The following is a 144,179-nucleotide window of genomic DNA, read 5'->3' as shown; positions in this document are numbered from 1 at the left end:
CTTCCCTCTTATCTTTGCTGATGACATTGAGAGTTTTTGCATTAACTCATTAATGAAAAGACTCATCATTAAAGGCATCACGAAGGCGCGGTGCAGCGGTGGTGACACTGCACCGCCGCTGCAAGCAGGAATGTGTGCAGGGCATGACAGCAGCCCGCTGACAGCATGGAACCGCAGCAGTTCTTTGTTGATGATGTGACACTATTGAGACATGTTGCTCTTGTTGTCTTATACACTGTTCAATAGATTCACATGGAAGTTTGTGACATGATCCATCAGATCGATACACCACTTTATGGTTTTATTAAGTTTAGACGAGATTCATCCATATCAGTGTTAAATAAATCATTCATTAATGCTTCATTGATCAGCTTGATATGAAAGAGTATTAGGGCCAGGGAAGGGAAACACGAGAGAATAATTATTTTTTTCATTAAGCACATTGAGAAAAAAGTTTCTTTAAGTTAAGATTTTGGCATCCCAATGGACAAAGTGGTACATCTGATATCTTGATGATATTATCCTGTACATGTGCAAGTTGTCTTCTTATAGACAAATGTATCACTCACAGTTTGCTGCGTAAAAAGTAACAAAATAAAGGGTTCTCTCAACCATTCCATAAAGGCCCTGTCTAACACCGAGCAGTAACAGTCTTTGAAATTGTAGTAAAGAAATTTGCAATATTTTTGTCTTGTTTGCTTTCGTAGGTCATAAAGTGACATCACTGTTCATTTCAGTCTGTTTCATAGGAGCTCACAGGAGCTTTAAATCAGATAATTTTGTTAGGCTGTGACAAATTGCTGATTTCCTTTTCAAAGTGAGCTTTATTTTTCTGAATAACTAAGATTCTCTATAAAGAAAAACAGGAGAGTTTGATGATTTTAACAGCTACAGATTTGAGTGGTCATAAGAAACTTAGTAGTATCAGATACCAACACCACCAATGATATCAATCTCCTTACTGCCTAAAATGCAGTATCTGGTGTTGTCGAGTATGTCAGTCGATCCACTGATCTGTTACACCACACTACTGCCATTATCACCTCTACCACAACAACCACTACCATTACCACGACCACAACAACCACCACTACCATTACCAGGACCAACACAACCACCACCCCCATAACCATGTCCCCCATAACCACCTCTTCCACACAAAAAGTCTGCTAGTTTCAGAAAACGTATTATGTGAGAAAAGCAGAAACAAAAGTACAGTGCTAACAATTCTGCATTCTTGGTTCAAGCTACCAATTTAACATCAACTTGTGTTTTCTCATCAACTTTATCTTTTTTTTTTTATCAAAGGGTATATTGGAGGAACTCTCTGAATCGTCTGTTACTCAAGTCTAGAAATAGGATTTAGTATGAGAAAGAAAACATGCTGCTGGAACAACTCTACATTATAACGGTTATTATCTTATCTGTGAAACGTCAGTGTTTTATGTTGGAGTTGAAAAGTTTTTTAGAGCAGTTATTTCTTAACCTTAAAGAAGCAACAGTGTGCCAGAGAGAGGTCTTTGTAGCACTTAAATTTCAAACATATGTCACCCCATGTGTGGCCTGGCTGTGTGTTTGTGTGTGTGTGTGTGTGTGTGTGTGTGTGTGTGTGTGTGTGTGTGTGTGTGTGTGTGTGTGTGTGTGTGAGTGCATGTGTGCATTCTCCTATTCTCATGCATGCTGGATGTTGGAGTGCTTATGTGCAGCTCATGTGTTAATGCTGTCATTTCCACAGATCAGTCACAGCAGCCTTTTCTCTGTTGTTTATGGTTATGTCACCACAATTACAAGAGAGAAGGGGGGCAGAAATAAAGTGTCTGTGAAAGATTGATAGCTTTGGTCTTTAGTTCAATTGTAAATTAGAATAGCAAGTCCCTCTGGGATACAAGGGCTCTATTTATGATTAAGAAAGAGCCTCCGTAATAGAGTGCTGCTCGAAAAGTTTGCTCGCGCTCACAAACAGGCAATTAGCTTGATGAAATGGGCCTTACTTTTTTTCACAGCCTGGGTATGTGAACCCATATTATTATGGGCACTCTTATAGTTTATGGTTTGATTTTCACCTTGAGCTGCAAACAGTATGGTGCTCAAACAAACTGTGTCTGCTTTTTCATGTTTTAGCATAGCAACCACCTTTTTGCCTTTACAGAGTAAGTTCAGAAGAGAACAGAAGTGTTTATATCATTATTTATGCAAAGGTGGCAAGTATCACACCATTGTTAGTATTCATGTTGGCATTCATTAAACACCTGTACTTCATCACAACCTGCTGCTAATAATGATTTTTCAAGAACTGCGTGTCTGCTGAACAAACTTATTAACTTGTTTAAAAAAACAAACAACTGAATTTGTGTAAAACACCAAAAGAGTTTTTATGCTTGGGTTTAACCTTTCCTGTTTCAGGAAAATTATTTTGCACTCATAATTAGTTAGACTAGCCTGCGAAACGACTCTGTGTAAACAATGATCCTTCCTTTACGATCTGAATCTACAGATGTTTTTTTTTTACCCAAAAACTCTTTATGAATAAAATAAGTTTCACTATGGTTCATTCATGGAGAATAATCTGGATGTAAGTTTTGGTTAGCACTCGCGAGCAGTCTAATGGTCTGAAAAAAGCAATAAATCCTTCTCTGAAATAAGCTCTGTTAAAGATTATTACCTTTACCATTACAGTTAACGGCTTTGTGACTGAAAAATGAGCACACGGCAGATTATTAAAGCAAGAATATCATTGGCTGTGTTGAGTTGATTGAGCAAATGAGAAGGTGGGTGTATCTACTGAACATACAGTTTACCACAGTTCTCAAACCAAGAGTGATGAGATGTAATATTGCTCTGTAGGAGGTCCAGCAGTCATTAGGGAAGTGAATAAAAAAGAAAAACACACATCTGGTTCATATTTAATTGACACAATACAGATCAACTAGACTACCGGTAAGTAAAGTTTATTTATGTAGCACTATTCACAGACAAAACACAATGTACAGAAATGAAAGCATAAACAACAGGTTGGGCACTCAGCCACATATTAAAAACAATACACACCATCAATACAATAATAAAGATTTTCTCCCTGACGTTGAGGTAAATCTACACAAATATATTATTTATTCTGAACATATAACATAAAAATATATTTTAGATACAGGGATGCACAAGAGTCAGAAAAGATTTTAAAGTGGACTCAAATCTAGTTTTTTTGTCAGAAGGTAGTGGCTGCATCTCAATACTGTTATAAATCCTGCAGCTGACTGTGTGTCTACAGCCTCAGTACGGGTACACTGCCTTATTTTAATCTCCTTATTAATGCTTTAGTTGGCACCATCTGAATGTTTGTGCTGTTCTTTTTCTTTCTGCTATTTTTCCCTCTAACTTCAGACAACACAACACATGTATTCTGACTGTTTTTACACTCCTGTGCCAGCTGTTGCCATGTAAATTGCACCATTTTACATTGTTTGTTCTTTAATACAAAGATATGCTGATCATGCAGTAGCTCTTCCCATGCTCGTGTTTACACTCGGCTAATAAGTTCATTTTTATTCTTTGTTTGCCTTAATGCCTTCTAGTGTCTCCATGCCAGATGCTCTGACTGCAGCGCTCCGCAGACACCATCGCTGAGTGCAGCTCGCCTGCCGATTGATCCACAAACACATGTAAGATCTTTGAATGTGATTCACCAGAGCTAAATCAGCTACAAGTGTTTTCTGTGTGTGCCCCTCGGTATTAATCTCCTGAGATGTGAACACTTGTCTTTTAAGTTATGCTTTGTTTTAGTTTGTGCAGAACTTGTTGAACGCTTTTGTTATATTATTTCATTTTGCAAAGTCTTTTAAGTGTGAGCCTTGTGTGTGTGTGTGTGTGTGTGTGTGTGTGTGTGTGTGTGTGTGGTGTGTGTGTGTGTGTGTGTGTGTGTGTGTGTGTGTGTGTGTGTGTGGTTTACTACTTAACTTCACTATTTAAACCCCACATTTAGACGCACAGCCATTGCAGGGAAAACAAGTAAAATTCCTTGCTTTCAAAATTCACTCTTCCATGATTGATTACTACAACTTAGGCAAAAAGTGATCATATTTCATTTAGAGTCTGATCATTTAGATGACAATCCATTGTGTGATATTAAAGGATGTGTAATTATTCTGTTTCATGTGCATTTTCTAACCGTGACATCAAATTTCTCATCCACTCCTTCATGATACGGGGAGCTGGCATGGGAACATGATCAGGTATTTATTATGCATCGGTTACACCTCCTCCTGCTGTTTTTTAACATACAACACCATACATGTCTGTATAGTTCGAACCAAGGCTGTTGTTACTCTGAGCTGTGATGTCATTAGGCTGTGACACAGACCAGCTGAATAAAATGGGTGCAGACTTATATTTTTAAGTTCACATTTATAAAGTACAGCTCATCATCATATAACAACCATGCTACCGTGTAGCAGATAATGCATATTCCTGTTTGCTTTGTGTTGACCTTTGCACTGATATCACACTATAACAGGTAACTGATGCACCCTAACTGCCCAGACTTTTATTTAGAAGTACATCTCATGAATACAATCTTAAATACTGGAAATAGTTTTTATTCCTACAGAAAAGTTTGCAGTTTCCGTAGGTTACATGTACTTTAAAAACAGAAAAAACAGGTTGGTTTTCTTGCCTTCTTCTGTAGTGTGGCTCCAAAATATAATCTCTCAGAGAAGTGTCGAGTGTACTTTCTGACTTAGTAATGACACCAGGATAGAAATAAATACTAAACATAGTAAAATGAATTAGAAGTTAAAAAACAGGACTCTTCTGAACAAATACTGTTTACTACTCAGTATGAACCAGAGAGCAAAGTAAGGCGTGTGTTTTTCTAACCTCTGGGCACGATCACATTTCCAGAAATACCTTCTCAATTTATTGTCAGTGGAGCAAGTCTTAAGATTTGCCTCGGATGACATCGTTTGGGGAGTATTGACTCTCATGTTGTGAGCAGTAGAAGCAGCGTCTTCATGTCCATTAAGTAACCGAGATCCTGTGAATAAGTGATTCCTGTTTCTTAATGGCTTTTTACCTTGAGGTCATCCTCGCACCAAAAAAAACCTCCTCTTTCATCCAGAGTCATCCCCATTTTCAAAGATTTTACCAGATCCCATTCACATTTCATTCACTTTTATTACCCCATCAGTTCACAAGGACCATTGATCGCATGTGGATCTGTGTGTGATTGAAATACCTCACCTGGCAGCATGTGCTATTATACACTGTGTTTCATTCACAAACGTGGATTCAGTACCTGCGGAAGCAGAGACATTGTTAACATCATCGATATTCACGGGCTGCAAGTTTTGTTCATAGTTATAAAGTTTATGTCTGCAGCACTTTCACAGAGAAATGCATTCCTGTGTTAAGAGCTTTATTAATTTCTCAGCCTGCAGTCTTAAAGCTTGAAACCAGTAAAAATACCAGATGTGGTTATTTTCATCATAACTTCAGGACTGCTTTAATTTCAGGAAACTTGATTGCAGTACTTCTTCTGACAAACACAACATTTTAAATAGCACAGAAAGTTGTGATCACATTTCATTGTAGAAAAGCATGTTGTTAATTTTATTGTATGCAAATATAAAGACTATCAAAACACTTGCAGTGAAGCAAAGACATGGCAGAAATAGTTATGAACTGCTCTCTGTTTACATCTAGTCCTTGTAGATTTAAATAACATGTCTACAACTTAAAAAAAAACAGGTGAGCAAATTAATTCACTTAGTTAAATAACTTAGCTCTGTAAAACAAGCAAACAAAAATGATTCTTGCAATTAGAAGGCACAAAAGACATGTCAAAGCATAAAGAACATCAACTGAACCACATCTTATATTAGATCATAAACTTTTACTTGTCAGATATGCGACGTGTAACACTGAAATGAAAGTACACACAGCACACATATTCATTTACAACAGAAATACTTTATTGTTCATCACATACATACATTTCACATGAAAGTACACTGTTTAAAAATTGCCAAATCTTTATAAGGTATGACTGCATTATTTGTGGTATTTTTCTCCCTGCTCTACAAATCATGTAACCCCATGCTATAGTTTAGTTCGATTTAACAGCCAACAGTGTAACAATCACACATTCATCCTAATGATACCCTGATGATCAGTATAGAAACTGTGGCAGCCTTTTGAACTAATTAATAGTTAGCTGAAATTTGAGAGAAATAAACCACATAATCCAACATTAAATAGGTGTAATAGAAAGCTGGAGTGTCCCTCCTCTACATCCGCTCCTTTGACATCCACCCTGCTCCCACATTACACCTTGTGTTACAGTAATTCAATCCAATGTCTGCTGCCTCTGGGGCCACATGTGAACCATGTCTGGCTGCAGCAGCTTTCTCTCTCGTCTTCTCCTAAACTTTTTTCACTGTCTGAGTACATGGAGTGATAAAAAAAAGTGTCAGGCAAGTGGACTGTCCACTCTCTAAAAGAAAAGGGAGGGTGGTCACACTCAAAGAGACACAGTGTTGTACTGCTGGTGGCTGTGCAGCTCCACTGGGACAGATGGGGTTTAAGCTGCTTTGCCGAAGGGTACTTCAGCAGTAGTTCCTAAAGGGTTAGAGAGCACTCACCACACAATTCCCCTACCCAGACTTTCCCAGCAAGTCCTCCCAGTTAAACCCTTGACCTTCTGGTCAGCGCTGCTACAATGCCGCTGCCTCCAGTCATCACCATGCATGCTCCATCTATCTCCATCTTCAGCAGCCAAAATAAGCCATCATTTATCATTTCACATATCATCTCTGTGTTACAGTTTTTATCACTTTCAACCCAACAGCAGCGATTTGAACAAGCTGCATTTACAAATACATTAAGAGCACGCTGGCAGTCAGCCTAAAGAGTGATCATTGAGACAAATTGATCCCTATCTGTTTAAATTGGCACTATAATCTATCATTGGCAAATTGAACACAGTGAGCTAGCTAGAATCTATTGCCTTTTCAGATAGCAGCCCCTGAGGCATGCAGACAGAGAAAGAGAGTGATCTACAGCACTGAAGGAACTCTTTAGAAAAGGCAACTATGTTTGCTCACACCGACGCACACCTTCACATAAAATGAGTGATAGACTGTGTCTTTAGAAAGTTTTACTACATCTCTGTCTAGCTTAAATACTTGTGCATACATCCAAATATCCAAATGTCACATGTGCAGTTTTTACCATAAGGTGAATTTAATTGTGATAATTTTCCTTATTATATTTAATTAGGAAGCCAAATAACATCAAGGTAAATCTAAAGACCCGAATACTTTTTGTTGTAAAAGTCTGTAATAGCTGTGTTTAAATTCAACCACAAAGAAAGTCAGTCACATCCTAAACCATGAAAGTGCCGTAAGAGAGCGCACAAAGAATACCTCACTGAGATAAAAGCCATATGTTAAAAAAGTCTAAATCTTGCAACTGTTGAGATAATGATTTTCGTTGTCATATTAAACAGATCATTTAGATAGTCAAATTAAAATGTTAAATATTCTTATATTACAGGGTTTAGTTTATATATCATGTTGTAATTATCTGGCCCTTAAAGTCCATTACAGCTTTGTGAAACTTAAACTGTGTTTAGTCAGCAAATAGTCTTCACCTTAATGAGGCTAAATGTAAAGCAGACATGAGACTAATTGCTCCAGTTCTTTTTCATGTGTGCACATGGCAGCATCACAACAGTACAGAGCTTTAAAGAGAGAAGACACAGAAACCTTTAGATGGCTTTTGTGTCATGCAGCAGGTACTAATGTGATGAGATGTGGGGCACATTGTCACCATCAATCAAGAGATATCTTTATGAAGGAGAAATATACCATAACGCTGTTTATAACAAGAGTTTTAAATGTTGAATTTTGCTGATTATTTTTTATTGTAAACTAGAAACCTGTTGCATGTTACCATATGCTGTTTGTGGATTTTTCATTATTTATTTAGAAATTAAATTGATACAATTTTGTAAAATAGATCAAAAAATTTGACTTCATGTTTTTTTTTCAGATTTGGAGCAGTATAGTTTCTGTGCTGATCCCACAGTCATCTAATTCAATCAGACTCTTGGAGTTGATTAGCCTGGTTAACATTTGCTCCGGTGCGGCTCCTTAAGGGTTAATCAGGCCGGGAACCCGGGGACCCCCGGGTCAGTGTGTCTCTATCTGCGTGAAGGAGTCAGTGAAGGCAGAGATAACATGAAAGACAACTTTTATTCCAGATTTGACTCCTTACACCGGTTGAGTCAGTTTATTTCCGTCTGCAAGACAATCTTGCCCTCAAGATGAAACATCTGAAAGAATTTTTAAAATATATTTATATGCCAGAAATTCAATCCCAATTCACACTGATGGTTTTGTAGTTTTAATATACGATCTGTTGAATTTATTCTAATTTGATCGGCGCGCGTGTTTGCATATAAGAAGAATTACTAATCGCAATGCACGTGCCAGTTGAACCTGACACATGCGTCAAAGCTTTTTCTTCGCACGCCCGTAAATCTCAACTATTATCTCCTCACTATCGATTAATTTAACAGCACTCATCCCAATCAGCACATCTGCACTCCCGTGTTCCAGCGCGTGCGCTTTGTTTTACTAACAATAATAAAGTGATTTAGTCCTCTCTCCCAGCCAGAGCATGGGAAATCGTTAAGGATCCAGCTATTTGTGTGTGATCAGTAAATATTTAGTGCAGGCGACATCCTCTGTCTCGACTTAATCGATACTGGTCCCGTTGGGCAGCGCTATTGTTGTGTGCATGCAGGCATATAGAGCTTTTCTCCTCTGCCTGAAGGGAGAACCATAGTCCTCATCACGCGGAGGAAACTTTTCAACCCGGGAAATAAAAAGTGCAGCACAAGACTTTTGTGGGCTTTAATAGCAGATCAATTGTGTTGTGTGGAAATGTTTATGCGTGAAAGAGGGGCCAATTTTCCCACCAGCCGTGGTAAATAGAGGCTATTATCATTTAATATACAACACTTTTTATTCTGTGCATAATGTGTAATTGTAATAGGGGATTATAGAAAATAATTAATAATATTTATTTAGTCATTTATATTTTTAGTTGAATTATTAAATACGCAAATGTTCACTTTACTTAGATTAAATTAATCAATAATAATAATAATAATAATAATAACAATAATAATAATAATAATAATAATAATAATAATAATAATAATACACTTTTATTAATTGAAAGTGTCTCAATTATTGCATGTTATTTTTCAATAAAATTATATTCAGATTAAAATCTCTCTAGCTCTTTATGCAAAGTCTTCTTGTAGTGTGCATATAATTTCTAATAAGCAGAATGTAATAAAGGCTGTTCGCCACCCTTACAGACAGGTGTCTGTGTGGCTGTACCCCTCCCTCCCCTCTGTAGCCCACACAAAGCAGCGGCGTGCGAGCGCGTTTTCAGCACATTACTGTAGGAGAGAAAAGGCGCACAGGATCTCTGCGCGCTCTGAAGCCTACTTATCATTTCCACAGCCAGTCTAATGTGATTCTGCTCGGACGACACGTCAACTTATATTTCCAATTTCTCGCCTCAACAACACATAACGTGGAGCAGTTGCTGCACGATTTCGGCTCTCCAAAGTTTTTGCATGATCAGACATTTGCAGTTTTCCAATAAACAACGTGCTTTTTTGTGTTTGATCCCGTCTGTTGGAGAGGACACTTTGCCAGATTCAGTCTGAGCACTGTGTCGAAAAACAGAAGACTAAATATATTCTGAATAAGAGGGAGAGAGAGAGAAGATGCATCCGGCTATGGACGAATCAGCAACATATGCATTTGGTAGGTTTATAATAAGCCTCCTGCCTCATATCACTGTCAGATCACTTTATGAATGAGTATTTGCAAACTAGTTGGGCTTATTGTGGTCATTATATTTAGAAAAAAAGGCGGACAGGATCGCGTGTTCGATGCGCAATGTAGAAATCTCGTTCATGTACGATTCTATATGCTCTGTCTGCAGCAGACTGTCTGTTGTTACAGATACGCACTAGTGCTTATTTACACTACATTTAATTAATACTGAGAAATAAAGCCGTGCTGCTTTGCCGATTTATCTTGAGAAAGTGTGAAAAATGTACTCACCGTCTGAAGCAAAACTGCGCCCTCGGTACCTCGCGCAGTATTTTTATTTACAGACTCTCCATGTCCACGCGATCTGTAAATAAAACCGACAAAATAGTCATGCAGACAAAATATAATTGGCTCATTTGTTTGAGAATAAAGACATAATTGGTCTAAATACCACCGCTGGGATCTGTCTGAAGTGGCGAAAAAGTAAATCCAACTTTGGCAACTGTCAAAGCTTCGCCGTCCAAGTCATGTACAGCGGAATTTAAACAAACAGTCATCAGTTTAAAATGGTGCTCGTTAGTTTGCTCGATGCGGGAGACAAGACTGAAGCAGTTTCCGTGTCGGATGGCTCCTCTAAATTGAATCTTATTGGGAGCAGTGAAACTTCATACGCTAGGGGGCACCCATATACTGTCATACATCCTGGGACAATGCATGCTGCTGCTGCTGCTGCTGGTGCTGCTCTGTGTAGACTCTAACACTTAGCTCAGAGTTGAGGTTCATCTGTGTGCTGAAGTTTTACCTGAAGTTCAACTTCGATAGCCTCAGGATCTACAGTGAAGCCTCTGTTTAAATACAAGCCTAAACACTGATTAACCATGCAGGCTGACCCTGTTTGAATACCCAGCATCCTTCACTGTGTGTATTATCAAATGCATTATCTTTATTATAGGGCGTTATAAAGTAAATGACCACAAACTGTTGTTTATGAGGGAGTATGTCTACTTTCATCCTAACCTTAAAGTGAAGGGCATGCCATCTGACCTGGTGTGACATGTTGAAATGTGGTCCCTGTTTAAAGCTGTACACTACACTCAGTTCACGCGCTGACCACATGACGACACAGATCTGACTTGAGGGACCCATGTTTGGCCTGTAACCTGTGTTGCTGCTGCTGGTGCTGCTGGTGCTGCTGGGGTCTCTCTGTGGCCATGCAGGGGGATTAACCCACATGATGTCAGGAGTCTATCATAACATTTATACTGGAGGTGTGCATGGTGATGAATGCTACTTGGTGTTATTAGAAGCGTTAATAGGTGTATAAGCCTGTGCAAATACAGGATAAATAATGTGGAAATGTATGTTTTATTGTCTCGTTCACCTGGGAAGTGACCCCTATAAGGATGCATGGACAGTATACGTCTTCATGTGTTTTTTTTTATCAACATGTATCCTGTTTTGTGCGTAATTCAATATCAATGTGTCCAGAATGACATATTTTTTTGTTTCTTTTTATGTGTGGTCTTTATTTATAGCTTCAGAGATTACGATAAGGGCACATTAGATGGACAGTTTTATTATAATGAGCCCAGATCAGGTCAGGAAGGTGCACCTGTGTTCTTTTTGAACATTTCAGCTCGTTTCGAGGAAACACTGTGTGGAAAAATTGCTCAAAGATTTTATTTCTTCCCTTCATGATATTTCTAATTCTTCATACAGCGCGTGCATGTGATAATAGTCTATATTCTGTGTGCATAGAGTGACTAGAAATGATTCCTCTTTTCCGGAAAACTCGTCTCCTTTTAGGACCAAGCGGCCCTCTCGACCTCCATGCTGGCTCTGGCAAGGTACCAAGTAGCACAAGTGCCGACTAGCCAATGGGGTTGAGGGGGAGGTCCCTGAGCTCTGACCAGTCAAACACACTCTCCTTCCTTATATGGCAGCAGATCTCCATGGTAACGTGTGCTAAGTTGCAGCAGTCGTGTCAAAGTTCACTATATAGAGAGCTCAGTGAGCTGATCAGAGAGAAAGCATTCTGCCAGCCCGGCTCCTACCAATCGCAAATCACTTCCTAACCTCCGCCTTTTTAACATATTTGATCACTTTGATTCCGCACTCCTTTTTCCGATTATTTTTCTGTCCACGGAGGAGGTTTGTAGGTTGTGATCTCTGTTTTTTGTTTTTTGTTTTAGTGCTTTCGCTTTTTGCTGGGGAGAGTTGTCTTCATATTCCAGCCTCTCAAAACATTGGCTCCAGCCGCGCGCTTGCTGGCGCTGTACCTCAGAGGAAGAAAAGGAAGAAGACGCGATTTTTTTTACCCAGTTGGTGATTTTCTTCAAGACTTGAGCTGGAACTTGATAGTAGCTGCTACAGTGTGCTCACCAATTGTTTCATGCTGCTGCAGGCGTGCTCTCTCCAACCTGCTCCATCCTCCTCTGAATAGTCCATGCTACCTCGGCTGGGTATTTGAATATTTAGCCTGTCTTTTCCCATTGATGGCTGTGCTGGATGGCTGACTGTAAGCGCCCCTGGACTTGGCCTTTAAGCGCAAGGCAGCGACTCAGCTCGCCATCGCATCAGTTTTGAAAACGTGCTTCGCAGCGTCTCCAACAGCAATAAATCGTCAGTTTTTCCGGAGTGGATTCAACGTAGGCTAGATTTGACATTTTGTGTCACAGTTTGCCGCGTTTCCCAGAGACATTCTCCACCGCGACAGCAAAACGGCAGACAAAAAGTTTCTTTACGTTGACTGATAGATATGGCAATGGTAGTGTGGAGAGGCTCCCAGGACGATGTGGCTGACACCCAAGGCACCCTTTCCTCGCAGACCCAAGGAGGACTATCTCTTCCCACCCCTCAACCAGGCCAGTTGGGTCTGACAGCCTCTCAGGTCGCCCCTCCGACCCCTCAGACGCCGGTCCAAGGACCCCCGAACAACACACAATCCACGCCGACGAACCAGACGTCGGAGAAGCAGCAGCCGCAGCACATTGAGTGTGTGGTGTGTGGGGATAAATCCAGTGGCAAACACTATGGCCAGTTTACTTGCGAGGGGTGCAAAAGCTTCTTCAAACGGAGCGTACGACGGAACCTCACTTACACATGCCGTGCCAACAGGAATTGTCCAATCGACCAACACCACCGCAATCAGTGTCAGTACTGCCGCCTCAAAAAATGCCTTAAAGTCGGCATGAGACGGGAAGGTATTGGGACTTTTTGTTTTCTTATCCTTCTGTGTGTATGTGCCTTGTGTTCTATTATATGTGAAACCTTGATATGTCGCCCCCCATACATAGCCTGCTGTTCTCTCCCCTCGACTGTTCCCTGCTCGGCTGTGCGGCTGCAGAACGCCATGGAGCGGCTCTCTGCTGTGCAGGAGACGGGGCTCGCCGGAGCTTCCTTTTTTAATCGCTGCGTTATTGTAAACAGCTTCAGCGCGTTACAGCTCTGCATTTCATAAATAACATCAAACCGACGAGCAGGCTACAGCTATCGAAATTATATTTAGATGTGATACATCTGTGATACAATACAGCCTCCTGCGCTATTATGGCGAGTATCGAATTAAGAGATAGCGTGCTCAGGCTACATCTCCACATCCAGCCCGCATGTCTTCCTCAGCGGGTCTAAACCCGGACATCAGCCTGAATTATGCACACAAAGACTCCATATAACCTGAAGAATTTACCAGAATATTAGTGGAAAAATAGGCCCTCATGTAGGGTAAAGGGAGATGAATTGCTAAGTAGGTTAAGGGTTAAACATGCAAGGTCTCCCTTGCCCTCTTTGTGTTCCTTCACAGCCAGCTCATGTTGCTGTTGCCGAATAACATCATTTTAAAGCTAGACATACGCATGGCGTGTGTTCAACGTGTTTTAAAGCGCCTCTCTGTTGTTTCAAACCAGAGTATTCTCACCATAGCCTCATTAATAGCAATGCAATAGTATTTTCAAACTGCAATAACACAATGTGTGTGTATGTGTGTGTGTGTGTGTTTTGATACTGTGTGTTATATATTCCCTCCAGCGTTTGATTGATGACTCAGAATATTTAATCTAATATTTGCCAGCATGCTCTTTGTGATTGTGTGATGGTTGTAGAATTCAGGCTTCAATATCTGTAGTTTCTCTTTTTACTGCAGCCGTGCAAAGGGGACGGGTGCCACCCACACAGCCACACCACGGTCAGTTCGCCTTGACAAATGGAGACCCACTGCACTGCCATTCCTACTTATCCGGATATATCTCTCTTCTGCTGAGAGCGGAGCCCTACCCGACGTCCCGGTATGGCAGCCAATGCATGCAGCCCAACAACATCATGGGCATCGAGAACATTTGTGAACTAGCAGCCAGGATGCTGTTCAGCGCCGTGGAGTGGGCCAGGAATATTCCCTTCTTTCCAGACCTGCAGATCACAGACCAGGTGGCTCTGCTGAGGTTGACGTGGAGTGAGTTATTTGTGCTGAACGCGGCGCAGTGCTCCATGCCCCTGCATGTGGCTCCTCTCCTGGCGGCGGCTGGCCTGCACGCCTCCCCCATGTCCGCGGACAGAGTGGTGGCCTTTATGGACCACATTAGGATCTTCCAGGAACAAGTGGAGAAGCTCAAAGCTTTGCACGTTGACTCTGCTGAATATAGCTGCTTAAAGGCAATTGTGCTCTTCACCACAGGTAAGACAAAAGACGGGCACACTCCAAGTTCAGTGAATGCACCCTCACATGTACACTGACTTCAGCTAAATCAACCCTGACCTAAATATCTATCTGCACTGGCTGGAGGTTGTTGCTTGTGTTAGAGGAAAACACCCTGCTTAAATGCTCAACTAAATGCTGCCTTCACGGTCTCGTGCTGTGGGCAAATAATTAAAAAATCACCTGACTAATCCACTGATTTATCTGACACGTTTATAAGGAAACACTGGATATCTCAGCATGATCGTGCACGAGGTTTTAAAAATAAAATGACAGCAAGAGCAGAGAAAAGTACAGCAACATTAAAACACACTCAGGACTCAAATAATTCTCAATAATTCACAACATTTGTCCAACGCGACTTTTCAAGAGTCCAATAGCGTGCACACAGATTGTTACACTTTGAATATTTTTTCTGCCATTTATCAGTGTATGTAAAGCCCACGTCTTGTTTGTAGGGATGACAGATATAAATGATGTCAGGCTCCGAGGGGGAGGGGAAAAGAAAAAAAGAGCGACAAGCCTAATGTGCCATTTGCGCACAGTAAAAGCAAAGCGCAGGTTCCAACGCTCCTCTTGTCATTTAGAGGACACACATGTCCGAGAAAAAGCCCGAGTACTAACCATATACACCCTTTAATAGCAAATATGTCAGAATAACAATACTGTGTCAGATATGGGCCCTTCGAGCAGTGACAGGAGGGGCGGCTTTCATTTTTATTTGCAGAAATATTCTCTGCGCCAAAAGTGAAATTCAAGGCGTCTGCCAAAACCAGGTCATGACCTAAACTTCGCTGCTATTTAGTTACATTAGCTGCTGTATTGTGGGTAAAATAAAAAATAGTGTTGAAGAGATTTACAAGGTTTCACTATGAAGTGAATGTCTTGAATATGAAACCACACCTGCGAGCAAGTAGCCTCTGGATTGCCTTTGGCTTTAGCAGAACACTATTGTTATGAATAGCCTCTTCTTCGAGATAAATCACATTACAGGTGATTGAATTTTATTCTAAAGCCACCAGGTCTTAATTTGTCCCCTTCATACCCGAGTCCTTGGGGCTTGGACCTTAGCTGTGTGCTGAAGTTTGACTGACACGCCTCCTGCTACTTTGGTGGTTTTGGTTGTTGTCATGCATAAACTTTACAAACTTAACCAACGCGCGTACAAGCGTTGTTTTGGCACATAATCAGCAGCCGCCCACATGCAGCAGCACAGATAGTGATTATGCGTCTCTGGTGGTGTAGTATGACGGCAACTCCGTAGGCTATGGGCCCTTTTTTCCAAGCTAAATCTCTGCTCACTAAAGGTCAGTAGGTCTCCCTGTCTCTCCCTCTCTCTCTCCCTCTCTCCCTCCCCCTCCTCTTCTCCTCCTCGCTCTGCCTCTGACTGTGAAAGACAGGCCCCGGTTTAAAACACAGGCTTTGGCTATGAATATGCTTAATTATTTAGCTCACTTTTAAGTGGCTTTATCGAGGGAAATAAGCGGGTTGTAATGGCGATAAAATGAGGAAGATGGTGGGGAAGCCACGCTCAAATTTCCATCTGCTTGTTGACTGTGGCGAAAGCAAGAGTTTATGTATTTATAATTTTATAACACCATATTTTTTTATTTACACATATCATTTACAATTAAATGTAAAATATATTTCAAGACGACATGAGCTGTCATAAAAGTGCGGACATATATTTTTAAACTCGGTGTGTTAATTATTAGCCTTGTGCAATGTTACTGTAATTGTTTCAAGTTATTATTCAACAATTTTCTTTTTTTAAATAATATATGTGCACTATTTTTTGTCATGAAAGTATCCCTGAGACTGACAAATCTCAACTTCACATTCCAACATGAATAATTATCTAAAATAATGTATTTTCTGGAAATCTCTGACAGGCTGTGAGTTGTCGCCAGTAAATCACCACTGAGTAGGAAAACCCTCCTCGTGAGAGAAACACTTTATTAATGTTTATTTGTTTTCCCCCACTCCCAGATGCTTGCGGCCTCTCAGATGTGGCCCATGTGGAAAGTTTGCAGGAGAAGTCCCAGTGCGCCCTGGAGGAATATGTCCGGAGCCAGTACCCCAACCAGCCCACACGCTTTGGGAAGTTGTTACTCCGCTTGCCTTCCCTCCGCACAGTCTCTTCCTCGGTCATAGAACAGTTATTTTTCGTCCGATTGGTAGGTAAAACCCCCATTGAAACTCTCATCAGGGATATGTTGCTGTCGGGGAGCAGTTTTAACTGGCCTTACATGTCAATTCAGTAAACCAAGAAGGAGACGAACAAACAAAAGGTGGGGCTGGGGAGGGGAGGATGAGGAGGAGGATGAGGAGGAGAAGGAGGAGGAGAGGGGGGGAGGGGGGGGGGACTGCGAGACTACAATGATTATAGCTGCTTTTGTGGAAGGAATAAAAAAAAAGCAACCGGCTGTTACACGGGGCTGGCTTTCATGAAGAAAGACATTGACGTAAATGACTGTGAATTCCCCCCCAATACTCCCCAAAAATTGAGACATGCACTGAACTTTCAAAATGGCAGAAACAAGCTCCCAGAACAACCTGCTTCGATTCATTTTTTTTAATGAAAGAAGAAAATGAGGGGAAAAGGAGGGGATTTTTTGTTGATCCTTGTAAGGAAAATTTAAGTATTAAGTGCATTTAAAAATGATAATTTGGGTTAAAAAAAGAAAAAAAAAACTGGAGAAAAGAAAATACGGAACGTGAAATTTTCTTTTCTCAAACTGACTTGTCCTGTGTCCATGTATAGCTGTGTTTTGTACTTTCTTTGTTCCTCCTTTCTGGTTCCAAACCGGCCTATGTGATTTCTGTAGTACAGGTGGTGTTATTTTCTAAGACAATGATTTTATTTTGAAAAGGTGAAATAATGTTTCAAAAAACGTTCTAAAAAGAATTAAAACCACAGCAATAGGAGTATAGGCTTATAAACTAGGCTTAATGCTGCAAGCGCACTTATATTGTTAGGACGACCAACACCATGAGGGAGGATTTTAGAGTTCATATTCAACTTTATGACCCAGCCAGGACATTTCACCATTTCATAAATAACGTTATTTCACAAATTAATGGATGGAAGGTCTTCCCCATTTCATCTAGATTGTATATGATGAAGAAGTCCCCCAATTGGCTACAATAAAAATAAAATCCAACAAGTTGCCTGCTGTTGCTCTTAATGCGTAAAATATGCACGTGAGAGCGTTGCAGTGATCCAAGCTGCACTGAAATCACACCTGACTTCCTAACAAAAAAAACTGGTGAGGTCAAGGGTCATAAAAGTTTGAAGCCTAGCCGGAGTAGTGTTTAATAGCAGTATTATTAAAGCGTCCCTGACATGTCACCCTTTATTCACTTCAAGCATTAAGTGCCTGACAAGCATGATGTGATTTCTTCTCCAAACGTTGTTAAAGTGGGCCTGTACGACATTTTTTGGGGGGAACAACACAATTAGAAATGAAACTTGATTCGTGTTATTTCACGTGACAGACGCTGATCAGAGGCAGTATTCTTGTAAATATAGGTCAATTCATTTTCAGCGAGTTTTTTCCTTTATACAAAGTATATGTGATTAAGAAAAATCTGTGGTTGCCATTTTTTTCTCTCGGTAATACAACGTCTTCAAAATTGAGTGGCAGACTTAGCTAGTAGCACTGAAGGTTCTGTTTTTAATGTATATACATATTACTACAAATGTTTTCTTTTTCATGTATATTTAGACTGTGAATGCATGGCCACAGGTCGCTAACCTATTTTACCTTTGATATATAAATGTAAATGTTTTCTCTCTCTCTTTTTTGACTGTATAGATATAATCTGTGCATTCAGTACACTAGCCCTTGTATTTAAAGAAACAAAAAAAGAAAAGAAACGAGCGTTCATTATTAGGCTACAGACTTAAACAGGGTGAGCAGGTTTGGAAAAAAGGAGTTGATATTTTAACTTTAGTGTTATTGCTCCTTTTGCTCTTTGACAGGTGCCGTTGTGGTGTGCGCGTGCGCGCGTGTGTGCGAGAGCGAATGTGTGCGTGCGTGTCTTTGGAAGCTAGCAATTTCGTCCTTGTTTTTGAGGCTTTTCTTCGCCACACACAGAAACAGCACGCTGTGGTTGAATTAAAAGGGATCACTGATTGAACACTGATCTTTGGCTGTGCGGAGCCACATATGGACCAGAGAATGATACATGATTGTAATTATGAACAGTTTAAACTGACCCACGTTTTTATATAAATATATAAAAATATATGACTGCAGGGTATTGATAACGTATAGATACTTTTTTTATGATTATTATTATTAATTGCAAGTGATATATGTGAGTGTGTGTGAAAGTTTATAGTTGAACACAATTCTTGTTTGTTTGTGTTAGCTTATTGTAAACAAGCATTCTGCTGTAAATTTGTTCTTGGTATTAAATTATAATTTATGAATTTGAAAACAAAAGTTTTTTCCATGTTTTTATTTTAAACTTTGCCAACGTGCGTGTGAACTTGTCCTTGTGTGTGTGTTAATGTGTGATGTGGTTTGTGATCAGAGGGTGGAGGGGAGGGATGGAGTCAATTTGCTGTGGCAGGATGTTGCCCTTTCGCCCCATGAAAGTGATTAATGAATTACAAAATAATTCATCAATCAGCCAACCGGCTCGCTTCACTTTCTGCCACGAGGTTAAGATTATTTTCCAGAAAAACGCCGATCAAGAGTGTGTTAAACTTTGAAATCAGACAAAAAAGCTGCAACAAGGCGCCCTGGCTCATCAGATAATAATATTTCATAACATCAAACCCCCCTCATTCAGGCATGGACCTCAGGGCGCAGAAATACTCTACTCAGCCACACTACCGCTGTATGCGCAATGAGCTTCACCTTTACGCTCACATAAATATTAATAATATGAATTCATCACAAATATTAGCATCCAAATCATCTAAATAATAAAAATGAGAGAATATTTCAAAATAAATTGTTCAATTATACTGTAAAAAATACATTATTTGCTGATATTACTTCCTGCTCTTTGCGTTTTCACGCTTTTATTTCCAACACTAACAACCCCAGAAGTTATTGAACGTAGCCCTGAGCGTTAATCTAACTTTTTCTCCTATAGTTTTAAATGTGTGAAGAATTAAGAAGTCTATGTGATTGGCTCACATGCCATTTTTTCCGCGCGTGCTATTGTGCTGTTGTAAACCTTTGACCTATTAGTAATTATTAGTAGTATTGGCTTAGTTGAGGGTTAGGCCTGAAATAGAATCAGCCTTGTTGTATAGAGGCTTAACCAGGATGGTAAGGAAGCCAACTTCACCACGCTTTCTGCTTTTACTGCTGCTGCTGGTGTGTGTGTGTTTGTGACTGTGTGTTTGTGACTGTGTGTATTTGTGACTGTGTGTGTTTGTGGGGTTTTGTTGCTGTTGGTAATGATGAAAATGATGACTATGATGTGATGCTGATGCTCTTTTATCCTCGGCTTCTTGCTGAAAGCGCTATTTATCCATACAGTGATGCTTTCACTGGCTGTCCAACGAAACGGTGACCAAGGGTATATCACACAGAGCCCCATAATAATAATCAAAGTGGACATCACGCTGTACCCTTCATCACCAGTGAGCCAATATGATTCAAAGAATGCATAGTGGACTTTCACTTAGAAAACGCTTCTTCGTCCTTCAAAATCAAAGCACACGAGGGGCTGAAACTGATTGAAAATTACCCAGAAATCATGAACAGAGCTTCAAAATGAGTTTGGGCAGCTTGGGTTGGGCTGAATTTACTCGACAGGGCGTGATGTAAAGCTTAACTGGAATAATTTGTACTTCTGTTCATTTATTAGCATTATACAACAGAAAAACTAATGAGGTGTAACTCGCCGCGATGTCACTTTTATTTACGCCCGTGTGACGTGAGAACTTTTTGACACACGAGCCGGTAGCCTTTCAACCCCCTTTTAAAAAAATCCAAAGTGTGCGTGTGTGTGTGTGTGTGTGTGTGTGTGTGTGTGTGTGTGTGTGTGTGTGTGTGTGTGTGTGTGTGTGTGTGTGTACAGGGGAGTCAGTGTTACTGGTTGACGTTTGTTTGGGTTTACACGCTGAAGCTGAGAACTGATTCAGGGCTCACAGGCTATTAGAGAGGCTATTTGTTTAATAAGATAGGAATATGGTTTGCTACCTCTCTCATACACACACGTATGCATGCACACACACATTTAAGCGACAAATATGCACATTATTTGCACCTTCGCACTATCACTTTGACAAATTAGCCATACAGCATGCGCTTTATTGCATATAAAGGCTGAAGCACAGCAGCTCATTTACAATGTATCATAAGCTAAACGCAAAGCAAGATGGGGCACCTGTTCCTTCTGTTGGTACGCTGGCTTTAAAGAAAAAACATGCCATTAGCAGCACTATAAGGCCTGTTTTAATTTATTTCCTCCAACAAAACGGCTACAAAATGATTGTGATTCCTGAAGGAACAACCTTTTCTCTGGTTTCATACCCTATTTTGGGCATTTTTCAATATTTTCCTCTAAACACTCTTCCACTTTATCTTCTATCACTAAAACAAACTGGCTCTAACGCCTACTTAGAGCACCGGGCTTCCTGCATTCTGCCTATAAATGTAAGAAAATTGTGCCATCTACCCGCTATCCCTGGAACTGTAGCTCGCAGACCTCGGAGACCTCAGCTCACTTTAACACAAAGGGAGAAAAGGGGACCAGCGCTGCACACAGGCGCCTCCTCAAACAACCAAGACAGCAGCTGCCGGCTGCTATTAGGCTGTAACTTTACAAGTAATGTGTGTTTTAAGCACCTGTCATTCACCTTGCATCCCACTGCGTCTGTCTGTCTGTTTGTGTGTGTGTGTGTGTGTGTGTGTGTGTGTGTGTGTGTGTGTGTGTGTGTGTGTGTGTGCGTGTGTGTGTGTGCGTGTGTGTGTGTGTGTGAGAGAGAGAGAGAGAGAGAGAGAGAGAGAGAGAATTGTGGAGGTGTGGTGTGCGGCCACAGGCCACCTCTGCCTGGAGGAGTAGTGTGATGTAGTTTGAAACATGATCAGAGGAAGCAGGGATGTTCATGTGAAGGCATGAGTTTATTTGAAGGGTTTTGATATAAATGCCACAAATAAGGGAGATAACCCTGGATTGTATCTCTAAATTGTTGCGCACGACCCAAGGCTCTAATTCATAACGCTCGAGTAAACTTAATATTGCCATGTTGTTGCAAAATCAGCCCTTTGTTTTGTCTTGATGTTGGCTTTGAGCGGGTTTGGAATAAGCGGAAAATAATGAAACTACGTCTTTCGACCTCCGCAGTTCATGTAGTGTACACACACCACTATATAAACACTGATCATTACAGCCCCTTTAAACCAGGACATTATAACTCTGCATTAGTCCAACCTAACAAAACTTTCTATCTTCAATAATTTGCATCTGTTCTTAGTAAGAATGGGAAATTGAGGGAAAAAATCAAGAAGGAGGGCCAATCAACACCAAGATGGCAAAGTTCATAAGAAAAAAACGAAAATGAAAAAAAGCAGCGCCAGACTTTGCAAAGGGGCGCAGCGCTTTGTGGTGATATAAATAGAGGGGAGATAAAGAAACTGCAGCGTTGAGCAGGAGTGTGAATATACCCCACGTTGAAGTTTTCCCCATTTTTTGGAAGGCTATTTGAGTTTTCTTTTAACCCAAGAGCGCACAGGGAGCCTTTTTAATACCAGTGGAGCAGCCCTTATCTCCAATGATAGCTTGAATATTGTATGCCAAATAAATCCAATCACAAACCACTGTTTGGACACAGAGAAAGCATGACTGGCGCTTATAGCCTGTCATATTTTTTTAAAGTATTTACAGGCGAAAGAGGACCAAACTGTCACGGAGAAGCGGGCAAGTTGGCGGGTATCAAACCTACCCTATGGTTTGAAGCAGGCAGACACAGACAGCACCTTTTTAAAGCCCGCAGTTTGATTTGTCTTAATGTCTACGATCACACACTCACAGACAGAGAGAGAGAGAGAGAGAGAGAGAGAGAGAGAGAGAGAGAGAGAGAGAGAGAGAGAGAGAGAGAGAGAGAGAGAGTGGAGGACGGGCACGAGCACCAAGCCAGAGACCGCAAACACTCTCCTGGATATTAGACGGCCCCCTCAGCCTCCCAAAACCCTCACGCATTATTTCATCAGGGCTACTTCATAGGTATTGGTCGATACGAGCCTACATCTTCTATTGATTTGTTACTTGGGGTACATAGATACTTTATTAAGATCCCCATTAGGTGCACCGCAGTGATTGTCAGGCTTCCAGGGGTCGCAGTATTAATGTTACAGACGCGTCACTCTCAAGTCGTTTGGAGAAGGAGCCTGAATGTGACTACAAGTCAGCTTTTACGCACGCATTAAGTTAAAGAGAACGTGCGATATTGAAGCCCTTGCTGTGTGTGTGTGTGTGTGTGTGTGTGTGTGTGTGTGTTTTGTGTGTGTTTGTGTGTGTGTTAGTTACTGATACATGGCTCAGTAAATTAGCTTAATCCACAACGACAATTGCGCATGCCTGTATGTTCATCTTTTACCTCTAAGTGCGCGCAAAGCTGCTTACCTGCGTACGTGAGTGCGTAATCAGGCCACATGACGGTGATGAGGATGATGATACTTGCCTCTGCGATAATGTTTAAAGTGAACAATTAATAAATGAGCTTGTGTACATGTAAGATGCCCCCTAAATTGTTAAAATAAGTGCTAAATATTGAACCAACTCTGCATTCATTAGGCGTTCAGGCCTGTCAAGCTCCGCACACGGATCTGCCCTCACACGCCGCTCTTGGTATTCGTTTCTACTTTCCTTCCTGTAAATTCTCCTTACAGACAATCGTGTGAGTGTGTATCTGTCTGTCTATCTGTGCGTGGGGGTACGTGTGTGCCGAAACTTCAAACACGCACTTGGCAAAGCTGCTCCAAACTGTGAAATTAATTTGGCGTAATTCTGCTCCATGCTGGTGGTACACTGAAGGTGCTTTAACAAAAAGAAGAAAAAATCTCACACCCTGAGCGTTATGTCTCGTCCAGTCTTCATCACCATCATCGTCACTATTATTATCATCATCATCATTTTTACCACCAACACAAAGAACAAGAACAAGGTGAAAAGTCAAACAAAATTAATTAAAACTTTTCCTGAAAAATAATTTAAAATACTTTTGATTTTATAATTTCAAGATTTTTTAGAGTACATAAAAACTATCATAATTTCAGGGCTGTTCCCATCAAAAGTAAAGCCTCGTGAAGCATTCTTTATTTTCCCTGGTGCAGGTGTATCTTGTTGCGCTCCTCGGTGCAGGCAGCTACACAAACAGCCTTCATTACGAGGGTGCGCCTGACATTTCTGAATAACGGAGCTTATTGAGCATCTAGCCAGGAACTCAGAGCGAACAGCAGTTGTATGAAAATAAATGGCCTGCACACACTTATGTACGCATGTAACCACATTTTAACGCATAATTTAGTTGCGTTTATTTCATTTAATGACCTTAATTTAAGTAAAGCTAAATAGCTGCTTAATTTTTTTAATTATTGCTCTCGATTAAAAATATTTGATAGTGCAAAAAATGTTACTCAATAGAAAACAAAAGACAGAAAACTTAAAAGTTGAGCCAACATGAAACCGCCACCCACTCAGAGTTTGGAGTTAATCTTCACACCTCCTGTATGCTGGATTGTGTTTCACATTGCATACGTCCCCACCAGATTTTTTGAAGTGAACCTCCTCATAAAAGCATTTCTTTCTTATACATAGCCAATGAAAGATGCATTTTAAAGACAGTACGTGTGTACGACTCTTCTTCTACACCTTTTTATGTCAGGGACACCCCACACAGAGACTCCTTACAGTCCCGGCTTGATAAGACTTTCTTTTTCTGTCCCGGGGACCCACATCTGACATTTCCTGCGGCTTGCAGCAATTTTGCACACTGCCCATAAACTGCAGATAGCAGCAGAGAAGCTGAGATCCAGGATCAACATCACCAAATTCAAACATCCCGTAAACGCGCAGCAGCAAACCAATCCTGACCTGCCAGAGAAATTCAATGACTCCTCTGATTTTTCTGAGGACCCTGTTTAGCTCCTTCTGTGACCCCCGAGCGTCCCGGGACCACAGATTGGGAACTAGTGGACATGTTTGACTGTGATAATTTTGTTGCGGTGAAATGACAGTATACTTCTCAAGTTGTCCCCCCCACCACCCCCTTCTCCATCCCTCGTCGTCCTCCTCCTCCTCCTCCTAGCCCGCTGACCCCCGCAGGTCCGGGCCCCGCTCCGGGACCCCCTGCACTAATGAACAGCGATAACACACAGGACTGCTGGCCGCCAAAAGACAGCAGCGTGCAGGCTGTTGTCAGAGCTGGCTATGCACACAGAAACCGGTCAACCTTATGAGAGGACAAATCTTCACGGAGGGTCTCAGCAGCAGGAGAAGGAGAGGGTAAAAAAAAAAGGGAAAGACTGTAAAGGCAAATCTGTCCGCTGCAGCGAGATGGCGCTGTTCAGCATGTTTCACCTCAGCCTGCTCCGCTTCTCACACACTCACATGTTAAGGGACGTTCATTAGGCTTGTTCCATATTTACTGTGAAGATTCTGAAACAATACAAAATTTAAAATAAAGAAACATAAAATACATAAAAGCAGTGCGGTTCAGCTGTGAGACAGCTTGAGCTCAGAACTTTAGCCACAGATTTAACTGACAGTTTAAGTTGACACTTTACGCGCTCATTCTTGAACAAAGTGACAAATTTACCTTGCTTAATTAATAACTAATAATTATTAAGGGTTGTTTTCATTACATTGAATATTATGGAAACAAAAATAAACACAGACTTTGTTCTGGCGATAAAGTTCAGTTCATTTTCATAATAAGCTGTAACGAGCTCAGAGGTGCTGCCTCCAGGGCCCTCTTTATTGGTCATCATTCGATTTTCTTTCTTTCTTTCTTAATCTTTTTTAATTTGATTTACTTTACATTTTTTATTTGTATTTTCTGATTTAGTTAATAGGAAAGTGTCTTATTTCTTTTACACCTCAAGCTGATTTTATTTTAAATCGGACCTTGAATGTTCACCGGTGTTTTCCAAAAACATCCGAAAAATCGGACCTTCTCTCACAGCTGAGGGTTTCCGCGCTGTCTTGGTTTATGTGCATGTTTTACAACCAAAGCACATTCTGTTTTAATATATTTCGTAAAATAATCATTTATATATTATTTCTTTATGTAACACATGATGAAATTATTCTGTTTTCCCGAGGCAGCCTGTTCTCTCGGTCGGAGCCAGTAAAAGAAGGATATTCACTGTTAAAATAATCTGTAAAAAAGTGCGATGATTGATTTAAAACCTGATGCCAAAACGGAATATTTTTCTTCATGAGTTTTTGAACTTGTCTGCTTTTTCATCTTATCGAGAAATAAATGGGCCAACATCATTCTGATATTCTATATGCACAGTACATGTTGACTGAAACAGGTGTTATGTTATTAACGCAGGCTAATCGAATTGCTTGTTAATACGTTTTCGTTTTCTCTACATGAAAATGTATTTGAAAAAATCAGGATTTAAACTATCTTAACATGGTTTGTAAGTACGTTGTGATAATATATTATTGAATTGAATATCTTCATTGAAGGATGCTGAAACGAATCTCTTTTACAGGCTTCATATTTCGGATGAAACCGGTTTAATAATCATCATTATCATTGGCACTAATTACGACAGGGACTGTGGTGCATAATATGGCTTTCTGCGTTAACTGGACTACATAGGGATTTGCTATAACTTAAATACTTTTAAAAAATCAAATAGAACAACACATCCACGTTCTAAAACATTCTAAAGTTTTAAATTATAGGTGTAAACTTTATCTGCCTGGAGATAGCTTGTGTACCCCGGTTGGGCCTGATGCTGCAGCCGTTGCATGACGTTCACATATTGAGGACTCAATGCACGAGCTCCCTGGAGCCTTGGCCAGTCCTCCAAACTTTACAACTATGTGTAAACAAGTTGTCAGTTTGGCAATAATCTTCTTTACTTTTTACTGGAAGGAAAATGCAATCCCCCCCAGCTTAGATTAGACAGACCACTTCTCTCTCTCTACTTCTTCTCCTTTTTTCTGCTCCCTTGTCATTGGTGGGGCTGGACTTTGGTGGACAATAATGCGGCAATTGTTGATGCTTTGTGACCCATAAAATTTGAGGGTGGCTATTCTGGCTTTGGTATGTAATTATGCAAAACACTTTGCATAAAGACTTGCCATCCGATCTAATGATAGAGCCTGCAGTCTCATTTCCAGGGAGGGAGGCTCCTGCAGACCCTGCACTCCCAGTGACGGAGGAAGAGCTGCCACAATAAAAGCACGACCAACTGCACATAAGAACACATGCTTTTGTTCAGGTAATTTTGTTGTGGTGTGGATGTTTATAATTTAACAACATGGCAGAGTGTATTTAAATGGAACTGCTACTTACAGTATGTGTGTTTTTGCAGAGCATCAGTGTTAAGCATGTAATCAGACAAGGATGTACATTTAGAATTGAACACCACTTTGAGGGCTGTTTCTTTTTGGAATCATAATGAGCTGAAGTGTGTATTTTTAAGTTCTTCCTTTGAAATAACTTCTAAAAAAACTGATCAGAAAGAAGTCAAACTTCAGGTTTATTGCTGAAATATATTTCATGGATCACATTAGCTTTCATCACTCTAAGGCATAAGAAAGCATACAAATATAATCTAATTTTCCATGACTGTCTTAATTAAGTTCCAGCAATCCTCTTGGGTGTTTTTGTGATGATTTTTGTGCAATAAATAAGAGAAAAATACAGCACAAATGTCTCTAATATCTGTGTTTTTGTGTGAATTTGCAGCATGTTTGTTAAGAGACTGCAGCCTGTCTGTCTTTGAGGTGTGCACTATATGGGAGGCTCTGTGTGTATGCACATAATAAACACTGGTGCTGCCTGATAGAGGTGTGAATCTGAGAGCTTTTCTACCAAATGAAGTGCCAGCAGAGAGAGAAATAAAGAGATCTGCAGCTGTCAGGGGTCAGTCAGGCAGAGATTGCTTCTAGAGATCTTTTGAAAAAATCACACGTTTGAAGGCTTAGTGCTTTGCTGTCTTCGCATTTCAAGCTCAGATCAGTGGAATGAGAAAAAAAAAGGAGAACATGGGTTGGAGAATTGTGATGTTGGGATGGACACGGGAGGACGAGTGCTTTTTGGAAGGCAGGAGAGACGAGCCTTTTACCTGATCCTTTAGAGGAGGGAGGCGAGCCCAAGTTTTTGTTCTTACATTAAAACATGTATCACACAATTAAAGCAACAGTTTCTCTAATGTCTGACTGTCTGTGTTGGACTGTGTGTGTGAGGAAACTGAATGCACAAAACCTGCTCCACACTCTCCTCTAATTTGCCGTGTGTGTCAACAGAAAGAGGCAGTGAAGGAAAACAACTCTGAAGTGTTTCATGACTCTCACATGGATCAGTCTGAAGCTTCAGAGTTAAAATGTGAAACAGATTTTTTTAACGCAGAATTATTTTGGCACACAGAAACAGAAGAAAGAAATCAAATTAAGATTTTTACATGCTCTATTATCAATTATTTTTAGAGCAGAATTCACCATTTAAACTGTTACTTTCCATCTTTTTCTGAAGCCTGGGCCAAACAAGATGTTCTGCTGAAGTTTGTAGTGATCACTCTAAATCTAAGCCTCAAACGAATGATCAAAAAATCACATTTTTTACAGATGATTTCATCAATTCAACGTTGATTTTCTACACACAAGAGCAATTTTCAAGTGTTGAAGTTAAACAGTAAAGGCAAGTTTTTGACCTTTATTACTTTGGGACTTTTCTGTTTTGAAAAAAAGACAGGACACAGAAGAGAAAATCTGATATTTTCAATTTATTTTGGGATACTATTATTCAAAGTGTTTGAGCTGTTTTTTTCATATTAAACCTGAAATGTATCACATTTTTAAATATCTTTGTTTTAACCTGAAACAAACTTGAATGTATCTTTCAAACACATCCTTCTCCCTTTTTCACAAACTAAATATAACCTAAAGCAAGCCTCAGAAGCCTGAGTGCTTAAAGTTTCAGCTGTTTTATCCAGTCACAGCTAAGGACAAAAAATCAGGTCTGTGAGGCCACTTTACTTTTGGATTTTTGCATTTTAAAGCTGTTAAAAACAAAAGTTTCATAATGTTAAAATAGTGGGAAGTTCTTATATTTCGCCATGGCTTTGTCACAAAGTCCTCCTTCTTTATTCTAGTCTGTTCTTGAAAAATTCTAAATCTAATGTGATTTGAGTATGTCCTTTCACACAACATTTAAATAACAAGAAATACATCCAACAACAAGCATGAATCACATCATTAAATTCACGGATTTCAACAGACTAAATTTGACAACTTTTCCTTCAAACACAGAACAATGTAATCCTTAACCTACTCTTCAAACTGCCAGCACAGCAGGAGACACAACAAGATGTGACTCTTTGATTCCTGAGTTGTGTGACAGTGATCCTGAGCAGGGACTAAGATTATCTGACAGCCGAAGTGTGAGTGTATTTAGAGGCTCTTGAAGCATTTTTAACACTGCAATAAAGCAAATGTTTTGAAATAAGGGAAGTGAACTAAAGAGGAACTGTTAAGAAAAGAAGAAAAAGGTCAAGTTAGCACGTAGTGACTGATTATTTGATTAATAATCTTGACTTTGAGTCTTTCAGATTGAAAAAAAATCATCTTCAAGAAGCTTTTCACTTGAAATCCTTGTGTTTTCAATCAAAAGTGAGTTCTGGAGAAACATATTCTAGGTGTGAACCCTAACTTCTGAGTGTGTTTTCTAACCGCTTCTTTTTTTTTTCATACATCATGTGATTTCTTCTGCCTGCGTCTTGCTCGAGAGGCAAAATATGCAAATCCCATCAGATTTATAACACTCGCTGCCTTTCACTTGTTCATGTGCTTCTGCTGTGCTGTATTATTATTTTCAAGGGTTCTCAGCAGGACATAAAAGGATCATAAGTTATTCTTCCACCTGACAAAAATATTTCATTCTGCCTCTGTTTTCAAAGATGGACCAGAGGAAAAGTGATAATGACGTGATTTATTATCATCTGAATGGACGACAGCAGCCTGATTGCTTTTGACGGAGCTTCATGCAAAGCTACATATGAAACTAAATATAAATTGACAGGGAATGCTTGCCACAAAGTAAAATTCTTTCATCTGACAGCGTCATGTGCTCATTAAATCATCCACAAAACAGGTGATACAAACATTTTCATTCAAACAAGCACAAAGGCAAAAACAGTGGACTTCATTCAACTAAGAGCAGAAATGAGAGAGAAGCCCCTCAGTGAACTTGCAGTGTCGAGATTTTTTAGACAACTTTCTCAAAGTTTGCCTTTCTGGTTAATAAAGTTTGGTGATCATTGTACTAAGAATGTATAAAATCTTGTATAAATATGCTTATAAATCAAAGCTTTGCAGATTTGCACCTCACAGATTTAGGCTTTTATTTTATTTTCCTTGTCAGGCTTTTATTTTTTGGATCACGCAGCTGTAACAGAAGGACCTCTGATAGGCCTGGTGTTAAAGAGCTCTGATCTGGGCCGTGACAGCTTAGCCCAATCAGCCTGTTCAACATGCTGCTTTGACTGTCACTTTCAATTTTCACATGACCCCTCGGTCCTAGAATGGGGGAGAAGTGGCAGAAAGTAGGACTGAAAGCTCATATTATCGCTCTGACAGCTTCACTCATCTGAAAGTAATGCAAAACGCAGTTCAGATTTATACCCTGACCTTCTGCTCAAACAGGGAATCTACTGTATCTGCATGTTAGGTGTTGAGGCACCCAGACTCCTGCAGCAGAATTAGTCAAAAAGCAGACTATTTTCTGTCTAATTATTCAGCAGATGTGACAGAGAGAACAAGAGAGCAGTTTAAAGAGGTGCTGCTCTGCAACAAAGACTTCCACTAAATGTTGCTTAGAGAAAACAACATATGGAGCATTTTTTTCAATGCCTAAAGCAAAAACCCACATATTTCCCTTCATGGATCAAGTGACCAGCAGGTATTCTGCACATGCAACATGTGGCTTTTTATATAACATTAAAAAATTACACTTGGTGTTGCTGCTGGTGCAGAGCTGATCATATTCTCAATATCCTCCCTGAAAGGTTTTATCTGAGCCGTATTTATGCTCATGTAGGTCATAAAAGAGGAGCGCTATCAGAGCTGGTGGATGTGGTCATTATCAGACATGGTGCTAGACAGGAGGGAGGGGTTCATTGTTCACTGCATGGGCGCTGCCTGAATAAGGTGTGTTCATTGTTCATTCCCACCAGTTTTTAACCAGCATTGCAGACTCATATAAAACGTGGTGACTATGAATTACTGTGATTTAAAGAGGTACTAAAATAACAAAGTGTAGTAATCATTAAAACCAAAAGACTTCGGATAAATGATGGTTTCTGAACATGCTTTCATCAAGCTGAAGGCATTAAACTTGATAAATGATTTCCCAAAAGAATTTCCAAGTGGAATATGAAGAGATGAATAAAAACACAGTTTTAGCTTCCTCTTACTTTAAAGGCTGACTACTTGTCATAATTCACAGAAACTGTGTATCTGCATGTTTTTGTCACAGCTCCAGCAGTAAAACATAAAGAGTTCAGTGACCTGAACAATAAAGGCTGTTGTTATTATTTTTTTTCCCTTTATAATCCACACTTCTTGTCCTCTGCCTGCCCTCCTAATCCCTTGGCATGTGTTGGTGACATCACATGGCTGCTGGCTCCAAGTTCTCATCCCCCTGCAACTGTCATTAACTCTGTGAACAAATGAATAATGACTGGGAGACTAGCTGGCTCCCACCACTGACCTTGGGTATTATTAGAGTGACCTCTCTTTGGCTTGACCAAAAAAAAAGAAAACCTTTTTGATATCATTGCTGGAAGTACACTAGGAATGATGGCCTGTCTGAGGGCAGCAGGGGGGAGGCTGAGGGCTGCACACACCAGGGAGGGAGGGGGAACCACCGGTGTAGTGTAAACCTATACTTTGCTCCCACTGCTGCTTCATGAATACTTAATTAGAGAACACAGCCTGAAAAAAAAAACTGACTCGCTGGTTTCCTGACCTCTCTTTAGCAACAATGCACAATATTTGGGTGTAGCTTGGTGACATGGTCAGGCGACATGTTTCTCTGTAGAGGAGACGAGCCGTTTGGGAATCTTGTCGCAGCGAGCTGTGCGATATCATCTGTGCGGAGAGAGAGAGAGAGAGAGAAAGAGAGAGAGAGAGGGGGAGAGAGGAGAGGATCAGTCAGGTGTGGCTGTGGGAGGAAGCATCTCCATATGTCACAGGGAGGGCTCTCATAAGAACATGCTGCAAATCACAAGCTGATAGTGATCACAGGCTGCACACACATGAGTGTGATTTATTGTCAGCTGCAGCAGAGAAAGTAACTGAGTACTTTACTCTGATACTGTATTTGAGGTACTTGTGGTTGAACTGAGGATTGGTTAGCTTTCTTTTATTCTACAAAATTTATTTAACAGCTATGGAGAAGGAGATTTTACAAGCACAACTATGTTACCCGTTTATGTTGCATGCTGCATCATACATGATTAACTACCCAACCAAGTATTTTATCAGATTTGACTCAAATTACAACATGAAAGTGCAGCGTTGGTTGCATTGGTTGTAATAATCAATTTTTGCTCTAGAATTGACTGAGAATTTAAACTTTGGATACAATGTAGACATAAAACAGCTAATAAAAAGGTGGCAGCATTAGGATTAAAATATTTTAAAACGTGGGATGGCACATTGGTGGAACATAAGGTACTTTTTATCAAGTGCTGTGTGCTTCAGTGTGATCACACTGCTTTCTACTTGTATGGCACTACATTTCAAAGGGAAATATTGTACTTGTGCGATATATGACAACTGCAGTTTCTAGTTAATTCATATATAAATAATTAGGGATCAAAACGTGAGATGGTCTTTTAAAATATCATGCATGTTACATTGTTGAGCAACTTAATGGTACATATACAATTTGACCAGAATTCTGCACATTTCTACATTAGTAATGACAACGTAAAAATTAGGTATTCAATAATATTATAGTTTCCTTTCACAGGGGTCCTTTACTCTAAATTATGAGTAATGTTTACTTTTTGATAATTTATCTAAAATTTGCCACTATGCAATTAGTAATTATCTGGCATTATGAATGCAGCACTAAAATTAAATATAGTTGTATTGCTGCTTTTACTCAAGTAAATGATTTGAAAAGGAAGAGGAAGAGCCTCCACCCAGCCCTGAAGTTCACTTGGTGTGTGTTTAATTACAGAGCTCTGAAGCAGCCAATAGGAAATGAGCAATGTATTTTGACGCAAAATCTAATAAAACACCTGGATGTGTTTTAACGCCATCTTTGTCTAGCTTATAATTAAAGACTGAGATCAATAAATGAATGAATAATGGATGAAATCAAACTGTCAGATTGGTAATCTCACTGTGTGTAATGGAGACTCCGGCTATATATGAACACTGACAGAGACGTATAGAAGCTGTGGCTATTTGCGGCTCGCGCTGAACGAATAAATACCTGAGATGAAAGGTAGACACACATATACACACACACATACGGAGGGAGCGCGTGATGTAATCAGTGCTGCCACATCGAGGGCTCTCCATCATTACAATCTGCGGATTGCAATAAAAGTTCCCAGAATTGCAGTGAGCAGCCCAATCTGAACCAATGGACAATCACAGCCTCTGATCTCAGCACCAATTGAGACACATCCCACCTGAACGTCTCAGAAATTAGACCTGCGTGGTGCGTTCACGCTCCCGAGAAGGACAGATAGAGCAGGTGCTTTCCCTCACTCATACCCATCGATCAATAATCTCCTTCAAAAAGGTTTACTTGTAATTATGTTGGGACTATTTTACACAGCTTTGCAAGAGTCTGAACGGGCGAATTAAATCGCTATTAAAGGGAACAATTAGCCGTTTGGTTTTGTTGAAGTCAGTGAAGCCGCGCACACAAAGTGGACGACCTCTGTCAGCGGAGAGCAGCGCGCAGAGGGAGAGAAAGTGAGGTGGAAACCCTCCTGTTCACTTGTGGCGACTGATATTGTAGCACACAGAGCTGCATAACATATATTTTATACGGGGTTTGTAAATGCTCCCTGATGTACTGTAGTCATTTAAACAATATTAATAAAAAGTATCGATAAGTAATTTGAAAGGAGCTTTAAGAGGCAATTCTTTAAATTTTTGGGCACTATTTTGAAATTCAAATGAAAAAGAAAAAAATCAAGCAACATTGAGAAAAATAAATTAATCTGGACAAATAAAAACGTATTTCTTTTGGTTAATTTTTGGTTCATCCACACCGTTTTGAGATGTGATTAGTCTGCGCACGTGCTCACAACGACAACAAAATGTGATAACACTTTAATGTAACCAGAATCGTTTGTGTTGAAATTTGATTGAGTTAGTTGTTTGTTTTTTTTAGAAGCTCAAATTAACTAAATGTAGGTCTGATTTGAGAGCTGATTATTTTTTCAAATTTGTACTAAAAACCGGTCAATAATAATACCAACAACAATTATATTTTAATAAAAATAGTAGTATTCAATAATAATAATAATAATAATAATAATAATAATAATAATAATACTACAAGCGTTGTTAATGGTGCTATTTCCAGTATTGCAGTGTTTTGCCTCAGTGAGGGGTGCACGTGCATCTGGGTGCAGCAGCAGCAGGGAGAGCTGCAATGATTCCCAGGGTGCAGAGAGACATTTCCTCAGGCAGAGTCCCTCACAGACAGAGTCTGCCAGGACATGAGTCGTGGAAATCGGCGGACTTCGACGCAGTAAACAGCTGGTTTCATGTCCACCCAGCATCTGTCGCGACGAGGAATCAGAAGAAGAAAAGAACGTTGACCCACGCGACATAAAAGGGCGTGGAGGATGTAGAGAAGTGGATGAGAGACTGGGTGAGGACGGGTATGACCTTTACAGAAAGTTTAAATGTTGTGGGGAAAGGACCACGTGACCAAGGTGACAGAGACCCTCATCAGAGTAATTACGGAATAGTTAAGTGCTGGCTGATTTAACCGAAAACGCTCAATGGAGCACATCTCTTCTTCTTTTACACAGAGACAGCTTTGAGCTTGGAGAATGGCGGCTGCTGTGAAAGCAATGATGGATACTATTGTCCAAAATTTGACCCTCTATTAACATCTCTTGGCAGCATCTGGATGCTGTCACCATGGAGGAGGACAAAAGTCATTTTCTCAACATACCAAATCCTCTCTTTTTAAACGCCTTCCCCCACCAATAAATGGGTCGAGGCCAGGCCAGAAGCCCAATCTCTCCCTTTATCAGCCTCCACACTGCCACCTCTCCATCCTCCCCTTTGTTTTGCAGGTGTCTCCAATTACCTGCTAATTTGCCTCTAATCTTGGCACAATTCTTAATAAACATGTTTATCCCTCCCAGCAACCAAAGTCCCTGAAAATCCTAACACATAGCAGTGACATTCTCCTCCGCTTAAACAATGCACCCATTTATTAATTTCACTGTAAAAGTATTGCAGCCCAAGAGGGGAGTGAAGAGTGTCTCTTGTGATAGATGCAGGTTGCAGGGTGGCATTTCATTATGAATTTTCTTGGTGAAAGATGAGTGCCAAGGACCAGCCAATTCAGCACAGACACCAGGAGAGAAAGAGTGTTGCTAAGAGACGGGGATGCTGCACAACTTCCATCAGGAGCTTGACTCTGACCTTTATGCAAATTAGCTTCTGCCAAATCTTTTGTGTGAAAAGCAGCCGAGATGTCACTAATACCTGGCCCAAAAAACATGCTTTAATATCTGGATTCCTCTCAGAATGCAAAATGCACTTTGGGGAGTGTAACAGTGACACAGATCCAGACCTCAGCATCCTTTGAGGGTTTTAATTGAAATAAAGGAAAGACTGAAAGTCTGCAAAATAAAGACTGAGGGTTGCTGCTTTAAACCTTTAATTAATTTTACTTCTCCTATAAACATGTTTTTTTCTATTCATAAACAATGCTGTGGAAACTTAAGTGAAATTGAGGACCTGACATGCTTTAAAAAGATTGCCCTGTTTATGAGAATTTAACAGCATGTTTGATTGGATTTGTAAAAAAGTGCTGCAACCTAAAGTGTTTTAATACAGATTTTTTTCCCTTTATGCTAAACACTCCTGGATAACTCAGAAGCCTGACATTTAAAGGGAGCTGCCTTCCAGCAACATGGATTATTCACATGTGAGACATCAACAAGGTGCAGTTTCCTGACCTGTTTGTCATTTAACACAAGAATGATAATGATGGTTAGGAGTGGGCAGGTGAGGGGGGGTTAGATGGCTGGAGAGGGCAGGGAGGTTATGACCTGTGCAAAGGCCTGTATCAGGTTGTAGCAGGTTATCTGAAGTGGACGCTGATAATGGCCTTTTTAGATGTGCCAGGTTTGATCCTTTCACCACTGAGAAGGCGAGCTAATCAATAGTCTGAGTAGATCAGTGATATGAGGTTACTGTATGAGTAACCAGCCTCACAACAACAACAACATGGGCATGACGGTTAATTGGATGGACATTTGAAGGGGTCAACATGAGACAGAGAGAAGAACAGTTTATCAGTCGGACAATTTTATGATCACTAAAAATCTAATCAATTGCACATTGATTGAGCATCATGTTACTGATTCTTAATGCACAAATACATGGGGATATTTAGAAATTATGATCACAGCATGCCCTTCATGGATTAACATGTGGGTGCAATGAACCCAACTTCAAGGCACAAGCATAAAATAGCCATTTTAATCAAAGCTAAGTGAAATATAGATCCTTTCCTCCTGTGGTTCTTCACATTATGCAGAAAGAAAGAGAGAGGGAGAGGGAGAGAGAGGGAGAGGGAGAGGGAGAGGGAGAGAGAGAGAGAGAGAGAGAGAGAGAGAGAGAGAGAGAGAGACAGAGAGAGAGAGAGAGAGAGAGAGAGAGAGAGAGAGAGAGAGAGAGAGGGAGAGAGAGGGGAAGAAGAGAGGAAAGAGAGAGCAATACACTACCGTGTTCAAAGCCAACCTTGTCAATAGTACTCACAGTGGGCTCGGTGAGTGTAATAGCACTTCCCTGATTCTACATTGATATCATATAATCCAGTGTGCCCCGTTTCACTATCATATTTATCTAACCTGCTGGGGGACAGGCTAAGGGGGACAGTGTCCCTGCTGCTAGGAGCAGACACATTACACACTGCCTCGTGTATTCTTATTGATTACTCCCACCCCGCAGCCCAGGGACCATAATTTAACTCAGCAGGCACTACAGTTAATACTGGAATTCAAACATTCCATCTACACTTCAAGAGACAAAAACAATTGACACTTTAAAAATGTGCAGGGCCTCTCTAAATGGGATCTGAAGGGAATGGATCTCCATTTTCTGCTCTGCGCTTTTTTTTTTCTTCCTCCTCCTCGTATACTTCAGACTCCTGGCTAAGCTGATACAGTATTGTTTCAGAGAGGAAGAATGGACAAAGTGCTTTAAGAATTTATACAAGGGAAGGAATGTATTACTTATTATTCAATTTACAGATTTGTTTCTGTTAAACCCTCAAATATGATGATTTAATTACATAAATTGAGCCAACAAGTGTTTCTTGAAAAGCTTAAATTGATTTTACTAACAGGAATTATCCATTGCACTTTTAGAACAACATTAATACAAACTTTCCCAGAAGGAGAATAAAATAAAGACAGCTTGATTTGAGCTGTGGAAGCATCAGTTGCCTTGTTGGTCTGCACATATAAAGAGGGACATCTCTGACACTACTGCACTTTGACAGCTTTAAACTTATAGTGTAACCACTACATTTAAACCAAGCAATAAAGATGAATTTGTTATTTAAACACCTTTCTTTGTCTCTTTCCTCTAAACATTAAAAGCTAAGTACAAGTGATCAAGAATACCCTAAACATTTCAAAAGCTCCTGCAAGATCCTCTTTGTGGAAATTTCTCTTCCAGCTGTCCCGCTGTCCCCCCCTCCTATAAAATTAATACCACACATGTTGGCAGAGAGGGGCTTCAGATCAACTCATTATTATAACTTCATCATCCCTGGTTAACTATGTGATCATGATGATTTGGTGGGTTAAAGTGGCGTCCACTGACACTCATGCAGCTAACAGCAGGGAACATTCAAACAAGAAATGAAGCAGCTCAGTATCAGTGGAAGAGAGGCTCAAGGGGGATGATACTGGACTAAATGAATGTGGAAATAATTACTACAGCAGTTCAGAAATTCTGAAAAATATAGTTTATGCTCTTATATTATATTTTATTGTAACTCACTCAGATGTTTGAGATGTTTACCATATTATATCTGAAAATTTGATCAACTATATGATTATACTAGGGAATGATAAATTAAAGTGTTGTTATTGTCTGGCACTAATTGAAGCAAACCAATAAAAGTAAACAAAATCAACACATAAAAAAGGATTTCTGTCTTCAGGTAATGCCCTGAGCTAAAATTAAGTTAATTAATTTAAAGATTATGGGAAAAGTGATCAAATATACGTCGATTCAGAACCTGAATTTCTTGAAACAGATGAAGTCCGCACAGTGGTGCTTTTTCTAAAGCTAAAATGAGCATCAGTGGGGATTAATATGCATTAATTAAATTGACTCTGTTTCCTTTAATGAGAGGGAAAGGATTTGATGTTAATGCTGTTGATCTCACCGAGGCTTCAATCCACCTAATTAAGCAGTATTTCTGCAACACACTAAAATAATCAATAAAAAAAGATATTTCATCACTGCTCAGATATTCAGATAATTAAAACACATCACATGTGGGCTCACCTCAGCAAAGACAGAAATAGTCTTCCTCAGTTTGGAAACATGTTTCCTTTTTTGGTGGAATAATTAAAAATGCCTGTTTTATCAGAGCTTTTAGTCATAGTGTGTGGCAGCACTCACTGTTGCATCTGTGTGTTGTGCAGAGATAGAGTGTCTGTGGAGGGCCGGGGAGCAGACTCCAGAGATCCATCCATCTCAATCTGAGGCTACAGCTGACACCTTACAAAGAGGTACAATTAATAAGGGCATTATCCAGCAGTAGGCAACAATGGAGTCCTAACGCAGAGACACCAACCTCGGGAGGCCCGGGGAGGAGAAAAAGGGAGCGTGTGTGTTTATGGGAGGGGGGAAGGGCGAGCCAAAGTGCTTCAAAATGGGATGCATTACAACCAATGTCTGCAGAACATGAATTACATTCTATTATAACTGAGCCTTATGATGGATGGGACCAGCTGCTTTGTCTGCTAAATGGGTCACTTTCAGCAGCCGGTCCTGCGGTGTTAAAACTTCTGCATCTCAAATCCTTCATTTCTAAACTACATGTACAATTTTAATTTTCTTTAAATTTTAGGACTTTAGAAAGTGTTATAAACAAAGTGCCACCAAATTAAAGCTTTGAAAAGCTGAATAAACAAAAGTTTAAAGAGTCCTAAAAGACACGCCTCATTGCTGTTTGTTTGTTTGATGACAGGTGTTCAGTTAATAAAGGCATCACGAGGAGGAAATGTGAGATATCAAATACAGCAGAACTGATAATGGAGCTCTCATGAAAGTGTCCTATTAGTGCAGGTTGAGTGCAGCCCTATGGTTCACAGGGGAGAGGGCGGAGACGCCGCTGCACTGACATTTACAGCAATCCAGGAGTTGTTTGTGGTCACTGGACTGGAGACAAACGCTGAACCCAAGGGTCAGAGGTCAGGGCTAAATTTCATCCACAGTGGAGGTCCCTCTGTTGGAGAAGACAAACAGAGAGAGGGCAGCTGAGGTGTGAAGTGTCCCTGCTGTCGGGGAAATCAATCAATCGTCATGTATAAACACAACTCTGACCAAAGGAATACAGAGCAGAAGAAATGTTGGTGTAAAATGGGAAAAAGGACAATAAACACACACAGATCAATAGAAAATGGACTGACTTGAAACAATGGACTGGGAACGTAGTCTTAAATAATGAACTCTAATCGCTCTAAAGTCTGTTCCAGTTTTTGAGACGGAGTCAAGAGTCCTCCAAAGTGTTCGTTTTATATTTTCCTACTCGCTCCACAGGGAAAGGATGAGCCTGGTTATGGATTAACGCTGTGATCAATAACAAGATAGGAGAGCGGCTCTCTAAGCTGAGGAAAATTAATTCGAAATGCAGTCAAACTCTTATCGACCCGCCGCCAGGGGTTGCTTTCATTGCAGGTAGTTGATAATCCACCAATATTGTGATGAGCGGCTAATCTCTCATTTTAAATATGACCTCCACTGCTCATAATAAAAGTTAAGACCTGCCGTCCATTTGTTGTCCATACAGCGCAGGGTCTCTGGAGGTTCACTGTCAGCCGCCAGATTGTCCTCTGCTGGGAGTACTTATCTTCACTTCTGGGTAGAAGTCCATCAAACAACGGAAATATCTTGATCTTTGAGTGATTTGAACATAGCGACCCCCTCACTGAGCCGTTTATGATTAGTTATGAATCATCTTTTTATTTTTTAACATTTTTATCCTTAAACGAGAAAAATCATATGATTAACAGCTTAAAATCCTGCCATTATTAAAGCATGCATGTGTAAACAACATGAAGGAATAAGTCAGCGGTCCTTCTACACATTTTGTTGACAAGATGATGCCATGTTTAGTTTATGCAAATCAATGTTTGCCAGATGTTAACAGTTATTGGGAAAAAGAAATGCCAGACTGTCCTCTAAACTTTGCAATCACTCCAAAGGCAAATGTAACAAGTTCTATGACTATTACATAAATGGAAATTCACTTTGTGCAAAAGTGATGCATTAACTGCTGTAACAAATTATCTCTTTGCTTTCAGCTTCATCCAGCACAGATGAGCAAAATGGGCAAAATAGGAAGTGAATAACAAATAACTTTAATTCAATATCTTTTTTAATATTTTTGTATCTCCTTTCAGGTTAATAAGATCAACAGCAGATTATAGTCTAAAGATGTTTTGATGCAGAAGCAGTTTTATCTAATATGAGCTGAGGCCAGTTAACTCCTCCAGGTCAATCAACCTTTCCAATCAACCAATCAAAAGTTGCTCCTTCATGACACCAGGCAGCTCCTCTGATCTGCCCCGATCACCTCCAGCTAAACACGGTTCACAAACCTTCATCACTGAAGAGCGGAGTCAGAGCGGTGTTGAAATCAGAAGCCAAACAAAGCAGGTTAATTGCTGATCAACACAGTGTGACTTTAATGAGGCCCAGTTGCCCACGGCCAGGCCCAGTTCACTTCATCCACACTTTCTCCTGACTGCTCTGCTTTTCTTTCATCTTGTTTGCGTTCTCCACTGCTGGGACTGTCATTGTTGCTTTTAATTACTCCACCACCAAATGGTACAGATGAAAGATAGGTGTGTGTAATTAATAAAATTTCCATAAATTTGAATCTGTAACCAGTCTCATTAGCTTGTGCCTTTTGTCTTGACTGAAGTTCCCATGTCATCTTTTTCCAACTCTAACTCTACAGTATGATATCACTTTGGGAAGGACTCACTTGATACACAGCATATTTTCTGATAATCACATTTACTGTAGGTAATTAAACGCTGCACATACTGTAGTTTTACACCACTGATTGAGGGCAACCTGAAGAAAAAATGCCAATTGTGTTATGAAACTGTAGCGTCTTTTCAATTAGACATCTCAGAGGAACACAGGCATGCTCAAATATATAATCTAATTGTTGAAAACTCATCTTTGATCATGTGTAATCAGGATCAGGGATGTGTGCTGCATCTCCGGGCCACTAACTAAATGAGTTGCAGTGCTGCTGGCACTTAGTGGCTTGGACTGTAGTCAGCTTGGCAGTAAGAGAGCTGTGGTGTGGTGTTCACATGACAAAAAAAGGACAGTTACACAGAGGGGCATTTGGAGGAGAAAACACCTGTTGTTTGGATCACTTCAAATATGTTTGCATTGGAAAGCCTGGGCTCAGATTTTTATTCTGATCAGGGCTACATTTTGATTGCGATCCTGTTGATTTGAGGTTTTATTTTACTTTAAGGCAAATCATATGTTAATCAATTGTTTAACAAGTTTTCCAACAAATGGCCTCCTTTGAGACACTTATTTTCAGACCAAAGGCAATAAAAAATCAGTTCTTTATTCAATAATTCCAACATATCAATAATTCATCACATTACAGCATAAAAACACTATTATATATATATATATATATATATATATATATATATAATACATTCACCTTCCCACCAATATTGTAATTTTTTTCTAGTTTACCTGCAAAATAAAAATGAATCTAGTCTCAATTATAGCAGACCAGGTCAGACTCAGGGAAACAAGTCTTTGTTGCTTTGTGGCGGAGCTCTATAATCTTGTGGAGAACAGCCTGTCATTACCAGGCAGTGTGGTAATAGACTGACATGGATGCTATGGGGAGCAATTGATTCCACACATCAATCAGGAGGGAAACTCATCTTAACGATTGCCCAGAAGTGGCTTGTTTGTCCTCAACATCACGATAAATGCTAACATGGAAGCAGAGGACAATACCTGCAGCTGAATGAGAGGGTAGTCACCCGTCATAAGAAATTCATTAGTCTACTCCTTCAGTGGCCGTCTCTTTCTTCTGATATTCTTTAACATGTGGAGTGCCTGCAGATGTGCACTGATGTTGCTCGGCTCAGATTAGATCGTGAAAAGTAATTTTCCATCGAAAGAGGCGTGAACTTTGTTTTTATGAAGACCTTTATAATCTCACGTGATGCTATTTTTAGAAAACGGCAACATTATTTTATATAACAAGCATTCATTGTTTTAATTTATTTCTTATATTTGAGGACGCCTTTTTAAAGATTATTTAATACAAAATAAAATCCAGAGTTTTCCTCCTTTAAAGAGTTAATTTTGCTTAAAACAAAGGAACGCAGCAGCTTCTCCTCCATCGTACAATTTCGTCTGTGTGTCTTTATCCGTGGACATCTGTGCCAGTGTGTATAAAAGGCGCAGCTGGATGCAGAGAATCTCCCATCCTCACACTAAAAGCGAAGGGTCCCACCTGATTAAGAAGGGCAGGGGAAAGACTTTGGCAGGCCAATGGAAGAGGTCAAGGATAGAGCAGCCAGCTTCACTCCCCCACCACATCATTTTTGTATGACAGCACCACCCTAAGGTTGGAGTTCACACAGACTTTTCATGAACAGAGCGCTTAACGTCAAACACAAGATTAAAGCGGGGGTGTCGCATCTTGGCAGGACCAAATGAAATATCAACTGCTAAGCCCCCCTGTGAAAAGCCAGGGGACAGGTATCTAATATTAGAGAGTAAGCCTAGTTAGCAGAGGCGGCCCGCTGCTTTCCTCGCTCTCAGTGCTGGTCAAAAGGCCAGGCTGGCTTTGGGATTGCTTTATTGGTGAAATATATTACAGTAGAGGCCTGCAGAAGAGCCTTATTAAGGAGACCGAGAAGAGATGCCCCCGTGACATATCGCAGGAACTCAGGACATTTCCATATTACTGAAGAAAATACTATCTTAGGCTCTCATTTTTTGCTCCGCATTAAAAGTCAAGCCAATAAAAATTTTGCATGTTCAAACATTTACTCTGTGATTCATACTTTCTTTTATTTACAAGAAATTGTCCAAAGATTATTGTATTATAATGAAAGGTTATTCAGTAATTTTCTGCGTTTCTTTTTTTTAAACATTTTATGTTATAAAGCTGCTGTTAGAGACACCTCACTTTCTAAAGATCATTGAAACCCACAGAGAGTCACAGCGGTGAGCCTCAGCAGACAGAATATTTGGGATTTGAGTAAATATTTCAGAGCAAAGCCTTTTCGAACACAATGACTTGTTTTCTTCCCTCGCAGTGTAGCAACAGAAGCTGGTGCTTCAGCTCTTAAAGTGGCTTGGAAGCATAAAAGAGGCTTATCTGCCCCTCTCATTTCTCAATCAGATGACCTGAGAGAGCTAGACAGAAACAAAGACATGCAACACTCACTGCACTTTCTGTCTGTCTTTTTTCTGTGCTGCTTTTTATCCATCAGTCTTTCTCAATGTTTTTTTTTTGTTTTTCAGTTGATTCCATGGATAATTTACATCATTTAAAGTTTCACTAAGAATATTTCATACAACTTTTTCAAGGAAATACAGCTAAAGTGAAAGAACTCCCTCCTTACATTTAAATAATAAGAGGCAAAGTTCATGACCTGAGTTCACTGAGCCCGGAGTGCACGGACATAAATTAATACACAGGAGTCCGACCACAGAGGAACTTTTGTATGGAACTTTTTTCTGCCAGTCTTTGCAAAGTTTCACGCCTCATTATTCACATTTAGAACGAAAGTTTCTCTGGTGATGCAACATCATGTTGGTGCTTTACAAATTAATTTAAATACAGAAACACACATTACAACATTTTCAGATAACAAGAAGAATTAAAAAAACAAGGAAAACATTTTTTGGGGGGGTTGGTGATTTTTGAAAAACCTGTGAACGTCCCTCGCACCACATCTTGCATTCAGTTTGACATTGTAGGTAAATAAATGGCTTACAGATATTTTTTTCCATATGATCCTTGGAAATGCCTAGTTTTTTTTTTTCCTGTAACATTGCACGATTTATAATCAGAAAGTCTAGTAAGACATGAAGCTGATCTCGAAGGCTTTTCTATAATCCCTCCCCTGGAAGTGGTCTTTATTGGAAGGCTAGTTTGTGATGGGCTCACCCAGCAGCACAATGTTGCAGTGGGATACAGCATTCAGCTTAAGCCAACTTATCAACTACATTCAAAGCACATCCATTGAGCTATGTGGGGAGACTTTTTGCAGATCTATTAAAAATACTCTTATCTGTATTTAGCATATGCTGTGTATGTCAGTGCTGGCAGCTTTAGACGGATTTACACTCAAAACACCTCAAGCTATTCTTGAGCTGAAACTACTGATAACATTGGAAACTTCTGCAGACGAGCAGGTTTTTACAAATAGATAAATGCATTCAACATACTGTTCTATCTTTTTATTTGCTTGTCATTTTTGTTGCACACTGAATGTTTCTAAACACCCGTTTTGCTCCTTTTCTACAGTGATTTTCTATATTTTGCATTCTACCTGCATAAAAGCTGGGTTTAAAATTAATTTAAAAGAAAGGAGTTTGCTCATTGGTTGACAGCAGGGATTAGAAAGTCACAAATAAAATATTTGCCCTTGCACATGTGTTAAATAACTAAATTGAAGCAAATTTTTGGAGGTCATATTTTTTAGGTTAGAAGGCGAAATAAGGAATAACATTTTTTATTTCCTGTTAGCTTGGTTTATTTGTATAATTAGATTAAAAATAGTTTTTCCAATGAAATAACAAAAAAACAAAGAAGACAGTCAGTTTATAAAAAATGTTGTTGTTAGTTAACAAGAACTTTTGGAATCAAGCAGCAATAATGTGGGAATAATCCACGCGTGAGGCTTTCAGTGGGAAGTGCTTCAGAGGAAACGTAAGAGAAAGCCTCACACTCTCTCTTTCTTTCACTTTTCTTTCTCTGCAGCAGACAAGCCCTATTTGTTCTACCCAGTAATTACTATAGACTGAGCCAAGCTCTTATTTACTCTAACTCAAAATGCAATTCAATCTAAATTTATTAGAATTTAAAAAATACACAAATTGGCTTTGGGCTTTTTTGTGTTGTATGAGGAATTCTGGAGATTTGATTTGATGCTTCAACGGAGAAAAACAAGTGGGACGAATTTATTTATTCACAATATTTGCGTGACTTTAATGTTCTGCTACTTTTCAAGGATTTGTGTTGTTGTTCAGAATATTTTCATGCTCAAAATATTTATCTATCAGTGTTTTTTTTCCCAATTGTAAGGGAACCTTTATTTAACTCTGCTCTCGGGGCTGTAGAGGTTTGGCCTTTGAAGCGATTGAGAAGAGCACGGTTATTCATGCTGCATTCAATGCTGAGAACTGAGAGACCAAAAACAGCAGTATCCTCTCATACCTGTTGAGAACACTTTCATCCTTAATGGGCTCATTAGCCACATTGTTAATTGAGTGCTATTCAGGCCAACATCAAAGCTAATAATAATTGTTTACTTACTTCTTTACTTCACCAAAATAGACCCAAACTGTGGCAGAAAGCTGCTCTCCTACGAGGTGTATGCAAGGACAGGGAGCCACGTTTGTGAATGAAGGGGAACACAAACCTGAAAACACTCTCAGAGCTGAAAGTCTCACTTCACACTCAACACACCCACAGCTCTGCTTTAGTTTGAAACACTGCATGGCTGAAATTTAGGTGACAGGAAAAAAATTCCCTCTTCAAAGAAAACAGATTTTTTTTTGTTTAAAACCTGCAAGCTCTTACATTTAGGTTCTATAAATCTTAATTTAAATTTTTGTTACCAAATAATATTTAGAATAAGCGTCTCATTTTTAATGGTCTTTTTAAATTTAAATTTAATATATTTTTATAATAATAACATTAATAATAACAACAACAACAACAATAATAATAATAATAATAATAATAATAATAATAATAATAATAATAATAATGTATATACCTATGTAAAGATATATGTACTTGTGGTCCTGTAAGTTCTCTCTCCCTGGCGCTGCTGCCACATTAGTGGATAATGGGATCCGAAAATGGAAGCTAACTCATTGGAATTAAATTTATCAGCATGTGCTCAGAGGTAATAAGCTGTCAGTTATAAAATGAAGATTTGTATTTAGATATATGATAGGAAGAAAAATGAATAGGCAAAATAAATGAAGCTGCTTTACAACTAAATTACTTATTTGGAGGCAACAGAGCGGGAAGAGAATCATGATGATGACGATGATTATTGCAGATAATATTTTCCCTATGGAGGTGAAGATAGCAAATATGAAATAATTATGTAACGTCGGCCCACTAAGAGTTAACGGGAGGGAATATTTGCAGAAATGTTTTGATAGAAGGGACCACACCTTGAGGCATTATCAAACATAATAATGTAGGAAATCTAATTAGGACTGAGGCGGGTGTTACTGATCAGAAGCAGACTGTGTTCAAACTGCTTACAGTGACACGTGAAGCATTAATGTTTATATACAGAAATATAACAGAACACAAACATGTCTGCTAATTTTAACCGCGATGCAAGTCCTCATACAGCTCATTATAAACATTATGTAAATAAAATGATGTATGAAACTTTGGTTTACACTCATGTGTTTTAATACAGCAGAACAGAGAGGCTGGATATCCATTTCAAACTGAAACATTTCTTCATAGCAGGTTCTCTATTTTTAAAGGGGGGAGAGCTGATGAAAGCTGGTCTAAGTTACAGCAGAGCTCGGGGCGAAGGCAGCTGAATTTCAATTGATTAGGTACCCATGCACGATGAAAGTTTTTTTTTAAATGACACCATAGTGAAAACATTTCAAAGGAAACAATCCCTGCTGTATGCCAGCAACTCTGCAGATGTGCCAGAACGCACATGAGAGAGTCAGATAAGAGGAAAGTGAATAAAACAGCAGCACATTCAAACACACTAAATCTAATGCTATATGACAGTAACTGTCTTATTAGTGCTTATTTTCCTCTGGTTCTCCAATAACTAATTTGTAGTATGTGTTATGTGTCATTGTGCTATTTACTTCTGACTTGATTGATTGTGAAGTGTTGTTATTTTTATTTGTAAATTTAATGAAAAACATTTCTGCAAGAGCACACTTTAGAGGACTATGGATGTGATGTCTAAGAGTGGTTGATGAAATGAAATAGACGGAGAATCTTTAAAATGTATCTTTTTCAACAAAAGGTTTTGAAGCAAAGGAATAAAAATGGTTCACTATTTTGAGATCTTTTCATGTCCAGAATGGTGTAAAAATTGATAAAATCCGAAGGCTGTTGTAGGTTTTAATATATATCACTTATTGGGAGAGAGAAAAAGATGGTAGATATGTCCTTTTATCCGAGCAGGTTGGTGTAAACAAGCCAAAGAAGGTGTATTAAAAAGTGCTGTGTCTATAGGGCTCATGTGTGACGCCTGTCAAATCATTAAAAGGAGAGGGACTGTTATCAAACGCTCGGGATCAGCAATAGTGGTGGCACATCACTGAGATGAGGTATGTCTTCCATGGGGGCACTTGAGGGCCTTTTGTGAATTATAGAGAGCGATAAAATCAGCTTCATATTTCTCCACCAAATGGGCTGATGAAAGCAGCCCGAGAGACAGAGACTTACATGGCAAGAGTTTTGTCACCAGGCCCATAGGCTTTTTAGGCTGGGAATTGAAAAAAAAAAAAAGGTAATAAGAAAAGCGATGCTGCCGGTTGGCTGTGCTTAATAAGTCATCATGCCTCTATCTATTGTTAGTCGCACGGACCACCACCAAGATTGTGTTTTCACCATGCTTAATACTCTGCAGCCAGCAGGCATCTCAATGGATATAATACATCCAGCACAGTGCAGCAGGCTAGCAGCTTATAGCACAGACAGCATTACACAGAGGCATGTGATAACAGAGAACAAAGAACAAAGTGGGAAAATGAGACTGTTCTCCAGTTGCCTCTCTTCTTGAAAAATATGTGATTGCAATTAAGATAGATGGCTTTTACTCCCTCCCAAAAAAAGAACAAAAATTAAACTAAAGCCAGCTCTGGGACAGGGTAATTAGGTGCAGAACTTACAAGTAATCTATTCCTCTCTGCACATTGCAAACTCTTAAAATGAATCTGTTAACTTGTGAGAAAAAAATTAGACATATAGCATTAAGACAGCATGATAAGAGTGGTGTAAATGCAGCACTCTTCAGGATGCTAAATATGATACTTGGCAGATGATTTTTGCTCTTTAAAAAAAAAACTGGTTCATCTCATAACTCATCAAACAAACTCCCGCCATCCAATTGATCTCTTTATTCTTCTTACAGATTTTCTATCTCTAAGCAAACTGGGCATGTAGGCAGAAAAAAAAATTAAGCAGCCTGAAGGAAAATGAATTTTAATGCGAGCTGATGATGAATGGTCGAACTGATTTTCTGGCAAGAATTAAGCTTTGTACGACACTTGACATACATCTGATGAAAGGGAGAGTAAAGCTAAAAAAGGGACTACTTTTAACTGTTTGTGTAATTACTGTATGACACATATAATGGGCCATATTTTACATTCTGACAGCACACTCAGAGCTATCTTTTGTCTTTATGTCATTGCCTCTGGGTATGCATGACAAAAAACACTATTACTACACTCAATCCACGCCAGACTGTTTGTTGTACATTTGTTCTCTTCCATCTACTAACAGGAGCAGACCTGTTTAAAAAGACAGGCTTGTCACACACTCTGATCAACAAGAGTCAGTCAGAGGGATTTCTGAGCCGTGTGGAGTTTTTAACATGGAAATTGGCTTTGAACCCCATCTGCACAGGTCGGCACATCTTTGGGGCAAAGCTCTGCTACTGCTGACAGGGAAAATGAACCATCAATTCCTTATAATGTGGCCTGATTATTATCCCACTAACCCCCCTGCAAATTCTAACTTAGTGAATTTCTGTACCCTATAAAATCCACTGGGAGGACCTAATATCTTTTTATTTTTTCCCAAATGACAGTCTAATAGGAGCACTGCTAACATAGCAATTCCAAGAAAGTAAAAACATTCAACAAATTACTTTTAGATCAGTGAATGTTAGTTTTACCAGCACACTTGAACACACCACACAGTGTCCAATGTGACAAAAATCACCACTTGCTTTAAAAATGCTTTAAGTCAAGAACACATTTTTGTGTTTAACAATCTTTTGGAGAAACAAGTACATAAAAAAGGAAAAAACAAAACAGACATTACTTTGGCTATTTGGGTTTTGAGTTTTCCTTGTAGTGAAATTTGGAACAAAAGTATCCCTTACAAATCGTTCAGATAATATGAAGTTTTGTTCAAGCAACTTGAAAAGACTACTTTAACTATTTTCATTTGAGTTTCCTCTATAATAGAAATAAGCACCTGTATGTCAATTTCAAGTTAAACATAAAATTCTAGCATCTTGAAATGATAGAAAGGTTAATCCTACCTGTGTAGAAATGTTGATTTCAGACCCAAATCTCAAAAGAAAATAAAGAAAAATCTAAATTTAGATTTATATGTTAAAAGAAATAAAGAAAACAAAAAAATAATAAAGATGTTTAAGTAAGATGTTAGACTTCTAACAAATGAGATGGGACACATGATACAAACCCGAGCAAAGTTGAATGTGCGGAGTGCGTTCAGCTACTTGGGGAAGGGATCTGTCATCCAATCTGGGATGTCTTTATTTGACACGATGGTTTTGTTCGGTTTCTTGAGTCAGTCCAGCCCGCCGGTGTCCTTTCACCCCTAAAAGCAGCTGGGCCCTGACCCTTGCTGCGCTGGCCCTCAAAGCCGAGCTCCTTTCAGCCCCGGGCGTATAAGGACCCTCCCTGTTCCCTCCCACCGGCAACATCCCATTCAGCCGCAGAGATAACTTTATTCATCTTGTGCATCATTGTATCCAGTTTGAATGCAGAAACTATGCAGACACTCGAGTGAATTGAACTAGCGTGCGTGCATGTGTTAAGGACAGGAAAGAAGGGGAGGTGTTATGTCTTAATTTCTTGGTTTTGACAGAAATGCATGCATGGCTTCACTCTGAAACGCCACCTTCAGCCTTTTCATTTCACTATGAGTACTTGCAGTTTACTTGAAGTATCAAATTTGAGGAAGATGGTGTCATGATTACATGTTAGGGCTTAAAACATTGTAATCATGCTAGAGAAATTAAACACATTTGGACAATTATACCAAAGTCTGTAGATGATTTCTGTGTGTAACTGGTGTTCATTTACATAAAAGTGCCAACTTCTCCTTTTTTTTTAATTTGGTAAACTCTCTGCTCCCCTGTTTGTGATTTAGCAATGCAGCTGGTGGGGACAGTTGAGCTTATTTTCACCTGCCTAACACCAAAACAGCACCAGGACCACCCTGCTCTTCTCTCATCATTCATATTCAAGCCAGGGCCTCTTGACAAGTCTGCTGATCTCACTCAATGTTTTGTGATTTGGACAATACGTTTTCACTGTGTGGGCAAAAATGCTGAGGCCATCACACTTCTTGAGACCGGTCTTGTGAGACTCAACTGAGGCAGAAGCTCTGAATTATTCTCCTCCACTGTGAGAGTTTATGCTGCTCAGTGGATCTGCCTGATCCCAGAAAAGTCTAGCGCTGCAGTCTTTATAGAGGGATCCTGTGCATTTAAACTATTACAGCCAAAATATCATCCTCTATAAGGCTCATACTTATGCTGGAAAAGAAGTGAGAGAGTACAGAAGAGTTATTTATCTATTTCACTTACTCTAAGCCATACATTTTCTTTGTCTGTTGAAGACAAGGTCAGCAAAAACACCTACAAGTAAAAGATTTACTACTTAATTTACACAAAAGCGTTCCCTTAATACTTAAAAAAGCATGCATGATGGAAAGCCCTTATAAAACAAGGCAGTAAATGTATAGCATGATTTTAAAAACATTGTAATGTAGACATTTTCGTATTTGGTTGAACTTTAGATCTAGTGGATACAAGTCAAGATCCTTTAAGTGTCTATGTGAATTTCAGATGCTTTAAAATCAAAATATAAAGGAAATAAGTTTGTGTCCCACCAGCAATAAATGTTAAAAACTTCTCTCTCAAACTTTCAACTTATCCTTATAACTTTTTAATGCCATGTGCTTTCTGCAAAATGAAGCCCAATGACAGTCAAAAAGATATGATTCTTCATAAAGAGCACACATATTTGTGATGTGGCCATTGGTAAAAATCCTTTTGGGGATTTCAATATCTAAAAGAGAGAGGTTTATACATTAGCGCTGTAGTTGCAAAACACTGTTGATATTCAAATGATTATTGTGCAAAATCTGGGATAAGCTTCTGTGTGAGAGCTCTTCTAAGTGCCTACAACTATTGCTAATTCCCCTCGCCATTGTGGGCTGAACAAAGGCCTTAATCCCATTTCACTTTTGCAGAAGGCTGGGGCTATTTTCCCTCTCATAAACCAACAACACTCCCCCTAGCCAGAGCTGAGAGGTTCTGAGAAAGGGGCCAGTGTGTGTATACTTCAAGGCTTTTTTGTCCAACTTGGCTAGCGCTCTGCATAAACTTTTAAGTGGTCCCAGTAGGCCTAAGACACCTTTTGGCAGAAAAAATAAGCTACCACAAACTGTAAAAAGGAAACCAAACACTCTCTTAACCTGGACAATACAAAAGAAAATATATGAAGGCTTTTATAGCTCAGATTGGGTTTGGACTGCAAAGAGTTAACATGTTTTTTTCAGGCGTTCTTCTGAAAGCAGCTCTCTTTCTCTGCATTGTAAATCCTTTAATACATTATTTATAACATGGTGGTCCACTATCAAAGCAAGTGAAGGAGGACAGGATTCTGTTTGAGCACTTTGTAATTTAGCTTCAGCTCGCAGAGGAAAAATAAAACCACTTCTCTTGACTTTGACATAATATTTTCCTTTGTTATTCAACCCACTTCATTGCTACCTCTCAAATTTATGGTTTAATTAAACAGTTTCAGGGATTTCGTCCATTCAATTACAAATACTTCACAGAGTCTGAGCTGCTAATGTGAATTTTGTCAAGAAACACAATTACTTTTTCATGTTAAAATAACAGGTATGTCTTTCAGGGCGCCAGAATAAGTTCTCAGCTTCAAATAAGGACAGATGAATTTCAAATATTCTATAGATGTAAAAATGGCCTTTAAATGCAGATTCAATTCAAATTTATAGATAATATTGCAAGCAGAATGTACTCAATGACTTCTATAGTGTGTAGAGTAATGGTGTAACTCAGTGCCAGATAGCCCAGTTGTTCAGAGAGTAAGTGATGGCTTTATTCAGCTGCTGTGTCATGTGGTGCATGTGAACCAGCATGTGGACCAGCATGTGGCCTGTGTTGGCTCATGTTAGGTGTGTCGTTTGAGGGTCCTTTTGCACTTAAAAAAGGAGGGGCTCAGCAAATACAAATCAGCCAGGAACAGCAAGACAAACCGTCCTCCTCTAATCTTAATCAATTAGACACCCATGAAGTGCAAACAAATCACAAACCTGTCAGAGCACACAATACAGTGCAAAGAATCTGCACATTACATGCAGTGTCGACAAGCTGCAGCCCTTCCTACAAAGCTGCTGGGTTGAATCCTCTATAAAGCCTCAGATCATATTTGTGCCATTGACTTTCAGTGTAATAAAGAGGATCTATTTGCTAAGATGCCCACTGGAATCCAGAACTGTTAGCTTAATATCCACTGGGATCCACTGAGGTGAGTGTAGCCTTTCACTTGCAATACTCAGTCCTGGAAAGTGATATGTCTTTGCCTGATGTTAATGGTTTGTAACATCCCAAGATAGCAAAATTTATCCCGAGCAAACCAGGCCTAATGATATTTCCCTCGCTCAAGTTGACAGAGAGGGAAGCCATAGTTAAAGTATTATTGAATTTTTACACACACACACACAGGGGGAGTCATGTATCAAATTCTACCAACTGTTATCTGCACACAGGACCACCTGAGGCTTTTTAGGGGGAGGGGGAAACTTTTCTTACCTGCATTCCACCGACTGGCTTTATGACAATAGCTTTAAAACCATCCATGTTGTTGTTGTTGTTGAAAACAGACATCAAGAGAAAAACTAGTCGTTCGAGACAAGGTGTTGCTAACTTTGCTTCATGACTAGTTTAACATGAGAGAAGACCTGGCCCTCTCTAGAAAACTCCATAACACCGACTCTATTTTTCTTCAAACAGTACGGCCTAAAAAATAAGATCCAAAAGTCATTCAGAGTTACTTTTGAAAGAAGGACAGAGAGGTGAAATCATGTTAAGTGATTTGTGAGTCTTATTTGCTGTGTTTGGGAAGCAGAGGAAGCAATGATAACACTAGATTAAAAACCACATGGAACATATTTGGGATTAGGCAGGAGGAAAAAAAGTTGAATGATGACCATGACATTTTTTGTCATTTAAGGACCATATGAAACTTATTAGGCCTGGTTACTTTCTTTCCATAATCTGAGCCTGCAGGATTTAGCTAGTTAAACCTTACCAAACCACAACATTATTGTAACACTGACATGAGCCGATATTGTAGGAATAATCCTTTGAAAAGCTTTGGCAGTGAACCCTAAAAATGTTGCTGTGGAACATAATCTGGGTTTTCAGTAATCGTGCAATACCAGCGGTCTGTCTGGTGTGTGGGCTGTTAAAAAACGATCTTTGTAACCAACATGTTGTGAGTTTCCCCACAGAAAACGTCCTGGCAGTAGAGTCTGGCAGTAGCTTTGTCCTCAGGGTGTCCAGTTTACTTATATTCATTCAGTTGATTGCTAAATAAAATCAAACCCATTTCAAGAACTCATTCATCTGGCTTTAAATGTAGTGATCACAGGACCCTCGTAGATACTTAGAAATGCTTGAGTAAGCTTTTAAAAAACTGTTGTGGGCAATGGTGTTGGTGGGTTGTGTTTTGCTTTGCAGTATGCTGCTTGTGATCTTCCCCTGGCCACAGAATTATAGATTTCATCAAGAGCGAGTCAAAGGAGTAGAGTTTGTTTTTGGTTCCTGTGTTAAGAGTTAGAAATGAAAAAGCATAGTCTCCAATATCAGTTACTCTTCTTGGAAACTTGTATTACTTGATGTTAAAAAGAAAAATGGTTTGTATTTATGGAGAGAAATTCCATTCTAGCAAAACAAATCTGTTTCATAAGTGAACAGAGCTGTCATCACAGGTAAGGAAGTACTGAATGGTGTTAGTCATAAACAGAGAGTGTGCTTGTTTATACATGTAATCATCTGAGTTTATTGATGTTACACTCATGTATAGAGACAGGGACTAATAATTAGAATAGTAATACTAACACAATACTAATGCTCATACTAACTAAACACAAATACTAACAGGAGCACTAAAACTAACAGTGATACTAATACTGAAAACAATATTGCTGATACTAGTACTAATAACCAACAACAAGTTTTGGACCTTCTTTTTTGTTCTCCATTAGGGAGAAGTTTGTGGATCGTACTCTATACCTGGTACCTGGAACTTTTTGTGTCTTGTTTGTCGAGGTTCAAAGTGCCTTTAGTAAGGGATAATAATGAACAGGGGGTTAAGCAAATTGGAATCCCAACAGGGTGAGTAGGACCTGCACACGAAGCAGAGGTCACAGTGGACACTAAAAGTGAAGTGAAAACATTGCAAGGCAATGGTTGTTCAGAGAGAATTGGTCTTCTATGACAGAACCTATAACAACCAGGACAACTACCCTGAGAGTTTGGTTGTGTGACCTGTGTTGGTAAGGGAAAAAATATATTAAAAAAACATGTTCTACATGCTCAAACTTTTGTGACCACTTATGTTTCATGACCAAATTTAATTTCTTTTGACCCTGTCTGTGTTTATCAAACATACCAAAACCATATTTACTATACTAAGTATTAGGGATAGAACGATTATCGGCCGAGCCGATTATCGGGGCCAATATTCGGCATTTTGATGCATATTGGCATTGGCCTTTTTTAAAAGTCCAACAGCTGATAAGAGATGCATTTAAAACTGGGTTATTTTGGCTCTGACGCACCACAAGGTAACTCCAAGTAGAACATACACCTAAATCAAAGTGAGTGCTCGGGTCGGAATCTTTCAAAATTTGCTAAATCTCGTGGCAGAATTGACACCATCTGCAGAAACCGTAGCCAAGGTTGCGTTACATTTCTCCTGCAGTTTCTCATCACTGGGGACGAGCTGAGCAGCATATGTTGTGGCCCCTACAGCTACTAGTGATTTAAAACTCATACAACCCCACTTCAAAAAAACTGAAATATTCCCATAAACAAAGATAAGTGAAAGATTAACATTTCAGTTATATTGATATTTTGGAAAGACATGCTGCTGAGCCTGGGAGCTCCCTGCACTTTTTGTTAGAATTTTAAAACAAAGATCTCTATTGTCTAAGATAAAAAAAAAAAAACCTTTAAAATGTTTTTAAATCTCAAAAGCTGTTTAAAAAAAAAAGGTTAAAGGCATTTAAACAAAGTTAAGTGTGGGAGTTTGTATTATTCAAAATTTTGACGCCAATATTCCCCCTTTTACTGCAAATGAATATCGGCTCCAAATATCGGTGATCGGCCTCCTTGTCTACTAATAATCGATATCGGCCCTGAAAAAAAACATATAGGTCTATCTCTAGTAAGTATATCTGAATACATGGTGCTAAAGTTCCATGAATGTGATAAAGTTTTTTGTTCCTGCCTGTGATTGTATTGTGTTGAAGACACAGATGCATCGACACATGTATGCACATGTAATGCAGCGTCCCTATGACCCCCATCTAAGATACCTTCATCCAGCCAAATGTACTATCAGCAGCAGAAACTGCAGCTCTGCTATCAGTTACCAGACAAATTCACTGCTGCCTTCAGGGTAATGTTAATGGTCATGTGAATTCTCTAAAACACACAGAGTCATCTGCTGCTTCCCCCCATCTGCCAATGAAGAGTTTCACCAAGGGGCAAAAGACATGTAGAGTTTATTACCATTCAATCTCAACCCCATCTGTGAAGTCAGCCGTACCAAATAGTAGGAGTCTCTGATGTTTTCGTTACCACCGCTAGAATTTAAATAGTATTCAGATAATCTTTCCTGGGGTTCATGGTAGACACCTAAACACCTAATTTATGTTCTGTTTTACTAAAACTCATGTACTTGTATGTGCACACCCATGACAACTCCCTTTGGATCAGTTCCTCTAGTTTTCACCCTCTGGCATCCATCCTTGGAATAAATTTAAGAATGTGTGTCTGTATATTCCATTGCAGAAGGGGCCTATAAGCCCAATGATTGGTATGAGTCATTCGGACGTGTCTGTAAAGACACGCACACATCCCTGTAAGGGTTAGCGTCTCCAACTGGTCCATAAGAAGTTTTGTGTTACACAGCAGAAAGTTTTGGTGCGTAGAACTTGCTGGGTAAAGTATAGCTTTTACTGGCACTTCTATATAACAAAATCAAATACGGGTTAGACATATGAAAGCATTTTTGATTCAGAAAACAAGATAGGGATTAATTATCTATTGAGAAATATAGTTAGGCTCAATCTGTAGTGTTGTTATTGACCACCACTGTCTGAGAGTAACTTAAGCTGGGTTTTGGGATATCTGACATCTGCATTCAGCAGTTTACTCACATTTTAAATCCACTGACTCTGGTGACATTCCCACACTGATACTGCTAGTGATAACATCAATCAGCAATGTGTAGTTTTTCAGAGCTGGAGGAGGGAAATTCACATAGCAGTAAGATAAAACAAATATATCATTTTCAACACAATAAAGAAGCTCTGTGTTAATATGAATATTAGCATTGAAAAATAGCAAAGACAAAAACAAGGTAAGGGAATGAGGGCATAATATGATTTAAAAAATGTGGTGTTCACATGGCCACATTTGGATTATTTTTCATCATGGCACATTTGTTAGCAAAAGGCTGGTGAGTTACCAAGTCTTAAAGAGGCAGCTCAAGCTCATTGTGCACCTTTGATTTAAGAATTTTAGAAGCATAAGAAAAACTTTACTTATCAAAAACGCTAATGAAAACTTTTTGTTTCTTTCATCTGAGCGGTGTTTGGCGGTAGAATTAAGGATTTTTTATTTTTCAACTAGAATTTAATGTTATTATAACAGCAGTTATGAGTGGGTGAGTTTTACTCTATTTTTCTTTCTGTGAAGTATAAAATAAACACTACAAAGTATGCACATCAAAATACGATAACCTAGCCCATTAAAACATAGAGCTGTACTCTTAAACAGCCCACACAGCACAGGGTGACATAGTCACTTGTGATTGGTGGAAATTACTCCTTCTCTACTTATAAGCCCATTAAAATGCTTTTAACTGTGAAAGCAAATAACATCCACCCATGTAAGGGTAAATATTGACATAGGTTGAATACATCAAATATAATTTGGACACTACTGATGTTCAGGTGGTTGTCTTAAAAATAGTCAACACAGTATATCAGAGACTTGAGTAATTGGCAACATAAAGCAACAAAAGTCATGTGGTTCTCATAACCCAGACTCTTTACTCATGACAGTTTCCTCACTGGCTATCCAGAATGTGAGATGAGAAACCTTATGAGAACCCAGCAATTGCTTCAGTCTTTTGTTGTATTGGCATATTGATGTCTAATCAAACTTCCTTTTAATCTACATAGAAAATTATCAATTCCTAGCACTATATGGAATGTAGAGACAAGACCCCTAAAAAATGGTAGAGTTAAATACAATGTAATGTGGACATCCTTGAAATCCACAAGGAGAAATCTTTTTTACACAGAAACTGTCACATTAAAAACAGTCTTTTCTTTGCGCTGGAGTATGCATGCCAGACCAGTCGTTGGCAGTACAACTTTGTAATGAGACAACACCATCACAAAGTTGTTAAACCTTTTTCAGAGGATCCGTGTATCCCCCATTACATGATGACAGAGGGGTTTGCATTTAAAAATTCCACTCTGCAACCAGTTTTCAAAAGCTTGCGTTTCCAGTTTGGATCTATGTTTTTAACTAGCATGTCCAGATGCCACAAGAACGGAATACTTCAGTTGGGTTAAAAGATTCACGTAAATTATCTGACAATAAAAACTGCTGTTTGGATGCTAAGTTATATTGCCAACCACAGAAATCTTTATGAAAATTACAAAAATCCATCATAGCCATGGAGAATATTATTTCAATATAATAATATATAATAACATATAATATAAATATAATTTAAATGAGTTGCCTTTGTTTCAAGAAACATTAATTCAATCAGCACTGCAAGATGTGAGTCCTCTTGGATTGCAGTAATCAGTCCAAGAGGACTGAAGGACTAAAGCAGTCATTTTAATACTCAAATCATGTTAGTGTAAGTCATAAGAAGAAAATAACCATTACATTCTGCAGAAATCTGTGAACACTGTTACTTAGCTATGATGAAGCAAAAGCCTGTCAGCTCATTGACACGGCACAGTTTTAGGAGCACTGTTTTAGGAGAAGTTTTACTGATTGCGGCAGCAGTGCTGGCTGCGGCTGCTCTGGTTCCTGATGCTTATACAAGAAATCCTGACTTTACAACTACTAACATCTTAAATCTTGGACCTTCGTTGAGAGCATCATAAAAATTAACGTGAATGAAGACTAAGTCCTGGCAGACAAGACATAAAAACAACTAAACATTTTCTTACATTACTTTTTGGAATCTGTTAGTTGTCCTATTGGGTTGTCCCAATAAATCCAGTTCAAACTGCTTTAATTAAAAGTTGACCTATAATAATTTCCATTATTTTAAGGATGTAAATACTAGTTGATTTAACAGTGTACACTTTCATAAAATACTTTAGGACTGGTAATAACCTGCTGACTAATAAGAAAAACACATGAGAAGAAGATGTTTTCAAGATTAGAAAGAAACTACGAAATCTCTATGGATCTTTTAGGAAGTCTATTAATCATACAGTATGCTTTGTTATTAATTCAGGGATAAGAGCAGAAAAAAATTAATAAAGTCTTTCTTTATGGTAATGCATAAAATGCATGTCTCATAAAATTGTACCACACAAAAGAACCACTTAGCCCCAGTAGCTTATTGGTTCTATTAAGGTCTTAACTTGTGTGATAAGTTGTAACATCCAAGGTAGTCATTAAATAAAATCTCTTATCAGTGTGTTCACTTGTGGAGGAATTAAGCGCTAGTTTGGTAAAGAACATTTTCACCTCAGAGTTTAATTAATATTAAAGCAGTGGCAAAACAATAGCCCCACTGCATTTGAAATCTTAACCCCAGGTGCCCTCATTTGGAGTGCCTAGCATATCTCCATGCTGCACCAGTCTAATCTATGGCATGTCAGCGTGACCAGGTGAAAAGTGGCGTTAATTCTATATTGGAGCCGGGCACGTGTTGAGAGCAACAGAGACAGGTAGAGCAAGCCTTGGGAGTCAGCGTGTGACCTGACAGGGATTGGCAGGCGGGGTGTTAATTGGATAGGTGCGCCAGCCCATTTACGTTGGCCATCCCATTGCAGAAGACATTGTACCAAGTTCTTGACTCCCAAGACAAGCTGCTGTGCTCTTCTTAGACATGCTCTGAATATAGCCCTTGAAATTATTTGTTTCCAAACAGCCACGTGACTTTCCCTAGACACAGGGGGAGGTAGGGGGAGGGGACAATGCACCACAAGGTAGAGTCTCTCTTGGCTTGGAGGAAGTGTATTTAGACCTACAACTATTCAGTGTGTTTATTGTGAGTAGTTTGCAAAGACATTTGCAAAGAACCAATTTGTTCATTGTTTGATAAATACAAATCTGTTATTCTCAGAGATAGGAACATACTAGATTTGACATTAATTATGATATAAATAAAGGAAGATACATTAAAGAAGACATGTACTTATCAGTTGTCTTGCCCTTTGGGCTTTTTGCTGGCATGATTTATTGAGAACAAAACAATAGCTTGTTAAATTCGATAGGAAATGTGATGAAAGCCCATTCTCTCACATTACTTTGATAAAAATAAAGATGTGCTTACATTATTGCTTGGATTTCATTTGTTTGTTGTAACCTAAATATTTCACTGCTGTGGTAAAAATTGTATGGGTATGCTTACGAAGATCACTTTTTCTGTATATATACATTAAATACTACGATTCAATCATATTAGCTAAAAAAATAGGGGAAATGGGAGGATAATATTCTTAAAAATGTGTAAATATCAAATGTTAGTTTCAAATGTTTAATTGTCAATGAAAGGCTGATATTTGACTCTCAATATGGATACTGGCATTTTCATCTTTTTAGTCTATATGTAGGCTTGTGACGACCAAGTGTCAAAATTATCCTTTAATTATTTTAGTCTTTTTTCTACTGTACAAGAAAAAACTGATAAAAACACAATATGAAAATGGTTTGATCCTCAATGTTTCTTTGCACGCTGGCTACAAACACTTGATTCTCTCTCTCTGCTGTCTGATGAGCAAACATGGTTGAAGTTGTAAACCTTATCACTATCTGTAGAAATGTTGAAACAGATTGCATTTGTTGAGCATGATAACTACTGACTGATATTTTCTACAATACTACAAAAATGTGTGCTTTAATCTTTAAAATACTTGATTACAATAAAAAATAAGATTAATTTGGTTGATTTTCTTTTTAGCATAGTTGTATCAACTAACCATGTCTTTGTAGAAGTCAACTGTATCAAATGTTGTCAAAGTCTTCAAGATGATATTTCGCCATCACGAGAGTGCCTCCACCACACTTTCAGATATTTTTCTTGAAATTATAAGCTGATGATGGAGCTGTAGTCCACCATGTAACCAAACCAGGGTCTGAAACTGTTAGATGATTAAAATCATTTTTGGAAACACTATCAAACCATTAAAAAAATATCTCTGTTGCCTTCATGACTATGTGTAGCTAAGAATGCAAAAATGTGATGACTTAAATAATATTCTCCACTTTTAAGCGTTATTTGTTGTATAATAGGAATAGAGACAGAGGAAGTATAAGTTAGAGGGATTCTGATATATTGAAAGGAAGTAATTATTACTCACAACACTGAAGAAATTGCACAAAAAAAAACCAGGTAATAATGTTAATTTATTATCAGAAAACTATAACTTTGCATTGCAGTTTTGCCTTCTGCCTACAAATGCAAAATTGCACATAGCTATGCAACATGAACCAGTGATGCTTTTATTTGAATATGAATGCTCCTCTAACACAGCAAAGGGTACACACAACCTTCAATTTAACCTTAGCCATTGTGTTCAACGCAGACCAGCCCTCTATTGTTGAAGATGCTGCATCTTATTTTTTTAATAAGCAAAAGGATTAAATTAAACCCCATGCAATCCAAATGGAATGGGGATTTTTGGATGCATTCATACAAAATGTGTCTGGAAAAGATAATTCCCCTTAATGGAGGCATTTAAAGAAGTTGGCAGATGCCTCAGCTGCAACTTGGATTATAGCATGTGTTCTTTTTTTTCCGCTGTCACATTTTATCTTATAAAAGAAGGATAACTCAACATAACATGAATGTTTTCCAATTTTGATAGATGCAATAAGTACTGATTTTCTTAATTCTTAAAGCTATCAAATTAGGAATTATTAAGAATACCAAGAATTATTGTTATAATTCATTTTATTAATCATTGCTAATATTACTTGATTCTTTGTCATTTAATCATATTTGTCTCTTTTCCTTCCCATTTCCTGTCGCTATATAGCTTTCCCTGAGCCTGAGTTGAGGGCTGGTGCGAGCTGTCAGTTGTGCGGCTGATATCTCAATTAAGCAAAAAAAGGAAAATCTATTGTTTATGGGGGTGTGAGAGGGTATTTCCAAGCCGCAGGGTTTAAAATGGGAACAAGAATGTGTTCGGTCAGCTTGAACAGCCCAGGAGGATTTTGGGGAGGACTCGTCCTTTGTGACACATGCAGCATAGACATAATGAATTATATTATAATTACAAAGCACAGTCTGTAGAAGTGGACAATATAGATATTTGGCCAGGGGGTGGAGTGTGCTGCTCCATAGAGACCGGGCCACTCCAGACTGCATCTCTATTCACATCACTTTAACTTAGACAAATCTCAGTATGAATGAATGGGGCTTTGTTCAGGAAATAAAAACATTTGAACAAGGACACATCATCATCTCATACGTTGAGGGCACATAAGCAATTTTACACGTCTGAGGAAGAAAAAGACCTGCTGAGTTATATTTATTTTTTCCTCCTTCAAAAAAAACTAGTTAGCTTTATTAATGTTTCCAAAACAACGGATAATAAATGTAACATTTCTCATCTGAAAAAAATTAGTGTTTGCAGGCAGAATTATGCTGCACCAAAGAAAAATGTCTGGAGGAGCCTGCTGTGTGTAGTGATGGTGGAGGTACTGTATATTATGGAGAGATTGGGCAAAGCAGAGCGAGCACAGTAGCAGAGGGGAGCGAAGCTGGCAGTGACTGAGAAGATGAGGATTTGACGGCAAGGTGACAAAGAGTTCAAACAAAATGAGGCTTGTAGATTAGCAGCACTCCCCCCGGTGACAGGTGTCATCTCTTGGGGCAGTCTGTCACTCTGCCTGCTGCCACTCTTTATATAATATGAGCAGAGAGAGATGGAGATGGAGATGGAGATGGAGAGAGAGAGAGAGAGAGAGAGAGAGAGAGAGAGAGAGAGAGAGAGAGAGATAGAGAGAGAGAGAGGAGAGGCAGCACCACTTGTGCCTCACATGGCTTGGCCTTGCCTGCACTACCTGCCAGTAACAAAGATTAAAGCCTGAGTGGCAGAGGGAGAGAGCTGGATGGACAAAAGTCGAGCAAATGTTTATTTACCTCACTGATGACTTTGTTTGAATGATTTCATCATGACGAGGAACTTCTCAAACAAAGTCAATGAAAAACGACTAAGTCAGGTACATGATCTTATAATAGAGAAGCACTAATGTCCATAATTATTCTTTGACATTGCAGTTTGAGGGCATGCTATTCAGACACTCAGATTGCTTCACATCTTTAATCTGTGTCATATTAATCATTTCCTGTTCAGGGATGTATCAGCAACCGTAGGACAGTAGAGAGGTCTTTTTGTTGCAGTGTTATATTTTTCATAATTGTGGTAAAATGCGGTCTTCTGTCAGGTATCCAATTAGCTGAATGAAATTAAAGAAAAAAAATATTTGCAGCACATTTAGTACTTTATCCATGAACAGATTCCCAATGAAAAGTACACAATGTAGTTTATTTTCCAGAGGAAAAAGGTCAAAGTACCATGAAACGCATTTAACTAATAACCGAAGGAGGAACATGCAGAAAAAGAGCTTAACTGGGACACAGAAGACAGAGTATTTTTTTCTATCCTAGACAGTGTGTAAGTTTGCCCAGACCCTTAACAAGTCTGTGATACGAGAAGATATTAACCAAAGCTCGGAGGGAGCCAGCTCACATCATCCTGGTGACATGCAGGCTGAGACCTGCTGCTCTCTGCCCAGGTCTCCAGCCATCTGCTCCACAGATTGCACTGAAACACACACAGCAAGCGCTGCTGCCTCCCCTCTGGGTGAGAGAGTCACCAGAGGGTCAGCAGCTACTTCTACGGGACTTTCTCTTTTATATGTTTTGACTGCTCTTACTGACTCCATTTATGTTGATTAGGTTCATCGAGCACCAACGGGACCAATAATCTCATAATCTGACAAAAATGAGAATTTGCAGTTTGTCGAACAGGATGTGAGAGAGACTGCACAAAAAGTGAGATGGCGAAAGATGGAGGGAAAAAAACGCAGGAGAAGTGTTCTGATGTTTGTTTTTGACAGATGAGGGATGCCCCCTATTGACTTTGTCAGGGAAGCTAGAAACAGGGGGTAGAGAGAGTAAAACCACGGAGCATCAGTGGTCGCAAATTGTGAAGAAAAATAACCCCAGAGCAGACGTTCTCAGTCACACCCTCAAAAGTAGGAATCTTGAGTCCTAGAGATTATATGGACAAGGAAAGACTCAGGGTGTAAATTCAAATGGCCAATATACATTAAGTTTTTAAATTATTCATTACACAGGTTGGAGGGGATAGAAGGTTATGTGAGTATTCGGTGCCCTTCTGAATGGAAAATTCTCTCTGAATAACAATCAGGTAGTATAGAATCAGATGTATAATGAGAGCAGAGATGATTGGTAGCTGCTTATGGCTACATTCTGAATTTTCTATAAATATATCAGACCAGTATTTTTAAATTAGACTCAAAATAGAGTGAATTTTTTTTTTTTTCCTTTTTTTGTGTGTGTCAGTGTCATTTAAAAAAAAAAGAAACATTTTGCTGAAATTAATTTCCTGATTTTGCACACTTGCAGCATGACGGCATCTGTGCCCCTCACATTGAAAAACAAGTCCTATGCGGCGCAGTGTGTCTCTGGTCTGTGAACCAGTGTCCGTTGGGGAAATCGACCACCCTGGGCACTGTTGTGCTGGAGTGAGTAATGAGGCAGGCTTTCCACGATGGCTGATAGAGGCTCCCATTAACAGCCATGCTTCAGGGTATTCTCTGTCTCCATGTTGTGGAATGGAAATGAGATCTGATAGAAGCATGTATAATTTGTTGTCACATCAAAGTGACACTTATTAGCTTTATTTCCTTATCACTGTTACATCTACAGTACCTCTGGGTAAATATTCACGTTGAGAGAACTGCTGTTAGCATGCTTTTGTTATGTGCTTCTAAGTATAGCATCAGTCAGTGTAACTTTCATCGATTGTACTTCTGTAATAACTACTTTAAAAAATGTCTCTTCTATTGACATGCTTTCAAATTGGATGCAATGAACATACTTTAGCGCACAAATAGATTCCTGAAAGCTTATATCCATTGCTCATGCTGGCTCTGAGGAATCATTTGAGGATTGATGTCACTTCCTTATTCCTCTGTGTGTCATTTATTTTCACAGTCAAGCTTGATAATCTAATTAGTTATATCATCCTACAGTATGTAAAACTTTTTGGTTTGGTATATTTTATTCATCGGGCATCATTGTCACATAGGCACGCACGCTTCCATGCACACACGCACAAGCAAACACATTTTTTTTTTCTTCCATAAATCCCACCGCTGTCCTGAAGTGGATTATTTTGAATTTATCCAACAGCTTTCCTCGTATCTCTGCGACTTTGAATCAGGATACTGCAGGATGGACCGCTATCAGAGCAGAATTATGTTCCCAACTATCCAGCAGAGAACTGAGCATTGAAGGGCTATATTTTAACATTGCATCTATAGATGTGCAGCATTATAAGTCATGAGTGGCACCTCATTTCACACAGCCTAATGGCTTGACACTGAGAGCACACTGGGGATCCAGGCAGGGGAGCTTCCCTTCATTTTGTGGTCCAAGTTTTATGAGATACAAGGATTAGGGTTGATTGAAAGTCACAGTGAGCTGCAGTATGTTGAAGGTTTTACATTAAACGCTCCTCACTGATGACTTAATACTTCTAATGATACAAGCAGCCCATGTTATATCACTTTGATTTGTGTTTCCACAAATTCTGCTCAATTTGCTATGCTGAATAAAAACCTGACAAGTCAAAGATAAGTTCAGATGTGGGTCTTTATCCCCCCTTCCCAAAAAGAAAAAAAAAATCACCTCAGACTGCAGCAGCCGTGTGATATTTAACTGATTTAGATAGAGGGAAGCAGACACAGAGGCACTGTCTCCTCTTCAGTGAACTTATCTCACCCGCCTGCATGTGACAGACTGTGTAGCCCTCCAGCCTAGTTGTCATACACAGGCGACCAGTCAGAGCTCGTCAGGTTGTATGATTGTATAATTGTGTTGTGACACCTTGAACCCGCCAGTGGTATATAACCATGTTAATTTCCTGATAGCACACCGTGGGCCGTTAGAATCAGAGTTATGATGGGTGTAATTTGTGCCTCCGATGGCAGAGTGAAAGGAGGGGGTCATCAGCAGGATAAATACAAATTAAAATTGATGCAGGTCTCATTTCTGCCTGACCAGTTTGTGTTGGGAGGCTGCAGAGAGCTGGGAATGGTGCACTTGCCATTTGTGCCATTTGGTCTTCAATTTCAATTCAGGGCCTGAAGGCAAAAATCTGAAAATAAAGTGTACCTGCCCAAAGATGTGCTACGGTATCGCAGGCATGAAAATAAAGCTCAGAAGGCAGAAAATGTGGCTGCTTTTATAATTTACAAACATGATCCCATATAAAGTTTGTAACCTCTGATTTTTCCTCAAAGCTGTGCCCAAAAAATAAGAGGAAAATGAAAAATAAACCAAAGGAAGTGCAGGGGTAAGATTTGAACATGTTCTAATATCAAAAGAAGATTGAATATTGGACACTCGAAATGAACAGCTTTGTGATTTGTGAAACAATGCAAGAGTGACAGCTTCATTCTGATTTTTTTAGAGTTGTTTGTTGTAGTCTCTTGGTGCACATGTGCTTGAATGTGTACCTCTGTGTGTTGTGCATCCTGCAGGGCCTCCTGAACTCCTGTCACAGCTTCCCTGACTGCCAGGCCAAGAGCTCTTCATTACAGCCTCTGCGCAGCTGAGGGAAAGAGAAACAATGCTCAGAGCCCAATGCACATAACCTTTCCATTCAATCAGCAGTTCAAACTGTCTCCCAAGACTGCAAACTATCCTGCTTCTCACTAGTGAAGTGCACTGCTCTCTCAGAAATCCCCCATCAAAAAAAAATGGATGAAAATATCTTTCACTTTACTGGAAATGTGAAAGATAATTTATGAAATGAATCGAACACATTATGATCAATAAAGAGACTCTGAGAGAAAATAGAAATGACAACACTTTAACCAGCAGCTATGCATTTCCCATCACTGTCTATTAAATAGGTGTATTAATGAAAACACGAAGTAAAACTAGCCTGACAGTACAATGCAGCCGTCAAACAAAGGCTCGTCAGTAATGTTTTATACCAATCCACTGATATAATAATTATACTATCCCAAGTCTTTAGTGGAGGTTGATTGTTCTTGCTGTGAGCTAACACACTTAATTGTAGTATGCAAATGAGAGCAATTACAAAGCTTTTAGGTGAAGAGATGACAGCTGAGGTTGGTTTTATTGGAGGCCTCACCCAGTTGTCATGGAAACCACATAGAATAACGCAACTGTCAAATGGATATAATCTCATGTTGGGTCCAGAGATTGCCTCCACTCTACTTTTTGTTCAATGAACTGATCCATATGAAAAGGAGATTCAGTGATTACCGAGCAAATTGTCAATTTGTGTTGTGCAAAGCAAAAGAGGGCTCGTTTGAGAGAGAGAGAGAGAGAAATGTTGGACTGGATTCAATTGTTCAGACTAAAGCTTCATAAGAATTTAAAATCTGCTTACAAAGTCCAACATGCTTGAGTTCTGTAGTGTAGATAATTAGCTTTGATGTAAAGTTAATTTCTGATCAATTATTTGAATAAAGAATAGAGCACTCATCTAGAGCACATACCTGTTTAAATCATGGTGTTTAAAACATGTCCTGTTTGATTTGAGTTATTGATACGGCATTGATGTGTGGTAATTTAAACATCACTAAGGCCTATTAACCATAAATCAAAAAGGCGCATACAGTACACTGTGTACACACAAACAGAACAAGGTTTATTTAGGTCAGTGCTTATTGTCACTGGAACTGCCCATGTCATCCCTTCAGACAGCTGATCACATGACTGTCATATTAACAATGTTCATGGTTGTCATACAACATAATGCCGTGCACTACCTTCCTTTCATTATTGCCATTTTCTGCAATGTATCACGGAAAATAAATCTTGCTGTTGGATGCAGTTACAGTATTTGAATTAAAAAAAATCTCATGTATATTTTTCATTCATATTCAGGCATTTACTGTTCTACTTTTGATTATCCCAAATTACAGGAAATGACACAATCACTGCTGTTGGCATGCAAAACAAAAAGTTGCAGTCTAAATTTGATCAAATTTTCTCTAACAATCTATATTACAATTACTCTTCTGCAGGCTTTCATGAATTAAATATGAGTTGTGTCTGAAAATGAGATGTTATGGAGGTAAATGACAAGAGGCAGCCTGTAATTGAGGTGGTGGCAACATGGGCCTGCTGAACTAATCCCTGACTGGGTCATGTGACGTGCTGTTCACCAATGGCAGGACTTCTTTTCACCACAAAGCCAGGGCAGCTGGGAAAATTGATTTCTCATCTGAGCTGTATTTGATAGCTTTTGAAATCAAAAATTGAAATTAACTAACCTACGCCCCATCATTACAAAAGAGCAAATTAAACTGTGCAACAGCGGTTCGTCTGAGCTCAGGGAGCCAGTGAAGGAGACAAATATGAAGATGGGAGCTCTCCTCAGCCCGTGACTCTCTCTCATGCTGACTGCCCAGGAGATTTGAAACAATAAATAAATGTGTACTGTTGTCTTGTAATGATATTTTAACCTCTGAAGAAATGCTGTTTAAAGCACATTTTACAGAACATTTTTTAAGATCATTTGGACAGAGAGAAATACATTATTTACTTCCAATAATTATATTTGTCACAGATTTATTTGAGCATGTTGTTTCATAAAAAAAATCTGCAGACATAATTTTTAGCAAATATTTAGATTTATCTATCCAGAATAAGAATTATTTTTCCTCGATAAATCCAAAGATGTGTAAAAAAAATACAGTCCATTTATTAAACTAAATAGCTTCAGTAGATAAAGCACATTTTCCACATGAAAATTTAGTTTTTTTGTATTTTTTAATATAGATTTTATAATAAATTGTAAGGCTTTTTTAGGTTACACCTGTAATAATCTTGACCTTTTTCTTTTAAGAACCTTTTCTTTACAAGCACTACTCCCACTATTTTTCCAAAGATGCAGTAATTATGAGAGACCAGTTTACAATTTTTTCTGCATTTATTTATTCCATAGAACAATGCAAACAGCACTTAAAGTACTTGGGAGTGAAATCGCTTTACGAGAGTGAGTGAAAGTGGACAAGACGTGAATTGAAACGAGGTAGCTGTTTGCGCTGACAAACGACATGCTGAAACAGATGTTCCTGCAGGTGGACATGAAGATCAATAGGCGGTGGAGAGCAGCGAGATAGTTACCTGAGCTGCTGGAACTTGTAGCAGATGTTAAACAGACTGATGCCCTGGAAGGCTGATCAATGGACAGGAGGCAGATGGAGGAGAACATGGAGGAGTGCTGGGAGGCGCTGTTAGCAGAGGGAAACATAAAATAATGGGAGTCACATTTGATATGCAGATGGGCGCCTGTCCACAACGTTAACCCATCAACACAGAAATAACAGGCTTCAACTTTGAGGAAACTTCTACTCCGGCTGAAACTCCGCTCCCTTCAACGGCTTTTGTGTCATGCTAATTACTGCTAAATTTACCCCGTCCAGCACGGGATCCTGCAAAGCTGATTATGTGTCCAGTATCATGATTCCTAACAGGTAGATTAGGGCACTGTGGCGACTATTATCAGGTGAGAGAAACTAGAGATTCAGCAGTTTTTCTGGGCTAAAAACTTGCCTCATTAGCTGTGGTAAGAGTTAGTGTCAGGCTGTGATCTAACAGACTATCACCTTTACCTCCCATTAGTGAATTAAATACACCCTGAGAATCCCAAAGCATCTCTTGGAGCTCTCTCTGGTGGTAACTAGTGCATTAAAATCTTTTTATATACAAGTGTGTCTGACAACAGGATTATCTGATAGTATATTTCAGGTATTATAGAAATAAAATATCCGAGAAATTAAATTTTAAAATTGAAATATTAAATTGATTTTGTTTTTTTTAAATGTAATCAAAGTCAAATAATGTTTGCTTTAATAAGCTAGAGCAGGATCTTTCTCTGACTATCCCAAAATTCTGCAGACACACACAGCCTCTCGGAAACACGCTTAATGTACAAGCACACACACACAGATCTTCTGACATCCAGTGTCCCAGTGGCCTTGCCGTCCAAGAAGCAACTTGAACTAGGCGATAACCTGATAGACTTTATCTTGTTTTCCCTGAGTCTCAGTGAAGCCTGAAGAAGACACTTCAGCTGCACGGCGTCCCCCCAGAGTCCTAACCTTCCCCTCATCTCTCCTTGCCGCCATCGCTGCCTGAGAGCTGTCAGCGGCCTGTTGCTTATTGATGTTTCTGCATGTTTTATGTCTTTCGGAGATATGACGGCCCTGACACAGTGCTGATTTCAATCAGCTTTGCCACATACCGCAGAGAGTGACAGCTGAGGAAAGTAAGAAGGACAAAAAAAAAAAAAAAAGAAAGAAAGAATTGGTGGGGATGTCATTGGCTGGGATCAGCTTCGGCCTTGTCTCTGACCGGGGGATTCTCCTCCCTTCTAATGAAAATGTTTCATTCACATCGCACATCTCATGCCTCCCTCACTGATGAATTCAATAGAAGAAAAAAGAGAAACGAATAGTGAGGGAAAGAAATTCAGCTTTTGTCAGATTGGGGAGGCAAGAAGAGAGGATGACCCCTGAGCCAAAGGTTCTGACACTGCATCAATCCCTTTAGGGGCGAGGCCTGCTGGACCAGCTCTGGCTGCAGATTACTTCAGCACATCTGAGGGGATGGCTGCTCTATCTATTTCACACATTCTATGCAGAGAGGAGAGCCTTGTATGCTTTGGATCCTGAGCTGCCCACTAAATTAGGTCTGAGATCATTCCATGCAATGAGGGGAGCGATCCAGGCCAATTCAGCTCCAAACCATTGACAGAAGGCTTACCCAATCCCTGGAAAAAAAAAGGGAGACACATCTAGTCCCTCTTTCTCTTTATGATACACACTAGAATGTACCGTGGGTAATCCCAATAAGGCTCTTTACTTGCAAATTCGAGTATATGCACACATGTACCGATAAGACGCTCCCACGCAGCTTTCTCACATACGTGTTATTGACGAGCACATCGTATCTATTCAGCTCTTGCCTCTTTTGTCCCAATCTGGAGTAATATCTTTGACTTATCAGGTGCTGGGATGCTAAATATAATTTGCTGATAATTGAAAATTCTCATTAACATTTCAGGCAGCTGGGACTGATGTGAAAAAAAACAGTGGTCACACTGATTGAGTTGTGGTTATTTACATGTATTCGTCACTCAGACATTTTATTAAAAAAAGATAATAAAATATTTATTCTGTACTTTTTCTTGTTTCCTAAATTATTCCATGAGCCCACTTACTTCAGATCTTGTGAAACTTGTTTAATATGGAGGCTTTGTCGTGTTTTTCTTGCCTCTGTTTTCTGCAGTGTTATCTCTATCTCTAACTTAATTTAATCTGAACTTAACTTTAAATAGAAAAAAAAAATCCCTCAAGATCTCATGATCATTTCAAACCTGTTTTTGTCTGAATCTGATAAAGCGCAATTTATTCACTTGTGTTTTCACTGAGAGATATCAAATTAATAGCTCTAGTCGGGGTACTTTGCTTTGAGTGTGCAGTCATATTTCACTTTCACTCAGTTTTTTTTATAGAACACAATTACTGCAGCCATAATGAGATTCAAAACAAAGACTAAATTAGCTGTCATTAAATTATTTCAATTTCCTTACCCTAATAGAAGATTGTGACAGGTGTCATAGTTGCCGTTATGTTTGGCTTCGCAACATGTTATAATGGATAATTGATCCATCAAAAAACATCAAGCCCAGGCAATAACTGGCTTGAGAGTAGCGCACTGAACATGCAGAAAATCGAATTTAACCCCATGTTGACTAAGACACTCCCTTGCTCTGTCGATCAAGCATGTCTCTCCTTGACAGCTCTGTTCGCATGTTGTTAAATAATCTAAAGGGAGAAAAGAAACATGAAAGAAAAAGTCTCAGAGGAACTGTCACAGAGAAAGGAAAATGCCATGGGGGGCGAGGAATGCCTTCAGTCGCGCAGCTTTTCACATTTTAATTTCAGTCTGCGGGACTGACTCATGGTAGCGCCTGAGTGAGTGGGTCCTGGGAGTCAGGGCTAGTGCTGACCCCTGAGCATAGACAGGCCCGGAGAGATGTCAGCTGAGAGCTCCTGAGGATCACCAGGCTGCCAAGCGCTTTGAAAGCTGCTGCCAATTCAGCCTAAGATGCAGCTGAATGCTCGCCACCGAGAAGGGGAGCGACAGCAATAAAAACAGGTTGCAAAAGGAAGAGAATTTGCTTTCAAAATGTATTTGGCCTTTGACCTTGCATCCAACCCCGTGGCCTCTGTCTTTGAAGCAGAGCATATTTTTTGAGAGACATTGAAAGAGGGGAGGGTTTTAGGGGTGGACTTGGGGCCTGTCAGTATAAACATATTAATAATCTGACAGCTTCATCTGCTTTTGAGGGCTAGACTTGACAGCTTCACAATGGCCTGCGCTGTAGTCCTTCTCGTACATGTCTAGCTTTCCTGTCTGAACAACACAGAGAGTTTATTAAGACATCACACTCCTGTGAAGTATTGATTTTACACCAGTCTCTGTCACTTACTGTATCAGCCTGAGCAGGAGCTCCAAAATAAACTCTGACAGCTGCATGTAACCTGCTGGATATGTTTGAGAGAACAGCTCAGTTCAGGTAAATTTGCTTTTTATTTTGTTGTAAGTCTTTAATCTAATATCGCCTGACCGACTTCCCTGATCAAACATCAACACAGAGCAGAAAATACTTAGATTTTTTCTCTTTTAAAAGAGAAAATTTAAATTTTTTGACAGTGACAAATAAAAGACAAACACATTAGATGGGAGATTGTTGCAATTAAGTTTGTGCAGCTCAGGAAAAAAGAGCGAATGCTATCTCGAACAAAGGAGGGGGATGTGCATCTGCCTGTGGAAACGCGCCCCGCCTCTCAGACAGCGGGTCTGTCCATGGAGAGACAGAGGGAGAGAGGGGTCAGAGGGAGCACAGGTAATTGAGGTGTCCCCTCCCCTCCCTTTTTTCCAGGGCTTCTCACCCCATCCTTTCACCCCCCACCCTATCCACACAGCGGGCACAATTACGCTCCCCATCACCCCACCAGCTGGCCCCGTGATCCCACACTTCTTACTAAACGCGACTCCATCGGCCCTTTCCCTCTTAACCTCTCAGCACCCGCTCTGGGGGAATGGTGAGGCTGCACACAAAACTGCAGAAAAAAAAAAAAGAACTCAGACAGTTCTACTTCTTTTAACACTTTGCAGAAAAGAGGAAGAAATAGAGAAGTTGAGTTAAATGCAGGATGTGCATTGAGAATTAAACTGGGTTTGTAACAGGTGCACTGAGAGATCTCTGAGAAAGAATGCACAACCAGCAGCTCAGAACAACTGCAGGAGTGACTATTAAATCTGAAGTAGGTATACATATAGCTATACTAAAATACTGTTAATATGACATTTTGTAATAATTAATTTACCCCTAATTACGGGAGAGCCGACACATTTAGAAACTATTATAAGGAAATCAGTCCATAAAGATCTATACCAAACAAATATTAAATTCTAGTTTGGCTGAGATGCAAGGCGTCTAACATTCAGTATGCTAACAGTTTAAATCAAACTGTAATAGCTATCAACATGTATGTTAATTGAGTGGCTTGAAATAAATCTCAACACCCAAGTGTCAGTCTGATCGTATTTCTTGAACACGCTCCGAGTGTCTCTTGATAGACAGTGTTTTCACTCCATCCCTCCACATTAATGAGTGGGAAAGCTCTCCTGTGCGTTATTACCTGAAATAATACCATATGGTAAAATGTAAACAACATCTGCATATTCATGTCATAACTTCATCTGTTTAATTAGTTCCAGCAAAGCAGTTTACCCTCTGAGGCCCTCGCTGTCAGAGCAGTGATGGCGGAGCCGTGGCCTGCTGTCGGTCCTGACAGTCCTCCATTGTTCAGTTGACGCTGCCGCCCTGTCTGTTTAATGCCAGGTGCATCTTTACAGGCCACAGATCAGGTGAAGCGAGTTAGGGAGCTTCTTTCACACCGATGCCAAGGCTGACACATCCCTCTTTAGCGAGGAGACCTACCAATTATTTGAGGATATTCTATCATATGTAAACACGGCTTGGTTAAAAGCCAAACTTTTACTGAGTGACACCATCTCTTGACATGCAGCCATCAATATGTGTGCTGAAATGCATCTGTTTTCAAGCACGCTGTCAGGAAGGATATGATACTCTGCTGAGGTCAATCACATGTTGGAAATAGTATTAGCTTTTTTTTTTTCTATTTTAGTGCTTGCTAAGATCATTTCAAAGGTTGGTCCTTGATATGTAACAATGCCTCACAATATTTGTATGCATGTTTCTCTTGGCAATCCCTCCGTTTGTGTAATATGAAAACACTGATAGAAGTGCCAATAAAATTCACAGTTACTTTAACTGTTGTTTTCCTTTCTTTTTTTAGCGGGAAACTTGTGTAAAAATGTCAGAGAAACAAAAGAGAAAACAAGGCAATGTGGTACAAGAAGCTTGAGTGGGCACTGCCTAATTAAATTCTCCTTCATCATGCACTCGTTTGTGCAAAAGCATTAATACTTATGACCCCATGTAGCCTGAGCACTAACATGCCTGAGGAAGGAAAAAGAGGAGGGAAATGAAAGAGAAAAACATGAAGGAATATCTTATTAGGGGAGTCAGGCATGTTTTGGCCCTTGTTTCTTGATGGCTGCTCTTGGTGTCGCGACCTACTGGCGTCTAGCTAATACGACAGTGTACGCCATACCATTGTTCTCAATCAATAACTAATTATCAAAGTACTGGCTCCGACTTGTATTGTCCGCTTTGCTTGGAGCCCCTTGTTGTGGACTGAAAGACAGAGAGGGGGAAGAAAGGGGAAAGGAGGGTGGCTTTTGGCTGCACAGTGATGCTGCCGCCACAACATCCTCGCAAGCCTTTCAAGATACACTGTGCCGTCAGTTTGAATTACCGTCGCCTACTAATTGATATGAATTAGAACAGAAGAATTATTGTTGCTGCTGAATGTCATAACGATATCCTCAAAGTAATCACGGGAGACAAAAAGAGAACAGCACAAAACACACAAGCAGACCAAATAAGAAAAGACAAATTAAGCCGACTCCTGCTAGGGACTTTGCAAACGAGGCTTTAGACAATGGGGAAAGAAAATTAGACTGCTACCAATCTGTATGTTTCATTATTTCAATCTTGTTTGCAAGTATGAACCATGATTTTAACCAAACAGAAATGATTCCTCTTCCAGAAAGACAGCACAGAGTTGCGTTTTATTTGTGAGCCAACAGGTTCAAACGCAGCTCTCTCATCACTGATACAATGTCCTTTTATCACCTTTTCATTGTTAGCTGCTTTTTACAAATGAGCTGACTGAAATAGAGGAACCCAGTAATTCGTACTTGGCAACACAGGGTGAATTGTGCTCTGGTGCCTGCCTGTCTCTGTGCCTCCTAATGGAGTGGCGAGTCCTGTCATCCCACGTGGCAGCACAGTTCACTTCTCCGCAGTCCCGTTGGTGCCACTGGCACCAGGATTGTGGGCCAAAACCCATAGGAGCCCAGGGGGTGGCTGGTGCCCTGGTGGCAGGCAGGGGTCACCCTAGTAAAAGTGCTGCCCTCAGGACAGCAAGTTTAATCCCACAGCAAGAGCAAGGCAGCTGGAGCAGCCCATCCGTTCAGGCTGCGTAATGATATCACTTGCACTGGATCTGATGTCTGACCTCATTACCAGAGTTTAATTGTGTTGCTAACAGAGTTTCAGCTCTTCTTTTCTCCGGCCTCTTTCGGTTTTTGACAGCGCTCCAAAAGAGTTTCCCTGTTGCACACAAAACAAAACTAATTCCCTATGAATTTTGCCCCATATACAGTGGAAAATCAAGTTGAATATTGTTGAGTTTTGCCAAAACAGTTAAAACATTTTTCTTTTCTTAATTTCTCAATACCAAACAGTAGAAAACTAAATTAAGAAATTTGATCGGTTTATTCTCATATTTTCCACAGACACTTTCTCTCTGCACAGTATTTCATCGCCATGTTGTTTTTTTAACCTTTTATAGAAAAATTAGAATGCAGCTGTCACTTGAAATCAGAATTAACAAACACTTTGAAAATTTGTGAAAAAAACATACATTGATAATTCAAAACAAAGATGTAGTTATTGATAGGGGGATCATTTGAAATAGAAAAGAAAGCATTAAATCAGCAGTTCATTAACACCTTTTTAAATATACCTGCTTCTTATCACATTGTGATTATTACAGATGAGTGTGAAAAAGCTTCACTACGTATGCAAATGACAAAGTGTTGTTCACACCTTAAATTGGGTATTGTATTTTCAGGGCTGCATTATAAGCAATGATTTGAAAGTGACATTAAACCTATATTAAAGATTTTTACTTATTAATTTTTTTTACTCTATGATTAGCTTCTCTCTGTGAAGCCACATGTTTGCGAATACAAATAGAACTGTGTATTACAACTTTAGGGAAACATTTCGTTCCTGTTTGTGCATGCTGTTTTGATGCTTTGAATTTCAGGAAAGCTGCCCTCTTGTCCCATCTTGTATTCAGCCATGTGACCCGAGTGTCAGCCGTAACCTGCCCTCCACTGTAAAGGAAATAACTCTCTTTCATGCAATGATACCACATGAAATATGAATAATGAAAACAAACTCGAGTCGGGTGTAAATAGGAAGCATGGCTGGGGCTTGGTGCTGCAGATAGCAGCTCTGTTTCCTTGCTATCACCAGCTTTTTCCCTCCCACACAGCTCAAGAGGTAGCGTCATCTTAGTTTGCTACTTGGCTCTGAAGCTACAGCCCTCAATAACCCTGACACCCATAGGAAAGTACTGCTGGGTCGCAGGGAACAGGCCATCACTGGTAATGGGGTTAGTCTTTGAAAGCATCACAACACAGGTAAATAGGGCTCTCCATTGAGTATTACGTGCAGGGAAACTTTAAGGAAGAGTATCATGGTGGGTAAAGGTTATGGGCAGAAAGTATCTGAGTGCATGTGTGCAAACAGCAGTCTGTGTACAAGTGCTGGGCTGTATTGCAAATGCCTCATTACCACCCTTCCCATTTCTCGGGCTCATATAGTGTAGCAATGTGCCCTTGAAAACAGACCCCAATTAATTCTTTGCATTGTGCATGTGGATAGATTTTCCAATATTCTCATCATGAAAGAGCAATTATAATTCCATGATTCATATACACACTCCATTTGAAGCAGCGATCCTTGCCCATTGTCAGTTGTCAAAGTAGAGGATAAACCATGAAAAGGCCTAATCCTGCTATGGGCAGGAGGCTTTAATGAGCAGACTGTCTCAGGCAGAGCCATGTGATACCCTGGCTGGGGCCAGACCAGTGCAACGCGGAGGTCAGCTCCTAATGGAGGGCTCCATGGCTTCCCCTCTGGAGAAGGGCGGAGTCCACTTACGTTGACCTGCTAAGTCAAGTTGCTCTCCTCTGACCCTCCAAAAGATGCCTGGATGTGGGAGATTGTAAGGAAAGCTACAGCACAAACAGCCATGCTGCCTGCAGGCAAAGAGTTCACTTGAAATGAAAAGGGAAAAAAAAGAAACGCCAGCTCAGAACAAGAGAGTGGAGCCTGTGAAAGATGTAAATTCAAAGCAAAAGCAGCAGAACTTTAACCTATGGGCTATTATGCAGCAAGTGAAACAGAGCTGCCGCTTGGAATTAGGGGACAATGGGAGTTCAAGCCAGGGGCATTTAACCAATGGACATCTAGTGTATCAGATCCCAATCTTAATGACATCAGTGACCGAAGCTTTGCAGAAACTCTGATCTCTGATGGCATAAAGAAAGGGTTGCAGCCAGAGGGGGTTAGTAAAATATATATGGAAGAGACATAAAAAAATATGAAAAAAGAAAGGATAATGAAAAGAGGTTATGAGAAACCAGGGTGGATATTATTGCTGGACCTTACTGAGATGCAGAGGGGAGAGAAAGCTACGCAAATAGTCATGGGATTGCAAAGTCAATAATACGTGCAATCTTCACAGATAGAAAGCTATAATCAACAAAAATCCATATTAAGGGTGAATGCCAGAGTTTTTCAAAATGTCAGAGGAGTGTGTTTGCAGAAGGGCAGGAATGACAGATGAAGAGCAGGGAGGTGAGTGGCAGGGACACAAGGACAGGCGGACTCTGTGCTGATGAGGTGCTGGACACAGAGACCAGGCAGAGTGCAGCGTCGGGCCAGGAGAGCACTCTGCCTCAGCCTGCTCCCTGCAGAAAAGCCAAGAGGAGTCAGCGGTGCTACTGCAATCTAATGGGAAGCATCCACTTAAAATTCAAAGGTTAACAAGACAGTAGGCAGCCTGGATTGCAAAATGGTAGTAAGAGTGAATTGTGGAGACACTTTAAATCGACTATTTCAGCAATGATAAAAATACTTTTTTCCTTTCTGGCACAGTCTCATAAAAACACAATGCTTTGTACTACCAGGAAAACAGAACAGATGGAAACTGGGTAATTGTGGAGGAAGTGCAGTTTTGGTAAATATAAGCACTTAAGTTGAGTCATTTTAGGGATACAGATATTTCCCATTTCCAACTCTGACAAAACTGCAGTGAAATGGAGGGACCATTTTTTCTTTTTCAATTTCAGTCTCGTAAATCCTTTTCAAATGCAATTCCTTTTCTTCTTTTGAGGTCTTTTAAGCCATTATAAATGTTTTCTCTCTCCCTCGCTCTCTGTCTGTGTCGCTCTCTCACTCTCCCTAGCTTTAGTCTTCTTGAATAAAATAAGTGCAGATTTGCTGGAAATCAGTGGCTTTTGTGTGTGGCTGCAGGAGCATGGTGAAATGTTTGGACACTAATACCCATTCATTTCGGTAGCGCCATAAATAAAAGCTGCCAGCTATGCGGCTGCCGTGAAGTGGTATTCTTTGGTGCCCAGCAGGATGTCCTGTTCACATTAGCGCAGCAGGGAAAACTGGCCGGAACAGCCAGACAACTAAATCAAGACATTGTCAACTTCTGACAAAATTACTATGGGGGGGAGGGAGAACCGGTTTTACGAGGGGTTGTGCATGTCTGGTTGTGTGCATGTTGCAGATTGTCAGTGTGTATGTGTGCACACAAGACAGAGAAAAACAGAGGAGTGCAGGAGAATGAGAGAACAAGAGAAGCATGGGGGAGGTATATCTTTTCAAAATGATGTACATACTGAAAAATAATTCCCAAGAGAGCAACATCATGGGGCTAACATGAAAGAGGAAGTGTTGCTGGACAGAGACAACCATGCTTAGATCAAAAAATGAAACCAAAGCACCACAAACACACATCTCTAGTTGTATTTTTTTCCTCAATTTATGCCGAAATGCCTCTGAGCATCAATTTTCACCTGCAATTTTACTCAGAATGTACCCAGCTCTGGACCTAGGCTGGTTTTTCATACGGCAAGGTTCTGGCCTCCTGTCATTTTGAATCACCTGATTAACAATTGAACATACGTCTCTTGTCAGAACATATAAACTTTATAAAGCCCCCCTTACCAACAGAGGAACAAAGAGGCGCATTTAACCAGGTTAGGGCAAACAGTGCCCATGTGACAGAATGTCATAAAGCATTCCGCCTTAAAACAGTCCCAGCCCTGGGCTACATTTGCAGGTGGTCGATTGCCCGGTCATCACAGAGGTTAGCTCGTAGGGAGTGCTAAAAGCAGCAGGTCTGAAAGGGAGTCCTATCATCAGAGGAGTCCTTCGTGCCAACAAGACCCAGATAATGACAACTCTGACCTCAGTTAAGTACATAACACAGCAAGAGCTCTTGGATGTGCTGCCCAGAACAATGTACGGGGAGAAGGGAAAGTCCGCCACAGCTGGGACATACCATGCCAGTGGGCTTGATGTTTTGATTAGGGGTAAGTAAGCCTTTCAAGTTAGTTTGATTGAAAAAAAGGCAGGGTGGAGTTTCTATTCATATCTTTCTGCTTTAAAAAGCCTACTTGACAACACAGGGGTTCAACACTTCCCTACAATGGGGAAATTAACTATCACGGTTCATGTCAGAGGCATGATGTGTACTGCAGATTAAACAAGGGGGAACAGAGTGAAATGAGGTTTGGCAGTGCCACCGTGAGGTTGTGGCTGGATTTTGTGTATCTTGAGGCTTCCTGGAGCCCGTCCAGATGGCCCCACTTTTTGAGTTCTGTGAACTGCAGATGAGAGCAGTGCTCCCTCTTTCTGTAGGCTGTAAGTTGGAGTCTTTGCTGTAGGGTTCAGTGGACCATGAGAAAACACCAGTGAATCCGTCACCATCAACCCTCCCGGGACAAAGCTGGCTGGTCACTTCTGAAGCTCCAGTGACCCAAGGCTTGAACCCTGCTGCTCTCCATTCCCTGCCCTACGCAGCCACTGGGAATCTGTGACCTCAAGTTCATGGAGAATCACACACTTTCATGGCAGCTTCAAAAGCAATGGCTGGCTTTGTCGTGTCTTTAAACTGTGTTGTGCCCTCCATTGGCTCTGTGCAAATAGACAATATTGATAAGCTTGATAAGCTTGGGAATTATTTATTTTCAAGGCAGTGAAGATGTATCATGGAAATAAAGCTCAGCTTTGAAAAACATTTGAGTTGCCTCATCAAAAAAATGTCATGAAAATATGAAAATATTTATGATTTCATAGTAGCTTTCTTACTGCATCCAAGCCCAGATGGCTCTTAATTGGTTGGCAAAGGGAGCAAGAGGTCTTTTTTTGAGGCGTGAGTGTGTGATTGTTGCTGTTGAATTGCTGCTGTGAAAGGCTGGCTGTGTGATGTGAAGATGGAACAGTGTGAGAACAGGTCATACAATGGAGCCACCAGCCTTGCATGCGGGGGGATGTTGGGGGTGCGTGGTGCGTGTCTGTTGAGGGGGAAACGAATGACAGCTCAAGACAGGAAAGTGGAGACATGTAAGAGAAGGAGCATGTACAGAAAATCTAATCAGAGCAAGAAAGACGTTCACACTATATAATTACTATCTATGCTAATTATTATTTCCCTGATGCCATTCTTACCAATTGTAAAAAAAAAACATGTTAATTTCATAATTGATAAATGACCATATATGGCGTACTATTAGTATTAGACTTGTAATGCTAGACATTAAACCCTTTGGTATCAATACATTTTCAAGAATTACTTTTTGGTTTATTGCAACCTTTCAACCAAATAATTCCACATCAAGAGTTTAAAACAGTCTAACTATAGTCCTCATCTTGGAACAGGAACAAAGTCAAAAGTTTGGCATAGTGCCAGTTGATGTCTCCAACAGTTACCACACCAATGTAAGTCAGATTGTCACATAGTATACACTTTAAAGTTAAATAATTAAGTATGACATGGTTTACGTAAGTAAGAAACCAGAGGTTGAAAAAGACTTGTCATATTTTTGCCTGCTTTATTTTGAATTACCAGTATATTTTGACAATATCAGACATTAGTGTAGGGATGAGAAGAAAACTGTGTAAGAGCATGATCCAAGAAAATGCAAAGACAAAACTATACAACATGAATAGTTTTGCAAAGGAAAACTTTAGAAGTTTATTCTAATTAGTTTTGCTCTACAACAAATCAAACTAAAACTTTTGAGTGCTTCTGAAATTTGTGTTTAAACTCTTACTTTTTATATTTTTAATTCAAATATAACACAACATTGAAGTGTTACAGAACAGAAGAAAAGTTTGGTCATTTTTACTCATTATTTAACATGTAAGCTAAACACTGTCTAAAAAGAATTTAGAGGATAGAGTGCACATCTCTCAAGCGGAGTCCCTCAAAGCTTTTTCCTTGGTCTCCTTTTCTTTTCTTTAAATCCACATGCTCATGCTCAGTGAAAATGATTCAGAAACAGCACTAATGCCAAACTATTGCTATTGTTATAAACAGATCAGACTAACTTTTTTTCAAACATATGGATAAATGATGACTTGATAGTGCTAATTACTACAACAAAATAAAAACCAAGTCAAATCCATACTGTTCTTCCACCCACACTCATTCTGCACCTCTGCCCTGACCCTCAACCTGTTAAAGTTAAAAAGACACAAGGGCTGTGGATTTCCCAAAGCCTCACAACATGATACGTATCACGATACAGAGGCCATGACATGACCGTATCGTGATACACATTGATTTTGGATAATGACCATGACCTGCACAAGATTAATTACAACAGCTTTTCTTAATTGTACTGAATAACAGCAATGGCTGTTCAACTTTAAACGTGATCTCACCTAAATAACTGCAGGCTTTGTGATTAATTAATCACATTTAAATAGACATATCAATGAAGTGAGCAGCACTACATTACAAGTAAACATACTGCATAACCATATTTTTACATGGCTATTTCAGTTTTAATGGTTACATTATTAAGTGTAAATTCCCAAACGACACTTCCTCACTGTGATCACCTGACCCCCTGCTTGCCTCGCCCTCCTGTTTCTGTTTGTCTCCCCCTCCTTATCAGCAAAATGTTTTGTTAATTGCAAAAAGTTGTTTCTCAACTTCAATCAATGCATTGTGTAGAGTTTTTTGAGAGTTTTTGGATGTGAGCACATTTCTTCATGTGAGTGTGTTTTACAGTAGAGCATGTGTATAGACCTTCCTCACGACAGGTACAGAAGAAGTAGAGATAAAGCGGACACATACATCAGCAACCTTTATGTATGTTGTTGTTCTCTTAGATGGATAATAACATGAATTTATGAAATATCCAGTGCTTTTGCTTTATATCTGCATACAACAACACGCCACAGTTCATGTGACAAACTGATGGGTGGGGACTGCATAGCACTAATTAAGCAGCTGCTTGAAGCCTTTAGTTGTTAACAATGCTGCAAGTGGACAAGTCTTTACAAATATATCATAACAGTACTTTCGTGATCTTCTGAGCCTGTTGAGTTGAAAGCTTCTTTCAGTGTTTGTTGAGACAGCACACACTGACCCTGTGTAGCAGGCCTACCTGTTGTTGCTAGCAACTCTTCAGGATGGTGTCTTGTCATGTTTAGACTGTGGTTTGTCGGTTGCTGCAGTATTTCCTCCAAAATGCTCCCATATCACTGCTTTCAGTTTTTCTGTCGGCAGGTACGCTACTAGTTAATTTTTATCTGAAATGTGCAACGTATCATGTGGTTTGACTCCTACTGCCACCTACTGGCTTTGTTGGCCACTGCAGCATAACGCGCGTTTCAACACTGCCATCACAGCATTTGCTGCCGTGTCGGTTCTGTAACATGTGCATCAATGCACCTATTGGCAAGGAGTACATGACGATATGTTGCTATATCAATGTATTGATCACAGTTCTAAAAGACACATTTGTAAAATGTTGTTATCTTTTCACCCACTTGTATTTTTTGTAAAGTACTTTGGAGGGGTTCCTTAAATGAATGAGACTTATATGCAGGAGTTGGCTGTTTATTGATACTTGATAGTCAGTTGGGTACTGCTTAAGTCTAAAGGCTGATTTATACTTCTGCGTTGAATCAACGGCGTACCCTACGCCCGGGGGTCCGCGTAGCTCCCGTACCTACGCCGTGGCCTACGCACGTAGCTGACGTGCACCTCCTCCAAAATGTAACTCCCCGTAGAGCCGACGTGGACCGCAAGCTCTGTGATTGGTCCGCTCGGCGGCTTTGTCTTTCCCGCATTTACAACACTTCCGGGATCCTGGACATCGGCCGCACATCGGCCGTGTATTTCATCTCCTCCTCTCTATTCTTCATGTAATCATGTCTGTATGATAAACAGCAACATGTATCAGCTGTAGATTAACATAACACGCTCTGAAACTCTGTGGAAAAGTAAACAGAGATCGTAGCGGGACCGGAAGCAGGCGGCCGGCTATCAGAGAGACCGCACTGCCCTCAGGCGTTTCGGCGGAGAATTGGTGCGCGACACGGACACACAAGTATGTGGTGCTCATGTCCGCGTCAGCCCCTGCTGCGTAGGGGAGACGCAGAAGTATAAATCAGCCTTAAGTTTATTGAGCACTGGTGAATCTTTCTTTATAAGGCCATACTACAAGAGCTGCCGTCTTATGTATGCTCTTTATTAACTCCTAAAGTTGTCAGTGGCTGTCATCTTTGGTCCCATGGACAATTTCTTTTTGTCATTCCTCGGATTCGCTCTGTCTTTGGTAAAAGTGCTTTCAATGTCTTTGCTCCCTCTTCTTGGTTTGAGCTTCAGGGTCACCTAAAACTTGATTGTTTAATTTGATTGGGGGATTTTAAAACCAGGATAAAGGATCATCTGATCAGCTTGTGCACATGTTTTAGAGCTTAACACTGCTAATTTATAAATCAATGTAATAGTTACTTGTCATTATATGTTTTGTCCTGTTCTATTTGTGAAACATTTTATGCTGCTGTCTTGACCAAGACTCCCTTGTAAAAGAGACTTTGTATCTCAATGGGACTATTCCTTGTAAAATAAAGGTTTAATAAATAAAAAATTGTAATGAGATATTGATAACAAGACCTTTATAATTCCTAATGTATGCTTATATAATTTTTAAAAGACTACAATTTTAAATGTAGAATCATACGTGTTAACTCTTAAGTGACAGAACAAATAGTCTGTTAAGTGTTCGAATAAATGCTTGTTAAGGTCCTAAAATCTGTTAAAATGTTTATGTTGCAATTACCAACATTTAAAATACTATCGAGCATCTTGATAAGACTTTTTTTTTTTTAAATCTAGTAAGTTACTCTAGAAGGACTGCAATATAAGCCATATAAATTATCTGTTTCATTAGAGCAGGAATATATTGTTGATCTGGTGTGATGTTCCATTACACATACATTGACATTCACTTAATTTTGTTGACACTGAGAACATTTTAACCGACTTTTTAAAATGCTCATCTAAACTGGTGTTTAGCCAGCTAAGATTAGGTTTCTTGATTGTTTTTTTCTCAATAGAGTATTTTGTTGAATAAAACATTCTTACTGATCTTTCCATCATTGTGTATATTACCAAGTTAATGAGCAACATTGTCCAATTTTAACTCTGCATCCTCTCAGACCTGTATTATAACACACATTCATTGTGGATAAAATAAATGTGACTGGCTTCTTTGCTTAAAAAAACACTGCTCTATCTTCAGGCTCTGAGAGGGAGTCATAACCGGGAAAGATGAAGACCTTACACTTGTGCAACACCTTCTAACAGGATGTCTTTATGAGCAAGGGGAAAATTAAGCTGTGTCAAAACGGGAGGCCATGGGAGAGGTTGCGGCAGACATCAAATCAACAGCAGTCCAATACAGGATCCCATTATCAATGACACTATACAGGTGCCCCCGGCCAAAAGTCCCTTGCACTGCAGAAGTTAAGGTGTTGCTTGATTCATTAGTGCCTGTGTCTGAGCCGAGGTGATGGCTCCCTCGTTGTCCTGAGAGGGGTGAAAACTGGAATGTCTCTCCTTTCTGTCAACACTATGTCACTTTAATTTCTTTTTCTGACGCCCAGTGTTGACACCTGGAAAGGTTTGACCAAGCACGGTAGCAAGGGATCATAGGAGGGTCCTATTTAAAGGGAGTGGTTGACACTGTTGACATTTCCCTTTCCTCCTTCTCAGCAGTATCACCTTTTCTTGTACGGATAGAAAAAAATCATCCTATTAAGAAGTAGATACGTTTTTCATTGTTTGAAAGAGCAGATAATGATCAGTCATAACTCAGATGTTCTCTTAAAAATTTGCCAGACACTGACACTATCACATGGATGTTTGAAACTGATCACAGATGGCCAGGGGAGGGATTCTAGATATTAAACTATCTTTCAGTAATTTAAATTAAAGATGGAATCTCACTCATGGCATTATTAACAAAACTCAACTGCAGACTTATTCACACAATTTTATTAATTAAAACAAAACCAAACTTTAACTAAAATAAATTGATAAAATAAGACTGAAATGCACGTTAGAGGATTTGTGTTCAAGTATTTACAGTATGAAGTCACCCATAATGCACTGTTAGAATATAATAGCTGTCAATGGATTCACAGTGCTAATAATGTAATGTGCCCCTCCCTGAGGGAGCTGATCTCCTCATCTGGGTCATGGTGAGTATTAAAAGGGTTAAGGGTGCACAGTAAATTTATTGTGGGTCTTCCAGCACCAATGGGCCAGAGCACTAATGGATGACCTTGGAGTTTGGCTGCTCCAGACTTGAGGAGATCATGTCTCACCACCTCCCTACCACCAAGATGACCCCAGCCCTCTCTGCCCCTGGCCTCAACCTTTAACTCACTGATCTTTGACCAAATTATTAAGCAGACACCTGCTTTCCGGTGTATGGTCGGAATGGGGGGAGGACTCACTCTGGGTACTCTAATTTGATGTAGATGTGTGGTGCGACAGTATCTGTCTCGCTAAGGATGAAACCATCTGTTAGGCTTCCCAGCAGAATGACTCTCACACAGTGTAATCAGTTTAGTGTTTACACTGGTGTAATATAACTTCATAGTTTAATTAGCTTTGATAATCTTTTTCAATCCAACATTGTCATTTAAAATCATCCAAATACTACTGATTAATGGCCACATTATCACCACACAATGCTGCATATAACCTGGAGGACAGGTCCTTCAGTTAGGGGACAAGTATTTGCTGGAGATAAACTTGGGCCCTGAAGCAAAGTACGATGAAAATGTTTCCTTCTTCATGTGAAATTTATATAATACACTGGAACTTTCAGGTACTGTTCTCCTGGGAAGGGATATTTAGTGTGGTGACTTACAAGCAGGAACCATTTTTTGATAAAAAAAAAAAAGAAGTAAGCAGTTAAAAAAACACTATTTCATTATTGTTAAGGTAAGATCCCCACTTTCATATCTATGTGGGCATTTCAAAATATATATGTTTATATAAAAACAACACAGCAAAAGCTAAGAGCTAAATAACTTTTCTTCCATTACCCATTATTTCAAATGCCCAAACTAACCCTAAATGTGGATGTCGGGTCAGAGAATTTTACAATTAAGCCAACTATAAGAAAAGTCCTGCGTTGAGGACACCAAGGTACAAGGACCGGCCCTTAAGACTGATTTGGACCTCAGGGACCAGTATGTGTCATACTTGCATGAAAAAGGGAGAGAGAGAAAAAAAATGTTGCCATTAAGGTATAGCCTGGAAATGACACTGACCTAGGTCTGCCATTTTGCATTGTCCCACCATCTGCACAAATGTGAACTTTGCCTTTAAATTGTGGCTTCTCAATTAACATGTCCAGCTGGGTGGAGAATTTCGTCAGCTCCCTAATATCATTACTGCCACACCAGACTGTGATATAAATATTAAAAAACTGCCCTGAGCTCTTTGCTTGCTCCATGAGAGCTTCTGTGTCTTGGGTTATAATGAGGTGCACACATATAGAGGGGTAACTGTAGAATGTGTGGTCTTATTAGGGGACACTGTGAGGCAGAAAGGATAAATGTCTTGGGCCATCTTTTTTTGTGAGTTCTTATTCTCTTCTCCTCATGTGGGATCTGAGTTATATGGCAGCACCTACATGGAAAAACAACACATTTGCCAATGCTCTACGTAGGGGCTCAAGCCTCTTTGAGATATTCTAGTGGTCTCGGACAAAGAGGGTTTAGAAAGCATCAAGTCTTCTTCCAAAACGCAAGCTGTGTGGTCTTTGTGATAGCCCCATTACAGCATGAAGGACTCTTACTTTAGGCTGTATTTCTGTGTTCGCTGACTGTGTTTGCTTGTATGGATAACTGTACTTTCCAGGAAAAGAGATCTTAAGAGGAAGTCTTTGAATGTAGGACATTGGCGCTGTAGCGGTTAATCTCCCCCCACGGCTTTACAGACGGCTGTGGATTTAGGAGTTGGCATCATAACTGACCAGTGCTGTTTGATTAGATAACAGGGGATCTACTGCAGGCATCAATGGTCCACCGTGCTGAAATGAAACAGTTTGCCGTCCGCCCATTCTGCTTAGAACACGATGGGGGTGATTCTTCAGCAGTCTGAAGGCACAAGCTGCCAAGCAGCGTCCACCACAGCGTTAGCATGATCACGGCAATACTACGGACAGCACCAGCTTGTACCAGATGTTGGGAATTAGCTGTCCCGTCGGCTGCCATGAGTTGTGCCCTGCAGCTCTCCTTGAGACTCACTGTGCAGGATAGTAGGTGTTGAAGAGCTGCCAAAAGGGCCACTTAAAGATACTCAGGGAAAGTAGTATAGTGTACTGTTACAGCACACTTTGCAACAAACATGCTAGTTTTGTCTCTAAAGCAGTTACATTGGGACCCAAGATGCTCACTGGCTTATTATGCTTGGTACACATGCTGACCAGAGGAATACCCTGTTGGCCAAAATTTGACACTAAGAGAAGTAGAGCTCTACATGGCGAAGGACTCTTGAATGACGAACAGAAGGCTCCAAAGTTTCCACAAAAGCTACAGAATCAGTAATGTAGTCTTGAAACTCTTCAATAACCTAGGCTCATTATATTCCACTTCCATTCACAAAGCATTTTTGCAACTAAACTGAACAGGAAACATTTCTGTGGTATTCAAAATGCTCTCTAGTGTACTCCTACTTCTGTTTTGAATTGATTACTTTGTTGTCGATTATGTTAAGTCTCGTCCTTTGGCAAAGTATCTTTTAGTTTCAGTTCAAAACTGTTACCTGTAATTCTATCTTGCATTAAAAATTTGAATTTTCTACAGGACATATAAAATGTTTGTCCATTGGCCTCTGTTTTATTCATAAATTAGATGTGTATGTGTTATACTGATCACATTTAAAGGTGCTGTTTGACTGTTTCTATACTACAAATGACTCAAACTGAATGTTTTCACTTCGGGAGCTTCTGTTTAATATTAGTTCTCTGGAGGCTTGTACAGCAGCCGCAGAACTGACTGGTTAAGCCCAGCCCTTTCTGCACTGTGGTGGAGGGCCTTTGTCCCCTAAAACGAAATATACTCTGAGTGCATGGGGGTGGATGTCACTTCAGATACAGATGCATTTGGGCCTGCAATGGGGGAAAATAATGTGCAACAATGATATCTTTGATCATTGCTAGAACTCCCCAACACAGGAACTGTGTCGAGTGTGGTTATCATCAACCCATTTCTATTCCCCCAGCACAAATCATTTCGTGGCTCCTTCATCCCATGTGCCAGAACTGGGTTTCAAAAGCAATTTCAGCTGAAAAATAAGGTGCTTTTCTTCAATTTTCGGGCCATTTGTATCAGGGTTAGTGTTGTTTACCTAGCTAGTACACTGGTATTTACATACCTCTTTAAAGGAAAAAATGGCCCGGTATGATTTATGGACTGCAGCAAGAGCGCAATTTTCTATGTGGTACACCTAATCTGAGAGGGTATGGAGAAAGGTCACATTGACCATACAAATACCGTGGTCCTTCCACAGAGAGTGGGTGGATATTCATTCTCTTTAAAAAAATGTCAGTTAGGTCTGATTTATGATATGCAGAGCAAAGCAGGCTAGAAAACACCTTTGGTTTCAGCCTAGTGTCTGGGCCAATGTAATAAGAAAAGGAGAATAATTTCTCCTAAACTACTGTCTTTGATGACAAAATGGATATAGAATACATCTAAGGAAAACAATGTAAGCATTGTTTTTGTCTAGCTTTGTTTGTTTGTTTCATTTACAAAGAATGGAACAATACAAAAAGCAGCCCATCACATGACTTAATCACAAAGACAAAAAAAGATTGAGCAACGGAGAGAGATGCTGTCAGGTGTTTAGATCAATGCCATGTTTCAGAGTTCTAACCTTTAGCCTCCCCCTTGACTCCAGTGTGATATGATACCATGAGACCAATAGAGGTAGAAAATACATTTTCACGTACTTAGCGAACACAATACTGCTATGAGGACGTCTTCCCCTTAATTTCCCACACACATCTTTCCTTTGTGCTGGCTGACACGAACTTGATCTGAAAAACAGGAAAGGATAAACCATTTCCAATCCCTTGTATGATTTATGAAAGTATCCATGCTAAAGAAAAATGGCATCCTGCCCTGGAAGACATTTACTGCTCACACAGAGTTAACTATCGGTAGGACTCCTTTATTATCCATTAAAACCTGACATTGTCAGTGTACGTTCATTAATATTAATACCAAGTCTGTCTTCTGTGGAAAAGCAGTGCGGCAAGGACGCTAGTTTATACTGGAGAGAATAAAAGGAAGAATCCCAAAAAGGTCAGCCAAATCACAGAGCTGCTGAAACACTAAGAAAAATAATAAAGGGCATGACAATCAAGATACTATCCTGAGAAAAAGCAATGAGCTAAAATGACTGAAGAGAAATCAACTCCTACACACATACATTTTCAAAGAAATGTGTGTTTTATTTATGTTAAGGTGTATTTCAAGCAGCTACATTTACTTTATGAGTAAAGTTACCATAAGGAAACCTAACTATTCATATCCCAAAAGTTTAGTGGGATCAACAGTAGGATATTTTGGTGCTAGAAATGGTTGCTACTCATTGAAAAACTGTCTGTATCAGAAGCTACAACTCTGCTCTGCATGTTTGTGTGTTTTTTTTTTTTAATCTCTGCTCTGATTTGACTGGGAACAAATTGATCCACATGATATGAAAAGGAAAAGTATAGAGTGTCACTTTTGAGATTCTGTTTCATGTTCAGTATTATACGCTCATTATTTACAGCATGCTCACTCCTCACACGGACGGACCAATTTGTGTGGAAGCGGAGGATCAAGTTCAGTCCTAATGACAACCTCTCACTGACCTCTCCAGAGAAAACAAATGGAGCCCCAAGGTGATGTTTCAATATCACTAACTACTTGGGTGTCCTAGGGAAAGGAACAGATGTAGCCCTGAGGATGAGGAAGGGGTGAGGTGCAGGTCAAGGTCACCATACGCCAAGGTTAGGGTCAGATAAGCACGGCTGGCTCAGGGTCTTCACATGCTCACAGGCCATAAAAGGGAGGCGTGGACTGAGACTCAAGAGCTATGGATCAAGTGTTATTCCGCTGAGGGCCTAAGGGGCGGGTGAGGGAAGGGGCACTGAGGTTCAGCACTGTCATATGCCTGGGTTAGAGGCATCCCTTGCTTTGGGCTGTTGCTGCAAGAACACTTGCTAAATTACTAATGTGTTCATCAGTGGAGGAAGTCTCTCAGAGTTATGAAACTGTGTGGTATGAACCTATGCAATGACTATCCGTCTTGTTATGAAAACAAGCTGCTACTCCCGCCCGATACTTTGGTGTAGTTATAGGCAATGTTAGATAAGATTTTTTAAATAGACTAAGTTTATAATTAAGACTGCTCATAGGATTTAAAAAGAAAACATAACAGAAGACTGATACCATTTCTGCAGGGCATAAAATGCTAATATATATATATATGTATGTATGTGTATATATACATATATATATATATATATATATACATAATATATATATACAAAGTTTCAGGCACAAGAAATGATGTCTAATTGGAGAAATCTAAATGAATTACTTCAGGATATTTGTTAAGACGATGAAATGTCAGACTATGCCATTAGTTGCAGTGATCCCATGGTATTTGGAGTGAATAAATTGGCTCTAGCACATTTATTTTGACTTAATTAATAAGATAACCTAAGTGATTTATTTGATTCCTCAGACTGTATGGCACAATAATAACCTACAGTACGAGGTAAATCTGCTAAATGTGTTCAACTAGAGAAGGACAACAGAAACGGAGTGAGACTGCAATTACTGTCATATTCATTGGGAGTACGATACTAATAGGGGGATTTTCTGCTGCAGATCAAATCAAATGTAAATGTATCCTGGTGGGTTGTGCTTCCTTTAATTAGAGGGTGCAAGTAGTTTGATAAAGTCTTAAAGATTGTGGTTCCTCTGGTTGTCAGCTCATTACAGGCCTGCTCATTCTGCAAGAGCGCTGCAGCACAGAAGCTTATTTTTATATAAAAATGCTCTAAATTAACAATACTGTGAAACGTCTAGTTAAAGTAAGTGAAACAGTATCTCTGGCAGATGATATAAAAGACACCCAATGTCTCTTTTCATCAATTATGACTAAAATAAGAATTCAAAGTAATGAAGAGTGTTGCTCCACTAGTAATTTATTATTCATTTTCAGGTGTAAAACAAAGGATGACCTTTCATACAATGAGGATATCAAAGGCAGTTTGAAAAAGAGAATACTGAAACCAATTCTGGGCTTCAAAAGCTTCTGATTTTTTTTTTTTTTTAGCATGGTTGGATGCAACTGAAGTTTTGAAAACAACATTTTTATTATTGATTATGCAAGGAAAACGACAGCTTCTAAACTGAAAAGTAAAGGATTATTAAGATCACTCATTCATACATTAAACTGTACCTTTCTTTGATGTCATACCTGGGCTAGAAAAAAACCCACTGGACTAAAATGTTAACAGTGCTCCTGAACAAGGAACCAAAGAACCCCCCCACCAAAAAAAAAAAAGAAAAGTACTTTCTTATTTCTTACTATAAGAAAAGTTTGCTGATTATTACTAGAAAGTAGTTTTAAAAGCAGACTTCGAGGTGTTGCTGATTTTAATATGTTTTTTCTGTATAACAAGATTTTTTCTTGTTAGACTTCATGTATTATAAAAGAAAAGATGATTTCAGGAAATACACTGGTGATTGGAGGTTCAGCCAACCACAGAATTGCAGAACATGCTGTCCAATGAGTAATAATACAACTTCCTAAACATCACAAATGTCCCTGAGACAGAATTTTCCTTCAGAGGAGTTTCAGAGTGGACATGTTCTACATAACAAAGTGTCTGTATAATTACATCTCAACATGAACTAAATATTAAAAAACTTTCTAAGACCTAAAACAAGTTCTTGTATCATCTGTTCTTTTAGATGCCCTCACCCATCATTTACTGTAGTGTTGTGTGGTGAAGCAACCCTACTTTTAAAGTTTGTCAGTGAAACAACAAAAGTCTGTTACATGGAAAGACTTTTGTCACTAATGCAAGCTAAATTACTGGTGAAGGAGTTGTGAAAATTTAAAAAAAGTTTTAACATTTGTAGAAGACATTAGAATGAAAAATCCATTTGAGTTGCTAATTCAGATTCAGATTCAGAATACTTTATTAGTCCCTGAAAGGCAATTCAGTTCAGATATGACGCAAAGTATTAACATGATGCAAGGTTTTGTCAATTTTAACTAATATTCAGTACATTTATATTTTTGATGCCGACCACAGGATGTATTAATGAGTGGTGGACAGAAATGCCGTGCTACATGTATCAACTATGTTACTTAAATAGGCCAATTACTGTAATGGTATCAAGCTCCTCATTTAGCAATGCTGTGTTACATTGTCCAATTTTAACAGACACCTTTTTTATTATAGCTGTTAATTTAGAGACAAGTTAACAAAAGCTGTTGACAGTGAGTTCATAAATGTTATTAACAGAATGCATGTCAACTGACTGTTGTCATAAAATGTGATAAGCTAAGCTAGTCAACATAAAGTTAGCATCACGGTGAGTGGATCCAAAAAGACGTGAGGATGAGATAAGAGCATGGACAAAATGAGAGAGGGGAGGAAGAGTGAACATTGGGATGGTGGAGAGAGAGAGATGACTCCAAGAAGGTCACTCCTTTTTTGTAGTCAATAATTGACATTTAAACACACGTTTCAAACGCCACTGATAAAATTACAAGAGATAATGGAGAGCGAGCTGCTTACACCGGCATGCAATTATAACTATAATGAGATGCAAAAATGCAAATGTCTTTGTGCTTGCTCCAGCCTCCTTTTGTGGGGTGCGGCGGCGTCTGTGGTGGATGATAGATGCCATGCTGCTGGTGGTAGACAGAATGGTGACATGTGGGAGAGGGAGCAAGCAGGGAACAGAACTGGGGCAAATATGCCACACACCCTCACAAAAGGAAATCCCATAACTGCCTCAGTTAATGCTTCCCTGACTGCTTTCCAAATCTATACAGTTAATTTATCACTATGTACATTTCTTTTCAATAAATGGGAATCTAGATGATTTATCGGCTGTTTGTAATGGTTTTCAAAGAGAAGGATATTAAGATATTAGCATTTCTTAAGATATGAAAAAGAAAAGTGTCTCCACAACTACAAAAAAACTTTTTGGGTTTAAGGACAGTCATGATTTTTAACCATTTAACCTTCAAGAGGTTTCTCACTGAAGCAGTGAATGAAAGTTTTAACCTTGTTAGGATAACAACCAATCTTGCAGTCTTTTCAAACATCAGTCGTTTCTTGAGAATAAGGCATCAGATAACCATGAACGGGCCTTTATTTTACATCAAGGCATATCTAACTGGCATTCAGATTCATATGTTTATGTTTAATGATGATTTAATTTCCAATGCCAATGTCTGAACCGCTCACCTGTGTTTTTTCACTGGTCTCAAATTAAATGCTCCTTTCACATGCAACAACAAACATACCGATACGAACACACAGCATAAAGCCTTTATCAGGAGCTATCCTTGAATAACTTCAAAATAATAGGAGTTGTAATTCCTGTAGCCCACTTCCCTCGTTTGTAGGTTCACCCTCTCAGACCTGTCTCCCACCCCGCTACCTCAGGAGGCTGATAAGAATGGGACACAAAACATGCTAGCAGTCATGCTGTTTGTTAGAAGCAATTAATTTCTTCGAGGCCTTCATTCCATTCAGGGTAAGCTTTTGTGCTCTAAATCCCACTATTCTGAGCTTCTCTTGTGCCACGTAGGAGGGTATGAGAGAGTGGAGGATCGGAAAAGAGAGGGAGAGCCCGAGACAGAAGCTTTGGATGACAGATTATCTTGGGCCAGTTAAGCATGTAATTGCTCAAATGAGTTAAAATCCCTTCAAATATCTGTCTCTGCACCTCATCACACCACTTCATGCACTCAAATATTTGACAATTGTCAAAGATAAACCTAAAATGGGTCTTCAAAAGCCAGCTGCTTAGACTTTTTTCTTGAGTTAGAGGAATATTTTTCACTTGATTTCTTTGCATGATGAGAAAAGTATTTTAAAAAAAACAACTGACGTCATCCAGGCCTTTGGGATTTTATAAAAGTTTAACGGCAAAATCGACTCGTGGTCTCTCAGATTTAAGTTTGTACATGTGTGGTGAAAACTCCATGCACACTAACTGCATTTTTCCTACTTTAAACACTGTATTTTACCTTACACTATGATGTTCAGATCAACATTTCCGACAATGGCATTGTAGCTATCAGCTCTGAAGATCAGGTAGCAGAATGGATGTTGTATCTCTCATGGTGAGACGAGGGGATTGTTATACAGAGTAACAGACACAGCAGTCCACAGATTCAGATCTGGAGAATGCAAGCCTTCCTCTTGCCAAGCCTTTTTCACATAGCCACTGTTGCTCCAGACTAAGGCTGATGGATCCATGCCTTAGAGGGAGAAGCTGCTGCATGCCAGACTTCTGAGGGTCACTGAATGGACTCTTCTCTTGTGCTTTCATTTTTTTTAATTTAATCAGCAGTCTAATCGCTGCTTTGGAGAAATTTTCCCCAATGCATCACATCAAAGACTTTGATATGAAATGTATTGTCTATGGTGTTTGGATGCATTTAACAGTATTAAGATGTAATTGTTGCTCACTAAAGTATGATATAAATAAATTACTTCTTTCTATGTCAAGTAATCAACTTCTGTTTTTGCACACAAAAGACTATTTCAGTGTGCATGATGGAAAACTAAATGTGATGAACGTGATGGGCTGGAGAAAGATGGAGACTTTTTGCCAGGTGTATTCGGCCCTTGCCAAATGCCACCCTCAGAGCAGAGAGGGTGTCCTGCATTGCTACCCTGAATGAATGCTAATGAGGGCGTGTGTGTATGTCTGAATGTTATTCACACCACATCAAACTGGGCCTGCAAAGAGGTGCAAAACTGGGGCTGGCAGCCTCCCAAACCAAAACAACCTGGAAGAATGTCAGACATTACATGTGCCCAGGACATGCATGGATTATTGTAGAGTGAAAAAAAATGATGCTGCCTATATTAACTGGGGCTCAGCTGTCACAAAAAGGTGGAGCTGTCTCCTGGAAAACTGTTAATGTTTATGTTAATGGAAAATGTTTAGCTCTCATGTTTAAGATGGAACAACACAGAGAAATATTAATGGAAATAAGCAGCAAGGGTGTTAAATATGTAGTTGAGAGTGCTTTTATTGACATGACTGGACTAATTGTTAACGGTTTTTTTTAAGATTTTTTGTTAATACGAAAGGACTTGACTTTTAAAATCAGTTGGTAAAAGTAGTTTAATTTTTGTTTAAGTGATCCGACATGATTTAAGATGAGTTACATGACAAAAGATTGGGCAATGATGTGTTTCCTGAGTTGCTAAATTTTCTTTCCAGCATTGCAAATGCATTCAACACAAAGAGTTGAAAAAACTTTGTGAAAAGCAACCAGCTTTTACCATGCACAACGCAGCGCAAGATTCACAAAGCAATTACGATCATTTAGGACGAGCTACTTTGCTAAGGTGAGGCGTTCCCTGGATTGGCTTCACATTCACTGACAGCTGATGGGCAGACAAGGTCACTAGATGTACAAGCTCTCATTTAAAACACAGACATGAGAGCAGAACTGGGGTTAGTTGGGTCTATCAGAGCTGTCAATCAATTAATGACAATTATTGAGCAAGGACGCCCGTGGGAGGTGAGAGAGGGAATGAGAATGGCCGTGGTGGAACAACATGGGGAACGGGACGAATTATGGAGATTGGAAAATAATAACCAAAACTGAATGATATTAGCAGCCCACACACGCAGATCACTCTCTCCTCAGCAAGCGTAAAGCACGTCAATTGAGCACCGTGACAGGGTTTCGGACCTTGTTTTAGTAATCAAAGCACAGAAGACAAAGATGTTCAATAACTTATTGGATTTACCATAAAACACCAATAAGTTTATGAGCTAAGCGGAATAATGTGAGATCTCAAATGAGCCATAAATTATTTCATTAGGAGAAATTAGGCTGGTGGACATGGACGCTTTTTAAGCACACATTAACCACTATTACACCACTGTTAAGGCGGTAATACTTGGATGTGACACCAAAAATTGTCCCACACTGAGAAGGAGCTACCGCTGCAACTGAACACAGGACACTCCTGCTCAGTCTAAACCAGGAGAGAAGAGGGAGAGAGAAAAAGGAGGGAGGGAAAGTGTTTTGAAATTCTCCAGCTGGCAGGCTTTAATTTTCCACCATTCTAATTAAAATGCAAATTAAATTTATAATTAGCAACCACAGTATCCGAGAAACCACCTTGTGTGCAGCCCAAACATATGGGGCAACCAGCGGTGGGCAGCACTGTCTCTAGGAGACAACAGAGGTGGGTGGCAGGCCGAGGGAGTGTTTGTAGAGGACAGAGCTGCTGATCACGGGCCTGGCTGCTGACATTAGAGCAGCACAGTGCTTTAACCTGCTCCTCTCAGCTGGGAGCTCTCTCTAAGCTCTCCAGGCGCACTGAGGCAGGGGAGCACGGCCCAGTTTACTCTGCTGTCACTGCCCATGTCACAGGTCATTGCATGTGTCACCTCAGCCAGGCACAAGAGCAGCGACCAGCACTGCTGGGGTCAGCTCCTCCAGATCGAAAGGTTTCGGACCAAAATTAACCTTTGCTGACTCTCTGATAATTAATTTTTCATTGATGGCAACTCTTTGTGAACACAAGATCCAGACATTTCTTTACACAGTGCTATTCACTTGCCACAGCTGTTGCAAGGCAGCTTCACATTGCAAGGGTGTTTTCTTTACATTACATGCTTGAAACTGACCTAATCTTTCAACGAGACATTCAGATACCATTCTACCACCATGACTTGAGCATTGGCTGATATACTGTAGAGTACTTGTCAAATACTACTCAATAAAAATGAAGACATATCCCTTTCATTTAACAGTTGTTTAGCTTGCAACCATCTAAACCTGTTAGATTTGATTTATTTGCTATCATGTAGGGATACTGACCAAAAACAAGCTAGGGTCAGGCTCATGGCCCACACTAACATAACCTCTCTGCCACAGACTGTCAAAGAAACCCAGGTTTTTAACATCAATGTATTACATTTTGTTATTTTACCAGTTTAATTATTGCAGCCTTGATTTAAAAAAACAAAACAGTGCCTTGACATGCACAACAGAAAAATGCTTGAAGCTGAAATTTTGGTTGCTTTAACCAACTCTACAATCACTCCTTGCACCTCAGCCAGGGTTAAATAACCAAGTTGATTTAGTGGGGCGTCTCAAAAACTATATGATGTTGGATCAGGGCATTGACTGGCTGCCATACCAAGCACTACACTTTTAAGCAGTATCAAGGCAACCACAAGACAAGACATTTAGAAAGATGAGGCACTAACTGTAGCTGACCATGGTTTGTTGTCCATCAGGTCACGGTGTGTCAAAGAAAACACTATCTCCAGGGATTCCCAGCTTTTTTCCCGCTGACGCTGCTTAAACAGCAGCATCAATCATCCATCAGTTGTCACAGCCTGAAGCTAAGGTCAGAATGAACCCATGTCAAAAGAAAGGGCCACATCTCACCATGTGCTTTCGCTCAGCTGGACAGTCTGCCGGTGACACTGTGTCAAGAGGCTGCCATACTGCTCTATAGTCCTTCTCTGTGACAGACCAAGTCGATGAGAAGGTCTCACATGACCTCTCCAGCACCTCAGCCCCCTTGTCACCTGAGTTGGACCACCAACTTCCATTAAGAGTTAAGTGTCTCGACTACGAGACGGACTTATCTAGGAAGCTGTCAGGTGAGTTAACTCGCAAAGCTTTGGGTAGACAATTGGACGTGGCCCTGTGTCACTACTGACACTATTTCCTCTTACATGCTGCTCTCTAAATGACACTCGATGCTGTGTAGAGTCAAGCATTAACACACTGTCATCAGTAATCTCATGGAGTAAGAGACTTTTAGAGGCACAATTTGGACATCATACTGGGAAATCAACTTGAAAAAATCTTACAGTTGTACTTCAAGGAAATAAAAAACAACTATGGTCTCTTCTTCTGGGTTTTCTTGCTTTTTCCCATCACACGCCAAATGAAATCTTGGGCCAAATGTTTGGGGATGATGAACACAACCCTGGACGAGCTTTTTACTTAACCATATTGTTGTGATGTGACATGTTCCCGTGGGTCTCACAGGTCTGACAAGTTAGACACAAAGAACTCCTTTCTGTGAAGATATCCAAACTGCAATGGTAGACAGAAAAGTCAAAATGATATATGGCTTAACCAATTTGACAGTCAGTGTTTGACAACACAAGGTTTCTAAATATAAGCCTTCATTGTTTTCCTCACTCAGAAATGCTCTAGCTAGCTGTTTAGTTGTGCCACCTGTTGCCTTGTTAATCATGCTGAGAAGATACTCATAAATCATAACATTCTTCAATTAATCAAGCTGTCAGCCTCTAGGTGAGAGGTCATGCATGGTAGAGACAGAGGTCATCGGTGTGGAGTGAAAGGGTCATGGTTGTGTGGCATCTCTTATTCTTGGGAAGTGTCAGTAGAGGAGCCAGTGGAACAAAGGAGAAATCAAAGTCCAAGGGACACGAGAAAGAAGGGTGGGGGAGGCGGTGGGGGCAGCCACAGCAGAGCCAGAGAAAGGAACTAGGGTGCAGAGCATAAAGCCAGTCAAATTGACCTGTCATTACATCAAGAGAGCCGTGCCAGGCCGCTACATTATCACACTCCCCATACCCTTTTGGATGACAGAGTTCCCGCAACTTACCAGGTTCCTGCAGCACTCCATTTGCATAATTAACAAGTCATTCATGTGTCATTCATGTGACTTCTATTCATTTGTAGGAGACTTCAGATTAAATAGCATGCACTGTATCTGGTAATTTCAACTGAGTGTCAAATGATTAGTAGTCTGAAAACACAAATTAGAGTCTATTATGAATGTTTCTTTCCATCTCTCCTTTTAGGATAGGAAATAGAAACATGTGCAATCATTTGCAAAACATTGCAAATGCAGAACATTGCATTGTGGGTACATGGTTGTCTGGCTTGGCTCAGGTTAACACAGATATGGGAATGCCTGTTTAACAACATTAGCTGTAGCAAGCAGTAGACTTCCAAAATGGCCTTTGGCAGAACTGGCTCCTTCCATGCTTGGCTGAAATTGTTGGCTCAATATAGATCAGTGCAGGGAGAAACAATGTGAGGAACTGTAACTCAGGTGGAGGAAGAAATCAGATCTTTATTTGAAGAAAGGAACACCTGGATAATTTCCATTTCTTCTTAAAGTGTAATTCTTAAAAATGTGAAGATATCAAAAGGAGAATGCTCAATGTGGAAGCTTCATTTTTTGAAATGTGTAAATATGGGATATTGATCCTAATGTATTTACATGTGAGGATAAATATTGATGCTATAGCTAGTAAAAGTAGATATATATTTATTTAACAAGAATAAATCACTACAATGTATTCATAGTTTTTATACATACAACAGATGAAAAAACCTATGTATAATATCCAATCAGAGTGAACAATGTGGAGGCATCAAGTTTTTTTGTTTATTTTTAACATTGAACAAATGGAGTGTCACTGATATTTAATATACAGGGACTAATGCTTTACCTAGTTTGATTAAAGATCATCCTAAATTGAAACACACACATATGCAAGGAGTAGGTTTTTTTTTATTATTTGGTGTATATTGGCGCCTAATTGGCCAAGGGGTTTAAGCATGTGCCGCGTACACAGAGGCTATGAGACCTCATTGCAGCAGTCGCTGGTTCAACTCCCGGCCTTAACCATTAGCTGCATGACATCCCCCACTCTCTACTCCCCAGATTTCCTGACTTTCTTCAGCTTTCCTGTCCACTAAAAGGCAAAAAGCCCCAAAATATAACTAAAAAAAAAGTGTATATTGTCTTCATCCAAATTATGAGTTCTCATTGCTGTGACAAAAATATAGCTGTATAAAGTAATACAATTACAAAACAATAACATTTCTTAGACTGTTTAGCACAAAATCATAAAATGAAAGTATCTGAGTAAACTACAAGCACCCTGAAAGACCACTGCATTACTTGCATTATTTGCATTATAATAATGCATTATTTCTACCCTCTATTTAGCCTTTAGGATATCAATACACTCATCCATCAGATTCATGGAAATCTCGGGCATCTTACTTCCTTCACTTTGTTTTATACTTGTAGGCTACAATTGTAAAACCTCAGACAGACCTTAAAGTTAAAGCATAGCACATAAAGGTTTAAGTTCTAATAAATAAGTGAATTGTTCTAACATTATAGAGTATATTTGTATTTAACATTTAATGCCTGCTTTGGTCAGAAAATATCCATACATAAAGAAGTATGTAGTAACTGATGGAAATAACCAGCAAAATAAAAGCACCCTCTTCCAGACTCTGCAGCTCATGAAGGTGAGTGAACATCATACATCTCTTATGACTGTGGAATTGATTCTTAACATTACTTACACCCAAGTTACCCCATTTATTCCAATAACAGCATGCCATTTACAAAGACATGCCAATCTTTTTTCTCTTGTGCTACACATCTTAAAAGCAAAGTACAAGTACTTTAACCCGACACCTTTAAGCACATGAGGTCGCTCTTTGCTGATAATTACAACATCTGTAATTTCCTACCTTAATGTGCTATACATCAGGGTTGAACTTTCCAGAGCTCGATGTGCCAATCTGCTCTATGTATTTCTCTTTGCATTAGTGAATTTGAATGACATTTAAGTCTCACAGACGCTGTTACCAGCCTGTCACTGCCCACTCAGCCGCCACCTCAGAATTTGCAAGTGATTTTAGTCATTGATTACTAAGTGTTTGGAAGCCTAATGCAAGCGTATGCAGGGACATTTAAAACATCTCTAATGACTCCATGTTGTTAAGTCAATCTCTGCTCTTTTGGTTAAATGGGGGAAAAGATGTGAAAAGATTCGAAAGAGCAACAATGTCTACATATCAGGGCACAGGTTTTATTAACTGTGTAAGAAATGTAACAGCACTGATTTTTTTTCAGCTTAAGCAGATTATTGTAAATGTTTCGGATCAGCATAGATGTTTTTTCTTAAAGAGAATAAACAATGGTTATGTAGTGTCTTATTCATTTTAAACACGCAGGGCATTTATGCACCATTGCCAATAGTGCTTTTTAACAGTTTGATTAAATGCTTTAATCAATCACAATCCCAGCCTGTTTATTAATCACTTTATCAAGCAGTTGATGCATTGCTGCTTTTAATGGACTCCATTTATTTTGATTTCTCCTCTCTTCATCTTATCGAAAGGCCTCTCCCACTCTGGACAGATAAAAAGGGGGATGCGAGAACGGCTGGCTGTAGTGGCGAGAGCTCAGACAAGCCGGTCCCTTAACTTCATTACAATCACTCTGCTTAGACTTAACCAATTTATTAGTGGCAATATGTGCCCTGAGCGATGGCTAGGTAAACCACATAGCTTTGCTCAGATAAACAGGCACCCATTCATTTGTCTCCTCACCTGACACCACGGTGATGTATGATCCTAATAAGATTAATACCCCCTGGATTTATTCCCTCTTAGTTCCCGCAGGCACCTTTTAATGTTCCCCCTCAATGATCTAAGAATGTTTCCTAACTTCTATGCTGGAGGAATGAAAGTAGAAATACAGCAGTTTGATAAAACACTTTAGATATAAATGTGGGCTCTAACAACCATAGCTGCAAAGAGACACAGCAGCCTATTCTTACACTTGAACTATGAATGAACATTTTTCTCTCCTGTAGAGGAGCTGAAAACAAGTCTCTAAAACAGAAGCTTCTCTCACAATTGCATTTCAAGCTTCTATTGTATTCAATAACGCATTAAAGTAGTCATTGAACCTGTCATGTTCTGGTCAGAAATGCCCACAATTAGCAAACAATCCATCTCCTTTTAAGCCCCCTCCCAGGCAACCCCCGCCATCACCCGGCCACCATAGCCTCTGGTTTGGATTTGTGCACAGACTTTCTGTCTCATCCATGTTACCCCCCGTCTGCCCTTCAGCTTCTCCTCTTCTCTCCATTGTGCGCTAAAAAGCTATTGTCTGCATCATCTGAAACTCTGCTCGCTGTTACGAGGCAGCAGTGAAAAACATGAGAGTGCACAGGTTTGGAACACTGAATAGAAAATTGTACTTAAGTGGTCTTCTCTTGCCCATCACCTCTAGCCTCTACCCTCCTCCACATGAGAAGGGCTGCCGGGGTGGGCTGCGAGGGGAAGCCAGCAGGGCAATAGCAAACTTGAAAGCAGCCAACATTTGCAGCACTCTTGAAAAACAAGCATTTCACACCTGAAGCCTTTCATGCGGGGCCTCGAGGCATCCCCTTCAAGGCATTTAATTGGCTATTGCTTCAGAGCTCGTTCAGTGTGCCCATTATGGTGAGGCGACAAGCAGCCAAGTATGTCGAATGAAAAGGGTCCTTCTCCCAGATGGGCCTAGTGGTATTGAAAACTGCCCGATCACTTCTTGCTGTTGACTGGCAGAGGTAATTCAGATGTATGCACGTCTACAAATACAATGGCAAAGAGTGAACTTGATAAGACAGAGAAAAGAGTGGCCACCACAATTTCTTGCAAATAAAGAATCCAGTTACAAAGATGAAAAGACATACAGATCATGTTGAGATGTGCATATGATGTAAAGCAAAACACTATATTCTACAGCAGATAGCTGCTGTCCCAAATGACACACAGCTTCGGCAGTCCTGTTTATCAATGATGACATTTGAACAAGCTGTGAAACATTTCCTCTGTTACTGTCAACTGGTGAAAACATGAATATCCCCTGCAGCATGCCTCCACACATCAGACACTTTGATCACTTACAGGTTTTGAAATGAAGACATTTGTGGTTCCTCTAAACATATATTTCATGCTTTAATCTGAGCCCTGGGACGAAGGCTCCAGGATATGATGTTCCACTTTTGTTTGGCAGTTCCATCTTTAAGATATGGTCGTTTTCCCTTTGCTGTGCCATCTGCCATCTGAAGTTTCACCCATATCAGCCTGAGGCATTGGAGCCCTCATTGGCAATGTTTTTGAGGGCACCCTGACTCCCCCGTGGACGGACAGCCTTGGGGGAACCAGATAAAGTAGGTGTTTAGTCTCTGGGCTGCTGATGAGGAAGGGATTGGCTTTGAGCTAGGTTGGGACTCATGGGAAATCTGGCGTGCAAACTAATTACGTTGTGCTGCCAAACTGCCTGTGATTACAAAATGGAGAGGCGGTGAAGGTGGAGTTAAGACTTCATCAATTGCCCTACTATGTCTTTTTTTTTTTTTTTTTTAAAGAAAACAGCCAAAGCTAATGAGATTATTTAAGGGGATGTTCTTTTGGTAGAATTACTTGTTGCCTTAATTTTATCACATTGGTACATAAATAAATAAATACATTCAGCAATATTAAAAAGGACCAACATCATAATCCTTTGATTTCAAAGTTCTATTACCTGAAAATCTGAATTCTCAAGACGGTTCACTAACAGCAAATGCCTAATTACTTCTTCCATGTTTCCCCACCTGCCTGTCACACTTTTCTAGAAAGCCACTTAAAAACACGTTAGTTCACAAATTATCTGCTATATTTGTATTAACGCCTCAGCTGGTGGCACAGACAGCCCCTGAAGATACACACCAGGCAAATCATTAAAGGTACAACAGGCTAGTAGTTCACTTCCCTCTCCCTTCGTAGACCTTACTGAATTTTAAACATTAAATGTCAGTGCAAAAACATTATTAATGGGTTCAAAAGTATGATATACAATATTTTTTTCGAGAATTAATTTTATTTCAGATTTTATCCCATTTTATCCACCATTCCTAGTGATCATAACATATTTTCTTCTATTATGCTCTTGGATAAAACCTGTATTTTTTCATGCAGACTTTTCTTTTTTTGCAAATGCTTTTCATCATGAGAACAGAGAGGATACAATTTCAAATGTGTTTAAGAATACAAACCATAGATAGGGTGTACAAAAAATCTCTGAAGACATCACTTTGTTTCTCGACTCCTCATGTTGTCAGGACGCAGGTGGAAGGTTGCAATAAAGCAGAGCATGACGCTTACAATGGGGGATAAATCTTCCATGTTGCCTCCATTATTTTTATTACATTATGTTCCATTACATATGAATGTGCTTAGCAGATGTCTCAAAGCATTGTGACTTACATAACTTATATTCCAGCTCATAACCCGTTTATACAGTGCAACATGTCACCAACTCAGATGAGGACCATTTGTCAAGCATGGACTGACAGCATACAATGAAGCAATATCATCCTCTAAAATAACTTCACTCATTCTTCCTCCCTCGCCCATTCCCTCGCTCGCTCCTCTCCCTCTGATAGAGGACTCAGCATCTTCAGGGTTAAAAGAAAGGAAGTGATTTTATAAGGGAACTGTAGGCGCAGTCATGGATCTAATCATCGCGGGGGGATGCCGGTAACATCAGTCAGTGACATGGAGCAACATGATATGAGACACAGAATAGATCACTGTCTGTGTGGTATACATAGCAGCACTCTGCCAGAGACCTCATCCTTCAAAGGGGCAAACTGGTTGTGGTTAGGGAACTGAACTTGGTACAAGAGGGCTGCAGGTTCAATATCTCCAGTCAGACACTGAGCAAGATACTTAACCTGAGCTGCCGCAATGAACATCCCAACTAATAAATAGATGGCATATAAAATGTCAGCACAGGCAGAAAGAAGAGCTGCAATAATAATGCAGAGTGTGGGATATGTTGAGACTTTTAACAACAAACACATTCTGGATTTTTACACAGCTGGACATGTTGCCTTGAAAATGTTCATAATATTTAATACATCACTTTGTCCGTATTTTATTATTGTTATCATTATTTTATTTTGTATGTTGTCTCATCTGTTTTATGTTCTATTATTCATGTAGATTTAGTTTTTCACTGCCACTGTTTAGTGAAAACTGTTTAAGCTTTCCAAGGCTTTATTTTGTCAGATTCAAGAATACCTGTCCTTTTTCATTCTGTGAATCCCTCTGAGCAGCATTCATGTTCATAAAGAGTTTTAAAAATAAATTGTATCATAATCTGTTGTTGTTATTTTCATGTAAACTACCTGTCTGATGGTTAAGCCCTTGAGTATGCTATAGTCTCTTTTCTGTACCTTGGTTGTGAAGTTTCTGTCCGATGTTCACAGAGCAAGGGAAAAAAATCAATAAACCAACAGGACAGCTGGTCTCTGAGGATTTCACTTTGGATTAAGAAAAGAGGGAGAAAAAGAACAGAATGCAGTACTGAGACCGCATTATGACATTATTATCAAAATCCTCATTGATTACTGATGTGTAAAAAATAAAAGGTAATCCTACAAGTAGTAATTGAAATGAAATCCAGCAGCTCACTGTTCGACTGGGAATGATAGCCAACGACATGACATTAAGCAACTCGAGACAAGGGGCAGTGGTTTAAGTGATCTGGCAGGCGGTACGATGCCCTCCTGTCAGGATCGATCAGTCCTGCTGAAATTTAGAGCAGCACTCTAAATTGGTCTTAATGGTGTGTTTCATCCTCCAGTCTCCTCCACACATTGACAGGGAGCCAGTGTCCTTCATCACGCCAGGTCCTTGCCCTCCCTTTCAATCTGGGCATACCACTGATCTCTGCTCTCTGCGGAGAGGGAGCAAATCGGGCCAGGGGCACCCACACCCACAGCATCGAGGGCTTACATCCCGCCTCAGATTGTCGGGGTGGTTCCCCTTTTAAGGCGGTAAAATAGCCAGCAAAATAAGACCCTGCTGTGTGCCCAGAAATTTTCTGATTTGATCAAAATCCACCTCTTGAGTCTGTGAATTATCAAATAGCATGGAGGAGCATACAGAGAGACACCAGTATGAACTTGCTGTGTAAATGCCAGTGGCTTCTGTCTCGATCTTAATGGGGAGAAAGACCTATAAAGGGGCACGGAAAAAGAAAAAGGAAAGACAAAAGAGCCCCCAATGGCCCTTTCTTACTCTGTTGGAAAGTAATCTGCTTACATCATTAGGCTAAGCTTGCTGAAACAAATTACCAGATGTTGTGTTCCTTTTACTTTTGTCTTTTTGTCAGCATTTTAAAATAGTCTCCGCCATTTTTCCTCACTAGCGCCCCCTCCTCTCCAACACCTCGACACAATAAGGCCATTTGCAAATAACAACAATTGGAAAAAGAGAAGTCCCTCCTGCTATTCACAACCCCTATCTGGTTCTGTTTGCGCCCTTCCATTTCAGGAGATCCAGTCGTGTAGCCGCTAATAACCTGAACAGAGCAGAAAATACCAGAAAAAAAAAAAGAATGAACTGAAGCGATTGAGGTCCCCCACCCGTGGCTGCACTTGGTAGGGATTTTTGAGGGTCTAGTTTAGCTTATCACATTAGAACCCATTTGGAGATAAAGACATGTCCCAGAGCTTATTAGAACTCTGTAGCATGCTGAGCATGCAAACACATATTTCAATCCGCCTCTCTTTAAGATATTTCTAAGAGCAGATGTAACATTAACTCCACAATCAATAGAAAAGAATTAGATAGTGTGGACAATGTCCTTGAAACAATTTCAAACTAGAATATTGGTATTTACAGGAACAACTCTGCATTATGCATTTAAATGATCAAGAAATACTCAATTAAAAAAAAATGAAATAAACAATGTGAATATAAATAAAAATCTCACATTTCTGTTTTCTAAATAGTAATCCAAAGGTAAAATGGCTAGAATTATAAAGCTACTGCACCCATTATTTCTGTTCATGTCACATATATTCCGTTATACAGTACCAACAGTCGCTGCATGTTTATTTTTTATGTAGGAATATTATTATTATCATTATTGTTATTACATTTAAAAAAAAAATCTAAACAATGTGTTTTTTTATGAACACAATTTTCTTCTGATTTGAATTTTTTATTTCTTCAAGTTTTTCCTGACACAACAAAACAGTTGTTGTGCAGGAAACTGTATTTCCAATTAAATGCACACTGGTGATTTAGTCTAAATTCCCTCTTTTCACTGAGGTGCTGATGGAGGATTCCGTCTTTACAAAACAACCTGGCCTTACACTGTATGGGACTTTTGTGTGCAACAAAGCCGAAACACAGCGGGCCCAGCCTTGACCTTATTTTCTCTCCACATAAAAGAATACATAAACAGATATATACTTTAAAATCAAATTGTCTGTGTATTTGCCTCTTATCAACCCCCAGGCAGCAATTGTGATTCATAGCAGTCATTTAAGTGATAATGCACTCATTCACTACACTAACAAACACATACCTCCTGGTTATCTGCGCGTCGGCGTCGTTGCAATGCTAGTCGCCAAACAGGAGGCAGAAACTCAAGATGGTGTTGATTGATAAATTGACAGGTTAATTTTCGGATGGATAATGAGAGTAAGACCCTGAGAGATGGGAGAGAGAAGTCTCTGGCCCTTTGCTCTACCTTGGATACAGTGCCATCTATCTATTACTGGCAGAACCGCAGCTAGAGCAGGTACACTCAGACCCTGCCAAATGTTTGTACCATCCAGGTTAAATGAGGTCCTAAGCTTTATATCTGTGTACCCTTGTTATATTCCTTCAGAGCACATTAAACATAGCATCAGAGAAATTATTTCCCATTTGCAAAGATGGCTTGAATATTTATAAATTAACTGGATAACTGGATAAGATCTAACGAAATGTTTTGACATCTGAGTCAGGATCAAATCCTTCTTTCCTAAATTATGTTAAAAATGTATCAATCATCACTTAAAAATAAAATCATGTTTTTGTATTTCATTATATTTTCATAAGCTTTAGTGTGCATTCACAGAATGTCCATTCATAATTGGCCATTTCTGGTATTCTTTTCGACATGTTAGACAATACCATACATTATGATTTTGGACAACACTGTCATTTTCTATGGTCGCAATTAGCAAAACTGCATGTGAATGGTTTGGAAAAAAACTGACAATCCAACTCTCGAGCTTAATTAGAGGGCAAACTGTTAGAACGGAAGAGAAGGTTTAACAAGAGGTTACAAAGGTTTCTATATCTTACACCCATTCCTACGGCTTGTCACTGCAAAGTGCCAAGTCTGCAAGTACTCTAATTAAGTCCCTACCAGCACCACTCTATAGCTATTTCCAATGAATCAGCATACAATGTAATGCTAATCAAATGCCACTATTTCACTCCCACACCCAATGACCAGTATTTCTAACTTGTCTACTGTGCCCATTAGTGAATTTGTGTGCATCTTCTTTTTTTTAATAAGGCAGACATGTGTACAAGTGATTTGACACTGTAAGTTCGGGGGATTCATTCAGTAATGTGCCAGGAAGACAACAGAGACAGAAACGTGTTTTCTGTTTACTAAAATGTCTTAATAAATTTAAATAAGAAAAATGTCAGAAAACTACAAATCTTTCATAAAATTGAATGAAAAAAATGTTTCATTAACTTCTGATAAATTGTAACTGTGCTGAATGAATATGGTTATTTTTATAGATTGTAGTACACCAGAGCCCAAAGATGACCCAATTTAAATTCTTTTTTCATTGGCTCTTGTTTGCACTGAGGCTTCAAGAGACCCTGGTCTCTTTTGGAAATGCCTCGATTGGATTCTCTCGCAGCTCATTCATTTTTTTTTCTCTAAATGCTTAGGCAGTGAGAAGTAAAGCATTTTTTAAATTTATAATTCATCTAATAATTAATCTGAAAAACATACTCATTCACATTGAATTTGAAAAATGTCACTTTCATCCTTTTTTTAAAATTTGGTTTTAAAGTATGCTGTGTTATTCAAGCTGTGTTCTTTTACTCTCAAGCTGTAATGTACCTCTTTTTATTTTACCCAAAATAAATACAATATTATATTCTGTATTCTGGCCTTGAACAGAACACAATTTACATGTGACACAATAACAAAGTCTCTCTCTCTCTCCCTCTCTCCCTTTCTCTCTCTGTGTGTGTGTGTAAGTGCTTCAGTGAAGCAGGAGCGGCTCTGTTTAATACAATGTTTGATGATATGACCGCGGCCATGAAAGAGGACAACATTTTGGTTGCCTTGGACACAAAATGAAAAAAAAAATACAACTTATTATTTGTCAGCCTTACTATATTTGACAGAAAAAACTGTATCAACACATTTTCCTCTCAATAATAGAATTAATAACCATCACAATAATTATAATTACTCCTTCATTTTACCTCCATACTTAAACCCCTGCAAACTTTTCATGAATTTAACTGAAATACGTTTCCTCTATACCTCAAAAGAGCATGGGTCTTCTGATTTTCTATTTTAAGAATCTGAAAGCATAAAAACGACTAGAAACCTCTCTCACGCTCAGTCATATCTGTATTGAGGGCTTAAAGCAAATCAAATCAAAACTAAAGTACAAAAAGACCCACACAAACTGCAGAATAATTGTTAAGTCTGGTTTGCATATCTATAATGCTGTTTCACAACCATCTTCTGGAGTACTTTTTGTCCTGTATTGTTCAAATCGACAGCAATTGTGATGAGAGAGTTCGGGTTCAGTCTGTCATTGTACTGCCGTAAATGCGGTTGATCACCAATAACCGCATGGTCACAACCAGGGGTGTCGCACTCCTCCCATTCATTTGAACAGCGTTCTGAGTTCTGACAGACACTACAAGCACGAAAGGAAGGGTGCAGAGGACAAATCTTGGGGGATTCACTCCATGTGAGGCTCCAAAGCACCCAACAGCTTGATCCTGTGTCACTCCGAGGGCACGGCTTGGCTCTCCCTTGATTTGCCTTTGAAATCTAAACGTTTAATTGTGGTCAATGGAAAAAGAGTTCAAGCAAATGAATGGTTGAAGAATATGAGCGGAGGGGGGGCTATTTCAGAGTGTCAGGCTGTAAAATGAGTATACATAAAAAAGTAGGAGGGAGGAAAAAATCAAGAGGGAATAATGAAATTAGGGATGGGGCGAGAGAGAAAGAGAAAGCAAGGGCTGGAGAACTTGAAGCACTGACCCCTATCGTCCACGGTGAAAAGCAAGAGATTAGAAAGTGTTTCATGCTAATTTCCATGGAGATTTCTGTAATTTCTCAAAAATTACTTCTTCCTGCTTTGATTTGTCCATACTGCCCGGCCCCCTGCTAGTGTTGTCGGGGTGGTCTGCTCTATCATGCCTCTGCTCTCGTGGGCCCCTTCATGGCCCCTTGCCGCGGCCAGCCGTCGTGAGATTACTGAAGCGGCGCTGACGTCTCTATCAGCTCGCGCCACCGTCGTGCCCTCTCCCAACCCCCCACCATCACCCGATCCCTTCCCCTCAGCCTTGCTTCCTTTCTGCCCACCCACCACCAACCCGCCCTCAGTGCAAACTCTCACAGATCTGTCAGATGATGGCTTCATTGCTGGGCACTGCAAACTCATACTGGTCTTTTTTAACACTCCCTCATCCCGTCCTCTCATCCCTCCAAGAAACCTGCAACCACAAGAAAAATCTCTTCCCCCCCTCCTCCCATTGTAGACTGTTTCACCTTTTGCTTTCCCTCTGCTTTCTCTCTCTGCCTCATCCTGGTTTGTGCTTCTGCCTGCCACATCAAAGGAGAACCTGGGGTCACAGAGCCACAGGCATGGAATATAAATGCAGCCAACTGCGTGGCAGTATGGGAAATCAATCCTCTAAAGATAGCTCCATACACTCATGAACCCATCATCAGTCTCTGAAACATATAGGGATATATAGGAATTTTTATGGCCTTTTGTGCATTGTATACTGCACAATATGTTCAGCAACAAAAAACTACTGTTTGCCATTTTATGTTTCTAGATTCTTAACATTTTGCAAAATCTATAGCATTGCAAGAAAATATTCATGTACTTTATGTGTATGAATAAAATCAAAGAAACAGTACATCCTTCAAGGATGTCTTTATTGAGCATAAAAAAAGTGTTAAAGCTGGATTCTGATTTTATGTATCTTCACCCAACGCAAGCTTGAATCTTCCTTTCTAAAGGCCAGTCTCTGTGTCGGTGTGAGGGAATGCAGCGAGAAAAACGTCGGAGAAAAACACTGCAGCAGAAATATGTAAACAGCTTTTGTTGGAGGTCCTGAGCTGATGATTCACACCAGCATACACAGGTGATGCTTCCTTCAGTTTGTCATGCATTCACTCAACTTTGTCTTAAAACACCTGTGAAGCAGTCAGACTGCGTGTTAGATGGTGGCTCCGAAATATCTGTCTGAATGATAAAAAACAGACATGACACGGAGCAGAAGCAAAGCCATTGTTATAAATTCTATAAGTCTTGAGGGATGAATGGGAAAACTGGTGTGATTGCCAGACAGCGAGGTCTGTGGTGAGGTTCGATGGCTCCGTGTGGGGGCGACGACTGGCTCTGGTTGCTTAGCATTAGTATTAGATAAACACTCCGTCGGAAGATGTCAACGTCTCCATTAATGCCAGAGCTGCCACACAGGCTGTGCTTGAGTGACACAGTGTTTTGTAGAGTGTGACAGGGGTTGTAAATGCTAACCCTCTCTGGCTGTATTTGCGAGGCTGGTGGAGCCAAACCCAGGCGACACCTGAGAGCGCAAAGGCACGATACTCTGACACTCTGCCGAGATGATACACGCTGTCCTCTCAGCCTCAGCATTTATGGTACTGTGCTAATTTAAATTTGACTCATTCAAATTCACTGCCAATAAAATGATGAATTCAGAGCACAATTGCTGTTATTTTCTTCATTATAGTTTTTTTATATTCCTTAATGTTTTAATAGAAAAGACACTGAATTGGAGATGTTTTTCAAGATGTAATAAAAGAGTATGGGCTTAAATATCTTAGCTCTCTGTGCACGGCTGTGCACCAACCACCAGTAGATCTACCTCATATGGACGTGTGGCTACCCCAAAAGACTTTTCTATAGTCTTTACAAACCACATTATGGAAGCTGTGTGTTCAGCACTAGTATAATGCACTTACAGCCTGCCACAAGTACATATATCCAGCCCCACAATGAGCAGGATATGGGTTTTTCCATGCCTTTAAGAGGTGGCCTGGAAAGTTTTCCAGTTAGTTATTATGCAGGAGGATTCCAGTCAAAAATATTACCTGTTTTTTTTTTTTTAACAGAGGTTAACAATTTAAAAGCTGCATGCTTACATACAACATGTCATATTATAAATTATTCTTTTGTTTTTTTTTTTAAACGTCATACCAAAATTGTCCACTATTACACAACTATTACCTTTAACAGTATCAATGCCCCTCACAACCATGGCCTGTACCAAGTGCTCAGACAGGTGCTGTTTCAAATGTATTTCTGCACATATTTTCTAAGAATCTCGACGCGAATAGAATTAGATGTGTTGAGAAAAGAAAATAGCAGCAGACTAATACGAACCAAACTCCAGTTGTACTGTATATAAAGTTCAGAGTATATTTCATCTTTTTTTCCTGCAACACATTTCGCAGCCGGAAAAGGTTGAAATTCATCAGTCTGAGAAAACAGCATGGAGAATTAAACTGCCTGGAGCTCAATAATACTGGCCATGTAGGAGCTGCTGAGTTGTTCTGTAGGCTGGAGGGCTGGACAGTGTAGTGTACTCTTCCCCCTAATGCCCTGTCCATTGATCTTTCCCGTAACTACAGCTCCCCACAGAAACCCACACAATCTGTGCAGAGGAGTGCTCCTAGGCACCCCCCACTTCAAAGGTGCATATTTACTCTTAGAAATTTAGAAAAAGTGCAGCTGTGGATGCATCCTCCAACCTCAATCAATGATAGGGCTGGTCCTCCTGACCCCCCCCTCCTGCTGGCTAATAAAGTGCTTCTTAGGCTCGGTGGTTTCCCTGGAAGCCTTGTGGGGTTGGTTCAAACTAGCACTTAGGTTTGTTTCCATTGTCTCTTCTCAAAAATTGATTTTTAGAGAAATACTTATCTTGTTGCTCAACAAAGTTCCAAAGTGAATTACTGCAGACAGTTTTGTTTTGTCCCTGATTCTTTTTTTTTTTTATTTGTGGCATTTATTAACTTTAGTACAAAAAGTAAGACATAATTCACTCAGCTTTCTCGAAGTGTTTCACTGGACAAAGTTTGGTCTCTATTAAAGCAATGGTCATTTATCAATTTGGCAGAAAGCCTTTTACTACATTATTTACTCAAGCTAGCAATTTAAAACCTGACTGAGTACTTTTAAACTACATTGCTGCACAGTTTTTAAACACAAGGTACTGAATTATGGTTGATTTAAATGATGTTTTTTAAAATATATATATACATTTTGAATCCTCTGCAAGTATCTTGTCACACTACTATACCATAACCCTGCAGTCTTCTGGGAATAGTCCTTTTATTTTAAAGCTTCAGTTTAAAAAGACAAAAAATACAAAATAGATTTTTATAATGTCTTTAATTAGCATTTCCCTAAAAAATCCACATATGCATCATCTCTGTCCTGTTTTTTCTTGTCTTGGAAAAAATATTTCATGCTGGGATGCACATTATCATAATTGTCATTCCCAATCTTCAAAAACAAATGTGTATTAAGAAAGTAGCTAAAAAAAGGCCTTCTGCTGAAAATCAGACAATCAAAATCTTTTGTAATTAAGCACAGCGATATTCTAATTACCCATAATTCTAGCTACTGCATGCTGCTTCCTGTCCCCCTCTGCAACAATTAAAGAAATATATGTCAGCTGTGATTTTTCTTTTATTTCACCAAAAAGTGGCGCAGTGGGGGATTTATTCAGAAACAATGACATTTATAACACTTCTCTAGAAGGACTGTATTTGTTTTTTACCCAGCAGGAAAGCCTGGGTTTCGAGTGACTGGAGTAAAGGTCTGCAGCAATTTGCATATCTCCCCATCACCGTAACAACTTAGAAAGTAGAAACTCTTGACACATATCATTCAATTTGCACAAATTATAATTGTTAAAGTATGAAAAGTAACTTTACCAGAGTTTTTTTTTTTTCTAAGTCATATTCATGCCTGCACGTAGACATACAGAACTTTGCATGATGAGCTACAGTAGCCTGAAAACTAGTGACCCTGTGACTGTACTGTCTGAAATCCATCATTTCATCATCACTCAATGTGAGTGTCACCAGGCTCTTTCTCATAGCGTTGATTGCTTTCTTCAAGTGTGCTACACTACTGTTAGCTCCGAAAACAGCAGAAAAAAAAACCTGCTTCGATGTCATTAATCCTAACTTGTTTGGACTCCTCACGTTGACTCACCCACACATCTCCTTTTCTCCCTTTTCTCCCTCTCTCAGCACTGACTATTGCTCTCACTCTCTGTGCCTCGCTAACATGTTGACAGCAGTTTGTTAGTAGGTATCAGTTTTCAGCGTGCAGGCTGAGAGGCAGACAGGGATGTGGTAATCATCTCCATCTCCGGCTGCTTGGCAGCGTTCCCCTCGGCATGCTGGCAGACACTTGCCATTGAGCAGCTGTCAGGCAGAAAGGGTGTGGGATGTGGGCTTGAGCTGCACAGGTCACGGTCATTTCTTTCCAAAAGCCACTGAAGCTAAAACCTTAAGTGGCATTTGAGCTACCTGCACTGTCAGTTCTGACACTCACAACACTAACAAGGAGACCACCGGTAGAGAGTCAAACTCGATTATGCCTCCCTGGTGGATTTCCTTAATATAGCTAAGCTACTGCCAGGCTTGTTTTTTCAAACAGGTAAGAAGCACATGTTTTTTACATAAGAGCGTGAGAAGTAAAATGTAACGCTTCATCTAAAAAATCAGACTTGTATTGATAAAACAAAAACCTGATATTCATAAAAATAGAAATATATTCCATAAATTGTCAGCATGCTGTTCGTAGTTTCTATTGGGAAAAATACAAAATTAAGTATCCATTTCTATAAATAAAACTTTAAAAAGGTGCGATACAGTTTAATTCAGAGAAAACTTTGAGGTTGTAATTGTGGATATTCTGAAATATTTGGCATCGCTGTGGTCTGAATACACGGTCCTGAAAAGCTTTCTTCTTTCTTCTTTTCTTTTACTGCCCTATTATATCAAGGATAACTTCATGTTAAAAAGTGGTGTGCTGATTCATTTCCAGGTGAAAAAGTAAAATAAAAATGATTTATTTTTACATTCTAAAAATCAATGTAAGCTCACAAAGAAGAATTGTTCTCTTAGATGCCAAAATAACTGTTGTGCCCTTCATCCCGATGATTATTCTGCATTAATTCAAGGCTGTCTTTAGTTCAAAAACCAGAGCCCCTCAGTTTATGCTGAATTATTTGGAAAACATAACTAATCAGCAAAAAAAACATCAAGTTACACCAAAAGGTTAAAACTTTAAACAAAACTGTATGGAAAAGTAGTCTGGCTGCCTCGGCTGCAAACTGGATTGTGCTTGATAAGTTGCAGGCTCTCACAACCTGGACTTGTGATCTTTAGAGTGATACCCTCAAGTTCATAGCAACAAATACACTCAATCACTCAGGGAGATCCTGAGTCTCTCTGTTGGCCAATTACTGCTTTTAAAAAGCCTGGGGCAGCCAGGAAACTTTGACTCCTGGAAATAAAGACCAATCTGAGAGAGAAACATTGCAGCTATTAAAATCTTTATAATTCTGTAAATCACAAGTGATTTGTTTTGCCCCATGGCTTGTTCCGATACATCCTTGCTGCTATTGCAGAGGGCACGGGGTGACTGCAATTGAGGAGAGCAAGCTTATTTTTACAACTAAGCTTGGAAAGAAGGCATGCCTTTTTTCTTCTTCTTTTTGAGTGCAGAAGGCAAAGATCTCCTCTGTGTCATAATTGCCTGAAGTTAGAGAGTAAAGGCTCTGGACTCCTGATGTTAGTGTGGGCCTTTCATCAGGGGGGTTGGAGTCAGAGCTGCTTTAAAAGATCAGGCACTCTGGAGGATCAGGCTCTGTTTTTATTTATGTAATAAAGGCTTTTTAAAAGAGAGAAAAATGATCATCACTTATCTACTGTTGCATTTGATGTTGTGCTGTTTTTGTTGATGGTTGAGGCTCCCACCAAAACAGATTTACATTTTCTCAATTATTTCATTTTTGAACTTCAGTATTAAGTATGCTATACTGATTAATTTTGAGTACGGATGCTGAAATTAGCCTGCTTATTCAAACAAAGTGGAAGCCAAAAGTGGTAGAGAGGATCATGCAATTATGAGTAAAATCACTCCAATTAAACACCGCCATGTTAACTTTTAGAGAGCGCACACTCCACGTAATATAATTACAAATTGGGATGAAAAATGGAAAAGAAAACAGCAACATTATAGAATGAAGCATTTACAGTTGATGGATTCTCAAAAAGCTCTTCTCTCCTCTGGTGCTCAGGGTTAAGAACGGCACTCTTCTGCTGCTGCGACGCTCTCCCTCCCAGCCGCCACACTCCCCATTCAGCCTGTCTAGCAGGGCCCTTGTCTAGCACCAGAGGGCCCTGCCTAAGGACGCTTTGATACTTCAGCCTCTAATCACAGGAGTATCCTTATAGTGCTGGGCTGATGGACGAACGGGTCGTAGGAAGGATGTCCCGACCATAAATCAGACTCCAGGGGTGACAGCACACAAAATAGGTGAATTGTCCTTGGTTTCGCGATGCTGGCGGCATCCCTTGTGTCACTGAGTCACACCACCCTTTTTATTATTTGGGAGCGAGTCAAACGGATGCCCTACCAGCCATTCCACCCTCCCCCACGTGTTTTTTCCCCTGGTCTTCCAGGCTGGACCCTGCTATGAACTGTTTCCAGAGTCAGTTACTGGTGTAATTGAAAGTGCTTTGTCATCGCTTTCAGCCAAATACTGATGGATGTGAAGTTGAATGAGGTTTGGGTTTTAGTTATACGAGTGAGCCTGTGTGAGATTTATCACCAGAGGCTTAAGAGGCTACGAGGGACCATTAAAGCACCACCGCCTTCCAGATCACAGTGAACTGTTCATTATTATTCATTAAAACAGAAGGCCTTTAATATGTCTAGATTCCCATGTGAAAAAAATATATGTACATACATGTTTTTGATGACTGTTGGAAAACTGTTCAGCTGGTCAGGTTTTGCAGGAACCCAGATGTAGTGCAATAAAACTGAGATTTCAAAATCTGTGGGGAAAAAAGTAAGCTGGCCTAAAAAAAATCATAAGCCATGAGATGATAGAATAAATAGTTATGCAATCATTAAAGTTGTAGCTGTATCAAGAGCCCAAGTACACATCATTTTATGCCTTAGTGGATGTTTTAAAAATATTTGTTCTCTGCAGCTTTGCACTTCTAAAAATCACTATTTTTTTACTGCAACTTCTTCATATAAATTCTTCTATGTTAAGCAGGTACTCTTAATGTAAACATAAACTCCAAACCTACCGGTGGTTTCTATATCTTTTCGTAATTAGTGTGGGCTATGTAAAACCTATGAAACCATTAAATTTCAATTCTGGATCAACATCCACATGCAAAGCGTGGGAGGTGTGCTAGTTCTCATTGTCTCCCACTTATTATAGGCTGCCCCCAGCTGCCTGGGCTGTGAGGGCCCGGATCCTGGCTGGCGTCCAGCTCGGCTCTGATCTGGGCCTCTTTGTGATTTGAGGAGTACAGAGCTTTGCTGGGCTGCTGTCCTAGAGCCATGTTGGAATGCAAGAGCAGTGGTGGAGGTGCAGAGGGAAGTGACCTCGCTGTGTGATGCGAGCAAGAGTACGGGGCAAGAGTTACACTCTGAGGTTGGTTGGATTATAAATAAAGTAGCGTGCGGTTTCTGTGCTGCAGCCGGGAAATAGGAAAAGGTGAATAGCAGTGCTCACAGCACAGTTGTAAATGGTGCCCTATCCTAACTCTAGTTCAAGGCTGCCAAGATAGCATGGCCAATAAAGTAGATTTAATAGGAAAATATTTTTCCATTTTCTACATGTTCTTGAATATTTTGCACCTCCATTGTGTATTTACCAGTTTTCTAAGTATTGTATTGGAAAGCTTTCTATTATTAATTTCTACTTTCTCATTACATATATTTAGCTTATTTCTGAGGTTAAATGGGTCATGAGCAAAGGGAAGTGGATATTTGTGAAGTCCAAATGTTTGTGCTTGTGCTCTTTTTCTCTAATTTGACAGACAACATGGGAACTATTTTAAAATGTCTGCAAAAATAAATAAAAAAAGTGGTTCCTCTTAAATCTGAAATAAAAACTGTATTCCTGACATTTGTCTCCGATGATGTTAGTGAACATGCCATCATTGTGAAAGAGCCAATATACTGCAGGCTGCTAGCTGAAGGAAACTTGTGACTGACCTGTGTCTGAGGCTCATTGTCTTGCAGTGCGGAGGGGGAGCAGGAGGGAACAGAAGACCAAGACCCTGCCGACAGGCACAAACACCTGGAAGGGAAGACAAAGGCAACTTCACTTAAACAGGAAGCAAAGTGTGTAGAATAAACAGCGATCAGCTAGATGCATCATCACTGAGTGAAACTTGATATGACTTCCAGGACATCCCAGAGTGTTACAGCTCTGACAGTTTTTTGTTGGCTTTGGTTCAGTGTTTTGTTTTGCTCTGTTTTGCTGTTTTGTTCCAAAGATTTTTCAAACCAGCTGATTCCATTGTTGATCTCACATATTTAACACTTTATTCCCCATCCACTTTCTTATACACTCCAACATATTTAATGTAGGTGTCATTTTCTATATTAAGTATATAATAATGTTAAGTGCGGGTAAATCTCTCTTGAAGAAATCAATAGATAAGCATTTGCCTATGAGAAAATCAGTGTGGTAAATAAACATAAACTTGCAGATGGTTGGGCACGTAGTACTTCTTTGGCTACTAACAAACAATTGATTAACTTGTAAATTCCCATTGCCCAGCTGTTATTCAGGCTGTTTACCATAAATAAAAGAGGGGGGAGTAAAGAAAGGATCCAGATGCTTTGAGCACCGCAGAAAGGCAATCTGTCATTGTTCTCAACTAACACTGATGGATGCTGCTTTAAATGGGGATTGGTTTTAGTTAAACATGACAAAGTGAGGGATGACACGCCATTGGTCACAAAGGTCTTGAGGTCCAGCAACGCCTCAGCAGTTGCTTTTTTCAGCCAAGACAAGCTCTTGTTCATGTATCAGCTGCCAATAAAAGGAGAGAAGTCATCAGGGCCGGCTTTCAGGTTTGTTTGTTTTGCTCTGTGTTCATGCTGAAGATGAGAAATGGGAAAATGAACAAAAACTTCCGCACAGACTTTGCAAAGACGTCAGCCAGTGAGACAAGAGCATGAGTTAGTTTTTCTCAACTCTAGAAAAGACAGATTTTTGAACTTTATAATGCTGATGCCCAATGATTCCAGTGGAGTCAGTTTGCTCTATCTTAAACATATGAAAATCATTTCTACATCTGACCGGATGCTTTGGTTAAAGCTGTTGAGTTCTATAAGAGCAAAGCCCATTGGTAATCTCAGAATGTCTTACAAAATCCCTGCTTTGAAATAACCGTCTATTCATAAACAAGGGAACCCATAAAACATTGTAGAATTACTTCACCATAATTGTAGTGGTCACCATAATTGTAGTGATCATTATGTTTTAAATGAACCGCACACACAGGCACTAAACCAAACCAAAATTTTTGACATCAGGTTAAAACATTAAACGCAGCATGATATAAAATTTTAAAGACATTATGTACTTTGAGGATATTGGTGTCAGTGGACACAAGCATTGGAAGAAAAATCCTGCCTGAACCAGACTTCAGTGTGATGTCAGATTGTAAATGGTCCAGTAAACTCTGCTTCTCACTGACCCAAAAATAACTGAGAGTGATGTAAAATGCATATGGGCCTCTCTTCCAGCTGCAGAAGATCACAAACATGTTTTCAGTGACGGATGACATCAGAGATCTGGTAGGGAACAAGACAAGCCTTTCTGTGGACTGGAGACTGGGGGTCTACAGAGAACCACTGAGGGACAGTTTAAGTGAAGACTTCTGCAAAACTCATCATTCAATGTCAAAAATGGTGGGGGTTCAAATCCACCCTAAAACCTACACTCTTTCATCTTCTATCACCGACCGTTTACTTTTCAGCACATAAAACAGCGTTCCCATAAGCTTGCAGAAAAAAGGGGGCAGAGATTTGAAGATTTTGGAATTCTTACTTTCAAACCGGTCAGCAGGAGTCACATCCCTCAAACACAGACAGCCCCCTCCCCACACAAACTGTCATTCACTGTTACACAGATGCTCTTTGGAAGAGGAGTGATGGATTAACTTAAAAACTAAAACTTCCGAAGCAGTGTGCCAGAGATAAGCTTTTCACTCAGCAAGCATAATTTCCATATTACAGCACAGGAAAATCATCTTGTTGCTGTGCAGTAAAAAAAAAAAGCACACTAAGTTTGTTGAGAGGTTTAATTTTTCAGATTTACCGTTGGAATAAGTGTTCTTTTAGGGCTACAAAAAATATTTTGTCTCTCATTCAGCCACATAAGAAAAATGGGATAAGGTATCAGAGAAATGAATTAGCTTAAAAGAATGATTTATCTTCAGCAAATGCATAACCTCAGTTCTCAATATATATGTGTAACCACATAATTGGATATAAATTGGATAATGAATGATAAATTGCTTTGGTTGCAATTCAATTAGATATAGGTCAGTTGCACTACTTTTAAATAACTTTGAAACTAACAGAGCTTTGGTGGACTTTTCTTACATCAGATAACATTGTAGATCTTAGGGTTACCGTTATATAAGTTATATCCACAAAAATGTATTAATTTGCCCCTCACTAATATAAACACTTAAAACATCTCTCACACTACTTAGGAAATTGTAAAAAAGAAACCAAATGTGTTCTTAAACCATACAAACTTCCACCACAGCCTCTGTGATGATATACTGAACAACATGAAAAATCCTGTTGAGAACACCTGACACTGCTAAACCTTAAACCTAAGATCTCTAATTCTACAACATGCACACACAAAGTCACCAAAATCTGTTCCAGCCTAATAAACACCAAAACCAAAACCAACTTCACCTCAGAAGTTCTCTGTCCTCAAGTAAGCAGCATTGCTTGTCTGGTTTCTGCAGTGAATGTTCCTAATGCACCCCTCTCTAATTGTGACTTATTGAGCTGTTTGTCTCAATCATTCATTTCCCAAATGGAAAAAGAAATCAGAACAGTGTTTTCTCGACAATGCTGTTTTGAGGCTTACAGGAAGCAACTGCCTGAAAATCTGATCACTTACACTGCCATTTGATTGAATCTCATGTTGTGATCAAAGTATTGTCACACTGAGGGTCCACACTACAAACTCATGCAAAAAATGGTCTTCTATCAAAGACATTTTGAGTTTCCATATCTGTAAAATACTCTTTGTTTGTAAAGCCTTGTAGCTCAGTGTACAATTGAATTATCAACTCCTGATCAACTCTGATAAACAATTATCGTTAACTGCTATGAACTTTTAGAGGTTTTTTTTATTCCAAAGTGAAAAATTGAGTTCTCATTTGTTCGGTAAGTCACAATGTACAAATCAATGTTGTGTGATACTGTTTCCTAAAATTGTATCCTGCATTTTGGATGCTTACTGCTTAGTCACTGATTCTAAAAAGTTACTAAATTTCACTATACTTTAAGATGTATGAAGAACTGTGATGTCTGAGCTTGCTGAATCCCAAAATATTTGGGCACCATTTGCATCAGTCTTCTTTTTTGGCGATCCGAGGCGTCCAACTTTAAAAGAATGTTTTTTTGAGCATGTTAAATATCGACTTCACCAAATGTGTTTACTTTGCTTCTAAGATGCAGTAACTTATACAGGTTTGCAAGAATGAGCAGTGAATGGTTTTGTATAGTCTGGAGAGCCACTTATAGGCAACCATGGACCAAACCCCAACAGATCTCTAGCCTAAATGCCTTATAGTGATGAATGTTAGTGAGCTAGGGATGTAGATGTGCTGTCAACTGAACCAGTAGCAGACTTACTTTGCAATAATAAACAATAAGGTGCTTTATAACAGGCCCAAAATGAAGATCATATGAAGAGTTCATTGGCAAAAAACAGATAACTTAGTTTTTAGAAATAAAAAAAACATTTCTTTTTGATAAAGATTCATAATAAAGTTACATTTTCAAGATATCTCTGATAAGCAAAGTCATTTGACTTAGTCGAAGCCACCAAACCTCAGTTGTTTGATCATACCAAATGCTAGTATTACAAAAAAATATGTTTTATGAAACATTTTCTTAATTTTTCAAAAGTGAGTTAACTGTTTTTGCAAATGAACTCTTCATATGTTGTTTAAGCTGTGGTGCAGTCACCGGCCGCTTACCAGGCTGTACCAAGGACGACTCAAAGTTGGTGCTAGCTCTGCTATTGTTAGTCACACTATGCTAAACCAATTTTAAAAGTATTTAGCTACATACTTGGTGATCTCACGTTTAGCTGGGTAAAATGTGCTCAATGTTTATAAACCTTTTCTTACATTTAGTCTAGTCTGTCAGAATTTCAATTTCCATTTAAACGACTTGGAAATGAGTCGCTTCGGAACATCCAGTGTGGATAGCAGGATGAGCAATCCTTTTAACAACAAGCTAGCTGACGAGCCTGATTCATGCAAGACAGTGTCAGTCTGGTTACAATATTTTATTTCAACAGTTATGCTCAAGATACACAAAAGCTCATGTGGTATTCAAATAGGCAAAGTTCCCTCTCTATGGAGGCCAATATGTTTCAATCAATATCAAAATCCTCATATCACCAAACTATAAAAAGGAGTGATGCAAACCCATACCAACTTGAATATCTTGTAAGGGTTATTAGCTGTGGTTTGCAGTTCACATTTTACACTAAAGGGTGTTATTCTTATTGCACTAAGAGTCCTATTTGTTGTATTTTGTGTTTGATATGATGAGGGATAAATAATCTACTAAGGGTAAATAACAGACTCAATACTTAATTTATCTGAATTTCTCTTTCACTGGTCAAAACATTCAAAATGTGAAAGTTGTAGTTCATAATCTGAGCCTAAAATAAGATAGGTGCAGCACAAAAACGCATCTCCTTATTTGGGAAACACTTCTGTCACAGCCTGGGGACTGTGAAGCACCGATATTATTCCAGTCATCGGTGAGACAGAATGTCAGATCAGCATGTTATTTGTGATGTTGCTTTTAGTTCTCTAATGTGAATCCATGCGGCCAGACTGCTCACAGACTTGGCCGCTGGCTGAAGCCAATTGTCTGAGTTAGGCAGCAGAACACATGACTCCCCACTTGGAAAAAGGAGGAGAAACCAGTGGAGGAGTTTTAGCAGTCAGCCCTCAGACAGGAAGACTCTAGAGGAAACACCAGAAAGCCATTAACTAACCACAGTATTATGGTGATCTATTTGCTGGAATGGGCTACAGACAGCTAATGAACAAGCTTCAACCCCCCCTTGAATCCCTCCTTTCCAATCCACCACCCATCACACACATGTATCGGGTACACACACACCCTGAGAAGCAACACACACTGAGAGGCAATGCTGGAAGAGCTCTTGCTTGTACAAAACAGCGTGACGGATCAATGCCTGATTCCCAAATCAAGGGAAAAGGTTATTCTTCGTCTCACTGGGATTCCACTTACTATCCCCTCTATATCTAAGACACTCCCATCCCCATTTAAACCAAACAAGTCCCCCCTTCCCCCCCAAAAAGAAAAAACACACACACATCTCCTAATTAAGAGCTAGGCGGAGGGGCTTTTTGTGTCTGTGGTTATGCTTGCAATGTTAGTGTCTGGAGTGTGAAAACAGATCTGATGGACTGGTGCCCTCAGCTCTCCCTGATCAGGCTCCAGCAGGTATCCCCCATGATTGACAGCTCACAGGTCAGCCGCCCATCTCCCAGTCTGTTAGAGGGTGGGCGGTAAAGAGATTTGGAATGCCTGGGACCCTGATTGCTTTATTGCTCGCCTGTCAGAACCATTGTACAGCTCAGTATTATTAGGGCTCGCCATCTCTCACCGTCTGGAAGGTGTCGCGTCTCGGCTCTGCATAAAGAATCACCACTCCATTCAAAATCCCCTTTTCTTTTTGGCTGAAAGGAAGAAAGCACAGATTTTTCCACAGAATCTCCTGTATTGGTTTGTCAGATAAAGCAACACAAGTGTCTCCAGGGAATGGTTTGGATGGCGCTGCTTTACACTCAAATGCAGAAGATTTGAGATCCCATTTGGCAATAATTTATCGCAGTGATCCGAACAATAGTCTATAACATTATACAGGAATTACTCTGATGTTCTAGATTGTATATCTAATCATGTTGAATTTTGTTTCTACAGTGTCCACACCCATGAAACACAAGAAGACAGATAGCATCCTTTAGGTTGTATTCCTCTTACTTTACAACCTAAAAATAATCCCCTTTCTTTGATACCGCATTTTGCAAGCCTACCTGTCTGTTACTCAAAGGGTGCTATGGCTAATGTGGAAAGCATAGTTTCATTGATCAGCTTCTGTTGACTTGACTGATTCAGTGTCATCTCCAAAATCAGGCTTTTAAACTTGAAGGATGTGATTCTTTTCTCGTTTTTTTAATACAACTTTCACTAGTTCACTTATTACTTGGCCTTGGTTAGCTCAACAAAACAAGAAATCCAACACTGACCTCTTGGGTTTCGGGTATTAGTGATTTGTTTTCATCCCATACATCTGACGTATTTCATCAACCAAAGACTAATTGAGTTAATAACCAACACATATAACAATCCATAATGTAAATAATAACTGGCTTCAACCAAACACCATTTGTTTTGCATATTCATAAGGTTACTTTTTCTTCCACTATTTCATGCTTGTTTGTGATATGAAAACAGGTGCTGTTTAAAACTGTTTTAAATAAAACATATTTCTTTTACCATAAAAAAAGACTGAAGTGTTTACGCGGGTCATGTCCAAACAGTGATTTCATTGTATTATCACTTGCAGAGAAAAATCAGTTTGAAATATAACAATCTGTATGATAATGCTGGAGTCTAATTATGTAAATTTACTTTTACCCTTTACCTCCTCAGCCAGATGTTTTTCTTTAGCTAACCAATCAGAAGATAACAAAGTACAAAAGTACAGTGTAGTCTAAGAAAGTCTCGTATTATTTTGACATGAAAGGGTGTTACAGAGAATTTTAGAATATCAAGTGAAATGTTGTGAAAAGTACATCTTTCTTTATAGTTAATTCCCACTGGAACTAAATGCCTCCTCAAAAGATAGAATGGTCCCGTAAACAATGTCTCCACTCAAATCCCCAGCTGATTTTTCTCTTGTTATTTCCTGAGCCCCGATGACAGACTGGCAGGTTGTTGAAGGTCATCAGAGCAGTGCCTCCTGGTTTCCCTGGAGCCCAGGTGATGCTCGGGCCACATCCCCAAGTGCTCTCGCTGCTCAGGGCCACAGCAGAGACAAGCCCACTGGGGTGCCAAGCCAGCGTCTCCATGGAGATGAGGCGACAGGCTGGCCACGGCTCAGACTCGCACCTTTATGGTCAGCAACTAAGCGTCTCTGAGGAGACTTTCCCTTCTGAACAGCAGTCGCACAGGAGTCGTGATCGCCCCCCACTTCTAACCCCAAAAAAACATTCGCCCTCTCTTTTTGTTGTCTGCTTTGAAGCCTGTGAAGGAGCGATACGGCCAACAGACCAACCCTCTTTGCCCTGGCAGTGCTGCCCCTGTGAGGCCTGCTGGGAACAGTGGTGAGATGTTAGATTAGACCTTCAAGTCTGGGCAGAGAGGATGCAACGCAAAGGGACTGCCCACTCTGTCTGTGGCTCGTGCTCCATTATGGTTTTATTTGGGGGTGTGAAAGTCTCATTCCCAAATGCAAAGATCCTCTCACAATTGGCAGCTGAAGAAAACTGGCTCAGTTCAGCTTCCCTGTTGATCTATGTTATCATCTCTCATTAGACCGATGACGTTTGACATATAGCTGAATATCAGATGCATACCTTCAAATGTATACACCACTGACAAGCAGCCGTCACCATCATATTGATTCTTAAAGCATTATTGTTGCTTATTGTGTACATGTGTCCTAATCTGAGAAATGAATGATAACCTCTTCATCACTCTACCCCCTGAGTGTTCTTACTGGAAGCCATATTGATTTTGTTAGTCTGAGAGTCCTTGCATTGCCTGGCCTTTACCTCAGGGACAAATCTAATTGTTTATCTCTGGACAGACTTCTGCCTTTACTCCCTTCTGTCTCATTATGTGCCAAGATTTGTCAAGTCAAGTCTCTCCACACTCTCAAATCTCGCTCTACAACATGTCGCTCGGCAGAACACTACAGATGGCTTACTTATCAACAGACCCTCCCACATGGAATGTTACAACCATGACAGCACAACACACTTGCAAAAAATATACACAAACCGACATACAATGTAATCACACTCTGGAGACACAATTACACACAGTGACAAACAAAACATGAGTCACTTTTTAGAACACACGCTGATTTTTTGATATCTTTGTGTGTTAAAAAACACAAATAGCAATTGATGGTTTGAGATGTAGAACAATATTACAAGAGTCTTCAATATGGAACTGAAGACAATAGTGTTCTGTTTAGTCTCATCACTGATAGTTTTCAGGGAAATACAATGTTTACATTGGAAATTCTTGTATCCTAAATAATATCAAGTCAAAGGAAAAAAATGGCAAAAAAAATGTCGAGTGATATTGCAATCCCTGTATTTTATTGATTTAATTATTTCTGCTGTTTAAGTGAAACTCTGTGGGAACAGTGCATTTTGTCTATTATGGCTAACTCAACTGTAATCATACATGAATGAAAAGACCAAGGCTACTTTCTACATCACTGTCATCCCTACTCTATTCAACATACTCTTCATTAAATTAAAGCCATGCACCATGAGGACGCCTCTAACATCTGAAGAGCCTTGTGAAGATTGTCCAAAAAAAAATGTGCTGGAGAGTGTTACTGAGTAACAAAAAGAGCTTCCCATACAATGCTGGATGTCTTCACTACAGCAAGGAAGCACAAAGAAAGAGGATTTAAGTGCCTGAATGGGTATCCACCACTAAATGTTTGCTTAAACATAAAATCAACAACCAAAACAACCATTTTTGAAAATAAATAGAGATGGTGAGGAGACAAAAGAGAAATGTTTGGATTCACAAATATATGATCTGTCTTGCAAAAAAAAAGGCGTATAAGCTCTATAGTTCAATCCATGGTTTGAGCTGCATCCTAAACATGGCATTTTGAAATAAATTCTTCTCTTTTTTTAGGTCAGTTTTTCAATTTCCAGCTGGTTTTACAACTTTCCGAGTCAGCACGTTATGTGTTGCTGAGTGTTTAAATTGCAGTTAGATACTGGGAATCAAATTGCTCATTAAATAGCCAAATTATAACATATTCAAAAGGTCAAAGCTAGTGTTTGTACATTCACTTAATTTAATTGACATACTTAATGTTGTGACAAAATATGTCTTGATTCTAGCTAGCTCTTTTTTTTGTTTTAATCATCTTGCCTTCTCAACAGCCCTCCAAACTCTTTCAGACCACTGGAAGCCCTTGGTCAGGTCTTATCACTGAGTTAACTCCAGCGAAGTAGGCCAGATCGATAAGCACATTCTCAGAAAGGAGCCGGAGCAGAGAGAGTTAGAGGCGCGGGGGAGAGAGGCACGAGAGGCAGGGAGCAATCAGAGAGCTATGGATGTGTGTGCCTTCAGGAGCGGATCGATGCGCCGACAGGAGCCCTGCTTTGTTCTCGCACAGTGCTCAGATGTTAGGCGTGCTTAACATGATTGCTTAAAGGTTTTTGTTTGCCTACTTGTGTTTTTGTTTGTCATTTTGCTTGACTGAAAGTATATCCTGCTGTCCCTTTAGTTTGCTGTACATTAAAAGGTGGCTAGGTTGGCTATTTTTAGCCTCATTATTTCTCACAGAGTGTTCTGTTCTTTAGTATTGGCAGGGCTTTAACCAGCAATTTCATTTTCAAAACTTTGAACAATTTCTGAATAACCACCAAGGGCTTCAAGGGCAACAGAACTAAAAAAATTAAATAACCAAAGCTTGTTTGTGAAGCATTCAAAAAATCATGTGCAGAGGGAGGCATTAAAAAAGACTTAGGTGGCCTCTATTAAATATACAAACTGTTTGCTTTTGACAAACTGGTTTTTGACATCCCTTGTCATTTCTCTACTTCCTAGGAATTTTTCATTACATTGCATTCTTTATCCTCACGCTGCATGGCCACCCAAAGTGAGTTAAGCACTCTGCCTCGCTAAATACTCTGCCAAGAAATACTTCTAACAAGAACTTGGGTGTGCCGGCTGCCTCACTGAAAGGTGTTGACCGCAGAGGACAAGTAGGTGTCAATAGATCTGCTCTCAGCGCCTATGGGACGTTGAGATGCATGAGCTCCTTTCCAAGGCTTAATAAGATAGCACAGATGCGCCCTTGTCTGAACACAGCCCTGTGTCTCATTGTACTTTGGCCTCGCAACCCCGCCATTGCAAGACCCCCATTGCAATGGCTGCATGAGAGGGTCTCATTAGGACAGACAAACGAAAACTGGGGTCAAGGTATATAAAAGGTAGCCACAGCTAAGGAGCATGCCTCTAAGACGAGTTGGGAGCTCCACCAAGTCCTAAGGCCACCCCTGCAGACCTCTGGCCCTGCCCATCATGACCCCCAATATCTACCATTATTTGATGAAGCAGAGCTTGATAATTATTTTGCGTGGTTGAAGAAGGGGGCACAGTGTGAAAGGAGTGTCTCACTCTGAGGGAAAGGATAGTAGGGGATGACAGAAAAAAAAAAAAACTAACAAAAAAAAAAGATCAAAAGCAGGCCTTTCGCTTTTCATGCCTCAGAGGCTCCAAAGAGGATAAGGAACAATTGGGCCCTGGGTATCCTGTCCTCTCTGGCAATTAGACTCAGCTGATGAAGTGAAAGGGATGAATGGCAGGGTTCAAGGCCTTCTCCAGGATTCACACAACAGGGTGTGTTTTTGCCTTCTTCTCCTTTATCTTCATCTCCCTTTAGAGTGGCAGAAATGCAGCTGAAATATTTCCAGATGAAGACAATGTGATTCGAGGTGCCAAATCGTAAGTATGAGGGCTGATGAGCAGGAGGAGGTGTGAGAGGAGCTGAGGGGCACAAACAGACCTTCACGCAATCACATGTGCACACATGCATGTTGTGTGCAGAGATCATGTGTGGTGAGATAAGTTGTTTTATTTTTCACTAAAATGAATTTAAGTTTGAATGTATCAATGTAACTGGTACATGTTGCACTTCTGGTGAAATGCTCAATAGGATGCAGGAGACAAACTGACATATGCATGGGCAATTGTTCAAACACACAGTGTCCAAAGTGTCCAGATTCGGATTGGCAAGCTTTCTATTTCAATGTAATTTACAGCTAGCAGATCTATTCAAACATTATATTTGTCTGTAAGATGAATGTTAGGGTGTCTTCCCAACATTTTACAACACTGCAATGGTTTGTTTTTGTAGAATGTATTCATAAAGTCCAAGCCAGCTTCTTGACAGTAATGCATTAATTATTAAACTGCAGAATTAACAGTTAACATTTAACTTCAAGCCAAGTTTTCTGATGTGTGTAATACTTTTTTAACCTGACACGCAAATCAGACTACATTTTCAGAGCTAAAATAAGTGAAATGAGAAGAAATAAATACTGATACATTGATCAAATGCTGTGAAGAAGTAGCTGCAGTTCGTTATGTCATATCCCAGCTGGATTTAGAAGCACCATATATCTTTAAACTTTTACACAAAGTGCACTTACAATGGTTGATCTCCAATGTAATGGTGTGAATGTAACTGATTTGATCAAACAAGTCCCTTATAGGTCAATTATTGCAGCAACATAAATTTAAACTCCCCAGAGCATAAAGTTATAAACACATGCTGCTCTGGTTATCATATATTTCAAGGAAAAGTAGTTTCTATGCCTGTAAATGGGCCCCAGGCTTGGACAATACCGCCACACTGCACTAAAACCTTAAGATGATTAGTGATATTCTTAAAACCTAGCCAACTGATAATGTGTTTAAAGAAGCGATACGGCTTTTCCAAGCTTTGAGTTCAAAGTCTGAGAAGCATGGGGTCACAATGCCAATGGGCTAAACAAAGAGTAGCCAAAATGGGCTTTGGGGGATTTGAAACTTTGGCCCCTGAACCCCTCTTTGATCAAAACAGAGCTACGGCCATAGAGTTAAAAGTGGCTGGTACAGCGCTGATGCCAGGGAATGGTGGGTTGGGCACGTAGGACCAGTGACTAATAAAAGATAAAAATAATAATATGGTACAGTTGGATGTAAAAACTATAAAACTGATTTTTTTACCATGCTTGGAGTTCCAAACAATGACCAACATCAAAGGAGATTTTAGGTTTTGGTTTAAAAAAAATTGGTCTCTTGTTGGAGCCACATGATGTCAGCTAGAATGACTGCCAACTACACTTTAACATTCCTCGAACTACATTATGTATTTATTCTCATTTACCGTGCATGAGCAGCAATCCCCTTAAATCTTGAAGAAGAATGATACACCGGATGCTGAGTGTGGTCTAAAGTTGTTCAGATATTTTAATTATCAAACAACTTTAGCTAAAGGTTTTCTTCTTTATCATTCCATTTTAAACTAATGACATATTAAGTCTAAAACGGATGGTAAAAGCATTTTGTCTCACCATCTGTTCTCTGAATGTTACCTGCTAACTCTGGAATTAGTCAACTAGCTAATTAAGCACTTTGACTCACCATGAGCATCCTGTTCTTGGTGAGTGTGCTTGATGCAATATGAGAATAGGAATGTTTTCAACTCCAACTTGAATAGATTCCTCTATCTCAAGCCATATTGAGCAATTAAATGTGCATATTTCTACTTATTCTGATAATAATTGCATTAAGTCTAAAAACAACCTGACTGTGCTCAAATAGATTCATGCTAAACTGACAATAAAGCTAACAATCTAACCTGACTGGTTTGATTAATACATGTTTTTTTTTTCCTTGATGTCAACATACCTGGAGTTGTTAAATGAAAATGGGCAAATAATCTAAAATTATAATCAATCAACATCTCAATTATGCGTGTTTGTTATCATCCTGCCAGTTAAAGTGTAAAACCTCTACGCATCTACATCAACAACTGATTAGTGCTGCAGACATCCATGATGAATACCCAACATACGAGGGAGAAACCTATTAAAATAAAAGATTTTCAATTAGCCTGCGCGAGGTCTTTAATAATATTTCCTGGTGGCAAGTATTTAGATCGCTCTTATCATGTTTCTGGTCCACACTGACATTATTCAGGAGTATATGGTGACTCTTTCCATATACCGTATATGCCTTCCTCCAACAAATTCTTCATAGTGAGACTGCACCCTGCACCACAATGAAAGATTTAACTTCAACCCAATTTAAATGATGCCTTGTTGTTCAGGTTAACTCTGTCTATGACTTTGACTGTACACGGCAAGTGACTCTAGCAACCTGTATTAGCTTCTGATTAAGTTTCATGGGGCAATTACATTTGATCATCAGAACATCAAAAAAGAGGACGTTTTTGATCTTAACTTTCTTGAATCCAAAGTGATGTAATTAAATGTGTTGATTTGCAAGCAAAAAGTCTAAAACCCAACCAGATCTTATGTGGTTGGGTTTATAAGGATCCCATTTGGTTGGCTAAAGAAAGTATCACCAGGATATAATAAAATAGGCTGTTATTTTGTTTTTTGAACATTGACATAATCTTTCATTCAAGTAGATGCACATTTATTTCTGAGAATCATTTTAACTTTGGATGCAAAAAAACAGTATAATTAAAAATGAAAATGACTGACAAGTTTGTTGAATATTAGAGTCACAAAAAGGAAATCATTTGAAGACTAAATACCACACTAACTAAGTCAGGTTCATGTTTAGCAGCCTTGGACCTCTGTTATCACTTTCTCTATAAACATCTTCTTTGTGCCTCTTTCTGCTCTGACTTTCAAGAAAAGCGCAATCACAGTAAAATTGGAACAATTTTACTTCATATATTTTCTTTCTGTGCTAAGGCATTTCTCCTATAGCTTCTAAGTTTTCAAACTGATCCTTTTGAATATGGACGCCGTTTTCTTTAATGATTATCATCAAAAAAAGATGATTTCATTTTTTTGGTCTAACAACTCGAGTAGAGTCCTCCTGATGACACAAAGAGATTGAAAACACAAAATATAATGGCCACCTTGTTTTAATTGTTCAAATTTGGTCCCTTTTTTAAGGTGACAGGGCCATTACTCCAAAGTCACCACTTATCAGCACTATCACTGAGGATTAATGGTTTCACTTGTGCTGGTAAGAAATGTTTAAGTTGTCTCGATTATCAGTGCAAGAAAAAGAATAATGGTTATTTGTCATTGTGTTAAGCAGAGAGGGGGACTAATCTAACAAAACACTCAGTTAAGAATGTGATTAACCCTTTCTGGTCAGAAAAAATGGAATGTGTGTTGGATTGTGTACAGATGGGAAAACACCATCTAAAATGAATGGTTGCTTTCAGGAGCCCTGTGTCAAACAGATTCATGGCTGAGTAATCTACCAACAGCAGTGATATTGTGTATTATATTGTATTGAATTTATTTAGACAAAACAGTACTCAAACAGAGGTATTAAAGACTTAAAAAGAACAATATACTTGTACTCACAAATCTAAGATTGCATCCCTTCAAACTTCAGTTTGAAATTCTCTACACTATATCCTAATAATTCGGTGAATAAGTCAGACTGCAACTGGACAAAATGACCCACAAACCAGGGCAAGACAAAGGTCTTCTCTTAACGTGCTCTTTAGGTACAAATGATCTAAAGCATGAAAAAGCCAGGGGTGAGAATCAAGGGCTCTTAGTCAATCAATAGCAATCCTACAGAGAAAAAAGAACCAACCAAAAAAGAAAAGAATCCAAAATAGTAAAAAAATATTTTTCTATATTAGGAAGGCATTAAACATCAATAAAAGGCAGAGAAACTAATACTTTACAATTTCAAATTAAAGAATATGCTTCAGAATTCAAATTTAGACTCATAGTTTGTTTGCAGTAACAGCAATTACCACCAGCAGTAGCTGCCATACTACCCATTTAACACATTTGTCTGGTGAAGGATTTTTTTCCACCAGCAGTACAGTCCCTGAAGCTTTGTACTGGTTGTGCAGGCTTGTTCCCGCTCCAGTAATCTCCTACATTATTTTCCTTGTCTGTCACCTTTATAGTATCTATTAGCCGCTTTCTACTATCTGTTTGTGGGGCATTTTCTCTTCCTTTCCCCCATGAATGTTTTATATATTGGAGGGAGAATGATTGTTCTTTGCAATGAGGCCAGCGCGTGGCCTCAGTAAGACAAATTGCTCCAGAACGTCTAAATGGCAGTCAATGATAACTCATTGTAAGGAGAGTAAGTGACTTCCAATGGAGTGGATAGGGGACAGAGAATAATGGCAGAGCACAGGTGAAAAATAGATGTTTGGCTCGGTGTAATTACTCCATTAGGGGGCTCTCTGTTAATCTACCAAACCACAGCAAGTGTTTTTACAGCAATGAGGAGGTGATGGACGAAAATGACTGCAACTGGACGGAGAAGAGCCCCGCTACCTCCCCAATCACAACACACACTATGAAGTGTTTACTAATGGACAAATGTACTCTCAGTCTGCGCTCTCTGCAGCATCCCACGAACTACTCCAGTTATAAGTAAGTGTGGTGATAGATGTATTGACCAAGTTCATCATTGAGCTGACATATTAATTACCTGCAATATGGTCCCATGCGTTCAGAGAGCTTTAACCTCCTCAGTCTCAATTGTGTACCAGGAGAAGGATCAGCTGTAGTCCTGTTAAACATGAAAATCTGGGTTAGAACAAAAAAAAAGGGACAAAGAAAAAACCCACCCGCTGGAAATCAACGCCCCCATTCTGCTGATTTCCAGACAAACATAATGATAACAATTTTTTGACCATTTGGTGTCTGCTGCTTCCGCCTGTGGCAATCTAGACAAAAGAAGCCTGGAAAAAAAAACGCTCCAATATGGTCTTAAGAGTTTATTCTGACCACACAATCTGTTTTCTTAAGTCAACTTTTAAAACAGTGCTATGAGCAGTGCCCACAGCTTTATCACTGAAGCTCAGATTGACCTCGTGTTCACCTTTATACTATTTCCCATCTGTTTAGGTTCCACCCCAGAATCCATCCCAGTTGGCTGTAGGCCCACTTTGCATTGGGCTTTCTCTGTGGAACCCTGAACAAAAACCCTGTAGGAGCAAAACGCTCTCTGTTCGGCCTATTTCAGAGAAATTTCAGCTTGCATCTCAGCATTTCTTTGGACATCCAACAAGCCTGCTTGGACTTTCCTGGTTTCCCATGTGCAACATGAAGAAACCCCAGCAAGTGTAAGAGATTTACCCTTCTTTTACTGAGGATTTTCCCTCGACTTGAATCAGTACAGTCCTCCAGCATATGGCAGAGCTAACAAGGGGGTCAGACGAATGTGCTCAATACTGGGGTGTGGTGTGGAAAATGGTATCCCTAATAAAAAAAGGGGGTTGATAAAGAAAAACTCTTACTAATAAATAAAAAGGTTGGTTAATTTAAAGAAATGTAGCCCTTTAATTTTTTTTGTTTGTTTTTTTTGAATGCCCTTCTTTTTTTTAATTTAACTTACTTTACAACTGAATAACTGATATGCACATTTAGCTTGCATCCTCGGTTATTGCTCTGCTGATACAAATCCACACAGCAGCTCATTAGAGGGGTAAACTGACCTTCAACTAGATGAAAAAAAAAACCTTGAAAGCTATCAGCAGGCAGGTGTACATGGCTCAAAACACACACAAAGGCACCAATAGGGGAAAATACAAGGCGTCCAGCTGGACAATTTTCACTGCCCCGAAAGCTACAGGTTGCGGTAAGGGGACTTCAAATGCTAAGGACAGTGAGAGGTGCCATTATCACTCAGCGCTGAAAACGAGCACGGTGACCCGATTAAAGCGAGAATTTCTGGGTCACGGTCTTGTTTTTCAATGCTTAATTTGTCTATCGATAGTGACACGGTCCGTGGCTTGCACCTACCTGTAATATTATCTTTCTAAAAGTCGTGGTTCAGACAGGGCCCTTGTCACTGTAACCCAACACGGAGAGAGTGAGGGAGCGGGTTGGCCTGCAGAGTGTCGCAGGGAGGAAGCACCGGCTGGCTGCCTGGATGCCTCCATGCGGAAGTTGCGGGCTGCGGCGCCGCTCAGTGGACGCTCCAGGTCCAGGAAATCCTTCATCACTGTGCAGCTCTCATTTACGGCAGCCTTCCGGGCATGGAAGAAATACAACAACACTTTGTCAACTCTTCAGACACAAAACTTTATTTTGAATGTTTTCAGTGGTTCATTTTATTTATTTATTTTAGTTTTTAAGTTGTTTTTCTCCCTTTTTTTTTTGGAACACCAGGTATGATTTTTGAGATCAAAGTAGGCTATTCTTGTTGAACAGGGAATATTATAATAGGAAAAAATAGTTTTAATTAGTTATGGAATGTACTCTGCAGCTGTCTTTGAAGTCACCTACACTTCCTAAGGTGAGTATAATTAGATAGATAGATAGATAGATAGATAGATAGATAGATAGATAGATAGATAGATAGATAGATAGATAGATAGATAGATAGATACAGTGGGGCAAAAAAGTATTTAGTCAGTCAATACTTATTTTCCACCATGATTTACAAATAAATTCTTTAAAAATCCTACAATGTGATTTCCTGGATTTTTTTTCTCATCTTGTCTCTCATAGTTGAAGTGTACCTCTGATGAAAATTGCAGACCTCTCATCTTTCTAAGTAGGATAACTTGCAAAACCAGTTGCCCCACTGTAGATAGATAGATAGATAGATAGATAGATAGATAGATAGATAGATAGATAGATAGATAGATGCTTTACACAATTTTCTTGATCTCTGAAGAGGGCTCTCTGATGTTAAACATTCTCGTAATTCACTAGTGTGTAGTGATGATGATGGCAAAAGTTTTATGCTGATTAGCTATGTTAGATTAATCAATTATAAATAATTGAGCATGAAGGCTAAGATGTCAATGAGGTTGGACCAGAGGATTTGAGGGTTTTCTGTCTGTTGAGTGTCCTCCTCACTTGTAAAAGAGAGCCGATGAAAGCAGTTTGTCATACTTTCGCACCATAACACATTGAAAGCTTTTCCCAAACTTTGCTCAATACAGTGGACTCTATACCATGTACTCTATACTATATTCTTGCATTGTGTGGCCACAAATTTTAAACCTCAGTCTAAATTTGACTTCAGTCAGTGAGAAAATAACTTTTTGGATATTAAATTCAAGCACTATGATTGTCAGCAAATTTGCAGGAATCCTATGGATTGGTGCATTGTACTTCACCTTAGCTGAGACTGGTTAGCTCATTTCCATGGCCTTTGGTTTACAGCAACAAACAAGTTCATAGTGTCTGTGGTCCAGCCTTCTCGGGGCTCCCTTTGCATCAGACGTACTGCTCTTCATCTCATGCTAATATAGTACAAAAAGATATCTCGCTTTAAAGACATGGCAGTCAGTTAAAAAAAAGGCCGTGCTTAGTGTTTGAAGCCGTAAATGTGACAGAAGACTTCAAGAGGGAGACCCAAGACTGGCAGTCTAAAGATGAGTGAGAGGCGGACCGGCAACATGTTTTTTTTTCCCATCCAGAGGGATATTCTGTGGCCAAGCTTGATTATTAAAGATGAAGGACAGGCTGAGAGGATGTGGGATTGTTAAATCCTTGAATCCTTTCACCAAAGCCCCCTCCTATAACATTCTTCTGCACTCCATCTCATTGCATTTATGGTGCACTCTTGATTTTCCTCTCTCTTCTTCTTAAGGCTGAATAAAATCCAGATCCGCTGATGATATGTAAAATGCAGGAGAGAAATATGGAAATATAATGTGGCAATCAACAATATCCAAACATATATATTCAGAAATAATATTGTGATATACATCTGTTGTTTTGTGTCCCTTGTACAAATAGATCCTGTACATGATGCATGAATTTCATTTGTTGACAATTCATTGGCTCATCCCTCAAATAACTAACCACTACACTATACATGCAGACAGCACTTCAACTGTCTATGGTGTTATGTGAAACCCTGGCTGGGGATTCAAAACCTCTGCTCCTCTTGCTATGAGAGGCTGTGCTTCATTTGATGCCCTGTCCATTATTGCCAGCATATTTGAAAAGTGCTAAGCCTTGAAACGAGTCCCATATTATTTCAGGCCGGACTGAATATTTCACGGCGGGAGGCAGAAAATGAGACCTTCCCTCAAGAGACTGCCTGCGGTGCATTCTACTTGGTGCAGCAATCGGAAGGTCTCATACTGTGCAAAACACACTTGAACAAACAATTATATATTTGTCTGCTGCACTTGTGAGATTTTTCTTTATTTTTTTGTGTGTGGTTGTGCAGGAAAATAGGGAATAATGCAAAATTGAAGGCTACTGTAAATGTGGAGAGTCCTCTAGTTTTGTGTTTTTGTTCAGCACACACATTGAGGTACAGTGAGTAATCAGCGACCCATAAAATAAGGTGTTTTATTACCACCTTTGGAGCAGTGACACAATCCAGGGAAACTGGAGATCTCTTTGGGTTACACCCAGAGTATAACAGCAGCAGGCTAAAAACAGAAAGCTAACCAGATTGATTCTTGAATCACCCGTGCCTGCTTGAAATTGGATCCAGGTCTTGTGAGATTAGCCGACGACATTGTCTGTGTTCTGCTGCATGATTTCATAAATGTGTAACAGAAGAGATGGTGGACTCTGGTTACAGAGAGTCTCGTCTGGTAACAATGCTGATGCTGGAGCATGTTGTTAAAGGAGGTTCAGTAACGGCGTAGCTCTCGGAAAGGCTTGCAGGTGCAGTGTTCATGGGTTCAAGAGTGGCAAGATAGGAAGGTCCCTGAGAAGGATTTTGCCTCCATACACAGGGAGAAATAAATTTACAGTAACAGAACAGGTTTATCATAGTCTCATTACAGTCACCCACTATATGAGCCCTCCACAGATTAATGGATTATTATTTGTGGATAATTATTCCCTTTTGAACGAATGTTGCTGTGGTCCCACAGCATGCATCTTAAATACATCTTTTGAAAATATGCATTCTGACCACAAAGACAGTCTGTATGTTTTTCATGTGACAGCATATGTCTTTTCCTCAGTGATGTTTGATTTTGATGGCACACCTTTAATAAAAAATATAATCAAGAAAATTTGACAACCTACTACATTTTAAAGTTGACATTTAGAATGTGTTTCAGTTTTGTTTCATAATATTGAAAAGACTTCTCAATTTGCACTTTAAAGTCAATTTTTGCCAAAGGAAAAAAGTCAAACAACAAAGCTTTGCTTAATCATTGGAACTTCAGCTGGCAGTGACCTTTGGGAAGGATCCATATCTCTGTTCCTGGAAGAAACGATGTGGATGGCAAGCAGTTGTGTCCTTTGTGTTTTGTGAAGATATTGAGTGTTTGAAGTGTTAACACTGACACTAAGCCTTTGGGGCGAGCAGGCGAAGGAAACATGTCACACAATAGGATGGGACTTGGATCTTTGCTTCCCCTCTGCTGACCTTTGACCCTTATTGGTTTTCAGGGTTGCTGCAGCTTTGGCTCCTTAGGGGCAGTGTCGGCCTTGATCATATCATAACAATGTGCACAAATAGGAGTATTAGTTAGCTAATAATTGAATGAAATATTTGGACTGTTTGTACGGTAAGCATTTGATTAAATTCTTCCTTTTATTGATTTTCTTTGGAGGGTTTACATCAATACTAAAAGTGTGTTGTTACGTGAGACTTTAAGTTACACACTTCTTTTAAAAATTGTTATCATAAGTGACTCATCCAAATCTTATGTTAATGGTACACTGTTGATAGAGTCCTCTGTGAATGCACTGTAATTTACTGTTAAAACCTTTTTTGTGTTATTCTAAAATAATGATATTCATCCTCTTTTCAAGGCTACTCCATTCAGCCTTCTTTTATCCTCTTGGTGACTTCAGGAGTCTTGGACATCTATTAGGCATTTGCTGTCATGGAAATGACCTTTGTTAATGAATCTTTGAATTTTGGTTGACAATGTTTTTGTGTGATCCCTCCATATTATATGCCTCCAGTAGCTTGGCTGACATAATCCATTGAGGCCACACATAAAACAGTGTGCCATCTGCACCTGGAGCATGGCTATCAGCTCTGTTTTTCCCCCTCACACTGCCTTTGCTTGAGCTCTCTCCTGCCTGTGTGTAGCCTGACCCTGCTCTTCCCGTTTCAGGCTACAGAAGCCAAACCAAAGGCAGCTTTCAAGGGGGACTGTCTGCTCAAATCAAGTCAGAGGCCTTTTTAGAATCGGTTCAGAGATCATAGCAAGTAGAAGTCAGGGAAGAGGATGACCCTCTCCTCGAGGCTTGATCGGATCTTGGCCCAGTCAAACCCAGCAGGGCTCAGTCTCTGGACAGCTTCGTCTCTGCAGGCTTTGACTCTGTGATAGCGCGAATGAAAGAGGGCACCAAGAGAGCAGCGGTTCTGATGTGTCAGGCTCAATGTCCTGGCAGTCTTGCAGAGCAAAGTGGGCAAAGCAAAGGACACAGCCAGCAGGCAAGAGGCCAGAAAAAGACCCCTATATTGTGTGACATGTCATCTAATGGCTGTCCTTTTGTTTTAAATTTATGCACCCGAGACAAGCTGAGGCCAATGACCTAGGTCATAGTGTATAAAACAAATGAGCAACATGTCTTTAGCAGCAGAAAAAAAGCCTTATTTCTAATTTATTTCAACTAAAATAGTATGAAGATGTACGTAAAATGATATCAACATAATCACCTCGCCTTACGTGCCTCATCAGCATCTGTCAATCTATCATAAACGTCCCCTATCTACATTGGTAAGGGAAAATAGGTTTTCATTTGTTGATCCTCTACAAAAGGTCTAGCATTCAACAATATTTTCTCATATAAAGAAGTGAATTGGGAAATTCCTCCTGTACTGCAAGTCCTGATTCTTTACAATACACCAAGGTAAAGATGTAAGAAAAGTTTTATATCCGGTTTACTGTACACACTGCTACATTTGCACAGAGCGAGCTAGCTGTGCTTGTTGACACACAGGATTATTCACCCTGTGTCTCTGACCCTTCTCTACTTGACTTGGGCTCCCCTCACTCCCACCTCCACAGATCTCAGCATTCATTAAGATTACGTGTTTACTTTAAGCCCGCCGCCTCTTTGCATAATGGCGAGCAGGTTCCCCGGCTGGCACAGTGTGTTTCAAGTGCTTGGTGAGGATAGGACTGAATTTTAAACACGATGTGTCTTGCCCGGAAGTTGACCTTGCACAAAAAAGCCCAGTGATCTCATTCTTCGCTTCAGTAGAAAGCTGCTGATTCTCTCTGTTAGAGAGTTGCTCCAGTAAGAAAGGAGACCAGTACGGCCTGCATACCACTGCAGGCTACTTCTACACACTCTCTCTATGCACCAGAAGAGGAGGGCAGGGAAAATGGCTCAATTTCATAATTCTTTGATATGGAAAAATGGGTTAATTTCTTTCTCCAAAGGGACTAATTTACCAACAGAGAATATAATCCAGCTAAATGCAGGATAAGTAAAGCTTACATAAACTTCAGCATGTCAATACTTAGATAGCACACATGCTAAAGCTATCCTTTACATTGGGAGACTGCTGATTATGTATTGTACTATATATTGTTTAGAGCTGGAGTCACAGTTCCTTATGTCAACCACAGTATTTTCCCACAAGGCATTGCTGTAAGTGAATATCACCCAGCCCCCACTAGATGTAACTTTATCTCCGACTTACTTAAGACCAGTGAACTTTTAGGTCTTCAGAGGTCACTGAAGCACCCTCTATACATTACGGCCACATTTCTCTCTCCACTCATAACGATTAGTTTAAATAGCCCTGAGCCTTGGCATGGCCCTTGGCAGCTTTTCTTGGCAGAACTTTCTCTGAGAGCACGAAGGACAAGCAGTGTATGAGACACAAGTTAGTAATTGTTTTAAAATATCCTCGGTAAAAGAAAAACAGTAGTTAAATTTTATGTCTTTAGAGTCCACATAGAGTTGCCAAAGCCTTGATGTGTAAAGCAGTTAGGACAAGACTTTTATGAAGAGCTCCTAAAGTGCTTATCAACATGCTGCTACCATTTCATCCATGGCTTTATGTGACTGAAAGCATTTATTACAGTGACACCCAACAGTTACTCTGATACTGTGCCTGTCACTCTCAGGCATTGCCAAGCTGTCCTGTGCGACTCGGGGTTATAAAGGTTAATACTGCCCAGTGCTCAAAATTCAAATGATGACAGGATAGGTTCATTGATAAATGACTGATAGATGACCCCATATTTCACTTGTCACTTTGTCCACTAAAGCTTTCTCAGACAAGGTTTGTCAGTAGAGGTTTGCAGCTTAACCCTCAGTTGTCTCTGTCTTTGCTTGCTGTCTACACCCCAGCTGATGACTCAGTGTCTTATCACAGCCCATCGTCAGAACGGATTAAAGCTGGATTTGCAATACAATCAGTCAGACCTAGACTGAGCGTCTAAACTTTGGCCAGACCTCTATGTCTGTGCAGGTATAATGCTATTAAATGTGTATTCTGTCAGTGCTTCATTAATTAGTTGAGTTCTAAATTGTAAGGCTGACATGGGAAGCCAGTGTAATAAACATTGACAGCTTTTTCTAAGACTGTTCCTCTAGCTTCGTTAAATTTGCAGCAATTCAAAATCTAAGCAAAAAATAAAACCCTAAGAGTAGCTGGGGCTTTGTTGTGACTTTTTTCAAGCTAAAACCACCAAACACTCAAAACAATGTTTGTCACAACTTAAAGTACTTTAAAAATGACAAGCAAACTCCTGCACACTGCCTAATGGCCCTTTTCCACTACACAGTTCCAGCACTACTTGACTCGACTCTACTCGGTTTGGGTTCCTTTTCCACCAGCCCGAGTACCAAGTCACGGTGGGCGGGGTCGTCATAACACAGCTGCGTGAAACTGCGTTCACGTCATTTTGACTTGGTTTTTAATCACAATAGTTCTTAAGTATTCTCACATCAGGCAAAGCAGAACCAGTAACTTGGATTGAGTAGCAAGCCTAACATCAGCTTGAGGTTATGCTTTGTCTGTCAGTTCATTGTTTTGTTCAGCTTGCATGCAAATAACCTCTAAAACACTTTGTGCAAAACTTACCCTGAGTGAAATGATGTTCAGACAAATGAGATTAGCAACAAGCTGATTAAATTACTTAATGTTTCACAGGGAAGTCTTGTGTTGATTTGTTTGGGTTCTTGTATTTTCCATTCCACAAATTTAGATTTGGTTTTCTTTGAAAATTATATTTAAACCCTTAATAAAGTACCTGAAAAGTCCATTTACCCAAGGTAGGTCTACTTGCAATAAAAGGTCTGGTGATGAAATGTCTTGTCTCTCGATAATGACCTTTAGAAAGAGACACTTTAAGGCTACAATACATGCATCACCTTTGTTCTGTCACTTGCTGTATTGCCAGATGGCTTTCAAACATTAACCTCATCTGGCCATGGCCTCTTTGAGGTCTTGATACCCATATCTTGCCTCTGGGTTTTGCTCTTTCAACATTTCAGCTGGAGGCCACAGTGGTGAAATCTTGCATTGATGAGGGCAGTGTGCTAGCAGTGAAAGTCACTTCAAGTCATCTCATAGCTGGTCACAAGGATCGAGATGCATCAGCTGTAGATCAGAGGTCAAAGGGTCAAAAGGACAAAGGGTAAAATATATGGTCCCATCTGAA

The 144,179-nt window shown here is 39.6% G+C and overlaps 1 protein-coding gene and 2 long non-coding RNA genes across 8 annotated transcripts; 1 reads left to right on the top strand and 2 right to left on the bottom strand.

The window, feature by feature from the left end:
* Nucleotides 1-5,944: 5,944 nt before the first annotated feature.
* Nucleotides 5,945-10,471, bottom strand: LOC117814334. Its single transcript, XR_004631561.1, has 3 exons — nucleotides 10,306-10,471; nucleotides 10,146-10,218; nucleotides 5,945-8,329 (listed from the first exon to the last, which is right to left on the bottom strand). It is a non-coding gene; the product is annotated as an uncharacterized LOC117814334 (long non-coding RNA).
* Nucleotides 10,472-11,838: 1,367 nt separating this feature from the next.
* Nucleotides 11,839-18,986, top strand: nr2f2 (nuclear receptor subfamily 2, group F, member 2). Of its 2 annotated transcripts, none has more exons than XM_034685605.1 (3): nucleotides 11,839-13,057; nucleotides 13,996-14,523; nucleotides 16,534-18,986. In XM_034685605.1, exons 1-3 carry the CDS (start codon nucleotides 12,613-12,615, stop codon nucleotides 16,806-16,808), a joined length of 1,248 nt encoding a protein of 415 aa, XP_034541496.1. In that variant the 5' UTR covers nucleotides 11,839-12,612; the 3' UTR covers nucleotides 16,809-18,986. The 2 variants fall into 2 exon arrangements, with proteins under 2 accessions (XP_034541496.1, XP_034541494.1); XM_034685603.1 differs by having other exon boundaries at nucleotides 13,978-14,523.
* A 10,683-nt stretch (nucleotides 18,987-29,669) lies between these two features.
* Nucleotides 29,670-136,600, bottom strand: LOC117814541. 5 transcript variants are annotated; one of them, XR_004631588.1, is made up of 7 exons: nucleotides 136,411-136,600; nucleotides 135,095-135,175; nucleotides 119,564-119,648; nucleotides 69,406-69,512; nucleotides 66,756-66,850; nucleotides 39,345-39,448; nucleotides 29,670-31,848 (listed from the first exon to the last, which is right to left on the bottom strand). It is a non-coding gene; the product is annotated as an uncharacterized LOC117814541 (long non-coding RNA). The 5 variants fall into 5 exon arrangements; XR_004631589.1 differs by lacking the exon at nucleotides 29,670-31,848 and adding an exon at nucleotides 37,071-38,718; XR_004631587.1 differs by lacking the exon at nucleotides 39,345-39,448 and having other exon boundaries at nucleotides 136,411-136,598.
* Between the last annotated feature and the right edge of the window lie 7,579 nt (nucleotides 136,601-144,179).

Source organism: Notolabrus celidotus, chromosome 6 (genome assembly GCF_009762535.1).
Source record: "Notolabrus celidotus isolate fNotCel1 chromosome 6, fNotCel1.pri, whole genome shotgun sequence".
Lineage (NCBI taxonomy): Eukaryota > Metazoa > Chordata > Actinopteri > Labriformes > Labridae > Notolabrus > Notolabrus celidotus.
Note: the sequence above shows the minus strand (reverse complement) of the source record. Positions and strands in the feature narration are given on the sequence as shown.

Coding starts and splice junctions, on each gene's coding strand:
- nr2f2 (XM_034685603.1), top strand. CDS start 12,613: ATGGCAATGGTAGTGTGGAGAGGCTCCCAGGACGATGTGGCTGACACC. Junction 13,058..13,977: donor AGTCGGCATGAGACGGGAAG/GTATTGGGACTT, acceptor CAATATCTGTAG/TTTCTCTTTTTACTGCAGCC. Junction 14,524..16,533: donor AATTGTGCTCTTCACCACAG/GTAAGACAAAAG, acceptor CCCCACTCCCAG/ATGCTTGCGGCCTCTCAGAT.